General features: G+C 51.0%; 2 protein-coding genes across 6 annotated transcripts in view; both read left to right on the top strand.

Moving 5' to 3' along the window:
* The first annotated feature begins 10,534 nt into the window (after positions 1 to 10,534).
* CUEDC1 (CUE domain containing 1) lies at positions 10,535 to 105,485 on the top strand. Of its 4 annotated transcripts, none has more exons than XM_030827752.1 (11): positions 10,535 to 10,725; positions 81,154 to 81,804; positions 87,198 to 87,325; positions 93,354 to 93,480; positions 94,215 to 94,407; positions 95,703 to 95,786; positions 97,877 to 97,948; positions 98,825 to 98,918; positions 99,653 to 99,711; positions 100,521 to 100,591; positions 103,764 to 105,485. In XM_030827752.1, the coding sequence occupies exons 2-10, from the start codon at positions 81,469 to 81,471 to the stop codon at positions 100,586 to 100,588; spliced, it is 1,161 nt and encodes a 386-aa protein (XP_030683612.1). In that variant the 5' UTR covers positions 10,535 to 10,725; positions 81,154 to 81,468; the 3' UTR covers positions 100,589 to 100,591; positions 103,764 to 105,485. The 4 variants fall into 4 exon arrangements, with proteins under 4 accessions (XP_030683612.1, XP_030683615.1, XP_030683614.1 ...); XM_030827755.1 differs by having other exon boundaries at positions 10,669 to 10,725; positions 94,347 to 94,407; positions 103,764 to 105,482; XM_030827754.1 differs by having other exon boundaries at positions 10,669 to 10,725; positions 103,691 to 104,088.
* Positions 105,486 to 117,184: 11,699 nt separating this feature from the next.
* The window catches only part of MRPS23 (mitochondrial ribosomal protein S23), a 10,587-nt gene continuing 5,640 nt past the window's right edge, over positions 117,185 to 122,131 (top strand). Inside the window, exons 1-2 of one of the 2 annotated variants that reach the window (XM_003272295.3) lie at positions 117,185 to 117,338; positions 117,893 to 118,063. In XM_003272295.3, coding sequence (XP_003272343.1) covers positions 117,292 to 117,338; positions 117,893 to 118,063 — 218 coding nt within the window. In that variant the 5' untranslated portion in view covers positions 117,185 to 117,291. The remainder of the gene's footprint in view (positions 117,339 to 117,892; positions 118,064 to 122,131) is intronic. The other variant, XM_030827732.1, reaches the window with a different exon arrangement.

Below are 122,131 nucleotides of genomic sequence, written 5' to 3'. Positions count from 1 at the left end.
CCCTCAGGGATGGCTCAATCTGTCCGTTTATTGTATCCCATATCCAAATCACAGCTGTACGAGTGAATGGGACCAGGCTTACGGGAACTGTGGGGGCTGCGTTTTGCATACCCAGGTGAGGCCACGGTTTGTTTTGTTTTGTTTTTTAGACGGAGTCTTGCTCTGTCACCAGGCTGGAGTGCAGTGGCGTGATCTCGGCTGACGGCGACCTCCGCCTCCCGGGTTCAAGCGATTCTCCTGCTTCAGCCTCCTGAGTAGCTGGAACTACAGGCGTGCGCCACCATACCCAGCTAATTTTTGTATTTTTAGTAGGACGGGGTTTCGCCATGTTGGCAGGGATGGTCTTGATCTCTTGACCTCGTGATCTGCCTGCCTCGGCCTCCCAAAGTGCTGGGATTACAGGGTGGGCCACCAAGCCTGGCGAGGCCATGATTTTATCCGGCGAGACCTTTTGCTGGGTTAGGCTTTCACCCACTTCGCCGGCAGTCCTTTCTACCATTTACACTTGTATTTCATATTTCTTTGTCTTTAATCCTGCTGTTCCATATACTAGGAAAGCCTTCTTCTCATTCACCTACTTTTAAAATGCGGCTAAAGTTCCTACTCACTGGGACTCCTGGAGAAAAAGCCGATTGCAGGGCTTGGGCAGGGAAAACACAGAGTGAGCCTGGAACATTGGATATATATTTGGAAACAATTACAAACTTACAAAAAGTTGCAAAAGTGAAAACAGTCCAAGAAATACCTATATACCCTTTACCCAAATTCACCTATTATTAACATTTTATCCCTTGCTTAATCACCGTATGGGGCTCTATCCAATTTTTTTTTTCTGAACCATTCCAGGGTTTCATACATCATAGCTGTTACCCCTAAATATTTCTGCGTGTATTTCCTAAAAATAGAGATATGCGATTACACCACAGCACTGTTATTAACTTTATACACTTACATTTGTATAATACTTTTATTTAATCTACCATCCTTATTCCAGTTGTTAGTTGATGTAGTTATGTTCTTTTTCTTTTTTTTTTTGAAACGGAGTCTCGCTCTGTCACCCAGGCTGCAGTGCAGTGGCACGATCTCGGCTCACTGCAACCTCCACCTCCTGGGTTCAAGCTATTCTCTTGCCTCAGCCTCCCGAGTAGCTGGGATTACAGGCGTGCGCCACCATGCCCAGCCAATTTTTGTATTTTTAGTAGAGACAGGGTTTCACCATGTGAGCCAGGATGGTCTCGATCTCTTGACCTCATGATCCTCCCGCCTTGGCCTCCCAAAGTGCTGGGATTACAGGTATGAGCCACTGAGCCTGGCCCTAATTAGGTCTTTTACAACATTTTCTCCATTCCCGTAAAAGACCTAGTCTTGGGTCAGGTTATTCCATCTCCTTCATTCCCCATATTCACTACATCCAGAGAAGGCATCTGTACAGCTTCCCCGTATAATCTCATCATCCCAACAATCAAAGATTTCATTCTTCTCTAGCTGCAAGCCTGGCACAGGCCTGACCTCCTCTTTCCTTCCTAAGAAGAAAAGGGGCACTACCACCTACCCAGTAGGATGAGGGAGAGAAGTTCAAATCCTTCTAGACTGCTCACTTTTGAGTTGTCATGTCTCTCTAGCCTCCAGAAATCTGGAACATGTACATAGCTGGCATTAAAAAAAATACAGACCCCGCCTTTTTTTTTTAATGGAACATTCTCCATTTTGTATTTGTCTGGCTTTTCCTCACGATTAAGATGAAGTTCTGGCCAGGCGTGGTGGCATGTGCCTGTCGTCCCAGCTACTCGGGAGGCTGAGGCAGGGGAATCACTTGAACCCAGGAGGCAGAGGTTGCAGTGAGCTGAGATCGTGCCACTGCACTCCAGCCTGGTGACAGAGCGAGAATGTCTCAAAAAAAAAAAAAAAAAAAAAAAAAAGAGAGAGAGAGAGATGAAGTTCTACATTTTCAGCGGGAATAATGCATAGGCCACGTGTCCTCAGGATATCACATCTGGAGACACACAATGTCCCTCTGTCCTTCATACATGATGTTAACTTTGATCACTGGGCAAGGTGTTACCCATTTTCTCTATCACATAATTACTTTCCCCTGCCCTTGCAACTAATAAGCAGTCTGTGGGGAGACATTTGAAGACCGTCTATATATCCTACTCCTCAACAAAATTTCATCTTAGATTTAGCATTCATTGATGATCTAATTAAATCTTTACCATGATGGTTGAAATGTCTCTTTGCACAAGAAAGTATGGAAGTGCTCAAAGAAGATGAGATTGCAGCAGCAGAATTCCAGGAGTTGGCACATGGCCAAGTCCGAAACAATCTAAGCCAAAATAGATAATGATAATAACAAATTATACACAATCGAAGGAAAATAGTAATCCATGAATTCGTAAAGAAATGGGTGACTACATCCTCCTGCTCCCTTAAATCTCAATTCAGCCTTCTTGTGCCTCAGTGGTAGATGTGCCCCTCTATGCTACCATCTCCTGCTGTGCTTCTCAACCTGCCACAATAATGTGACGCTTTCCTGACTGTAGAATGGAGCCAAACTGAGCCCTGGGCTCTACCTTCCCTACCCTAAAGGGAGCAGGCTCTATAGACTGGAGTGTGAGGCCTGAGGCTGAGGGTCTGGCTCCTAGGAACTCAGTCCTGCCATAGCTTCAGGGTCCTCTTGCCCCAGAGGCTCAGCCCTGCCTCCAGGAGGAGGTTTCTCTTTTCTCTTTTTAAGAAACAAGCCACTCTGAAGACATCAGTCAGCCCTCTATAGGGTCCTCCACCCACCACTTTGCTGTGCAACCCAAGTGAGGCTCTTCCTCCAAAGAGTAAAACATTTTTGACATTTCAGCTAGTGCCCAGAACCCTGTTCAGGGGTCAATGATTTAGTGCCAGCTTCCTCTCTCCTCCTTCCCTGACCATTTGCTGGCCCAGCAGAGGTTCCCTCCCTCCAAGAAGGGAGGACCCTTCCCCAGGACACCAGGGCCATGTGGCTCCTCCACCTGCAGCACCTGCTCCCCAAGTCCCACACAGAAATATTTATCCTGCTCCACCCCACAACCTCCTCTAGGGAGCTTCATTTCTGGGAAGAACCACATCTGAGCATCTAGACCAAATTTATCTCAGGTATCCCTTCTTGGAATTGGAAGAATGACAATAAGAAAAACAGGCATCATTCATTGAGTATTAGAGTGATGATGAACAGGTCAAGGCGATGCTGGTGCACACTTGTAGCCCCAGCTACTTGGGAGGCTGAGGCGGGGGGATCACTTGAGCCCAGGAATTTGAGGCCAGTCTGGGCAACAGGAGGCGGAGGTTGCAGTGAGCCAAGATTGTGCCACTGCACTCCAGCCTGGGTGACAGAGTGAGACTCCATCTAAAAAAAAAAAAAAAAAAGAAATAGCTTAAGTTAAGAATAATTATGGAGGAAAGTCATTTATGTTTAACTTTCCTCTTTCCAATTATAATGATTTTGAAGGCTAAATATAGACATATATACATAATCGATTATAAAGCAATGGATGTACAACGTAGGAAATTCAGAAAATTCAGAAAAATACTAATAACAAAATAAAAGTTATCTTTAAACCCTCATCTAATGATGTTAACATTTTGGTATATTTTCTTCAAGTCTTTTCTTTTATGTTTATATTTTTATTTTTACAAAAAAATATTTTATTTTTACCAAATAAAAATAAATGGGATCATTGCATTTTGTTTTGTAGCATTCCTTTCCCCCAACATTGTATCATGAACTTTTTTTTTTTTTTTGAGACGGAGTCTCGCTCTGTTGCCCAGGCTGGAGTGCAGTGGTGCAATCTCGGCTCACTGCAAGCTCCGCCTCCCGGGTTCACACCATTCTCCTGCCTCAGCCTCCCGAGTAGCTGGGACTACAGGCGCCCGCCACCACGCCCGGCTAATTTTTTTGTATTTTTAGTAGAGACGGGGTTTCTCCTTGGTCTTGATCTCCTGACCTTGTGATCTGCCCGCCTCGGCCTCCCAAAGTGCTGGGATTACAAGTGTGAGCCACCGCGCCTGGCCGTATCATGAACATTTTTTACATTCACTAACAGTGCCTTTCATTTTTCTTTCTTTTTTTTTGGAGACAGAGTCTTGCTCTGTCACCCAGACTGGAGTGCAGTGGCACAATCTCGGCTCACTGAAACCTCTGTCTCCTGGATTCAAGCAATTCTCCTGCCTCAGCCTCCCGAGTAGCTAGGACTACAGACACGGGTCACCATGCCCGGCTAATTTTTGTATTTTTAGTAGAGACAGGGTTTCCCATGTTGGCCAGGCTGGTCTTGAACTCCTGACCTCGTGATCCACCCGCCTCGGCCTCCCAAAGTGCTGGGATTACAGGCGTGAGCCACCGCACCCGGCCTCACTATTCTTTAAGAACAATTTTAACTATTACACAGGATTCCATTTATCTAGGTCTACTCTCCACCCCAAGGCCTTGTAGAGGACAAGCTGGCAGCCTCTGTACAAGGAGGATAAGATCCCTGGAGCCTCACAAACTGTTACCAATCAAGGGGAAGATAGTGGTTTTTATAAAGGCAAACAGGGCATGTCTCACTCAGTTGTTAGAATTCAGGCCTTTGGCAAATATTTACTCAATCTCGTGGGGTGCAGACACTGAGATAGATGGAAAACACCCCTTACCTCCCAGGAGTTCATGACGAGACCAACTATAATGGCACGCGCCCTCTCTCTCTATAGGCTGGCGGGATGGACACAGGGACTGCAAGGGAGCAATTCCTTATGCAAAGGAAGAAGGGCTCACAGACATGATGTTGGTGCTGGCACCCTGGGGAAGGGGTGAAAGTCCCCAGGAATCCTTTCAGATAGCCATCAAATTGGCAAGCCCACAGGCATCATCCATCTAGCTATTAACTCACAAGGGAGTTGTTTGCTTATTTATTTATTTATTTATTTTTATTTATTTTATTTTATTTTTTTTGCGACTGCTTCCACGGTTCACCTGTGTGTTCTTTCAAATCCCCAAGTGATGTTACCAGTTCCTTAAAAGTTTCCTGGGCTGGGCCGGGCGCGGCGGCTCATGCCTGTAATCCCAGCACTTTGGGAGGCTGAGGCAAAAGGATGGCTTGAGCCCAGGAGCTCGAGACCAGCCTGGGCAAGATGGCAAAACCTCACCTTTACAAAAAAAGGTTTTTTCTTTAAATAGCCTGGTGCGGTGGTACAGGCTTGTAGCCCCAACTACTCAGGAAACTGAGACATGAGAATTTCTTGAGCCCAGGAGTTCAAGGTGGCAAGTTTCCTCTGAGTTCCTTGATTAAATTGGTTGGAGGAGAAAGGGTCAGGATTATCCAAATTATTTGGATGTTTACACAACTTGCTATTCTACCTCCAGCCTTCTTTTGTTGTTGTTGTTTTGTTTGTTTGTTTTGAGGCGGAATCTTGCTCTGTCGCCCAGGCTGGAGTGCTATCTCGGCTCACTGCAAGCTCCACCTCCCAGGTTCACGCCATTCTCCTCCTTCAGCCTCCCGAGTAGCTGGGACTACAGGCACCTGCCACCGTGCCTGGCTAATTTTTTTGTATTTTTAGTAGAGACGGGGTTTCACCATGTTAGCCAGGATGGTCTTGATCTCCTGACCCCGTGATCCGCCCGCCTCTGCCTCCCAAAGTGCTGGGATTACAGGCGTGAGCCACCGCGCCTGGCCCTACCTCCAGCCTTCTTAAGCTGTCTTTGGTAGTCCTAGGAGGAGGAGTGGGTCTCATGATGGCAGGGACAATGTGGTTTGTTGCAAAGCCGCAACCATCTACTCTCCTTATCAACCATTCATGCCCTGGGCTGGGGGAACTTCAGAAGGGAAATGTCCTGTTTTCCCCACGGTCCGATCAGAGCTCACCATTTCCAAGCCTGAGCCCAGTGGCTCTCCATCAGCCTCATTCTCACAGTAGATAATGCCATATGCTCCAGCGATCTGAGCTTCATACAGCCACAGACTTAGCAAAAGGCTTCCATCACCTTCACATTCAGTCTGTGGAAACAGCAAGTGTTCTTGGCTGGTTCTGTTTGTTTGTTTGAGATTGAGTCTCGCTCTGTCACCCAGGCTGGAGTCAAGCAGATCTTGGCTCACTGCAACCTCCACCCCCCAGGTTCAAGCAATTTTCCTGCCTCAGCCTCCCAAGTAGCTGGGACCACAGGCGCCTGCCACCAAGCCTGGCTAATTTTTGTATTTTTAGTAGAGATAGGGTTTTACCATGTTGGCCAGGCTGGTCTCGAACTCCTGGTCTCAAGTGATTCACCCGCCTCGGCCTCCCAAAGTGCTGGGACTACAGATGTGAGCCACAGTGCCTGCCCTGTTCTTGGCTGGTTCTAGCCTGGGAGTGGGTGGGTGGCATGAGGACAGAAAATGGGAGGAGCTGGAATGGAAGTTAAGGGCAGCCTGGGAAGGGTTTCTCTCAGGAGTTTAAATTTCATTCTCCAAACAATGGGAAGTCATCCACCCTGTTCAGCAGTGCAGAGACATGACCAGTTTGTACATTAGAAAAGTAACTGCTGGCACTGAAGAGGATGGATTGAAAGGCAGGGCCCTGGCAGCAGGGCCTGAGCCAGGGCAGAGGAGAGGGGGCAGATTCCAGAGAAACTCAGAAGCAGAAAGCCCTGAGTTTACTGAGGGGGTTGAATGTGGGAGGGGAGGAAGGCAGCATGTAACATCTGCAGCTTGAGTGAATGGGAGGTGCTCCTTATCCAGGACAGAGAATTCTTGCAAAGGATGTGGAGATGATGGGCTCCAGGCTCCCCACGCTGAAAGTGCAGTGGCTGTGGGACAGCTTGTCCAATGGCAGTAACACATGCCAGTCAGGGACTTCAGAGAGGGAGTGGGGTGCTCAGAGAGGTCATCAGCACACTCCACTAGGAGCAGAGGGGGTAATGTTATTAATAAATTTGGCTGGGCACGGTAGCTCACGCCTGTAATCTCAGCACTTTGGGAGGCCGAGGTGGGCAGATCACCTGAGGTCGGGAGTTTGAGATCAGCCTGACCAACATGGAGAAACCCCATCTCTACGAAAAATACAAAATTAGCTGGGTGTGGTGGTGCATGCCTGTAATCCCAGCTACTCGGGAGGCTGAGACAGGAGAATCGCTTGAATCTGGGAGGTAGAGGTTGCGGTGAGCCAAGATTGTGCCACTGCACTCCAGCCTGGGCAACAAGAGCAAAACTACATCTCAAAAAAAAAAAAAAGAAACAAACAAAACAACAACAACAACAACAACAAAAAAAAACAGCCAGGTGCGGTGGCTCACGCCTGTAATTCCAGCACTTCGGTAGGCCAAGGCGGGTGGAGGTCGGGAGTTTGAGACCAGCCTGGCCAACATGGCAAAATCGCGTTTCTACTAAAAATAAAAAAATTAGCTGGGCATGGTGGCGTGCACCTGTAGTTCTAGCTACTCAGGAGGCTGAGTTGGAAGAATCGCTTGAACCTGGGAGGCAGAGGTTGCCGTGAGCCGAGATTGTGCCACTGCACTCCAAGCTGGACTTTTCTGTCTTAAAAGAAAAAAAAAAAAAAAAAAAAAAAATATATATATATATATATATATATATATATATATATAAGCAGTCTGCAAGTGGAGCCATGAGGGGTTGGTACCTGCCCCACTCTATTCCCCCTGTGAGAACATCTGGAAAGAGGGGTTGGTTAGAAAGTTAGAGGACTCAGCCTTGGAGAAATCCCTGGGGCAGGCAGAGCTGAAGAAATGAGGGAGTGGATAGAAAGACGCAGAGGCTAGGAAGCCATGAGGATGGGAATGATTTCAAGGAGGCATTAGCAACATCCAGGGCTCCAATGGAGTGAAGGAGTGGGATAGGGAGGAGGCCCATGGGTTGAAACAATGAGGAGCCTAAGGGTGCCTCCCTTGGAAAGGCATCTTCCCCTAGAATGATGCCGGTGCCTCCCTGTAAAAATCATCTTCCCCTAGGATGAAGGGGAAGAAAGTCAGATAGTAGGAAGTTGAGGATTGAATGGGGCTTGAAGAAGCAGACAGTGGGTCTGGTTTCTTCTTAGGGGAGGCCTACTGATGAATGCAGAAGACAGAAACAGGGCAATGACTTGAGGGCAGAGCAGGGTTGGGGCCAGGTTCCCTTAGAAGGGGGTATCCTGAAGTGTTTGTAGTTTTGAAGGAGAGGGGAGGAGAAAGAAGAACTAACAGAGTCTCCTGAAGCACATAGGAGGTTGGGCTGGAAAGCAAAAGGGACATCTCATCTTTGGAAGAGCAGAGACAATAGGGCCTGAACCAGGCAGAAGTGGAGGAGTGAGGTGGGGAGAGAAGGAGAAATGAACAGGATCTGATAACCAGTAGAGTGCCAGGGAAGATGCACAGGAGACTGAGGCTTCCAGCCTCTGAGCCAGAGGCGGATTCAGGAGAGTAGGAGGAGGTGGCTTAGGTAGGGAAGAGGTCTCAGTCGCCTTTAGCCTCCTTGAGTTTTAGGTGTGTGGGAGACCCACAGGTGGCCCTCTGTAGGTGGCTGGTGTGAGGGGCTGGAGCCTTGGGGGCTCAGAGGCAGTGGTGGGAGTGGGTGGAGGTGTCTGGGGCTGGGGAGGTTGTGAGAGGCAGGGAAGGGGTCTGAGAAAAAGCTTCCAGAAGGACAGACCCAAAAGGAGTAATATGTTAGCAAAGCCCAAGAAAAGTGTGCTTCAAGGAAGAATGTCCATTAGAGCAACTGGTTTTATTAATACTGTAATAATAATGTATTTACAAATTTTACTAGCCGGGTGTGGTGGCACCCGCCTGTAACCCCAGCTACTCAGGAGGCGTAGGCAGGAGAATTGCTTGAAGCTGGGAGGCAGAGGCTGCAGTGAGCTGAGATCTTGCCACTGCACTCCAGCCTGGGCGACAGAGTGAAACTCCGTCTCAAAAAAAAAAAAAAAAAAAAAAAAATTTACAAGCAATCCACAGGCGAGTGCAAATGGAAATCTCCAAGTTTGCAGATGCATTTTTCTGCTCCTGAAATGCCCAGGTGACAGGGATGAACTGCAGAGGGATCTTGCAAGTAAGCAGGAAAGTGACAAATGAACTGCACTATGGGTAAGTGTAAGGTAATACACTTGATAACATAATCTAGACTATATTGGCCAGGCGGACAAATCCTGAGCTCTCAGTTACAACCTGGGAAAGGAGCCAGGAGTCAGTATAAAGGCATGGGTCTGTCCCTCCGGATTAAGAATCTTCAACCTGGGGCCTGAAGATCATCTTCTGGGATTTCAAGCACCCTGCCTCCCCCGGAAATTGAATGCACCAGGGAGTGAAGAAGTGTGGGGAGAGGGGAGCAGGAGAGAGGAGATCTTCAGAGGGGTTTGGAAACCCAGTCCTGGAGTTCCGTTCAACATGCTAACCTAATGTTGGGCCTCCCCGAGGAGGGTGTGGTTCTGAGGTTTCTCCCCCTTCCAGTTTCCCAACTTGCTGAAGAAACTTGCCCTTGACATGCAAATGATGGAAACACATTGGTGTCTGGGGCACTTTGGTTTGTGGTTTTTACCATCAGCTGTCTCTGAGGCTGAGCGTGTCGATCTGTCTCAGCAAGGCTAGCAAATTGCAAGCGCTCAGAGGAGGGGAGAGGGGGCTATTCCTGGGGTTCTGGGCCCAGATGGGCAAATGGGTCTGTAAGGCAGTTTTCCAGGAGGAGGGTGCAGACCCTTTGCAAGTTGTTTGGGGACAGAGCTTAGATTGCATCTGGCCCTCTTCACCCTCCTCAGATCCCCTAAGTAGCAGGGTGCTTGGTGGTCGCCACCTGACCTAGGCTACCCACTCCCAAATTGGAGTCTGAAACGAAAGCACGTGGGAAAAGTATAGCAAAGGTCAGTTTCCCATTTATTAAACAAGTTCTTCCGTGGAAAATCTTCCCAGGGCTCAGCAGCCCTTGAAGTGATCAGGGATGCTGGGGAGGTTGGGGGGAGGAGAAAATGGGAGATGGCAGGTGGTTTCGGTCGGTGTGGACGAGTGATTGATTTGTTCCCCCTTCCCACCATCTCCTGTGGCCTCAGCATTTGACTTGGTTTCCTTTCCGGGGCCCTAATTCGAGGGAGCTGCCCCCTCCTCCACACCTGTGTCCCAAGCCCCAGCTGTGCGTCCTCACCCTGGGTTCCTGGCACTAACCTGGAACCAGTCGGGCAGCCCTGCTCTTAGCTCCCCGCGGAGTCTCGGAGGCCTCAGGTCTCCTCTGCCCACCCTCTCCGCAGCTGGGAGGGGCAGGATGCCCCGCACCCCACTCTGCGCAGGAGGTCGAGGCACCCCGCTCACGCCCTCCTGCCCGCAAGCTAGGGAGTCACTGCGGCCGGGGAGGGAGGTACACGGAGGGCATTTTTCCAGCTTTCACCGGGTGCTCCCCTCTCCACCCCCGGCAACCATGTAGGTTTCCGGACCCCCAGGTCCGCTTCCCTCCTCTCTGGAAAGGGGTCGGCCATCGGGAAAGGGCCCGGGGGCGCCGCAGCCTGGCCCCCGCCCCGCCCGCAGCCCCGCTCCTCCCCGCGCGGCCCCACTTGTGGCCCTGCCGGCAGCCGCGCAGGGACAACTGCATTTCTCGCCGCCCGCCGCTAGGAAGCCGGCCTCGCCTCACTTTCTCCGCCTCCCCGCGCCCCAGCCGCGCCGCCGCCGCCGAGCCCGGCCCTGCCGCCGCCGCCGCTGCGGATTGCAGCCCCTCCCCCGCCCGGCCCGCGGCCCGGCCCCTGCGGCCCGCGCGGAGCGGACGCGCGTGGCGCTGCCCGGTAAGACTCCCCGCGCTCCCGCGGCTCCCGCCCGGCCCCGGGCGCGGTCCTCGCCGGCGCCCCGCGCGCAATCCCGGCCCCGGCCCCGGCCCGGCGGCCCCACCTTCTCGGGACCCGTTGCCCAGGCACCGCCGGGAGGGCCCGGCCGTCGCGAGTTTGATTCCCGGGGCTGTCGGCGCGGCTCCCCGGGAGCTCCGCGTGCGGCAGGTCCCCGCCCGCCCTTCCTTCCCGAGCCCCCACTTCATCCCGGGCCCCGGGCGCGGGGGGCGTGCGGGCATCTGGGGGGCCGGGAGCGGGGCGCGCGATTAGACCGGGGGGCGCGGGCCGGCGCCGCAGGGAAGGGAGACGAGGCCTCCCGGAGCCGGCTCCGCCCGAGTCCCCTCTCCCGCCGCTCCCCCTTTTGTGTGGGCGCCCCTCCCCGCGGTGCCCGGGCCTGGGGGCGCAGGCTGGGAGGTGACGGCAGGCGGGGGCGCCTGCTGGGAGCCGAGCGCCTTTCAGGGGGAGGGGAGCTTCGCTTCCTGCCCCCCGCCGATGTCACAGGTCGGCTCAGCCTTTTTTGGTCCCTCCCGGTCCCCTGGGAGCTGTATCTCCCGTCAACCCGGCCAGGGAAAGTTGGGAATGCGCTGTCCCCGCCCCTGCTCCCCCGCCCCGCCGGCTCCTGTGTCCCGGGCTCTGAGCTCCAAAGGGGGCTGGTGTCGGCGTTTATTCATTCCGCCCTCTTCCTTTTCTCGGTCGCATGGTCGCCTTACACCCAGCACTGCCCTGCCCATTTCTTTTCCCCTTAAAAAAAGTTTTAGCTCCAAGAAACGTACACTGAAATTAAATTCCTGAGAAGGAATGTGTTTTAAGGGGAGGGAGGGTTTAGATTTTCCTTTTTTTGGTGGAGTAGAAGGTGAGGGGACTCTCTGGGAGTTTGGAAACAAGATGTCCTGGAGGCGATAGAGGATACAAGAAGACCATCCACCGTGCTCCCCACCTGATCCGCAGTCAGCGTCTCGTAGCGAGAGGAATGAACCTTCCCTGGGTGATCCCGCAGCACCTGAGCCACCTGGCCCAGGAGAAAGGACTCAGGGAGATGTTCTGGGCCTTTCACCCCTTTTCTTTATAGCCAGCCGTGCCTGAAGGAGGTGAGGGACCCCAGGAATTCTCTCATGGAGGAAGTCATCTCACCATGCGGTTGGGCCCCTGCTGGATCAAGTGTGAAGCTGGGTCCTCTCTGTTGTTGGGGGTCAGTGCCACTGGTCCCTCAATTTGAATGGAGGGTGCCATCTCTAGGATGGAGAGGTGCTGCTGGGAGAAATCTGGCTCGGGTCTCCAGGAAGCTGGAGCGTGTGCAGGAGGGCTGGGTGTGAAACCCCCTGTCCACTTTCTGCAGCTGGAAGGGTCAGGACAAGGCAAACAGGATACTGCTACTGACCTGGGCACATCCTTGAATAGAAGAGAGACCCTGGACAGCGAGGATGGCCCAGGGATGTTGATATGACTAGGGCTGTATCCCCAGCTCCTGGGCCAGGCCAACTAGGGCCAGAGGTTGGAGTCATGGGCCCCTTTGAGAATCTGGCGAAAGCTCTAACTCCTCTCCTTCCAAAATGCATGTGTATAGGGAGACACTTGTATTCAACACCAGACGGTTAATATACCGGTACCCTTGGAACTAGGACCTCCATTGAGACCCCTGCCCTAGAGTTACTGGTCTGACCTGGGCCATCAGAACAGTTGTCACCTTTTTGGCTGGTCAGTGAATAATCCCAGGGTTCAAAGAGCGGACTGCTTCTAAGGTCTTTTCTCATGACCTCCCTATGCAACTTTGGGCTTGTGGCCATGGAGACCTGGAGTGTCTGGACAGATCCCAGCTCCCTACAGCTAGCTAGAGGATGGGGGCAGATGAGGTGGCCCTTTTCCAGGGGCTCATTTTGCTGTCTGTGTGGTGGGAAGGCCCTGGGCACTGGGCTAGGCCCACTGGTCTATTGAATTAGAGGTAAAGGGATTTGGGTGGAGGTGAATATTCTGGTGTTTCAGCTGGGTGTGAGATCCAGGCCTTTAAGAGCTCCAGCTTGTTCTTGGGGAAATGGGGTTGAGGTGCTTTAGTAGAGAGTGTTACGTGTGAAAGACGCCTCTTAAGGAGGTCTTGGGGCAGAATTGTCCAAGGCTATGATCTGGGTATTGTCGGTTCCTTAGATCCCTTCGGACTCTTGAAGGCAAGTGGGGGCCAGAGGGCTGCTGTCACTATCCCCAGTGCAGCCCAGAGGAGGCCTGGCCTGCCTTTCCTTTCTTGGCTCACTGGGCCCTGGGCTGCTGCATAGGTGTTTGTGGCGTCTACACTTGCTAGGGATCTGGAAGAGCTTTAGGAGGATCTGCCATTCGTGACTTCTCTACCTTGGGATTGTGAAGACTTCCTTAGGCTCAAGTCCCCCACAGAGAGCTGTAGGCGATTTTTCTTTGTTTAACTAGAGAGCACAGCATTTGGCATATGGCACCACTCACACTGGTATTCTTCCTTTAGAGCTTCCTACATTTGCTCTGGTAATAAGCAGCAGAGGCAGGAGCATTCTAGAGCCTTGGGCACAGGAAGCTGGGTGTCTGACAGGGGTCACCTCTGACTATCCAAGGTGAGCTGGAGGAGGTGGTGCTTCTGTTTTGCTGGCTCTTGCACTTACAGGAAGTAAGAGCTATAAAGGGCATTGGAGGCCGGACGCGGTGGCTCATGCCTGTAATCCCACCACTTTGGGAGGCCAAGGGGGGTGGATCACCTGAGGTCAGGAGTTCAAGACTAGCCTGGCCAACATGGTGAAACCCTGTCTCTACTACAAATACAAAAATTTGCTGGGTGTGGTGGTGTGTCCCTGTAATCCCAGCTACTCAGGAGACTGAGGCAGGAGAATCGCTTGAACCTGGGAGGTGGAGGTTGCAGTGAGCCGAAATTGTGCCATTGCACTCCAACCTGGATGACAAGAGCAAAACTTTGTCTCCAAAATAAATAAATAAAAAAAATAAAATAAAATAAAATAGGCCGGGCGCGGTGGCTCACGCTTGTAATCCCAGCACTTTGGGAGGCCGAGGCGGGCGAATCATGAGATCAGGAGATCTAGACCATGGTGAAACCCCGTCTCTACTAAAAATACAAAAAAATTAGCCGGGCGTAGTGGCGGGCGCCTGTAGTCCCAGCTACTCGGAGAGGCTGAGGCAGGAGAATGGTGTGAACCCGGGAGGCGGAGCTTGCAGTGAGCCGAGATCGCGCCACTGCACTCCAGCCTGGGCGACAGAGCAAGACTCCATCTCAAAAAAAAACCAAACAAACAAACAAATAAAATAAAATAAAATAAAATAAAATGAAGGGCATTGGAGACCCTAAAGCGCTGTGGTCCAGTGGTCCTTGACTTGGGAATTGGAAGTGTCTTGGTGGCATGCAAAGGTCTTTGTTGCAGTGACTGAGGATTCACCTTCCCCAGTGGCCATGACTTCTCAGTCATGCTATGGCCCTGGCTACCATGGGTTGGTGAGTTCAGGATGCTGGCTGTGTTGGCTCACTCAGTGTTTCTCTGATCCCCTTGGCTTCCAGGCTCCCAGAACCTCTGATGTGTCAGCGCATTATCACAGACTCTTGATGATGCAGCTAAATGTCTTATCTCTAAAGCAGGTCATAAATGATAAATGTGATAACAGTCCTTGTAAACATAAACTCCCTTCTTATAAATGTGACCATTTCATTTCCATTGTGGCAACACCAAGGGTCTTTGAGGAATTCTTTTTTTTTTTGTTTTTTGAGACGGAGTCTCGCTCTGTCGCCCAGGCTGGAGTGCAGTGGCGCAATCTCGGCTCACTGCAAGCTCTGCCTCCCGGGTTCACACCATTCTCCTGCCTCAGCCTCTCCGAATAGCTGGGACTACAGGCGCCCACCACCACGCCCGGCTAATTTTTTTGTGTTTTTAGTAGAGACGGGGTTTCACCGTGGTCTCGATCTGACCTCGTGATCCACCCGCCTCGGCCGCCCAAAATGCTGGGATTACAAGCGTGAGCCACTGCGCCCGGCAAGGAATTCTTGGTAGGATAAAAATGTTTAGGCTGGGCGTGGTGGCTCCTGCCTGTAATCCCAGCACTTTGGGAGGCTGAGGCGGGTGGATCACCTGAGGTCAGGAGTTCGAGACCAGCCTGGCCAACATGGTGAAACCTGTGTCTACTAAAACTACAAAAAATTAGCAGGGCATGGTGGTGTGTACCTGTAACCCCAGCTACTTGGGAGGCTGAGGCGGGAGAATCACTTGAACTCGGGAGGCGGAGGTTGCAATGAGCTGAGATTGCGCCACTGGACTCTAGCCTGGACAACAGAGTGAGACTCTGTCTCAAAAAAAAAAAAAAAAAAGTTCCAACTCCACTGGCCTAACTTCCACCCCTAGGAAGCAACTGAGTTATTTTGTGCATATTTCCATCATAGCTTAGTTGTTTAGAGTGTAAGATCTGAAGTTAGGCATCTCCAGGTAGAATCCCAGCTCTCCATCTTACTCTAAGACTTTATAAGTGCCTGAGTTTCCTATATTTAGAAAGAGTTAAAAGAGATCTCACTTGTATGCCAGACAAAGAGGAAGTGTTCATTACATCGAAGCTATTATTATTATTACCATTTCTGCACAGCAGTACACAAATTCTGAGACTCATTATTAAGGAAAATCTTTGGTAAAAACTGTAGAGGCTGAGGGTGGTTTTTGGAAGAGTGGGAGGGGTTGGGGTGAGGCTCTTGAATGATGAGCAGAGAGGACCGCACAGTGGAGGCGGGGGTGGGGAGACTGAAATGTCATGGGTGACAGCTAAGCATATTTGGGGGTAGAATGACTCAGCATCTGTAGCCCTGCTGTGGAACCAACTCTTTTTCCTTTTCTTGGAGAATTTGCCCTGTAAGCTGGGGGAGGGATGAGGAGGCATAACCAGTGAGGAGGGTTGAATGGCATAAAATTAATGCTAACACTGGTCCAGAGGAACAGGGCAGAGTTCTCTGGAGGAAGGGAACCTAGTGAGGAGATGGGGGCAGGTCCAATAGGCAGTCAAGAGTGCAAGCTCGAAGGGTGCAGTGGCTCACGCCTGTAATCCCAGCACTTTGGGAGGCCGAGGCGGGCGGATCACCTAAGGTCAGGAGTTCGAGACCAGCCTGGCCAACATGGTGAAACCCTGTCTCTACTAAAAATACAAAAATTAGCCAGGCGTGGTGGTGGGCGCCTGTAATCTCAGCTACCCAGGAGGCTGAGGCAGGAGAATTGCTTGAACCCAGGAGGCGGAGGTTTCAGTGAGCTGAGATCATGCCGTTACACTCCAGCCTGGGCGACAGAGCGAGACTCTGTCTCAAAAAAAAAAAGAGGCTGGACACGGTGGCTCATATCTGTAATCCTAGCACTTTAGGAGGCCAAGGCAGGCGGATTGCCTGAGCTCATGAGTTCAAGACCAACCTGGGCAACATAGTGAAACCCCCATCTCTACCAAAGTACAAAAAATTATCCAGGTTTGGCGGCAGGCGCCTGTAGTCCCAGCTACTTGGGAGGCTGAGGCAGGAGAATGGCTTGAACCCAGGAGGCGAAGGTTGCAGTGAGCCGAGATCGCGCCACTACACTCCAGCCTGGGTGACAGAGTGAGACTCCGTCTCAAAAAAAAAAGAGTGGAAGCTATGGGGGCCAAGGGTTTCTGTGAAGGAATAGGCTTGGGAAATAATCACTGTGGCACTCACAGAGGGGTCGGACCCTTTCCAAGTACTTCACATGGATTAGCTTGTGGAATCCTCACAGGACCTGTGAGATATTATACCAATTTTTCAGGTGAAGAAATAGAGACATAAGAGACATCAAGAGTTTAAATAACTTGACCGAGATCACATGGCTAGAAAGTGGCAGAGCCAGGATTGGAATTCAGGAAGTCCGGCTGCAGGCCCACACCCTTAGAGAAACTGTCAGGGCTGGGGATGGTAGTTCATGCCTGTAATCCTAGCACTTTGAGAGACTGAGGCCGGCAGATCACTTGAGCTCAAGAGTTCTAAACCGGCCTGGTCAACGTGGTGAAACCTCATCTCTACAAAAATTAGCTGGGTGTGGTGGCATGTATCTGTAGTCCCAGCTACTTAGGAGGCTGAGGTGGGAGGATCGCTTGAGCCTGGGGGGCCGAGGTTGCAGTGAGCTGAAATTGCACCATTGCACTCCAGCCTGGGTGTCAGAGCCAGATCCTGCCTCAAAAAAAAAAAAAAAAAAGAATGTATGTCAGAGAGACCCCTTCGGAGCTCAGGGGGTGGTCGTGGTGGGGGAAGGTGGAGCTGGGGTGTTGTGGGATTTGTGTCCTGCTTGAAGGGCTGCCAGTGCAATGTCCAGGCATCGTTGGAACATGCCTGGAGGGTTCAGCTTAACAGAGTCTGCTGAGAACCACTGGCCAAGTGCCAGATACTCTGCTGGGGCCCATCCTGGAGCACAAAGGTCATCAAGCCATGGCCCCTGCCTTCAAGATGCCTCCTGTCTAGTAAGGGAGACAAACGTGTTAGCCTGGAATTTCAGTTGCTGTGGCAAGTGCTGCGATAAGACAAAGCACTGAGGAAGGGGGCACTTTGCCAGCCAGAAGAGGAGTTGGGGCAGGGAAGGCTTTCTGGAGGAGGGGCCGCTTGAGCTGAGTGAGGACAAGATAAAGTGGCTGCTGCCTCCTGGGCTTTTGATCTGGCATGGGAGCACATTGTTCTCCCCCTAGGTGAACTCTGAGTAGAGCTAAGTGGCGGTGTGGGTTTCAGAGAAGGGTCAAGTTTTCTGGATTCTGTAGCACCCTTGCCAGGGTGAGGCAGGAACTGGGCAGTGTGGTCAGCTTTCCTGATGCCTTTGTGGTTTTTAATAGCTGAGAAACACTACGATCTCTTGCAGTGCCTGCAGTGCACATGGTGAAGAAGACATAAAGTCTCTTAAGAGTCATTGCTCAGAACACAGTGATTCACTCTTGTCTCTCTGCGCTTAGAACCAGAGGCAAATGAATTTAAACTACGGAGGGAGGATTCAAGTAAGGTATGAGGAAGACATTCCAGATAGGATGTGAGATGTAAGAAAAGTGACTCATAGGCACGGAGGAGAATGGCCTCCCCTGAAGGTCTTCAGAAATGGGAACAAGTTTCATTTGTCTTTGTGGTTTAAGAGGTTTCGTCTGGAGACAGGAAGATGAAGTAGAGGCCCCTAGAGGTCCATGTCAGCTCAGTGATCGGAGGATAAAAGGAGCTGGAATTTTTGAGCTAGATTACTTAAATCTGGCCTAACCCCTCCTTTGACTGTTGGAGTGATTGAATAATGCCCGATAACATTGAGCAGCTCATCCATTAATGAGTGAGCCAAGGCACAAACAGAGTCTGCCCAACAGCTGGGACCCTGGCCCGCAATGTTCCCGGTCAGCATCACCCGGGGGTGCTCACTGGGAGGGACCTACAGCTCTTGGGGATGGAGTCCAAGCTTTGTGAGGAGAGCTCAGGAAACCTGGAAGTAGTGGAGCACTTGTCTTGGTATTGGAATACAGAAAGCATCAGCCCCCATACACACAGTGTTTCTGAGAATGGCACTCTCAGTTGGAGCTACTGGGTTATCTCCTAGATGCACTTAGAAGAGTTTTAGGCATATATATGAGGCCCTCAGTAAACTTTGTTGGATGAATGAGTAAATAACAGATAATCCAAGACTTAATCTCTCTTTGACCATACCCTTGTTGGGCCAGTGCACTTAACCCTTCTTATTCTGTTTTACTTAAGCTGACAGTAGGCTTTTTTTCATAATACTGCCTAGCCACAAAGAAAGGTGCCCACAAGTATGCTGGGGGCAAGGGTAAGAAGAGAAAACGCAGTTTAGGATCCTTCTCAACATTTATACTTCTTCGAAGGATCATCAAAGCCTGATATTATGTTCAGTCATAATGGCTTTTGCTTTTTTTCTTTTTTCTTTTTTCAAGCACAAAAGTGTTTTTATTTTTTATTATTTATTTATTTATGAGACAGGGTCTCGCTCTTTCACCCAGGCTGGAGTGCAGTGTGGTATGATCTCAGCTCACTGCAACCTCTGCCTCCCAGTTTCAAACGATTCTTGTGTCTCAGCCTCCTGAGTAGCTGGGATTACAGACATACGCCATCATAAACAGCTAATTTTTTTTGTGTTTTTAGTAAAGATGGGGTTTCACCATGTTGGCCTGGCTGGTCTCGAACTCCTGAGCTCAAGAGATCCACTCGTCTTAGCCTCCCAAAGTACTGGGATTACTTTGGGATTACCAGGCGTGAGCCACCGTGCCTGGCCCGAGCACAAAAGTAAAACGCTTCATTTTTCAAATTTAGGAAAAACATGTAGTATAACAGTCTCAGCCACATTAGAGCAAGATGGTTACAGGGACCTCAGAAGAGAACAAAGCTTGCTCTTGGAAGATAATCTGATTAAGAGTGATATGAACGGATGCTGGACAATGAGTTTAAAAATAATACTGGGTGGTGAACTTTAGCTCACGGGGTGAACTGAAATAGACTTGTGCAAATAAGAGAGAAGTGGCATCAGCAAACACGATGGCAAGAACTTTTGCTTCTTCCTCTAATCCCATGATTCCCTATTCATTAAGAAAGTATTTGATGTTAGGACGGCACTGCAAAGCTTTTTTTTTTTTTTTTTTTTTCCTGCTGGTGACCAGCAAGCTGGATTTGGAGCTCTGTTGAGGGGAAGCCTCTCTGTGGTCATGTAGGGTGATCAGGCTCCTGAAATGATTTCACTTTGCTCTGGTCTGAGATTAGTTTCGGTTTCAGGCTGTACCCACAGCTGGGAGAGAGCTAGTGAGCTCCAGGGAGGGTCAGCTGGGGGAGTTTCACCATTGGCTGTGTTAGCCGATGGCAAGGTGCGTGAACAGGGAACCGTGCTGAGCAGAGAGAGGAAGAAGATGCGTCCGAGATGGAGTTGGGGAAGGCAGCACGTGTGTGTTTGTGTGTCCAGAGACCAGGCTGGTGATGATGAGCAGGAGGGAGCATATGAAGATCTCAGATGTGTAAAGGACAAAACCCCCACCCAGTTATAGGACCACTGAGCCTCGGGCTAGGGAAGTCTTAAAACAGATTGCCTGGGCCGGGTGGATTTTCCCTGAGCAGGTGTACACCTGAGAGGAAAGCAAGTGTAAGCATGCCACAGAGTCAACATACATCTTGTACTGGCATTCTTAAGATCAGCCTCTACGGTGCAGCATTTTCTTGCATATGAGTTTCCTTTAAAAAAAAAAAAAAGTCAAATTAAAGTTTGAGAACTGATAGTTGTGAACTTGCAGACCTTTGCATGTTGGTGGATCCTCTAAGAACTTCAAGTTGTCATTTTTCCTGAGACGGCTTGAAGCCAGTCTGGTTGGTTCACAGGGCATCATTACCCTAGAAAATCAGCAGTTTTCCTCCCCTGACTGGTTCTGGGTGAGACATACACAGATGTTTCCTTCCCTCTTAGCAGTACCAGAGCATCATTACATTTTATTTCTCAAAGTTATAAGTTCATTTTATTTTGAAAAGAGAGAATCACTGAATTTTACAGCTGGAAAGGATTCTGAAGACGGCTTGCTTGGTCGGCTCCTGGAGGAATCTGAGGTTGTGGGTCATTAAGTGCTTTGAAAAGACCGATGGTATGTAATTAAGAATACTGAATCAGAATGCCTGTGCTTCATCCCAGCCTCTGCTGGTTGCTGCCGTGTTCTTGGGGCAAGTTACTCAATCTGTCTGGGTCTTAGTTTCCTGATCCATACAGTGGGAGTAATAATATTACCAAATGGTTTTTTGGTGGTGGTTTTTTTTTTATTTTTGAGGTGGAGTCTTGCTCTGTCACCCACAGCCTCCACCCGCAGGGGTTCAAGTAATTCTCCTGTCTCAGCCTCCTGAGTAGCTGGGATTACAGGCGCCCTCCACTACCCCATGCCCAGCTAATTTTTGTATTTTTAGTAGAGACAGTGTTTCACCATGTTGGCCAGGCTGGTCTCGAACCCCTGACCTCAACTGATCCACCCACCTCAGCCTCCCAAAGTGCTGGGATTATAGGTATGAGCCACCACGCCCGGCCAAAATATTACATAATGATTGTTAATTAGTACCAAATACTTATTAAGCCCCTAGCACAATGTTTTACGTATTATAAGTCCTCATTAAATGTTAGCTGCTGCTGTTATTGTTATTATTTTCATTTTGTGAAATCATACAGCTACTTAGTGGTAAAGCCAGGGCTACAATGTTAAATTCTTTTTATTCCAATTCTTTTCAGCATGGCCATAAGGAGATTTCACCACAGTCTGGAAATAGGAGAAGACCTTTACGAAAATGTTTATGCAGATGTCTTCTAATGAATGTTCATAATACAGCTAGAAGAAATGGGCTTAACCTATTTATTAGATATCGTTAGACTTTGGGCATGAGGGCATATGTCTACCAAAGAATTTGTTTCCACAAATATTATTTACTAGTGTTTAAAGGTTTCCTGAATGCCAGATTGGTTGCCTCTGCTGGAAGATTGGGGTGTTTTTAGATGTTTTCATTGAAGAGTTCTTCTCAAGTTGGAAACATCCATTTCAATGAGTTGTGGTGGCAAAGCAGGCTTTTGTGTGTAGTGGAAATATTTCTGTAGCCTGGCTGCTATTTATCAAGGGTGAAGACAGTGCAGATGTTTTGAAAAAATATACGGGCTTGGCAGAAGTCCATGTGTCTTAGGCCACGCCTACACAAATCCATTCCCGAATGATCTGTACTGACCTTTGGCAAATCGATGACAGCCTCAGAGCCTCCCAGGGGAGCCATTTTTGTCTGAAACATTGTTGAGGCCAGTGTGACCCCTGGCCTTGCATGGTCCTTGACACCTTTGATGGGGTGACACCCTCTCCCTGAGGCAGCTTTGGTGTGTTTTCGTGGAATATGAAGACGAATGGAAATGAATTTTGTTTGGTGAATCCTGAAATACTTCCTGGAGATACTGTCGCTCTGTAGAGATTATGGAATTGAAATCTGTTTTTGATGCTGATCCGTGGGACTTCTCAAATTTCCATGCCTGAGGGAGACGGTGTGTTAAAGTGTGAAATGTGTGAGTGTGCAAATTGGAGTTGATGACTGGAGTTCCAGTCTTAGCTCTGCCATGTGTGGGCTGTGTCATTCTGAGCAGGTCACTTAGCTTGTTAATTTGTAGTATTCTTGAGGCTAATCTATTATTATACTCCACAACAACACATGGCTATTGACTACATGTGTTAAATAGAGCTGGTAAGAATAATCTCTGGCACAAGATTCTTGTAATAGTCTAATAATAGCTAATGGCCAGGCGCAGTGGCTCACGCCTGTAATCCCAGCACTTTGGGAGGCCAAGGCAGGTGGATCCCCTGAGGTCAGGAGTTTGAGACCAGCCTGGCCAACGTGGTGAAAACCCATCTCTACTAAAATTACAAAACTTAGCCTGGCATGGTGGTGGGCGCCTGTGATCCTAGCTACTCAGGAGGCTGAAGCAGGAGAATCACTTGAACCCGGGAGGTGGAGGTTGCAGTGAGATCATGCCACTGCACTCTAGCCTGGGCGACAGAGCGAGAGTCTGTCTCAAAATTAAAAAAAATAAAAAATAAAAATAAAAAATAAATAAATAATAGGCCGGGCACGGTGGCTCATGCCTGTAATCCCAGCACTTTGGGAGGCCAAGGCGGGCAGATCACCTGAGGTCGGGAGTTCGAGACCAGCCTGACCAATTTGGAGAAACCCTGTCTCTACTAAAAATACAAAATTAGCAGGACATGGTGGCGCATGCCTGTAATCCCAGCTACTCGGGAGGCTGAGGCAGGAGAATCGCTTGAACCTGGGAGGCGGAGGTTACAGTGAGCCGAGATCACACCATTGCACTCCAGCCTGTGCAACAAGAGCGAAGCTCCGTCTCAAAAAATATATATATATATATAAATAAATAATAATAGCTAACATTTATTGCATGCTTACTGCATATGCCAGTAAGCTTTCTAAGCATCTTAGGAATATTAATTTATGTAATCAATCCTAGATGAGAGAGTGGTATCATCACTTTATGCAGGAGGAGACCGAGGCACAGAGAGGTTAAGTTAACTTGCATAAGGTCACACTGCTAGTTAGCTGAGGAGGCAGGATCTGAGCTCCAAAGCCAAGAGTCTGAGTCCATAGATGTATTTACAAAAGTGCTTTATAACATTGTAGTGTTAGGATTCTTATTCTTTGACTGTTACTGTTCTTGTTTGACAATCCCAGGGAGGGATAAACTGAGCCTAGAGGTAGATTAAGTGTACAGATCACAGTGTTGGAAAGAATGAGGGATGGAGTATATGAGAGTTTTTTTTTGGAGTTCTGGGGAAACAGCTGTTTCTAAGTGTGGGGCAGAGCTGAGGAGATCTGGCAGAGATAGAGAAGGATTTTCTTTTGGGTGGATTTTTACTTTCTGCTTTGAGGGTTGCATGTATGTGGATTTAAGAGCCATGTGACTCTTTCCCCTCCTATCCCATTTTATTTGGGAACTTATCTTTAAATTCCAACTCACCTCTCCCACTGGCAGCCTTAGAAAGTTAGAAAACTGGCCGGGCGCGGTGACTCACGCTTGTAATCCCCGCACTTTGGGAGGCCGAGGCGGGCGGATCACGAGGTCAGGAGATCGAGACCACAGTGAAACCCCGTCTCTACTAAAAATACAAAAAATTAGCCGGGCGTGGTGGCGGGCGCCTGTAGTCCCAGCTACTCGGAGAGGCTGAGGCAGGAGAATGGCGTGAACCCGGGAGGCGGAGCTTGCAGTGAGCCGAGATTGCGCCACTGCACTCCAGCCTGGGCGACAGAGCGAGACTCTGTCTCAAAAAAAAAAAAAAAAAAAAAAAAAGAAACTTAGAAAACTGCCATGGATGGTGAATTCTTGAGACATGAAAGGAAAGGTGAAGGGTGGGTTTCTTAGTGGAATTTCTTCCTTGTGGTAGCATTTCTATTAAATGCATATGGGGAATGAGCCAAGGGGTGGCTTATGTTTGGTGGAGAGAGGGATGGGAACTCGGGTGACTTCCCTTTTTCTCATGAGCTGATTTAATAAGGGAATGAATCATCCTATGAGCTTTAATTCTGGAAAAGAAAGAAAGGAGAGGCAAATGAATGAGATGGCATTTGACTGAAGCCAGAAGCCTTCCATGTCAGTCTCCTAGGGCAGGCACTAGGCTGACACCCAGGGCCTTGGCGGTTCATGCTAGTGGTGAGTTCCCTCCAGGGGCTTTGGGAAGGGCTCCCAGCTTCCCGTCACTGCCACTGTCACCATCAGCCCTGTTATCTTAGTGAGGCTCTGGAAGCTAAGGCCTTGAAGGGAAATGAATAGGGGGGCGTGTCGTTAAAAATAGACTACTGGTAAAATTCACATATAGCAGTGATCATTTTTGTTTTTGTTTTGTTTTGAGACAGAGTCTCGCTCTGTCACCCAGGCTGGAGTGCAGTGGTGCGATCTCGGATCACTGCAAGCTCCGCCTCCCAGGTTCACGCCATTCTCCTGCCTCAGCCTCCCGAGTAGCTGGGAGTACAGGCGCCCGCCACCACGCCCGGCTAATTTTTTGTATTTTTAGTAGAGACCGGGTTTCGCCATGTTAGCCAGGATGGTCTCGATCTCCTGACCTTGTGATCCACCCACCTTGGCCTCCCAAAGTGCTGGGATTACAGGCGTGAGCCACCGCGCCCAGCAGCAGTGATTATTTTGAAGACGTTAACATAAAAATTCATCTCATAAACCTAGACAATTTGGCCGGGTGTGGTGGCTCACGCCTGTAATACCAGCACTTTGGGAGGCCAAGGCGGGTGGATCACCTGAGGTCAGGAGTTCAAGACCAGCCTGGCCAACATGGTGAAGGCCCATCTCTAGTAAAAATACAAAAATTAGCTGGGTGTGGTGGTGCATGCTTGTAGTGTCAGCTACTTGGGAGGCTGAGGCAGGAGAATCACTTGAACCCAGGAGGTGGAGGTTGCAGTGAGCTGAGAGCACACCACTGTACTCCAGCCTGGGCGACAAAGCGAGACTCTGTCTCAAAAACAAATCAAACCAAACAAACAAAAAAACTAGACAATTCAAAAATAGTTTTTGACCTACAGGGATGTGAGTGGGCCATTCGCACCCCATGAAGGTGGCAGGTGTCCTCTCTGTGCTAATGGCTGACCTCCTGGAACATCTTAGGAAAAGTCCTGTTCTCTTTCAGGACTTCAGATGTGAGCACTCCCAGCCCAGCCAGCCCCACCTCCCAGCTGCCGGGCCCTTCTCTGAGTTTGCCAGGGGGCTGGGAGCACATCCTTTTCTAAGCCACTCTTTGTGGCCTTTCTGTGGATCACTGACCTTAATTTGGATTCTGAGCCGAGCCTGGGGTCCCCAGGGAAGTGTAAAGGCTGCCAACAAAGCAGGGTTTGCATGAGAACTCCTTCAGACCAACCCTGCCCCCCAAGCTCAATTTAGGAACATGAATAGGGTGGTCTTATTTTCGGACTCTGGCTTCTCCGCACACATTTCCCAAAGGCTTGCTTTTTTAGACAATGTCCTTCTGTCCCCATTCACCTCGTTTTCCTTCCTGGCCCCAGCCATCAGCAGTGGCCACTGTTAATAGTTCCCATTTGTAAGAGGACTTGCTCCATGTCAAACATGCTACTTATGTAATTTAATTTAGTCCTTATGCTGACCCTGGGAGCCAGCGATGATTGTCTTTTTGGATGTGGGAACTGAGGCTGAGGGTTAAGTAACCTGGCCAAGTAACACACCCACTCACTTGGTGAGGTGTTTATTTGGTTTCGGTTTTAACCTTTTACTGTGAAAAATGCCAAACATCTACAAAAGTAGAGAGGTTAGTATAGTAACTTCCCTTTGCTGTTATGGAGAAGCCCTGGCTCCAGTTCTTCTGTGGCATACAGCAGACACCTTTGGGAATCAGAAGAAGGTGCCCTTCCTCTAGGGCACACAACTTGGTAGGCAGAGTGTAGGCTGGATTCCAGCTCCATTTGCCCCTTTGGATGGGCGCATTGTAGTGAACAGCCTGCATAACTGTATATGGCAATCTTGTCTACCTAACTTCTTATCTAGCTTTTGGCATAAAGAAAGGAGACTATACCCAGACACCAGTTCCTGACAGAATAATGACTTCTCTGCTCAGTCCTCAGCTATGTGGGCTAGGGGGAGAAAGGCTCAGTCATGGGGGACTTTTCCAGTTAAAATGAAACAGGGAGATGATTCCCAGAGGAGACATTTCTGCTGCAGAGGAGGATGGGGAAGATGAGCGGTGTCTTTTGCTGCTTCTGTTTTCCATCAGCCACCTGCTCTCTTGATGACTCCTCCTTGATGCCTTCTCCCCTGTGTCTGTGCCCAGAGCAAGGGAAGCACTTGTCTGTAGCCACAAGGCTGGCAGGAGTAGAGTTGGTAGAGCCTTGGGTGTGAAAGCCTGGTGTGAACTCACTCTTGGCTGCCACTCTCCTGGAGTCACTAGGACAAGCTGTCTTTGCCTCCTGGCAGCTTAGCTTCTCTGGGGCTCAGGGAAGCCAGGGGCTGCGTGGGAGTTCTGCTTTGCACCTGTAGAACTGTTTCTTTTAGTCCCAAGTGGGGCTTATGAGTCACCAGATAGGGTGCTTCCTAAGGGTAGCTATTGTATTTTTTTAAAAACTACTGTGCCCTTGATTATACCCATGACAGCACCTGGCACTGGTGTTCCAGAAATATTTGTTAAACAGATGAATGTTAAATAAATGAATGCAGCATCCTGCTGAAGGGCCCAGGCTGAAAAATTCCTGTGCTTTAGTCAGGAGAGGCTGGATTATGCTGCAGGAATAATCAAATCCTGACATCCCAGGGGCTTGACACCATCTGGGTTTATTTTTTGCTCATGGAAAGTCTTGCGGGTCAGGCAGTCCACCTCCATCTGTAGCCACATCATCTGGAATATAGGGCCTTCAAGGTTACTGCGGGAGGGGAGGAGAGAGATGGAGGAAACTGACACCTGTTAATTCCATTCACATTGTCCAGGGCTGGTCACATAGGGCCAACCTTACTGCAAGGAAGGCTGGTGAATGTAGAGGAGAGAAGAGCCGTCTTTGCAGACCTAAAGGAGAGGATTTTGAATTTCTTGTTTCCAGCTTCAGTCCATTGGAGTGCCTCTGGCTGAATCGCTTACTATGCCACCATTTTTTTTTTTTTTTTTTTTTTTTAACACTGACAGAAATGGATACCTGCCACTTCCTTTAATCCAGGGAAGGAGGCATGGGATGGCACTGAAGAAGAGTCCCATGGCAGAGTTTTTAACGGCTCCTTTATTCATGTTGACTATATGATGTTCATTTAGTCACTTCTAGAGCCTCTTTCCTCATCTGTACAGGGAGGATAGTAATGCCAGCTTGTCTCTCAGTTCAGACTCCACTGAAGGCAAGTAACAGAAACCTGCTCGAGCTATTTGAAGCCATGGGGGAATTGAAGACTCAAAGGAGGAAGTGCCTGGTCTCCCAAGTGCCGGGTGTGTGTGGGGGGTGGGGGGGGTGGCTGACGCAGCTGTTCTCAGTGAGTCTGCATGGTGCACCTGCAGGACGCCGCTGCTGCTGTGGATGTGCACCAGGTGGTGGGGCCCCTCAGCTCCCAAATACACCCATCCGCTTTCCAGTAACCCTTAGTTACTGAATAGTGTCTGAACCTTGATGTGAAATCCTGAGGAGAGAGTCTGATGGGCTCGTGTGGATCAGCTGGGGCCAGGAGGGCATGATCACGCAGCACCGTGGGGCAGGAGATTTCCCCTGTGAATGGGAGTAGAGGCGGTCCTCACAGGAGGGATATGAGCTGACCAGACATCTCCAAAAGCTGCTCAGGTCAGGCGAAGTGGTTCACACCTGTAATGTCAGCACTCTGGGGGGCCAAGGTGGGAGGATCACTTGAGGTCAGGAGTTTGAGACCAGCCTGGGCAACATAGTGAGACCCCCATCTCTACATATAATTTGAAAAATTAGCTGGATGTGGTGGCGTGTGCCTGTAGTCCCAGCTACTTGGGAGGCTGAGGTGGGAGGATCACCTGAGCCCAGGAGTTCAAGGCTGCAGTGAGCCGGGATTGCTCCACTGCACTCCAGTCTTCACCCAGACTGAGATCTGGTCTCAAAAAAATAAAAAGCTAGGCCGGGTGTGGTGGCTCCCACCTGCAATCCCAGCACTTTGGGGGCCAAGGCAGGCAGATCACTTGAGGTCAGGAGTTCAAGATCAGCCTGGCCAACAAGGTGAAAGCCCATCTCTACTAAAATACAAAAATTAGCCAGGCGTGGTGTCACACTCCTGTAGTCCCAGCTACTCTGGAGGCCGAGGCAGGAGAATTGCTTGAACCCAAAATGTGGAGGTTGCAGTGAGCCAAGATCATGCCACTGCACTCCTGCTTGGGTGACAGAGTGAGACTCCCTCTCAAAAAAAAAAAAAAAAAAAAAAAAAAAAAAGGCCGGGCACGGTGGCTCATGCCTGTAATCCCAGCATTTTGGGAGGCTGAGGCGGGCAGATCACCTGAGGTCAGAAGTTCAAGACCAGCCTGACCAACATGGAGAAACCCCATCTCTACTAAAAATATAAAATTAGCCGGGCGTGGTGGCACATGCCTGTAATCCCAGCTACTCAGGAGGCTGAGGCAGGAGAATCGCTTGAACTCAGGAGGCAGAGGTTGCGCTGAGCTGAGATGGCACCACTGCACTCCAGCCTGTGCAACAAGAGCAAAACTCCATCTTAAAAATAAATAAATAAATAAATAAATAAATAATAAAATTAAAAAATAAAATAAAAAGCTGTTGTCCATGTTTAGCTGGTTCAGGGTTGCTGAGCTGGCTGGGTAATGTCTGTCAGAACACTGAGAACTCTCATGTATTGCATACGTGTGCTCCGGTGTGCTGGTGCCAACTCTCTCATGAGGAATCGTGGAGATTGTACTGCCCTAAAGGGGCATGAGAAGGATTATAACGCCGTGAGGGAGAATTTAAAAGTCTTGGTGGAGGCAGACGAGCTGTTTGTTGGAAGGCCATGGAGCAGGGATGGGAGGGAGTGGTCAGGGCCGGGGCCAGCACAGGGCATTGCTGGGGTTAGGCTATAGGTTTATAGGGTGTTAGGCCATGACATCATAAACCAGAGAGTTAAATGTGTATTTATCACCTGCATAAATACAGATGCTTCTACACTTGAAACCGTGTAATGGAGAAAGGATGTTAGCCCGGATATGGCACTTTGGTCCCTAGACCAAAGTCCTTGTCCCCAGACTGTCTCAACTGGCTGTGTGCCTGTGACTCTGGGCTTGAGGATCCTGTGTGTGCAGGCTGCGTCCATATAGCATGGGGGTTAAGGCCTGAAGACTGGGATTAGGCAGCTGGCTTTGAGTCTTGTTCTTCACTCTCTGTGTGACCTAGGCAGATTATAACAAATTTTTTATTACAATTATTTTATTTTATTTTTTGGCTTCTCATGCTTATTTCCTACCGAGGCAGATTTTTAGATTTATTTTTTAGTTTTTCTTGAGACAGGGTCTCTCTCTGTCGTCCCAGCTGGAGTGCAGTAGCACCACCACAGCTCACTGCAGCCTGGATCGCCTGGGCTCAAGGGGTTTTCCCACCTCAGCTTCCCTGAGTAGCTGGGACTACAGGCATTCACCACCATGCCTGACTAACTTTAAAAATTATCTGTAGAGACAGGGTCTTGCTATGTTGCCCAGTCTCCTAAAGTGTTGAGATTACAGGCAGGAGCCACTGTGCTCAGCCTCTAGGCAGATTTTTTTCTTTTTCTTTTTCTTTTTTTTGGGACAGGGTCTCACTTTGTCACCCAGGCTGGAGTGCAGTGGCACAGTCTCGGCTTACTGCAACCTAGACCTCCCCGGTTCAAGCATCCTCCTGCCTCAGCCTCCTGAGTAGCTGGGACTACCGGTACCTGCTGCCACACCTCACTAATTTTTGTATTTTTTGTAGAGATGAGATTTCACCACGTTTCCCAGGCTTGTCTTGAACCCCTGGTCTCAAGTGATCCTCCCACCTCGGCTTCCCAAAGTGTTGGGATGACGGGTGTGAGCCACCGCGCCCGGCCTCTGGGCAGATTTCTAAACCTCCCTGAGTTTCAGTTTCCTCATTTGTGAAATGAGGATGTCCATAGTACCTGCTTTGTGTGGTTATTGTGAGGATTATATGAAATGAATGTGCAATCAAATGTTCACTAATATTATTAATAGAAGCTGAGGCCAGGCTGATTCCAGGCGCCCATGGCAGGGTGCCCAGGCCCTTTAAGAGTATGAATGAGGGCTGGGTGCAGTGGCTCACGCCTGTAATCCCAGCACTTTGGGAGGCCGAGGTGGGCAGATCACGAGGTCAAAAGATGGAGACCATCCCGGCCAACACGGTGAAACCCTGTTTCTACTAAAAATACAAAAATTAGCTGGGCGTGGTGGCACGTGTCTGTAGTTCCAGCTACTTGGGAGGCTGAGGCAGGAGAATTGCTTGAACCTAGAAGGCGGAGGTTGCAGTGAGCCAAGACCACGCCACTGCACTCCAGCGTGGTGACACAGCGAGATTCCATTTCAAAAAAAAAAAAAAAAGTGTGAATGAACACAGAGGGCTGTGTGGGGGCGGGATGGGCTGGGGGTGCAGGAAGAAGCCCTGAGAAAGGATAGATAGGAGGCTGGAGGAGCAGTGCGCAGGAGAGTGGAGCTGCTGACAGAGGTGGATCTGAGCCTCACCCAGGTTGTGGCTCAGGTCTTTCTATTAATCCAGTTCTGCCAGCGCAGTGGTGCCATGCTCTGTGGAAACAGCCCTGGAGCCAGCACTGCCTCCTCTCCTCCCGCTGCCCATCTGCATACCAGCCACTGTCCCTGAGGCCTCAAGATGTGTTGAACTGTAGGGATGAGTCTGCAGAATCCTAGAAGTTGGGTGCCTCCTTCCCTGCCCATCCTGGGCTGGGGGCTTGAGAGGCACCTGGTTGTGAGGGCTGGGATTAGAGTGCTTCCATTGCGAAACTGTGGAGCCTGGAGAGTTAAAAAATAAATGAAGAAGCTCTGACCACAGAGCAATTTGAGGGCTGAATTATTTAGAGCCTCTGCTCCCTCTGGCTTCTCCTGGGGAAGGGCCAAAGGAGGAATGTGGAGCCGGGGAGGGCTGAGCTTCCCTGGCCAAGCTTGTGCACTCAGGGGCCCTGGGAGTCCACACTGTCCCGCCGTGTCCTCAGCCGCTTTTGTCCTTGGGTCACAAGGCCCCTGTGGTTTCCCGTAGCCCACAGGGCCTGACAGGTTCAGGTTGAGGCTGAGAGGAGAGACCCTCCCTTTCCTCTTTGCCCCGCTCCGGGTCTGGCCTCCCCTGATGCTGCTTGGCTCCAGGACATAGCGATAATGAATGACATAAATAAGTCATTTTCATTAGCAGCGGGTGGGTCACTGGCCCAGGAGACAGGACAGCAGCAGCGGAGGTGGGTGTGGACAGGGCTGGTCAAGTCTCCTGGTCTTTCTCTCAGGAGCCCCAGAAGGAGGCTTAATCCTCTTTCAGTCTCTCCAGGATTATGTTTTCAGCTTGGGGGACTTGATGAAAATCCATGCTTCCAGCAGTCAAGGGGGCCCAGGAGAGGGGTGCCAGTAGGGTCCCCTAGGAAGGAGTCGGGGTGGGACGGCCAGGCGCTGAGGCTGCTCCAGGCAGGCCTGGCTGGCCAAGGTGGACCGTGGCCATGGCAACCTCTGGCTGCACCCGGGGTAAACACAGGCTTTCAAAGGGGGCCTTGTTTTGTTCCCTGTGGAAGCCTTTCAGTTCCAGCCTGCTGGGGCTTTTCAAACCTCGGGAGGAAAGGGAGGGCAGCGGGGATGGGGCGGGCCTGGCTATGAGGAAATGTCACTCCTGGACCCCCTTCACCCCGGCCCCAGGCATATTTCCTGGAGGCCCCAGTTTCTAAAGCTCCTGCTTCTGGAGAATGAAAAGAAGAGTAAGCACCAGGAATGTGTCCAGTCTCTAGGCAACAGGGTGTGTGTGTGTGTGTGTGTGTGTCTAATGGAAGGGAGGGAAGCTTAAAAAAAAGTCACTGTCACGCTGGTCACTCAGGATGGAAGGCTTCACTGCCCTACACTGATTTCAGGAAGCCAGCCAGGGCTGCCTGAAGCAGATCTGTAAGGACTGCTCCTCCTGTTGTCATGGAATAACAAATAAGTAAAATCTCAGAGAAAACGCTAAACCATTCATTAAATGTAAGGTAAACACATTGGCAATTTGCATTCTTGTGTATTAGCCAGTGAGTTTTAGTAAGAAAGCTGATCGCGGGCACTTGAATAGCCTTTGCTGTCTTGGGGAGCTTGGTCCCTGGATTCTATCCCCATCGTTTTGTCTGCAAGCTTAACCCAAGTATAAAAATGGGGAACGAGCTGGGCGTGGTGGCTCATGCCTGTAATCCCAGCACTTTGGGAGGCCGAGGCAGGTGGATCACCTGAGCTCAGGAGTTCGAGACCAGCCTGACCCACATGACGAAACCCTGTCTCTATTAAAAATACAAAAATTAGCCGGGCATGGTGGGGCATGCCTGTAATCCCAGCTACTCGGAGGCTGAGGCATCAGAATTGTTTGAATCTGGGAGGCAGAGGCTGCAGTGAGCCGAAATCGCACCACTGCATGCCAGCCTGGGCAACAGAGTGAGATTCTGTCTCAAAAAAAAACAATCGGGAAGGATGGCATGTCTGCCCCTCTAAGTATTCTCTATGTATCTGTTAAGGAATGAGTAGATAACAAACGCACTTCCACTTCTTAAAAAAGATAGGGGTTCATATCCAAATATTGTCTTTCCTACCTTTTTTTTTTTTTTTTTTTTTTTTTTTAGAAAGACAGGGTCTTGCTATATTGCCTAGGCTGGAGTACAGTGTCACAATAATGGCTCACTATAACCTGGAATTCGTGGGCTCAAGCTATACCCCTGCCTCAGCCTCCCAAGTAGCTGAGACTACAGCTGTGCACCACCATGCCTGGCTATTTTTATTTTTATTTTTATTTTTGAGACGGGGTCTTGCTCTGTTTCCCAGGCTGGTGTGCAGTGGTGTGATCTTGGCTCACTGCAACCTCCGACTCCTGGGTTCAAGCAATTCTCCTGTCTCAGCCTCCCGAGTAGCTGGGACTATAGGCACGTGTCACCACGCCCGGCTAATTTTTGTATTTTTAGTAGAGACGGTCTTTCACCATACTAGCCAGGCTGGTCTTGAACTCCTGACCTCATGATCCGCTCGCCTCGGCCTCCCAAAGTGTTGGGATTACAGGTTTGAGCCACCGCACCCGGCCTTTATTTTTATATTGTAGAGAAGAGGTCTCACTATGTTGCCCAGCCCAGGCTGGTCTCAAACTCCTGGGCTCAAGCAGTCCTCCCACCTTGGCTTTAAATATTCTTTCTTGACACTGCATTCCTCTTTGCCTTGTCTGAAGAGGTGGTGAGCAGGATGGGGAGGGGAGCAGGAGGCAGACATGACTGCATCTGTTAACATTGGGCTGGCCTCTCTCAGCCAGGTCCCCAGATGCTCCTGGGGATTCTTGAAGGAGGTATAGGGAGAAAGATCCCAGCCCATAAGTCGGGCTCCAAATAGAGCTGTTCTGAGCCTGCGTTCATTTGTTCTCGAGTCACTGTCGGCCTGGGGAATGCAGCATCCAATCTGGTAGACTAGAGTTTACTGCTGAAGACCCCAGCTTCATGCCTTCCAGTCTGGCCAGGAGAGGTGGGGCTGAGGAGGTATGAGTATACCTAGCCCTGCATCCCGGCAACTCAGCAAGCTTTCCCCACAGCTGGCAGAGAGCAGTCTCGTTCCAAGGCTAGATCAGGTGGCTGGGTCCTCCTGGATTCCCATCTCTTCCGTCCCTTCCTCCCTTTGCAAATTCTCCCTTGTCATATGCTGTTGAACTGGGGGAGATGAAAGTGGCTTCTTCATCTGAAGTTGGAGTGGAGGGGGGCTCATGAACTTGCCCAGCTTTTTTGATTAGTATAAAATAAGAGGCACTGCATACAGCTTTGTGGAGACAGGGAAAAAGAAGATACGTTTTTTGCTTCTGGAGAGATTTGGTCTAATGGGGGAACCGACCAATACATTAGAACATCAAGGCTATATAAAGTTACAGACATTGCTGTTTACTTGTAGAATCTTAGACCGGCTAAGAGATCCGAAATGTCCAGAGCAGCTCCGTTCGGTGGTTCTCCACCTTGCTGCCTGTGAGGCTGTCTGATTCTGCTAGTGCTAGGTGGGGCCCAAGCAGGGGTCAATTTTATATGTTGCCCAGGTGTTTCTATTGGGCAGCCAGTGTTGAGAACCATCTATCTAGTGCAGTGGTTCACAAGTGGGGATGATTTGGCCCCCCAGGAGACATTGGCAGTGTTACAACTGGGGGTGATGTTGCTACTGGCATTTGTGGGTAGAGGCCAGGGATGCTGCTAAACATCTTCCAATATACAGGACAGCCCCTTACTCTCTAGCCCCAAATGTCAGTAGTGCCTAAGGTTGAGAACCCTTGCTCTAGTGCCTGGACCAGCCTTTTTTTTTTTTTTTTTTTTTTTTTTTTTTTTTAAGACAGAGTTTCGCTCTTGTTGCCCAGGCCAGAGTGCAGTGGCACAATCTCGGCTCACTGCAACCTCTGCCTCCTGGGTTCAAGCAATTCTCCTGCCTCAGCCTCCCAAGTAGCTGGGATTACAGGAGCCTGCCACCACGCGCAGCTAATTTTTGTATTTTTAGTAGAGATGAGGTTTCACCATGTTGGCCAGGCTGATCTGGAACTCCTGACCTCAAATGATCCACCCACCTTGGCCCTCCAACAGACTTTTTTTTTTTTTTTTTTTGAGACAGAGTCTTGCTCTGTCGCCCAGGCTGGAGTGCAGTGGCGCGATCTCTGCTCACTGCAAGCTCCGCCTCCTGTGTTCACGCCATTCTTCTGCCTCAGCCTCCCGAGTAGCTGGGACTACAGCACCCGCTACCATGCCCGGCTAATTTTTTTTGTATTTTTAGTAGAGACGGGGTTTCACCTTGTTAGCCAGGATGGTCTCAATCTCCTGACCTTGTGATTCGCCCATCTCGGCCTCCCAAAGTGCTGGGATTACAGGCATGAGCCACCACGCCTGGCCTTTTTTTTTTTTGAGACACAGTGTCACTTTGTTGCCCAGGCTGGAGTGCTGTCACGCGATCTCAGCTCACTGCAACCTCCACCTCCCGGGTTCAAGAGATTCTCGTGCCTCAGCCTCCCGAGTAGCTGGGATTACAGGCATGCACCACAACACCCAGCTATTTTTTTTGTGTGTGTATTTTTAGTGGAGACGGGATTTCACCATGTTGGCCGGGCTGGTTTCGAACTCCTAACCTCAGGCGATGTGCCTGCCTTGGCCTGCCAAAGTGCTGGGATTACAGGCGTGAGCTACCACTCCCAGCCTAGAGATACGTTTTAAGCAGAATTCTGAGACAGGGAAGGACACATGCGGGTGAGAGGAGCAGGGTGGGGGCATCGTGTAGGGAAGCAGCACATGGCAGGGTTTGGAGGTAGGAGAATACGATTTGATTTTTGCAAAGGAGAAAGAGGCTCGTGGTTTCACGGGAGTCCTCTGCAATCCAGAGGAGGCTTTTCAGCCGGATCCTCCCTGGATTCGGGATTGTGTCTTGTTGAGACACCTTTGGTTGGGACATGAAGCCCCTCTGACTGTGTTCCTTTGTGTGTTACTAACCCTCAGGCCTTTCTTGGCCCTGTGTGAGTAAAGCAAAGGAGATCTGTCAGCCACCATCAACTTCAATACCCAGTCCCACCCTCGGGCTGGCTTTCCCTGAGTCCATGCATATGTGAGAGCTTCTGCCCAGGAACTCTCTTTCCCCACCACTGCAGGAACAGCAGTGCCCTTTGACTTAGTTAATGCCCTCGTGACCCCTTTTTTGCTTATTCCCCACTTCTTTAGAGGAGGGTAGGGAGAAGGCCGCAGCCTGTGCCTCTATGCCCACTTCCTGACAGTGCCCAGCAAGTGGCAGTGGCTTCATTAGTGTTTTTGAATGAATGAGCGACTGCCCGGAATGAATGGGAGATCTGGGGTTTTTCCTGTGAATTGTACCTCTCCCCCTTTTTTTGTTTGTTTGTTTTTTCTTTCTTTCTCTTTTTTTTTTTTTTTTTTTTGAGACAGGATCTCACTTAGTTACCCAGGCTGGAGTATGAACACAGCTCACTGCTGCCTCGACTTCCCAGGCTCAGACAATCCCACACTTCAGCTCCCAAGTAGCTGAGATTATAGGTGTGTGCCACCACCTCCAGCTAAGTTTTGTATTTTTTGTAGAGACACGTTTTTGCCACGTTGCCCAGACTGGTCTCGAACTCCTGAGCTCGAGTAATCTGCCTGCCTTGGCTTCCTAAAGTGCTAGGATTACAGACATGAGTCACCACACCCAGCCAGCCCCTTTAATAAGTCATTCAGTCCTTGTGCCAGAAATGGAACCAGGAGAGACTGAGGTTGGCACTAAGGAAGAAGGTCTTTAGTGTCAAGAATTTCCAGGGAGTAGAGCAGGTCATGAGAAGGTTACCTGCAGGAAATGGGGACCATTCCCCCTTTGGAGTTGGACTGTTTGTGGCTCTTTCTGGCTACAGGAGTGGTCACAGAGGGGTCATTTCTGCCCTCCTGTGTTGACCACAGCACATCCTTTCCCCTGAGGCTTCCAGCTCTTAGATTTGTCAGCTCTCACGATAGATATGGATATCTTCTTTTTAAGAAGTAGAAAGTGCTGTCCAAACACGTGTGTGTCGTGATTCTCCCAGGCCATCACTGTCTGAGACCCAGCTTCAGTCTGGCTTGAGCAGAACCAAAGAAGTGGGCACAGTTTTCTCAAAATGCTCCCTCCTCTTGGCTGTGGTTGTGGGTAGCGTTCCTTGCAATGTTTGCAAATGCTTCTGAGCTGCTTTTCTCTGCCTTCTGTTAAACCCCTGGGACAGAAAGGGCTTTGGTTTCTGACTCGGGATAAAAGGGCCCCTGGGCATCCCAGACTCAGCCTGGAGTTGGGGAAGGGTGTCTGTAGGGGCTACCTTCTGGCCTCCTCACAGCCAGTGCTAACTGGTGAGCCTTTGCTGGAGTCCGATTTGTTTGCCAGGTGGAGTTCGCATCATCAGCCTCATTGGCTCTGTTCTGCTTGTGCAGTTGGAGACTTGCTACCCAAAGTCAGGTCCCCAGACCAGCAGCGCTGACATCACCTGGTTAGAAATGGAGAATCACGGGCCCCACCTTGAACTTCCTGAATCTATCTACGTTTTAACAAGGTCCCCAGTGGTTCGTGTGCACATTAAAGTCTGAGAAGTGGCCAGGTGCAGTGGCTCACGCCTGTAATCCCAGCACTTTGGGAGGCTGAGGTGGGTGGATCACCTGAGGCCAGGAGTTCGATACCAGCTCGACAAACATGGTGAAACCCTGTCTCTACTAAATACAAAAAAAAAAAATTTGCAGGGCGTGGTGGCGCCTGCCTGTAATCCCAGCTACTCGGGAGGCTGAGGCAGGAGAATTGCTTGAACCTGGGAGGCGGAGGTTGCAGTGAGCCGAGATGGCACCACTACACTCCAGCCTGGGCAACGAGAGCGAAACTCCATCTCAAAAAAGAAAAAGAAAGAGAGAGAGAGAGACAGACTGAGAAGCGCTGTGCTAGAAGACTTTGGATGCTGCAGGGACAGCTGGGGACATGCTGAACCTTGTTTGAGTGTCTTGTATGCCCCGTCTTTGCAGTGCTTTAAAACAGTGCTTCTCAAAGTATCTGAGGTGAAGGACAACATGCTCTATTCCTTAGTTCAGGGACCGATGAGCATGACCAGTCTGAGCCAGTCTGAGAACATCCAGACTGGTCTATACCCTGTTCTAAGAGGGAAGTCCACAGATCACATGTGCTAAGGTCAGATTGCTAGAAACGTTTTAAAATCCTTCCTTCCTTTCTTTTTCTGTACTTATTTGGTAAGGACCCACAACTAACAGTTTGTAGGTGGTCTGTGGACATACTTTTAGTGGCCCTGGTCTAGAGCCCTGTCTTTGGGGTCAGATAGATCCAGGTTTGAATCCCGGCACTGTCACTGACTTGCGGTGTGTTCTTGGGCAGCTGTTTAACCTCTCTGGGGCCTAATTTTGTCATCTCTAAATTGGAGATGATAATGCCCCTGCCTCACAGGGCTGGGGTGAGGATTCAATGAGATAAGTTTGGCTAAAGCTTATTGTTAAGAGCCCAGCACACAGAATTTGGGCTGGATAATATTGGGTGTCAAATGTTGGCAGCAGCATCATTGTCATTGTTTGCTGTCTTGGAGCATCTGGAAATGAGGACAATGGCCTCAGTTAAGGAACACCCTTGTTTTTAGACAGACAGCGGCCTTTAAAACTGTAGCAAATTAGTATGGAATGGAAACTTTTTTCCCCGCCTGCTAATTTCTGATAGTTTGGGGCTGCCGTAATGAATTATTTTTCTCAGTGTGGATCCAGGTAAAACCCAGGATCAGAATTGGGACAATGTTGGAACTTGTTTTTAAGTGATGGAAAGAAGTAATAAACACAGTGTAGGAAATCCTTTAATCCCACAGGACCTGACTGTTAACGCTTTCCCTCCCGCCCCTTACCCCAAGTTTATATCCTGGATACTCTCTCCCAGGCAGGCTGGGTGGACTTCCAGTGCCAGGTACCTCTAATTCTCGAATGCCAGTATATTCTCCCTTTCTGGAGAAACCCAAGTTGCCCTCTTCACTATTTCTTGATAGCAAAGAGGTGGCGTGAAAATGGAGAGGACTCAAATTGGAAGATCTGTGTTCTAGAATGTACTTCACAAGGCATCGGAGGGTTGTTACCTTATTGGCCCTAGGTTCTTTTTTTTTTTTTTTTTTGAGACAGGGTCTCACTCTGTTGCCCGGGCTGGAGTGCAGTGGCATGATCTCGGCTCACTGCAAGCTCCGCCTTCCGGGTTCATGGCATTCTCCTGCCTCAGCCTCCTGAGTAGCTGGGACTACAGGCGCCCACCATCACGCCCGGCTAATTTTTTGCATTTTTAATAGAGACGGGGTTTCACTGTATTAGCCAGGATGGTCTCGATCTCCTGACCTCGTGATCCGCCTGCCTCGGCCTCCCAAAGTGCTGGGATTATAGGCGTGAGCCACCACGCCCGGCGGCCCTAGGTTCTTAAGCTTTTTTCTGGTCCCAGATCCCGTGGATAATCTAAAGAGAACTTTGACACCCCTCCGCAAAAGCATAGGCACACACAAACACATTAAACCGTGCATTCGATTTTGGGGACAAGGGGGTCCATAGACCTCACAGAAACCTCACAGAGCCTTCGCTAAGAACCTTGTGCCAGGCTGTAAGCTTCACAAGGCATGTTTCCACTGCCCAGTGACTACCTGAGTGCCCCGTGGCATAGAATAGGGGTTAAATACACAGGCTTTGGAGTCAGGGTGCCAGGGTTTGAATCCTTCCTTTGCTACTTGTGGGCTTGTTGACCTTGGGTACAGCTATTTAGCCTAAGCCTCAGTTTCCCCATCTATAAAGTGGAGGAGAGAACAGTACTGACCTCACAGGGTAGTTGTGAAGTTAGATGGGATAATATTTTTAAATGCTTACGTTGCATGAATTGTTTTGCCTTCAGAATGTCCATTGCCATCCAGAGGAATCTCATGTTGGTAGCAAGAACTTGCACTGTCTTTGTTGCAGAGCGACAGGTTATTGGGCTATGGGTTAATGTGAGGTTTTCTTTGGATGAGTGGGGCTGGGGGGCAGATCCCCTGACATACCTCTTGGAAATTTGAGGGGTTGGGAGCTTTGGAGCAGGGCTCCTAGAAGCCTGCTAAACCCAGCTGCTCCTATTCAGTAATTTCCATGTGCTATTGTTGATTTTGGCTTCAGGCATGGAGAGCCCTGCCTTGGGAGCTTCCTTGAAACTGGATGCCCCAACCCATAGGGTGTGGGCAGGAGGGAAGCCTCAATGAACACTGGAGAAGCAGACTTTTTTTTCTCTCTAATTAACTCTGGCTTTTTTTTTTTTTTTTTTTTCTTTCACCCTGGGCTTTCTGCAGCAGCCCCAGCAATTACCAGGAGTGTTAACCGGGGTCAGGGCAGTGGCAGGGCTTCTGGAGACTCCCAGGGGCAGTGGGGAGGAGGAGGAAGTGCCTCTCAGGCACCCTGGAATGAGGGCTTCACCTCCTGCTGCCCAGGCCCTCCTGCCCCTGGATGCCCTTTTAAGTGAGCTGCCCAGAAACCCATTGACACCCTCCATAACAGCCCCACTCTCTGTCCCAGCCATTCTGTGAGAATGGCAGGGAGTTAAAGGATTCTAAACATTGGCCCCCACCGAGCCCTTAATTATATTAACACACAAAGCAGCAGGGCCGGCCATCCCTAGGAACAATTGCCGGCCTGTTTCCCCCGGCTGCGCCTCCCTTTAATCTGGGCCTCCTTCCCAGAGATGCCGGGCTCCAACCTCCCTGCTTTTCCTCCTGTTTCATTGGTTTTGTCTCTTCCCTTCCCTCTCTGAGTCATTCCTTTCTCGCTTTGGTCCAGGAGGCCCGGTGCGGCACCAGCCGCTGAGCCCCATTTCCTATGTTCCAGAAGCAGCCCCCTAACTCTGTTTTATGGTGGATACATGAGTGGTTTTGAAAAGTAAAACAATGTGGTTATATTTTTGCCTCTAATTTGCATATTGTCCTGAAAGAGAAGCAAAATGCCTTCACTTTATAATGACTTCCCATGCATCTTAACCACACTTTCCATTTGTTTAGAATTTGACAGCTTTAAATTTATTTTTTATTTTAAAATTTGTAAATAGAGACAGGGTCTTACTATGTTGTCCAGGCTGGTCTTGAACTCTTGGCCTCAAGTGATCCACTCACCTCAGCCTCCCAAATTGCTGGCATTACACAGGTGTGAGCCACTGCACCTGGCCAGAATTTGGTTGTTTTTAGAAGTCCCATCCCATACATTTCTCACCGATCTGTAAATGTTTTGATGTAGTATCTAGGATGGGAATCACACCTATTTCAGGAGGTGAAGGGGCTTGAATGGGGACAAGATCCGGCTAGTCTGACTGCTAGGCCAGTGCTCTTTCCTCCTGCCCACTTTTTGGCTTGGTGCGGGCCTTTTTCGGTCCTCTCCAGTGTCTCAGCAAAATGCCAGCAACAGGAGGCCATGCAGAGGCACCTTTGGTGATGGTGAACTTGAGCTCCTTGCTATGAGTGGCAGGTGAGGGACCCCTGGAGAACTGGCATTTCTCACCTCTGCACTTGACTCTGCCCCTCCCGCAACTTTGAGGGATGAATACGTCACTTTTTCCATTCCAGTATTGGTGGGTCTCTAACATTTCCAGAGAAGGAAGTTCTCTAGTTATCCCCATGTTCCAGGGTCTCCTGGCACAGGGCCCCTGACCCTAGGAGGAGGACTTCCCAGTAAGTGGGCCTCCCCACCCAGCTTGGGGAGCCATCAGGCCTGCAGCCCCAGCCAGACCACCCTTGCCACCCTGGGCCAACCACAGGTGGCAGAGGACAGGCGGCCAGGTGAACGCTGAGCTCGAGAGCATCTTTGCTGGCAGTACCAGGCCTGGGTAAGGGAGGACAGCCCTGTAATTACTGTTCTTTTAGAGACAGCTGCTGCGGCTCCTTCTCTTTTGACCCTCTTCCTCCTTCACATTTGCACATGGCTTAGGGACCTGCCATTCTCCCTCATTCAGGCAGGCATTCCCAGGAGGCTCCTGTGCCCCAGATGGTGAAGCTTATCTCTTTTATATCCTCATGCTTGGGGGTGGTGGCGCTGGCAGGGATCTTTGTCTGCTGGGGGTCTCTCAGGGACACTGGACCCTGCAGCGGCAGCTGTCTTCTGTCTCTTTGCCTGGGGCAGAGCACCTGAGCAGGCTGTGTTTCACTGCAGTGTCTTTGCCAAACTCCTTTAGAGCACTCTAAGAGCTAATGGGCTTTTGGTTATGTTCCCTGGAGAATTTCTGCCCCTTGGGAAGGGTACCCCACTGGCTTGCTTGTTTAGGTGTGACCACAGCACAGCCCGAGGGCCTCTAGATTACAGCTGTGCCTGTCCCATCTCATTGCTGGGGGCTGCCTGGAGGGGTTTATTCCATCCCAGCAGCTCTGCATCCTGACTTCTCAGACACACGGATTTTAGACAGAATGTGTTCCTCTTGCCCTCTGGGTAGTTTATGTGCTCGTTAAAGAAAAACTGGAAAATGTTTAATTTCCAGTAAAGTTGATCATTCTGATAATTTCAGTACTACGAGTGAAAACATTTGGTTGTATTTCCCTCTGTTCTTTTTTTTTTTTTTAATGTGCACAGGTTTTAAAAACTAGTTGTGATCTTACTGATTTACATACCTTTGAATCTAGCTTTTTGGTGTAACACTACATAACGAGAATTTTTAATGGAATGGTGTGGTTTTAAAACACTCTTTTAAGTGGCTGTACAGTGTTTCATGTGACTCTACCATTGCTGACTATTGTTGACACCCCCTCCCTTCCAAACTCATCTTTATTTTAAGCCTCAGAACTTTATGGAGCGTGAAAGTCAGGAGCCATTTGTTTGGGTTCTCTTGGTGTAATATTAATCCAGAGGTGGGGCCTCTGCCAAGACCCCTTCTTGCCAAACTGCTAGCAGGAGGGACCTGGCTGTGGTACAGGTCTGGGGCCTTGATGGGACAGCGGCTTCTAGCATGGCCTCTTCAGCCCTCGGCTCCATAGAAGTGGGACACTCATTTGAGCGCCCTTTGACAGCTTCAGGAAGCTTCCTGTGGCTTATACAGGGGTGGGGTGATGGGACCCCAGCTCAGATTGGCTCTCGGTGCCCATCAGTGCATTGACAGAGTCTCATTCCCTGGGCCTGGGTCTGGGTGCCTTGCTTAGCCACGCAACACATGGGATAGACACCACTTCCAGTTCTATTGATTTACACACTTTTCCCTTTCTTCTCTGCCCCAAATGAAAGGGTAAAATGAGTCGCAGAGATTCTTCAGAGTTTTGAGCAGCAATGTAAAGAAGCAGGAAGAGGCCCGGCATGGTGGCTCACGCCTATAATCCCAGCACTTTGGGAGGCCGAGGCGGGCAGATCACGAGGTCAAGAGATCAAGACCATCCTGGCCAACATGGTGAAACCCTGTCTCTACTAAAAATACAAAGATTAGCTGGGCATGGTGGTGTCCGCCTGTAGTCCCAGCTACTTGGGAGGCTGAGGCATAAAAATCGCTTGAACCTGGGAGGCGGAGGTTGCAGTGAGCTGAGATCGTGCCACTGCACTCCAGCCTGGCAACAGAGTGAGACGCTGTCTCAAAAACAAAATGCAGGAAGAATTGGAGCACAGTGGTGTGTGCCTGTAGTACCAGATACTTGGGAGGCTGAGGCAGGAGGACTGATTGAGCCCAGGAGCCCAGCCTGGGCAATATAGCAAGACCTCATCTCAAAAAAAGAGTAGAAGTAGGAAGTATTGGACAGGCTGGAGTTACATTTCTGACTCTCTCCTGTGTAAGTTCTATCGTTGCTTATCCATCGAGCCTGTTTCCTAATGTGTACAATAAAGATGTTAATGCCCGCCTTGCAAAGTTGATGTGATGATCGAATGAAAATATTTGTGTAACATTGCCTGGCACATAGTAGGTGTCCAGTGAGTATTGTTTTGTTGATGTTCAGGGTCACAAAATGCACCAACCTCAAAGCCAGAAGGGCCTGCCACCCAGCTCCCCACCAGCTCTCGTTTCACGGGAGCCCATCAACTTTGCCAGCTCCTGGTGGGAAGCTTTCCTGGTTGGCTGATCAGAGGAGTCTGGTTGACCAGAGTTGCCATTGTTTCAGCTCCTTCCGGCTGGGACATCCAGCCAAGGCAGGCCATGCTCTCCTATACCCTGCTTATCCGAGTGAAAGTGACCAGGGCCCTTGCCTTCTGACTCTCCCTTGGATGATCTTGAGACGGCAACTCTATGTGAATGCAGGGTGTGGCAGCATGGTTAATTTGCTAGTGCATCCACTTGTCTGCAGCTCTTGGTATAACCCAAAAAGCCAACAGGAAGCCAAAGAGAGAGAGAGTCACCTGAGGACAAGCTTTGGTTCTGAGTCTTCATGCCCTAATCTGAGGTCATATAGTTGACTGTCTGCTTCCAGGAGGCAGTGCACTCTAGCCTTGCTGGACAGAGATTCATGTAACCTTTCCAGCCATCTGCCCAACACCTTGAGTTTTGGGTGCCATGGACCAGTGACATTGGCATCACCTGGGAGCTAGTTGGAAATTGTAAACAAAAAATAAAATTCACAGCCAGATGCAGAGGCTCATGCCTGTAATCCTAGCACTTTGGGAGGCCGAGGTGGATGGATTGCTTGAGCTCAGGAGCTTGAGACCAGCCTGGGCAACATGGCAAGGCCCGGTCTCTACAAAAAATCAAAAAATGAGGTGGGAAAGTCGCTTGAGCCCTGGAGGTCAAGGCTGCAGTGAGCCATGTTCATGCCACTGCACTCCAGCCTGGGCAGCAGAGCAAGACCCTATTTAAAAAAAAAAAAAGAGAGAGAGAGAGAGGGAGAAATTCCCTAGGTGATTCTAATGTGCAGCTGGATTGGAGAACTAATTTAGACCCCTGTCTTTGGGATGGATGGTCTGGAATGACAGTGATCATGATGGTAATAGTTGCTGTTTATTGAGCTCCTACTATGTATGAAGAGCTTTATCCTTATTTGTAATCTTCATTTTAAACTGAAAAGTGGTAGCACTCTTCCTGTCTTGCATATGAGAAAAATGGAGGCTCAGAGAGGTGAATCCAGTCACCTAAGGCCACTTAAATAGTGAGTCTGGAATTGTCTGCCCTGAGGCTTCTTTTGCCATTACTTTACTGTAATGAAAGCTCATACTGATTTAGACAGGTCTGGTTCTCCATGGAAAATCTGGCTGGGGATTCTCTTCTGGGACAGTTTCAATGATACTTTCAGAGTATGTGGTTTTAGGACTATTCTGTTTGAAGAAAAGCACAGAAACTTTTAATCCCCAGATTCATGTCTCCTAGAATGAACAGAGGGGTGAGGTCAGTGACAGACAAGTTGCAAATGAATGATAGACAAGTCTTAAGGAAAGGAGGTTATTTCCAAAGGTCATAGAGGAAACAGGGATAAAGAAGCCTGGACTTTTGGGCCACAGAACCCCACCCAACTGTGTTTGTTTTAAGCCAGCTGTATGAGTTTGAGCAAGTCACTTTATCCCTCCATATCCAAACTCCACACCCTCCAGATGAGCCAGGGGTAACATTTGCTGCTTTTTCTGCAGATCTGATTTCTTTTTGTTTTTTGAGATGGAGTCTCTCTGTATTGCCCAGGCTGGAGTGCAGTGGCGTGATCTTGGCTCACTGCAACCTCCACCTCCTGGGTTCAAGTGATTCTCCTGTCTCAGCCTCCCGAATAGCTGGAACTACAGGCACATGCCACCATGCCTGGCTAATTTTTGTATCTTTAGTAGAGACAGGGTTTCACCATGTTGGCCAGGCTGGTTTTGAACTCCTGACCTCAAGTGATACGCCCATCTTGGCCTCCTAAAGTGCTGGTATTACAGGTGTGAGCCACTGTGCCTGGCCAAATCTGACTTCTAAGATAAAAAGCGGAAAACAGAGGCAGTGGTGAGAATTGAGCCGAACCAAAGACCCCAGGTCTTTTGCTCTAAGAGCAGCTGAGAGGTAGCACTGGAGACAGGTGCTGGTAGAAAGCCATGAAAGCAAAGGCGAGGGCAGCCACTGCGCCCAGACAGGAAGCACACAGAACCCTGGGACAGAAGCTCCGCAGCACTCGTGAGCCTGCAGAGAAACTGGGAGAGAAGCACAAAGCAAATGGGCCAGACATTGAGAAACAGCCCTTTCTTTTCATGTTTTGAACCACGTCCAAGCCTAACTTCTAAGTTCGAATAAGGATTTGAAAATCAGCCTGAGGCTCCCACGGAATCTAAATCCAGGTTACTCTGTACATCTTCCTTATAAAGTCATGGGATATCTGTGTTTGGGGAATGGAATGAGTGAGGGTGAATGTTTCGCTGCTTTTTTTTTCATCTCTTTTCAAGAAAACACTCGGCCCTAGCGTTGCCAAGCACCTTGCAGTTCACAAGGAAATTTTATGCCTTTCACTGCATTGTTGGTCCCCGAAAGGGGAAGGGGGTTCCCCCATTTTATAGCAGAGGAAACACAGGCCCGTGGAGGAGAGCCTCAAGATCACATAGCAAATCAGGGGCAGAGCCTGGACTGTTGTCTTCCAGCTCCGAGCCCGGCACTCCTTTTGTTCCACCAATACGTCCCTATTAACTCCCTGCCTTGGCTTTCCGCAGTCAGAGGCTGGATAGCTGACAATAACCTTGGATAGACAGAGCTTATAAAGTACAACTAATTCTCAGTGATCTGTACATGTGTTTTAAAACATACTTTCCTCGCGCCACTGCACTCCAACCTGGGGGACAGAGAGAGACTCTGTCTCAAAAAAAAAAAAAAGGAAAAAAAAAACATACTTTCCTTTTAAATTGTATAACCTATATACAACTATACTCTGTTTATTAAATATTTCAGCTGGGCATGGTGGCTCACGCCTGTAATCCCAACACTTTGGGAGGCTGAGGTGGGCAGATCACCTGAGGTCAGGAATTCAAGACTGGCCTGGCCAACATGGTGAAACTCTGTTCTCTACTAAAAACACAAAAATTAACTCGGCATGGTGGTGGTGGGCGCCTGTAATCCCAGCTACTAAGGGAGGCTAAGGCAGGAGAATCACTCAAACCCAGGAGGTGGAGTTTGCAATGAGCCAAGATTGCACCACTACACTCCAGCCTGGGCGGCAGAGCAAGACTCCATCTCAAAAAAAAAAAAAAAAAAAAAAAAGAAAGAAAAAGAAAATTCAGATAATAAAAAGCCTTCTTTGGCTCCTCCTAACTCCCCCATCCCATCCCATTTCTCAGAGGTAACCACTGATGACAGTCTGATGTGGATCCTCCTAGCCCTTTTCTAAAAATTGCATTTTGCATGTGTTGCTGATGGATTATTATAATCCCTAACCATCTTGCTTGCTTTAATTGCCAGCTGTGTGTGTGTGTGTGTGTGCATGGAGAAAGCAAACATAGTAATATTACCTTCAGCAAGATAAAACCAGGATGGTAAAATCAGGCAGACTAGAGGTTTAAAGCAGTGATTCTCAAACTTGGATGTGCATATGAATCCCTCATAGATTTTGCTAAAATGCAGGTACTGATTCAGTTTGTTTGGAGCAGCTGCTGGGATCCTGCGTTGCTAATAAGGTACCAGTCTCTGTTGATGCTGCTGGTCTCAGGCTGCACTTTGAGTAGGGAGGGTTTTTAGAGCACAGTCACTGGAATCAAAAAGACCTACCGGGCCCTTAATTGCTAGCTGAGTGAGTTGAGCAAGTCTTTAAGCTTTCCATGCCTGTGGATCAGGAATAAGAATGGCACCTTTCCTGCAGGGTTGTTGAGAAAACAAAATGAGCCGGGACCTCTGAAGCACTTAGTCCAGTGCCTGGCACGTAGCGAGCGCTCGATAAATGTCAGTTATCAATATTGTCTACAGACAAATACCATCAATTTGTCCAAGCCAAACAGAAAACGCTTGCTGGTTGGCTGTTACTGGGGGCTGTTTGTGCTGATGCACTTTTCCCTTGTTCATTTAATGTCCTCCTCGTCATCAGGATTTTGAGTATATCTTGTATGGTATTATCTCCATGTACCTAGGGAGCAACTGAGGCTCAAGGAGGCTGGGTGGCTTAACCTTCTGAGCCACACAGCTAAGAAGTAGCAGAAATGAAGTTACACCCAGGTTTCAGGTCTAGTGCTTGTTGTATACATTGTAGCTGCCTTCTCTTGAAAACTTATTATGTGCATGCTTAGTGGGTTTGTCGGTGTGGGAGCTTAAGCCTTTGATCATGGCTCCAGGGAAGGAAAGCAACAGGCTTCAAACTTCTTTCACTTTTACACCTCAGAAGAATTTTGAACAACTGTGTATCCCCTCATATATTAAAAAATTGACATATATTGCCGGGCACACGCCTGTAATCCCAGCACTTTGGGAGGCCAGGGAGGGAAGATCACTTGAAGTCAGGAGTTCAAGACCAGCTTGGCCAACGTGGTGAAACCCTGTCTCTACTAAAAATACAAAAATTAGCCGGGCATGGTGGTGCATGCCTGTAATCCCAGCTACTTGGGAGGCTGAGGCAGGAGAATTGCTTGAACCTGGGAAGCAGAGGTTGCAGTGAGCCAAGATCACGCCATTGCACTCCAGCCTGGATGATAAGAGCAGAACTCTGTCTCACAAAATAAAAATTAATTAAGAAAAAATAAAAATTGACAAATATTCCCGGGTGCAGGGGCTCACACCTGTAATCTCAGCAGTTTGGGAGGCTGGGACAGGAGGATCACTTGGGGTCAGGAGTTCGAGACCAGCCTGGCCAACATGGAGAAACCCTGTCTCTACTAAAATACAAAAATTAGCTGGGCGTGGTGGCGGGCGCCTGTAATCCCAGCTACTGGGGAGGCTGAGGCAGAAGAATCGCTTCATCCTGGGAGGTGGAGGCTGCAGTGAGCCAAGATCATGCCACTGCACTCCAGCCTGGGTGACAGAGTGAGACTCCATCTCAGAAAAATAAAAATAAAAATTGACGTATAAAATGTTTTATCATACTTTCAGTGGAATGTATTTCCAGGCCTATTGTATGCCATACACTTGCTTCAAATTTATTTTTGTCAAAGCCTTAGAACAGCAAACCCAGCCCAGGCAGTTGTGGAGAATGTCCACCATAATTCCTAATTGGCCAGGCTGGATCTTGTGGTTAGACCAGCCAGCCAAATCATACTTCGTGTCGGGAAAACTCTGACTCCTCTTTTTAATTCAAATATTTATTAAACAGGTTAAACAGGTGTCCCTGTGTCAGCTTCCTAATTGTAATCCTAAAATAAACAGATGGGTAGGTAAGATAGATAAGGCCCCTTCTCAGCGTCTTAAGGAAGTTCTTTGTCCCGCTGGAACTCCTCCCATGAGGGCTGCATTCTTCCGTTGTCTCTTTGTTTGGTGGCTTTTATAACCCAGGGCGGGATACCAGGGCGAGGTTGGGATGACTGGGGGTAGGCCTTTCTTTTGGGAAGTGTTTAGGAGGGCCTTGGTGAGGGGAGAACTGGCAGACCCAGAGGGTTCCCAGCTGATCAGTTTTAGGAAGAAGCACAGGAAGTGGAGCTTTCAGACGTTGATTCCCTGGAAACCGTCCATGTCTGACTACCCCTGGGAAGTCCCCAGGTTCCCTGAGGGTTTTGCACATGTACTCTGGTGGGAAGACTGTTGAGTGGCGGCCTGGAGATCCTACCTAGGGTTTTTGCTCTGTGGACATTACAGAGCTCGTGGATCTTTTGAGACTGAGCCTGCTTCTCCCACCAGCTCCCTGGTAACACCTTGAATGCACACCCCGTGTTTCTTCTCAGCTTCTGTCAGTGAGACGGCAGGGGCTCACACTGTAACGATGCCACCTTGTCGCAGGGGGTAAACTGAGGTCCAGAACAGGAGAGTGACTACACAGAGCGGTCCACATTCCCCACCAAGAAGGCCAGCTGGCATTCCTAGAGGAGGCGTCACAAGGCAAAAACGCCTTGGGGTGGGTCAGGAGGCGTGGCCTTCAGAGTTCAGCCTCTGCCTCTGCTCAGTGCACGCCACCTGCGTTCTCTCAGCCTCAGTGTCTCCGCCTGTTAAATGAGGCTGATGTGGCAGGTGTTGAGCCTGCTGTTCACAGGCTCTGAAGTTGGGCAGACCTATTTTTGAATCCTAACTTTGCCACTTACTCGCTGTGTGACCTTGGGCGAGTTATTTACCTCTCTGGGCCTGTCTCCACATCAGTCAATGGGGAGAAGAAAGGCCTCTCTCTTAAGGGGTGGTTGAGAGGATCAATGAGACAAGTGTTAGTGTCAGGCCTAACGGCATGCTCAGTAAGTATTATTGTTATCCTTGGTTTTTGTTCCCTGTAAGAATTATAGTCAGGAAGAGACTCAGTGGAGTGAAGGCCTGGTTGAGACTCTCCAAGGGCAGGATTGCGTTGGTGCATGGCCTTGCCCCTTCGTCCCAGGATGACCACATGTGCTAAGTGGCACTTAGTATGTGTCACCTGATGAACGATGAGTGCCAGTCAAGAGGCCCTTATGACAGCCTCTGAGCCCCTGCCATCTGCTGGGCCACCTGTTGGCATCTTCCTCCAACATTCACCCAGGGAGGCATCAAGCCACTGGCCTTCTTGTTGCCCTTGGGGAGATGAGGCTACCCCCACATTTCCCCATAGCCCAATGGTTTTGAGAGCACCTGTGTGCCCTGGTGGGACCTGTGGCAACCTCAGGGACCTAGTGGGACACCTTTTGCCGCCCATCCTTCTCCGCTGTTCAGGGTCCCCCGTCCTCCCTATTGGATGGGCCTCAGGCGCTCAGCCTGCTCACCTTTCTCTTCTAAAGCCACCACGTCTCCATTTTCTTGTGGGCCTCTCCTAGGAGATGTTTTATGGACAGAGTCCAGTCCCCACCCCTCCATCCCCTCATCTCTTCTCACAAACTTTCCCCTGGAAGTTACTCCCTTGACCCCCTCCTCCTTCTGCTCAGAGAAGTGAATAATGAAACAAAACAGACAGTGCACTCCAGGTGGGATTTTGCTGCTTGAAGGAATCTCTTAGTCAAGCAAGGAATCCTTTTGTAAAGTAAGTGCTCGCTGTGGATTTCCGTCTGGGACTTTTTGCTTGGACTGGTTCTCAAGAGCAGGGCCCAGGTGAGTTTGCAAGCCTGGGGGTGGGGGAGGCTGCTGGCCTCCTCTCTGTGGCCTGAAAGGGCTCCCAGTGTGGCTTCTAGATCCGCTGATTACCTTTCATCCTTCCGCTGTCTTCCTGTCAGGGCTCTGGTCCGCCAGCATCGATCACACTGGCCTGGAAGGTGGTGACGGGTTTGTGTTTCTCCCTGTTTTGTTCCCTTGCTTCCCCGTCACATCTCCATGGAAACAGGTGCAGCCTTTGTGTTGCCTTTGCTTTGGGCAAATCGATGCCAAGTGGGGACTTCTCTGGACTCTCCACCTCCTCCCCTCTCTGGGATCAAAGTGGGAGGAGGGGGCAGTGCAGGGCCTGACAGGAAGCCTTTTGGGGGCCTGGAGGGCCTGGGGTGGGAGACCCTGCTGCATGGCTCCTGTCCTGGCCTGCCCTCATGCCTCGGGCATCACAAGGCCATCAGGATGGAGCAAGTGTGCTGTGATTTATAAACACTCTCAGCCCCCTTGGCCTTCTGCATTCTCAGAGGCAGCTGCTGGCCACCTGGGGCGGGTTGCTGGGTAGGAGTTGGAGAGCTGGCACCAGCTCAGATTCTTTGGTGGGACCTTGAGGGTGAGGCCTTTAACCTTTCAGGGCCTTGGTTTCTCCTGAGAGGTTGGAGAGGTTTTGAACTCGTGAGATGAGGCTTCGGTAATATGACTCCTCTTTTACCTTAAGGAAAACCTACATCTGGGTAAACTGCAAAGTTTTTGTCATATGATTGTTCTATGGTGAATACTAAATTCTGTGTTTGATTCAAACCGGTGAGTTGCCTGGCAGGAAATGAAACCTTCAGCTTGGGAGCATGTCTTTAGACTGAGCTCTTGCTTATCATAACAGCCCCCTGAGGCCCCTCCTCCCTGCCCAGCTTGTTCCGCCTTCCCAGGCTCATAACAACCTATTAGGGAGCCTTCTGTTCCAGGCCGGAGCTCACGTGTTGGCCCAAACAGCCGGGGGTAGCAGCAACCCTGCCCTGAGTCCCCGAGGTCCTACCAGCATTTTAGCTGTGGCACGTGGGCAAGGGTGCCCAGGCAGGACAGGGCTCCCTAAGGCCAGGCGCCAGCTTTCTGCCTGAGCTGTTGCTCAGTCCCTGCTGGTTTGATAAACTGCATCATCCGACACTCATGTGCTAACTTTAACATGGCCACATTAACCTCATTGATGACATTGGCAAACTCCAAACCCTGCCCATTCATTAAAAAAAGGCTTCATTTTAATGCCTGAACGCTATGCCTATCTGCTTGTTACATTTAGCAAAGGATGTGTTTGACTTTAGATTTCGCGTTGTCCACAAGCCTCACTTGAGATGGGAGCTAGAGCCCAGTTGCCTGAGGGGACCTCTGAGCGTGCCTGTGGTAGTAAATGTCAAATTGTCCAGTCTCCTGCCTGCAGAATGGGCATTTGATGTGGTTGCATCTTTCAGGGATCTGTCCTAGGAAATGAACTTTCTAATACCTCTTTATAGTCAGGAAGTTTTTTTTGGAATCCAACCTAAATCCCATTTTATTTTGTTCTGTCTTTAAGAAAGATAGCAAATGAAGAGTAAGAATCCTTAATGCTTTACTTGAAGGCCCTTAAATCTCTACTTGGCCTTGGCCAAACACACCCAGGTTTTGAGGGTTGCCTCCTGGCCTTCTCTCCTTCCAGCAGAACAATGCCTGAGTTTCCTGTTGGTAAAACAAGGAGAATAGTAGCTGCCTCATTGAGTTGGTGTGAAAATTAAATCAAGACTGTGGGGACATACCTTGCCAAGTGCCTGGCATATGGTTCATTTTCAATTACACTAGCTGACTCTGAATAAATTTTATTTCCTGCCTACTTTAATGCCACTCAGAGTTCCTGCTTTTCTTCACAGTCTCTCTTGAGTAATGCAACCAGGATTAGTGGGCCTCCTCCTCCCCGGCCTGATCCTGGACCCAGAGAAGCCAGGTGGGGCAGGTGTGGGCCACACCCCTCTGTTTCTCTCAAACCATCAGGCTAGGAGACTTGGAACCCTTCTCTCTCCCCTGGGAGTCTGGACATGGGAAAGAAAAGCCCTTTCATGCCAAGGCCCCAGATAGCTTTATCCCTGTCCCTTTTCTAAATCGAGCTCCAGGTGCTCCCAGTTGGGACTGCTGACTCCCAGACCCTCCCAAATGGATGCAACAGCATCCCTGGTACATCACTGAGAGAGACCTCCTGCAGAGATAAGTTGCTCCTCCCTGTGCACAGCAACCTGAACATGTGCTTTATCCAAAGGGTGACGTTATAGAGTCACTGTGACCTCTAAGGCACAGGGAGCAAGGACTTCAGAGGTAGCTCCTCCCGACCCCTCAAGGTTGAACTCTTTTTCTCTTTGAAGCAGAGATACCCTGTGGACTTATTTACCCCCTGTGTCTCAGGCTTCTGTCTCTGGCACACAGGACATGCTAATACAAGTATTTGCTATAGTTTTCCTACAGTTTTGAAAAATGTGCCTAGGATAACTGTTTGATTTAAAATCTCCTCCCCTCCCTTTCTCCTGATCAGCATAAGTAGACATATTCCTTCCCTGTGCTATGCTGGGCACTGAGCAAGGTGTTAGGGACCGAGAACTGAATGAGATCCAAAAAATCCTGCCTTCCAGGTGGGCACCATCTGTTGGGGCCACCAACGGGCACAGTGGCAATCGTGAGAACATGTGACTAGTGCTGCCACATTGATGGTGGAGGAGAGAGAGGGTTCAACAGGCCAAAGCCATGTGGGAGTGAGCCAAGAAGTGCATGTGAGAAGACTTTCTGGAGGAGGGGATCTACAACCTGAATCCTTGAAATAAAGAGTTGCAGTTGGCCAGGGTGAGGCTTCTGGGGCCAAGGAGTTAGAACCCAGGGTCAGGAGAGTATGCTGGGGTGGGGTGCTGGCCAGTGGTGGCCAGAAGGAGGAGTGGCCCAGGACTCAGCCATGCATCGTGTGAATCAGCAGGTCCCTGGAGGACTGGTCAGTTCAGACGAGAAGGATGGTATTTCCTCGCTAGAAATCCCTGGGATGGGGGGCAGAAATGAGGGGTTCCTCAATGTTGACCTCTCCTCCCCGGGCCCTGTCCCTGCTTTACAGCCCCTGCAGCCTCTGCTCCTCCCTGCACTCCTTTTTGACTTGCTTGGGGTCTTGGGGATGGGGTTTGGGTACACCTCAGGAAATTCTGATTCAGTAGAATTGACAAAGACACCTGGGCCTTTTTCTTTAAAAAGCTCCCCAGAGGCTGGCACAGTGGTTCATGCCTGTAATCCTAGCACTTTGGGAGGATGAGGCAGGAGTGCTTGAACCCAGGAGATGGAGATCAGTCTGGGCAACATAGTGAGAAGCAGTTTCTTTTTTTTTTTTTTTTTTTTTGAGATGGAGTCTCGGTCTTGTTGCCCAGGCTGGAGTGCAATGGCATGATCTCGGCTCACTGCAACCCCCGCCTCCTGGGTTCAAGAGATTGTCCTGCCTCAGCCTGCCAAGTAGCTGGGATTACAGGCACCTGCCACCACGCCCAGCTAATTTTTTTGTATTTTTAGTAGAGGCGGGGTTTTACCATGTTGGCCAGGCTGGTCTTGAACCCCTGACCTCAGGTAATCTGCCCGCCTTGGCCTCCCAAAGTGCTGGGATTACAGGTGTGAGCCACTGTGCCCGGAGACACCAGTTTCTACAAAAAAATTTGTTTAACGTTAGCAGCTGGGCCTGGTGATGTGAGCCTGTAGTCCTAGCTACTCTGGAGGCTGAGGTGGGAGGCTCGCTTTTGAGCCCAGGAGGTTGAGGCTACGATAAGCTATGACCACACCACTGTACTACATACAGCCTAGGTGACAGAGTGAGACCCTGTCTCTGAAAAAAGAAAGAAAGAAAAAAGCCTCCCAGAGATTCTGATGCACCCCTCCAGTTGAGAATCAGTGCGCCAGGGAGGCCTGTATACATTTAGAATTTTCCTGCCAAGGCATTGATGGAGCTTCCCTGAGTCGTCTTTCTGCAGTTTATTTTTACACAGTGGCGTTATTACTGTTTGGTTTTTACTCTCCCTTTATTCTTCCAAACGGTGTCTTTGTCATCTTTTTTTTTTTTTTTGGCTTTACTACATTTTTTTGAGTAGTAAATATTAGTAGATAGTGAAACTAAGGCACAAAGAAGTAAAAAGTTGTCCAAGATCACAGAGAAACCAACATCTACCTTCCAGAATCTATGATCTCTTCAGCCTGCTCCAAATGTCTCAGCTGGCAGAGGGCCTAAGTGTCCGGAACCCCAGATGTTTGAAGAAATGGAACAAGAGTCTGTTCCTCAGACATTTACCGCCTATTAATTAGGAGGTAGTGTCTTCTTGACTCCCTCCAGCGGGTCCCAGGCCCACCTGCCCAAACATCTGTTCTCCTAACAATGTCTGCCCATAAATCCTGTCCCCGAGTCCAGGGTGGCTTAGCTGGGGAACAATGGAGCCTATGACCGGCAGCCAAATCCTCACCATGGTTACGTGAGGGTGTGACTGCAACTGTGTTTGCTTGTTGGCAGGCACCAGCACCTGCAACTGGGGCCAAGGTTGTGTGTGTGTAGCGGTCTCCAGGGCCAGGGGTGGGGGTGTTGGGCCGCATTTGGGAGGGATCCTCACAGAGCACCTTCTGTAGGCTTCTGCCATTCATGCTGTTGTAATTCTTGGCCTCTGTGAAGAAAAGAGGTTTTTATCTTGCGCATCCTGACATACAGTAGGTGCTCAGTAAGTGTTTTTTTGACTGCCAGTGAATGAGCGAGTGAATAATTAGAAGTCTGTTTGTGAATGTCACTGGGGTGCCTGAGAATGAGACAGATTCAGTTCACCTGGGACATAAGGAATGCCTCCTGGGTAATGAGGAGTCACTAAAGAAATGTCTGTCCCAGTCTGCCCTTAAGAGCTGATAGGGATGGGCACGGTGGCTCATGCCTGTAATCCCAACACTTTGGGAGGCCGAGGAGGGCGGATCACTTGAGATCAGGAGATCACTTGAGTCAGGCCTGGCCAACGTGGTGAAAACCCTGTCTCTACTGAAAATACAAAAATTAGCCAGGCGTGGTGGCACGTGCCTGTAATCCCATCTACTTGGGAGGTCGAGGCAGGAGAATTGCTTGAACCCAGGAGGCGGACCTTGCAGTGAGCTGAGATCGCACCACTGCACTCCAGCCTGGGCGACAGAGCGAGACCCCATCTCAAAAAAAGAAAAAAAAAAAAAAGAAAAGAAAAAAGAGAGCTGGTAGGATGAAGGAGAGCCAGCCACACAAGACAGCAGATGATGAAGTGCTACATTGCCCCTGATTATGGCCACTAAGTGCTCTCCCCATCTACCAAACCACCCTTAAGAGGAACAGGTGCTCTGGATGGGCAGAGAGAGATCAATATTGGCTGAAGTTCTCAGAGATTGCCTCATGGGACAGGGGAACTTGAGCAAGATCTTGAAGGATGGACAGGGCTTGTTTAGGGAGATAGGTGTGGTCCCTGGACCAGTGGTTGTCAGCATCGCCTAACAACTTGTTAGATAGCAGATTCTGGGACCTCACCCCAGACCCAAGGAATCAGGAACTCTGGGGGTGGAGGCCAGCAATGTGTGTGTAACCAGCCCTCCAGGTGACAGTGATGCTCGCTGAGCACGAGGACCTCTGATGCAGAGGGAGGGATGTGATCTTTACATAAGAGACTGAGGAGTTCGGAAGGGACCTGGCCTGCTCTTCCGTTGGTGGCACAGAGAGAAAATGGGAGGCAGATGGCGAGAGGAGCTTGAAGGCATCAGGGAAGTGGGCTTGGGAGACTGAGGGTCTCAGCTGGATTGGTGGTGGCCATGGTAACAGAGCAAAGCCAGGGGGTACTGTGAAGGCCTGGTGACACACTGGGTCTCATGCCGTACTTTAAGGGCACTCTTCTTTGAAATGTTTTAAAGAAGACTTGTCACCTCATGATCACATTGTGATATGCTAATTGTGGAAAAATATAAGAAAGGAAGAAAAAGGGGGTGCTCACAGAGTTGCACCATCCAGGACAGTTATTGATATATTTGGCATATTTCTTTTCTTCTCTCTTTTTCCTTTCCTTTCTTTCCCTTTCCCTTTTCTTTTGCTTTCCTTTCTTTTCTTTTTTTAAGAGACAGGAACTCATCATGTTGCCCAGGGTGGTCTCAGACACCTGGGCTCAAGCGATCCTCCTGCCCCGGCCTCCCAAAGTGCTGGGATTACAGGTGTGCCCCACTGTGCCCTGCCCTAGGCATATATATTTTTGATCCTTTTTTCTATGCATTTTTTTTTCTGTAGTTGAAAACATAACATATGTATGTTAATTTGTATTCTGTGCTCGTTTGCATCTTGTGTTCTTTGCTTAAACTATCGTAAGCATTTGCCTATGTGCTTTCAGGTGTACTTTTTCTTCTTATTGTCACGGGAGCCCCAAGGGTTGAGCAGGGTCAAGCCCCATGGGTTGAGCAGGGTTGAGCAGGGTCACTGAGGTTTAGCAAGAAAAAAAAAACTTACTCCATGAACTCCAGTCTATGGAGAAGGCTACCGTTGAATGGCCTGTGGTCTTCAACACAGAAATTGTAAGGAAAAGAAAGGGATGGAGGGAGCCAGCCATGGTGGCGTGTGCCTGTGATCCCAGCTACTCAAGAGGCTGAGGCAGGAGGATTGCTTGAGCCCAGGAGTTTGAGGCTGCAGTGAGCTATGGTCCTGCAACTGCACTCCAGCCTGGGCAACAGAAGAGAGAGACCCCATCTCTAAAACAAAACAAAACAAACGAAACAAAACCAGAACCAAACACCCAGTCATTGTGTTGCTAGAACCTCTTTCGGTTATTTCCTTAGCCTGACCGTTGGGTTCTCTTTAATATGCACTTACCTGCTCTCTACCCTCACACACATGCATACGCCCGCCTCAGCTGCCCTCTTTCTCTAACTCCTCCCCATTGCTCTGGAGAAGCCCAAGGAGGCAGTTTTGCATTTGCACACCCAGGACAGGGAACAGGGGAGGAGCCTGGGGATGCTAAGACATCCTTCCTCCTGGTGAGGCAAACTGGGAGGGCCTTTCTGAGCCTGGTCCTCTGAGGCCTGGGCCCTGCTAGTGTGAGCATCAGAATTTAGGCTCCCAGCTGGACCCCTGCTTCTCTCTGCCTGGGTGTCAAGTTTCACAGGAAACAGCCAGCGCTTTGATCTTGGATGAGGCTGAGGACTCAGTGGTGAGAGGACACAGAGCTCACCCCAGCTGTGTCTGCCCAGGAGATGTGGAAGGGCTCCTCTGCTGGGGATTAACCATCCATAGTCCTTGGTCTCCCCCAGAAAGTCATAATAAAGCCCTTCCAGTTATAGTGAATCAGGGCTTATGTTCTAAAATACATCCTGTTCAATATGATGGCCATTAACCATAATGGCTGATGAACACTTGAAATGTGATGGTATGATCAAAGAACTGCATTTTAAATTTTATTTAATTTTAGGCCAGGTGCGGTGGCTCACGCCTGTAATCCCAGCACTTTGGGAGGCTGAGGCGGGCAGATTGAGGTCAGGAATTCGAGACCAGCCTGGCCAACATGGTGAAACCCCGTCTCGCCATGACAGAACGAGATTTCGTCTCAAAAAAAAATTAACAAATAAATAACATTTTATTTAATTTTAATTAAAATTAAAAATTTTATTGTCATACATGACCAGCGGCTACCTTATTGGGTAGTAGGTTCTAGAAGAAGTAGGTCTCTGAGGCAGACATAGTGGCTACATTATGATCTTCCTTTTTTTTTTTTGAGACAGTCTCGCTCTGTCACCCAGGCTGGAGTGCAGTAGCGTGATCTTCGCTCACTGCAACCTCTGCTTCCTGGATTCAAGCGATTCTCCTGCCTCAGCCTCTCAAGTAGCTGGGAATAGAGGTGCAAGCCACCATGCCCAGTTGATTTTTTCTATTTTTAGTAGAGACGGGGTTTCACTGTGTTAGCCAGGATGGTCTCGATCTCCTGACCTTGTGATCCACCTGCCTCGGCCTCCCAAAGTCCTGGGATTACAGGCGTAAGCCACTGCACCTGGTCACATCATGATCTTTCAAAGCTGCCTGTCTTCTTTCTAATGCGTGCACACACACAGCCACAAATAATACCTGGCATGTTTCAGGAAGCCCCTGGATACAACATCCTTTTATTAAAAAATCTACTCTTTAAATATCCTTATCTCAAGTGAGGCAGAGCTGCCGCTGACCACACATGTGCCCCACACAAGGCTTCTCTTAGTCCTTGCATGATTGGAGATAAGTGGCTAAACCTCAGGAAACCGTGCCCCTGGGAAGCCTGTCTTGGCATCACAGTTCTCAGCATGCGGGGTCCTACTTGGGTGTGCCCAAGCTCCTCTGTGCTTCTCTCCTTCAAGAAGAACCTGATGACCAGGTGTGGTGGCTCACACCTGTAATCCCAGTACTTTAGGAGGCCTAGGCAGGCAGATTACCTGAGGTCAGGAGTTCGAGACCAGCCTGGCCAACATGACAAAACCTCGTCTCTACCAAAAATACAAAAATTTGCCAGGTGTGGTGGTGAGCACCTGTAGTCCCAGCTGCTCAGGAGGCTGAGGCAGAAGAATCACGAACCTAGGAGGTGGAGAATGCAGTGAGCAGAGATCATGCCACTGCACTCCAGCCTGGGAAACAGAGCGAGATTTCATCTCAAAAAGAACATGATGCCTGGTGGCTGGCCTGTGGGCATGCGTGTGTGAACAAGTTCCAGTCACAACGGTGTTCAGCTCACCCTGGCAGTTTTCATCTTATTCCCTATTCTGGATCCTATGGCTTGGCCTCAAGTCACAGGAATTTGGGCCTTCTGCAAGAATGGGGGGTGGGGTGCACTGGCAGCTTTTTCTTTCTCATTTTAGATAGGTATAGTATTTTTTTTTTTTTTTTGAGACAGAGTCTCACTCTTTTGCCCAGGCTGGAGTGCAGTGGCGTGATCTCGGCTCACTGCAAGCTTCACCTCCCAGGTTCAAGCGATTTTCCTGCCTCAGCCTCCTGAATAGCTGGGATTACAGGCGCTTGTCTCCACGCCCAGCTAATTTTTGTATTTTTAGTAGAGACAGGGTTTCACCATGTTGACCAAGCTGGTATCGAACTCCTGACCTCAAGCGATCTGCCTGCCTTGGCCTCCCAAAGTTCTGGGATTGCAGGCATGAGCCACCGCGCCCGGCCCAGTATGTATTTTTGAACAAGATTTGTGGGGGTACTGAAGATGTACAGAGGTATTTACTAGATGTAAATAGCGTCCTCTTATCCCTTACCCCCACTTTCCCACTACCCTGAACCTGGGAGCATGCTCCTGTCTGTGGAGTGAATGATCCAGCCTGGCTGAGGGCCCTCTAGGACAGACTGTCTGCTGATCCTCTTCTCCTAGCCTCTCCTGCCCACTTCCTCCAGTATCTCTCTTCCCCAGTCCCCTCCTGTCCAAGGTTCCCTGATGCATGCTTCATTTTCCAGCGCACTAACCTTTTAAAATACTGTTTCCTAGCATATCATAACCCAAGGATTTCAAATGTCCAGAAAGTATCCCTGCAGTGCCGTCTCCCCCAGCCTTGTGGCATGTGTGACTCTGCAGGCCATCTGAACAGCCCTCGTCAACAGGGGTGTCATTGTCTCCCAGCCCACTCCATGCAGATGGGGACAGAGCCCCTCTGTGCAGGCCAGGATTTCCTGTGTGCTGGCTGCCGTCTCTCTAAATAGCCCAAGTAGTGCCCCCTTCTGCCTGGTGATGGTGATTCATGGTGTCTTCTTTTTTGTGTGTGAGGCAGAGTTTCACTCTTATTGCCCAGGCTGGAGTGCAATGGCACGATCTTGGCTCATTGCAACCTCCACCTCCTGGGTTCAAGTGATTCTCCTGCCTCAGCCTCCCGAGTAGCTGGGATTACAGGCGCCCGCCATCACGCCCGACTAATTTTTATATTTTTAGTAGAGACGAGATTTCACTATGTTGGCCAGGCTGGTCTCGGAACCCCCTACCTCAGGTGATCCACCCATCTTGGCCTCCCAAAGTTCTGGGATTACAGGCATGAGCCACCGCACCTGGCCTGACTCATGGTGTCTTCTACAATCTGGTGCCTTATTTGTCTCTCTCTTTCTTGTGGTAAAACACACTGAATGTAAAACTTACCGTTTTAACCATTTTTAAGCATATAATTCAGTGGCATTTAGTAGATCCACATTATTGTGCCACCATCACCACTATCCATTTCCAGAACTTGTTTATCGTCCCAAACAAAAACTCTATGCCCATTAAGTAATAACTCCCCAATTCTCCCCCTTCCCTGAGTCCTTGGAAACCTCTATTCTACTTTCTGTCTCCATGAATTTACCTGTTCTAGGTTCCTCATATAAGTGGAATTATACAATATTTGTACTTCTATGTCTGGCTTCTGTCACTTGGTATAATGTTTTCAAGGTTCATCCACATTGTAGCATATGTCAGCATTTCATTCGTTTTTGTGGCTGAGTAATATTCCATTGTTCTAAATATGTAGAGTACATTTTGTTTATCCATTTATCTATTGATGGACACTTGGATTGTTTCCAGCTGTGGACTATTGTGAATGACGCCACTATGAACATTGATGTACAATTACCTATTTGAGTCCTGTTTCCAATTCGTTGGGGTATATACCCATGAATGGAATCACTGGAGCATATGGTAATTCTGTGTTTAACTTTGAGGAACCACCAAACTGTGGTTTTTCACTGTGTTTCACTATCTTTTTCATAGTGGCTGCACCATTTTACATTGCCACCAACAATGAACTTTATTTTGTTTAATATCTTATTTTAAACTGTAGAAACAATGCATATTTCTTGTAAGAACACCAAAGGTTGCAGAGGTACATGAAGCAAAGAGCAGGAGTTGCCCCCACGCGACCCTTCCTCTTAGGTAACTGCTGCTTTGGATCTGGTGCATATCCACCCAGACGTCTTCCTGTGTGTACCCAAGTATACACATGGACATCCAGACATTTGAACAAAAATGGTATAGTGTACACATGGCCTGGCCACTTGGTTTTTTTCATGCGATTCTATTTGGCACTGGAAGGTGTCGGCTGCATGTGGATGTGCCCTGTGTTTTTGTTGCATATGGGGTATTGAGAGACAAGTGGGTGGTTCCCCATTTTAGCTCTGCATTTACGGCTTTGCACGCGTGGGCCTACGTTTCACCAGATCACAGCCTGTTTGGGGAATGTGAGCTGAGCACGCACTGGGGAGGCCCTCCAGCCCAGAGCCATCATCCCCGCCAGCCTCAGTCTTTCCCAAGTTGCTTGCCACCCCCAGTGCAGCTAAACTGAGCTGAGCTGTGAGCTTCCTTGTGAAGGAGGGCCACCCACCTGGCCTCAGCACGCAGGCAGCGCAGCCAGGCATCCCCTCCCCTCTGGAATACCGGAGTGACTTAGAGCTGGGTGGAGAGTTGAGCAGCAGGCTGGAGTGTGTGTGTGTGTGTGTGTTGTGTGTGTGTGTGTGTGTGTGTGTCAGAGAGAGAGAGAAGCAGTAGCCATTAGCCTGCTGGTCTCTAGTGGTACCGGGTGGCAGTGTTCTTCGTGGTGACTTGCAGGGCTTTCAAGGTGTACAGCCCCCTCACTCGCTCAAGAAGGCCCAGTTAGGCCTGGCAAAAGGCCACCTGTAAAGCCAGGGACCAGCCGGTCTTTCTCCAGCACCTTTTTCTGCAGAGTCCCGGGCAGCTGGTGGGAGAGTACAAAAAGGCCTGGAAAATCCATAAACTGTATAATCAGCTCCTGCATCTTGGCCGCTTGACTCTGTTTATTGCTTCCTGTCCCCGAAAGCCCTTTACAAAAAGAGCTGCTTTGGTAGGGGGATGAGTTGGACCGGGTGGGTGGCCTGCCCCTGTGGTCCCAGCACGGATGGAGCAGGCAGCTTCCCTAAACAAGCCACCTCTGCTGCAGCCACCCCTGCAGAGCCGAGGAAGGGTGGGAACGAGCCCGCCCCCCTCCACTGCCCCACGGTAGGGCGATCCCCCCCACTCCTGGCCCCTGGGGCCATTTAGTTTGTAATTGCCAAAGGACAGGGGTCCCATTTCTCCCAATTTCCTTAAAGGCCTCAAGGTTAAGCTCTCCTGAAGTGCAGGAGGGGAGCAGAGTGAAATCTTAACCTCTTGATGACCCCTGTGAAATGGGATGGGGAGCAGAGGCCCATTCCCGGGGAACTAAGGACAGGCCTGGGCCCCGGGGCTTGTGAGGCTTGCTCAAAGCCTGTTTTTTTGCTGTTTGCATTACATTTTTAGAAATAGATTTTTCCTCGTTGACTGACATTTTTCCTCTGGTGACCATATTCCCTTCCCTCCCTCCCACGTCTCCAACCTTCCTCCCTCTTCTCCAGAATTCAGCCTTTCCCACCACTCCTGGTGGCTGATGTGTGACTTTTTCAGGGAACAGCTGCAGCTCGAAAAGTTGCCCGAGACACAGTGTTTCAGGGTTGCTGGGTGCCCGTGAGGACGGTTATGGGTGTTTTTCTCGCCTAGGAGACGTGATGGGGTGGGGGGGCCAGGACACCTGCATGGTTGGAGGAGAGATGCCATCTTTTGGCAAGGGGGTGCAGGAAGGCAGTCTTCCTAGAGCTGGGGCTGCCCCCTGCCAGCTGGGGCGAGGGGGTGTCTTTCATCTCTCCCAGACGCAGGGCTCCCACTGGGGTCTGGCTGCCCAGAGTGCCATCCTTCTCTCTGTGGCCGGCCTTGTGCCTCCTTTGCTTGGTCTCCCTGATTTGGAACACTTTTGACCACAAAACCCTGATTTTATCCCTGTTGGAAACCCTCTCTGATTTTTTTTTTTTTTGAAACAGGATCTCTCTCTGTCACCCAGGCTGGAGTGCAGTGGAGCCATCATAGCTCACTGCAGCCTTGAAGGCTTGGGCATAAGTAATCCTCCCATCTCACCCTCCTGAAGAGCCAGGACTACAGGTGCGCACCACCATGCCTGGCTAATTTTTCCTTTTGTGTAGAGAAAGGGTCTCTATGTTGCTCAAGCTGGTCTCAAGCTCCTGGCCTCAAGTGGTCCTCTCACCTCAGCCTCCCAAAGCACTGGGATTATATAGGTTTTCATATACTGTGCCCAGCCTCTGATTTAAAAAATGGTGGAGATGAGTTGGCCTGTACTTTCTCTGTGGACCTGCTGTATGGGGCCGTGGGTTGGCCTGCACTTTTCTGCAGGTGGCCTGTCTAAGCTGACTTCCACCTGGGACCTGTGTGTGTTTGAGCGTGTGCTTTGGTTGTGCAATTCTGAGCCTGCCCCACCCTCCTAGCTCCTTCCTGAAAGTGAAATGCTACAGTCTTTGCTCAAGAACAAAGGCCTCAAGCTCAGCCCTGCATGTTAATAATTTTCAAGTGTGGCCACTTCCTCTTGCCTGGCCTGACTCACCCTGGCTGCTGCCCGTTGTGGCTGCCATGGAAATACAACTCGAGGAGAGCCCAGACCGGGACAGGGAGGCCATGCTGTGGGTGGCAGTGGAGCCTGGCAAGGTGCCCTCCTGGCCTGGGACTGCTGTGGCAGAGGAAGCCTGCGGTGGGGCCTGGCCTGCCCAGCTCAGGGCTGAGGTGCCCCCTTGGTTTTTTACCTCCCTGCCCCCTGGCTGGCCCACTGCACCTACACACTCAACACAGTGGCTTCGCTCCTGCTCCAGGATGGCTGGAGGTGGGGACCATTGCCAGGATGGCCTCATGTGCCCAGCCCTCCTGGAAGACTCAGTTTCCCTCTTTGTCCCATGCAGAGGTGCAGAGGTTCATTACTGTAAGTGGGGTGACAGCGTGGTGAGGGATTGGAGTGTGGGCTGTGGGGTAGAATCCTGACCTGGTTACTCCTGGCTGCGAGACTTGGGGCAAGGTATTTAACTCCTCTGTACCTCAATTCCCTCCTCTGCAGAATAACAGTCCCTACTTCATAAGATTGTTGTGAGGATGGCATGGCACCCGGGCCAGCTCTCTGCTATAGGGTTCGTGCCCAACCTGGAGCCTGGCTGGGCTCCAAAGGGTTCGGGGACTTTCCCGCAGCATCTTAAGCTGTTGAGTGCTGTGCACACGTAAAGCACAATCATTGTGGACAGTCAGTGTGGTCAGAGTGAGAGGATGATCTATCTTGGGGTTCTCAAATGACTAGTATCAGCAGATCCTGGCTACAATTCACAGATGTTTCCCCTGTGGAAGCTGGGTTTTCATCCTTGCCTTTCCTGTTCATCCTTCCTCTTTAGTTATTTTGCACATGCACACAGGTTCACCATACACAAAGGTAGCATGAATCTCAATTCATCCCGTGTCTGGGCTGTGGGTCTGCTAATCCCCACAACTCTACTGTTAGGGATCCACAGACCTTGAAGGATGAGTCAGTCATATGTTTGCCACCAGCAAGCAGTGTTCAAGCACTACCTGAATGCATCATGGTTTCTCTTTTTGAGATGGAGTCTCGCTGTGTTGTCCAGGCTGGAGTGCAGTGGTGTGATCTCAGCTCACTGCAACCTCCACCCCCCGGGTTCAAGCACTGAATGCATCATGTTTTTTCTTTTTCTTTTTTTTTTTGAGGTGGAGAATCTTGCTCTTGTCTCCCAGGCTGGAGTGCAATGGTGTGATCTTGGCTCACTGCAACCTCTGCCTCCCTGCAACCTCTGCCTCCCGGGTTCAAGCAATTCTCCTGCCTCAGCCTCCTGAGTAGCTGGGATTACAGGTGCCTGCCACCACGCCTGGCTAATTTTTGTATTTTTAGTAGAGATGGGGTTTCACCATGTTTGCCAGGCCAGTCTTGAACTCCTGACCTCAGGTGATTAGCCTGCCTTGGCTTCCCAAAGTGCTGGGATTACAGGTGTGAGCCACCATGCCCGGCCAATGCATCATGTTTTAATGATGATTATCAAAGGAGCCAAGGGACTGAGAAATGTCTAGCTGCTTCTGGAAGATTCTAGCAACTGCTGGCTGCTTCTCATGCTGTTTTCTCGTATCCCTTAAGTCTGATTAAACTTGCAATCCGTTTGTAGGCTGGGGCCATTCCGGCTACATCCTCTATACAGCTCAGTCCCTCATGCCCATTCTGTGTTGGGAGAGGGGGAGCACACCATTCACACCTCCCAAGTGGCTGCTTCCCTGTGACAGACAGAGTAGGTGCAAGTTTGGGCTTGTGAGGTGATTTGGCAGTGCCTTTGTTTGATGACTGTTGACTAAGCCCAGGTGTGCAGACTCAGTGTTTACAGAGTCCTGGTTGGCTCATGGCTGGGGCTGGAATGAAGAAAATAAATATTCAGGGGAGGGGTAGGTGGCATGGATGATCCAAAAGCCATCTGTTTAGGGCCTAGAGCCAGAGGTAAGGTATTTTTGCAGGTTTCCTTAAATCAACCAGACAGGAACTTTTTGTCATGAGTGCCTACAGTGTGTGCTGGCTGCTACAGGGACCGAGCAGTCTGTGAAACTCAGTTTATATACCTGTGGACCACCTGGGAACCTAGAGTGGACACAGAGGATGTTGGAGGTGAAAAGAGTCTTGGAGATTATTTAGTCCTACCCTCCCATTTTCCAGATGGAAACCTGAAGGCCCAGGAGGTAAAATGATGTGTCCGAGGTCACTTGGCTAGTTAGTGATGGGACCAAAACCAGCATCCAGGTCTCTGAACTGCATCACCTTGCAAGAGAGTGGTCCTCACACTTTACTGTGTATCAGAATGACCCAGGGAGCTTGTTAGAAAGCACATCCCCAGAGCGTGTTCTCAGAGATTCTGATTTAATAGTGGGTTAGAGAATATGGGTTCTTAGCAAACACTTCAGGGGAGTCTGAGGAATGTGGTCGCCACCACCCTCTGAGATACACCGCTATAGTGCAAAGAACATTTGACTTCTTAGACTGATGGAAAAGCTCACTGCATTTCCTGAAGCCTCATCAGTAGCAGTGAGCAGAACAGGCAGAGATGCAAACAGCTTGAGAGATGAGAGCGTGAGGGATTAAACCCAGGCTTTAAAATGCATTGCAAGTAACTGGTATGTCAGGAGACTTGACATGTACATGCAATTTCAATGTGGCGCAGTCCTGGACAACCTCTAGGTCACGCATGACTCAGTGTATCTATCTATAAGATGGTCATGATGATGGTGGGAGGTAATAACCTACATTGTCACGAGAATTAAATGATGTGATGCGTGAGAAGCACTTTGCCTAGCACTTGGTAAATGGCAGCTTCTCTGATCGTGCATAATTGCTGGGGGTGGATGAGGGCAGGTTTCTGTTTAATGCCTTTACATAATGGACTTCTGCTGAGGGTTTCATTTGAAGAACGGGGTTCTGGTTCTGTAGCTAAAGAAAGAGTACAGACCCTTCTCCCTGGGGGACTAGGATGCAGCAGGCTGTTTCTACAGAGGACTCATCCTGGTTTGTACCTAGAACAGTGGTGCCTTTCTCTGGTCCTGACCCACTCCCCAGCCCCCACCTATATCCCTGGAAGATTTCAATGATCAGACCAAACAGGGACTGTTTCTCTCCATTTTCTAGAAGTAGAGATTGAGGCTCTCGGGAGGCAACGGAGGCTGGTTATGGGACCCCCTAAAAGCTCTTGTCCCCTTCCCCTGATTGTTAGATTTGAGGCTGAGGCTACCAGTCCCAGCTGACCTGAGGTCCTTCCCTGCACTGCCTTCTAGGAGCTGGGCCTGCAGGGAACCAGGAAGCTGGTGTCTTGGCCAGGGTGTGCCACTTCCTGGTTCTGGCCAGTTTTGCTGCAAGTCAGGTCAGCCTGACCTTACTGATGCTGTAAAACCCATTCTGGGTGCAGATGGGGGAAGAGAGGGATCCCAGGGCCTCATCTGGCCCTGCTATCAGCCGAATGAAGGGGGTGGCTTGGAGGGTGGGCTGTGGGAGGGCTGAGGGTGCCGTCAGCGCGCACTAGCGAGTGTGTATAGAAGAGTGACTGTAATTTAAAAAACATAGCTTCAGAGTTGGGCGAAGAGGGGAGTAGTACATTGAGTGCCTGGGCTGTGTGGGATGGTTAAAAAAAAATCCTAAAGTGTTGTCTGTGTCCTATGGCTGCGAGGGCCTGGGAGGAGCATGTGGCACTGTGCAAGTGAATGGGGTTGAGTGAGCTGGTGTGTGTGGCAGTGAGTGGGATCCTGTTAGCACATGCAGGCATGTGAGCTGTGTGCTGGCATGTGCTGCTGTATGTGCCCATAGAAGGAGAGAGCACTGGCCAGGAGTCTCACGATCTGGGTTCGAATCCCAGTGCTGCAGCCACTAGGCTCTGTGACCTTTGGCAACATACACCACCTGGAAATGAAAACACGAGGTTTCTCCTGCCTCCCTAACCGTGGCAGCTCCAGAGTATACGGGTGGGCACATGGGTATGTGGATGGGCAGGAGAGGGGACCTACGCAGCTGGGCTCTGGGCGCTCCTGACTGTGCAAGGGGATCTCTGCTGCTACACAGGCAGAGCAGGGGCTGAGGCTGGGTGGAGGGAGCAGTCTGTGGTTGGGGGGTGCAGCTGGCCCAGCAGTAAGTGGCTCTAAATTATCCCATCTGCTGTCTGGGCTGGGCCCTTCTCACTCTGGGTGGAATTTCTGATGGTGTCCCGGCTGCCTGAGGCGGGCGGCCTCGCAGCCGCAGCTGCTGCCTGCTCTTTTGAAGCTCAGCCCTGGGCCAGCCACCCCTCCCTCCCAGCCTCTGTTCCTCTGCCCTGGGCCTACATTCCTCAGCTGCCAGAGAAGGCATTTCTGAGAGGGCCACTCTGCCTGTGCTCCTGCTGCCCAGGGCCCATGGAGCCCCTCCCTTGGGGGACAGGCCCCTTCAAGCCACCTCCTTCCCCTGGGTAGGAGTGGGCACCCTGCATTATTCCAATCACTTTTCCTACCCTTGGAAGCTTAGCTGGAGGGCAGGGTATGGGCAGGAATGGGCACAGGGCTGCTGGCCCAGCTCCCTGCTCCTCCCTTAGGGTCCCTGAGCTCTCTCAGCCTGAGGTCCTGGAGGTCCCTGAGTAGGGAGGCCTTTGCGCTCCACATTCGCTCCCTTCAGGGCTGGATTCAAGGACGCCTGGGCCAGACTCTAGAATCGGCCCCTTGGAACTATGTGGCTTTGGGGTGTGAATGGCCCATGCTCATAGTCTTACTAACAGCTGCCCCTGACTGACAGCTTCCCTTGTGGGGTGCTGTGCATGCCCACCACGGTGAACCCCCTGCAGGAGCCCCATCGGAGAAGGTATAGGTATCCCCATATTACGGATTGCTCAGAGCAGTCCTGCTTGCCCCATAAGCTGCAGGATCAGGAGGTAAGCAGAGGACTGCCCAACTCCTGACCACTCAGGCTAAAGCCCCACTCCTGACCACTCTGCTCCATGGCTTCCTACCCCAGACACAGCACCAGTAAACAACTTGTGGTCTCCCCTCCACCGGCAGCTTCCTGGCCAGACCCCCAGCCCTGCTGTGCCCCAACAGGCCCTCCACACCGTGGTTCTACCTCTGAAACAGCTATGCTATGAGCTTGCACTTTGCCCACTCGGCCCTCATTCCTTCCCTGCATCCCCAGCAGGAGGCAGGTGAGTCCCTGACCAAGGTTGGAGGGTGCAGTGACTGAAGAAAGCCTGCCTAAATGATCAGAGCAGGAAGGATTGGTTTGGGATTCTTAGGATTGAAAAGGTTTTAAAGCCCTGGAGGCTCTGGGGTTTGCTTTCTTAAGATTTTTTTCTACCATAATTCAGTTTTTATTTTTTTAGACCTAGTCTCGCACTGTCGCCCAGGCTGGAGTGCAGTGGTGCAATCTCGGCTCATTGCAACCTCTGCCTCCCGGTTTCAAGCAATTCTCCTGCTCCAGCCTCCCGAGTAGCTGGGATTACAGGCACCTGCCACCACGCCCAGCTAAGTTTTATATTTTTAGTAGAGACGGGGTTTCACCATGTTGGCCAGGCTGGTCTCGAACTCCTGACCTCGTGATTCGCCTGCCTCAGCCTCCCAAAGTGCTGGGATTACAGGCGTGAGCTACCACGCCCGGCCATAATTCAGGTTTTTAAAAATTTTGTTTTAATTAGAGAGTAAAGACATTCTAGAAAAACTTTTTTTTCATTGAGACCAGGCTGGAGTGCAGTGGTGCAGTCTCGGCTCACTGCAATCTCCACCTCCTGGGTTCACGCCATTCTCCTGCCTCAGCCTCCCAAGTAGCTGGGACTACAGGTGCCTGCCACCACACCCGGCTAATTTTTTGTATTTTTAGTAGAGATGGGGTTTCACCGTGTTAGCCAGAATGGTCTCGATCTTCCGACCTCGTGATCCACCTGCCTTTTAATTAGAGACACTATAGGTTGGAAGTGAAGAATATCATGGACTCCGGGGCCGACTGTTTGGATTCCAGATCTGGCTCTGGCACTGACTATGTGACCCTGTGTAAGTTATTTTATCTCTCTGAGCCTTAGTTTTCTTTTCTGTGAAATGGATGTATTCATTGCTGTACTGTGGGGATTTGATGAGATAACGCATGCCAAGTATATAGAAAATGCATGTACCTACCAAGTGCTCATAGAGGTTTGCTATAATTATTATTAAATAGTAACTTATGTCTGCTGTAGATAATATAATACGCAAAAGACATGGCCAGGTGCGGTGGCTCATGCCTGTAATCCCAGCACTTTGGGAGGCCTAGGCAGGCAGATTATCAGAGGTCAGGAGTTCGAGACCAGCCTGGCCAACATGGTGAAACCCCATCTTTACTAAAAATACAAAAAATTAGTTTGGCTTGGTGGCACGCACCTGTAGTCTCAGCTACTCTGGAGGCTGAGGCAGGAGAATCACTTGAACCCGGGAGGCAGAGGTCGCGTAAGCTGAGATCACGCCACTGCACTCCAGCCTGGATGACAGAGACTCCATCTCAAAAAAAAAAAAAGCAAAAGATATAAAAATCACTGGCAATGCTATTACTTTAATGTTCTTAGTAATCCAATAATAATGGATTATTTGCGTATTTTATTTTTAAATTAATAAATGAGTATCAATCAAAATTTTAGAGGTATACAAGAATCTATAGTGGAAAAATTTCCTTGATCTATCTCTTATGACCCAGTTCTCCCCAGGGGAAACATATATTATCAGTTTCTTGGGAATCTTTCTGGATTTCATACACACACACACACACACATGCGCGCACACACACACACACACACACCGCGATGCACTATAGTAGAGTGACTATACTCATTGTTTTATACCTTGCATTGTTCCCTTAGGTCTTGGGCTAAAGAGACATATTGAAATCCCTCATTTTTGTTTGTTATTGAATAGCATTATATAGAGAGAGGAGGATGCTGATAATGTATCATATTTTCATCAGCCTGCTACCGGTAGATTTGCAGAGTGTTTCCAGTCTTCTGCTGTTAACACTATTACAAGGAATATCCTTGTGCCCATACTCAACACAGTTGCAAACATATCATCTGTAGGTAAATTTCACAGAAGTGGAATTCCTGAATCAGAAGGTAGGTGCAAAGTGTGCCTTAGTGTGGAGGGTAGGGGCAGGGGTTGGGAGTTCTGTTTGCAGGACCCTCCTCTGCCCATCCCGAGCACTCCTTTCTAATCATGGGTTCCTTGACCTGGATTACCTGGGCATGTTCAGATGCTAAATTGTGGGGCATGGATTGCTGCCTGTCCCGGGGGGCCCAGAGGTGTCTGCTGCAGCTGTCCAGACCTCAGAACTCAGCCTGTTGGGGGGCCTTCAGCCTGACTGCCTATAGGAGAAGCCTAGGGAGGAGCAGCTGACCCCTTTTCCCAAGAAGCTGGGCCTGGTCCAGTATGAGCTCATGCCTGGAGCCAGCCCAGCTTCCTTGGCCCTGCACCTGAGTTACCAGTGGCCTCCTTCCTCCAGCGTGGGCCCTTTGACTTGGTAGCATGAACGTGCATGTTCCTGCCAGCCCAGTGGGGTCCCCTAGAGCTGTGGCATCTGGGAGGGGAGGGGCGGGGGGACAGTAGGCTCCTTCGTCCACTGAGGTTTGATCTCTTCCCAGGCACCTGAGTTTAATATCTTGGCTGAGCTGGTGGCTTTTGTTTATGGAGTGAGGGACTGTTGTGGAAATAATCCCCGGCCAGCCCAGGTTGTGGTGGAAAACAGTTGGTTGCTCAGGCAACTCGACAACTTCAGTAGGGTGGGAAAAAGTTTCTGTGAGGAAACTGCTACAGTTTTGTCTTCTCCCTTGCTTCCTGGACATAAGCACCGTCCCTTATACCTCCAGTGGCACCCAGGCACCCCCAGCCCCTCTAGGGGCAACCCTGCCCTTTAGAATTCAATTTAACTCACAGTTATTGAGTTCTTGCTGTGTGCCCAGCTCTGTGCTTGGCTCAGCTTGGCCACCTAGCTGTGTGACCTTGAACAAGTTACTCAACCCTTCTACGCCTCATTTTTCTACTATGAAGTGGAAATAGCAGTAGTAATATGCACCTCGTAGAGCTGTAGAGAGGATGAAGAGAGTTAACATGCAATAAGGCACTTCGAGTAGTGGCTAGCATATAAGGAAGCAGGCAATAAGTGTTATCTATTCTCATTATGACTATTATGACCATTATCTTGCTAAGATGAACCAAACAAATGACATGTTTCTCTGCTGAGAAGCCTCATCTTGGATCTTTTTCGCCGGAAGGCAGTGTTGGCTTCTTGATGGTGCCTTTTATGGCAGCCACACCTGATATTTGGGCCTCAGGAGCAGAGATGAGTGATGATGTCCTTAGCACTGAGGCTCTGGGACCAATTTGTCCATAAGGGACCTCATTCACCTCCTCTGAAACCTCTTGCCCTCGTCCCTGCCCCACATCTCCCATTGGCTACAGACTTGGCCACAAGTGTTGAGGCAGGAGAGAGAAAAATTAGAAAAGAAAAGGTCTTTTTTGAATCGTGTTTTTTCTTCTGATTTTTTCTGAGACAGAGTCTCACTCCGTTGCCCAGGCTGGAGTACAGTGGCGTGATCTTGGCTCACTGCAACCTCTGCCTCCTGGTTCAAGTGATTCTCGTGCCTCAGCCTCCCAAGTAGCTGGGATTACAGGCATGCGCAACCACGCTGGGCTAATTTTTGTATTTTCAGTAGAGACAGGGTTTTTTACCATGTTGGCCAGGCTGGTCTCAAACTCCTGACCTCAGATGATCTGCCCGCCTCGAACTCTCAAAGCGCTGGGATTATAGGCATGAGCCACCAAGCCTGGCCTTTCTTCTGATTTTTAAAGATTAAAAACAGTTTTTAAAGGAATGCCCCACCCTTACAGATCTAAGTGGTAGGGGTGGGGGTGGCCAAGGCGTCATGCCATGCCCAGCCTGCACAGCTCATGGAGTAGCCTTTGGAAGACAGGGGCTGCCCCCAGCCTCACCCCTGCCGGCAGCTCTGCTGGGTGGGCATGGAAACCAGGTGTCCTGCTTCTCTGGGTGGCAGTGGGGCTTCTTCCTGGCAAAGAGGTTTAGGAGTCCTTTTATCAAATCCTCATGGTTTTGTTTTGTTTTTGAGACGGAGTCTTGCTCTGTCACCCAGGCTGGGGTGCAGTGGCACGATCTTGGCTCACTGCAACCTCCACCTCCTGGGTTCAAGCAATTATCTGCCTCAGCCTCCTGAGTAGCTGGAATTACAGGCGCCTGCCACCATGCCTGGCTAATTTTTGTATTTTTAGTAGAGACGGTGTTTCACCATTTTTGCCAGGCTGGTCTTGAACTCCTGATCTCGTGATCCACCTGCCTTGGCCTCCCAAAGTGCTGGGATTACAGGTGTGAGCCACCGCACCCTGCCAAATTCTCATGTTTTACAGATGTAGAAGAGATGAGTGGTCCGGAGAAGTACCCAAGGTCACACAGCAGCGCATGACAGCATTGTCTGTCTCTCCCCTGCTCCTCCTCCTCCTCCCCTAAGGTCCAGTGGCCTCTTTTCTCCAATGGCTGTGCCCGAGGGTCCTCTTTGCCCTTCCTGGCTGCCTGGGGGCGGGCACAGGTGTGGCTGCCCAGCAGCTCTGGGGGCCTCGGGAATGAGGCTGGCTTTGTTGCCCCGGCAGCTGTGGCCATTTGGGTCGAGTTTCCATTAAGCCTTTTCCGAGCCTTGGGCAGGAGCAGGAGGCTCAGCGTTTAAAGGTCACCCGGCTTTTGAAGCTGCAGCGACATTAATAGCTTGGGAAGAAAACAAGCCTGTGCAGGGGCAGGAGGACAAGGCGTCTCTGTCAGGGCTGCCTGAAACAGACACACACACACACACACACACACACACACACACACACACACACCCTGAGAGCCTCTGTCTCTTGCTCTCCTCTCCCCTTCCTTTCGCCCCCTTTTGGTGCCTCTTTAGCTCTGAAGCCAAGAAGCTCAGACAGATTTCCCTGCACCCCACCCGCTCTGAGGTGACAATTGGCCGAGGATGCAGCTGCCCCAGCCCAGCAGCTTCTGCCATTACCCACTTGAGGTTTCCGCAGGACTCGACCATGGTTACACAAGCCTCCCAGGGTCATATGACCTCATTCTGGCCCCACTGGCTTTTGCAGCCTGGATTCCTAATGAGACAGAGTGAGCCTGGCCTGCGTCTCCCCATACGGGAAATGAGAGCGCTGGCAAGTGGCTTGTCTTGCATGCCAGTTCTAATCACTTGGTTGTGGCTGCACAGAGGCCGTGTTGCAGAGGGTTCTGAGGTTGTGCGTGTTCTGTAGGACAGTAATACCTGGATGGATTAGTGATGTCTGCCAAGGATGAGGGCTAGAAGGTGGTGGCACATGTGCCAAAGATTTCCCGCCTAGGACTAAACGATTTGACAACTCTGCGGGTCTTGGGTACTAAGACCCCTGAGGCAACTGGGTGGTTCTTCTCTCTTTTAATCAGTCCAAGGGTGGGGGTGGGGCACATTCTTGGGTTCTGAGAGAAAAGCCACTCTGGCCCTTTCCCTGGGAGCTGCCCGGGCCTGAGCTCTGGGACACCACCTAGTGGCCTGGCTTGGCAGTGCCACTGGGCTGGGCCCAGATCTTAGGCAAGAAGCAAATCCCTCTGCAGGTAGGCATCACGGCAGTCACAGATGGACGTAGGGTCTGCTCCTTGGTGATTTTCAGAGGAGAGAGCCTGGGGTGCGCAGAGACAGAGCTGGTCTGAGGAGTCCTACCCTCCTTCCAGAAGAGTGACCTCCGGGTGGGGCACAGGAAGGTGCTGGCAATTGGGACCTGTGGCTTCCTGTTCTAACTCCCACCTTTCAGGGTTGGGCCCTGGTCCTCCTGGGGGGCAGAATGGAAGGTCAAGTCAGATCTAGGAGGGGGTCAGCCTCCTGCCCGTGGTGCTAGCACTGGCTTGGAAAGGGGCAGCCTGCCATCAGCCTTGTGTCCACGTCACTGGGCTGCCTTGGCCTCAGACCCCTTGTCTGTGAAGTGAGAATAATAACACATTCCCTTATATATCTTCTAGGTTTGTTGTGAGGAGTAAATAAGTGTGTAGGGGAGAGAGGGCTTTGGAAACTGAAAAGGCCCCCTCCCACCATTGCTGTGAGCCAGAGGAGGAAGGAAAGGGAGGGAAATCCACAGTTACTGCACTCCTCCATCTTTCCTTCCCTTCTTTACTCATTCACCTAATAAGTGTCTATTGATCATGCCAGGCACCAATTCGGGCACTGGGGATACCACAATGAGTATAGCAAAGCCCCTGCCCTCATGGAGCTTACATTCTAGTGGAGAAGATATCAGTGACAAATGTATAATATTCAAGGTGGTCTGTTTCATGAAGAAGACAGGGAAGCCTAAAGGGTTAGGAACACTGGGATGTTGAGGGGTGGACTTGCCACTCTGGTCCCCCTCAAGGTGATGGTTGAGTAGGGACCAGAAGGAAGGGAGCCATGCAGATATGTGGGAGCAGAACATAGCAGTTGGTGGAAAAAGTAAGTTCAGAGGCCCCTGGGTGGGAGTGTGCTTGGCTCGGTGGTGGACTAGCAAGGATCCAGGTGGCCGCAGAGAGTGAGGCTCTGTCTGTATGTGTGCGTGCACATTTGACAGCAAGGTGTCATAGGCAGGACCATGTGGGTTGGCCACAGTAAAGCTCTGGGTATTCTGGGGACGTGGGAGACATTGGGAGGCGTGGAGCAGAGGAAGGGCATGACCCCTGTGATGAGGGGTCTCTAGGCCAACACGTGGGAGGCAGGGAGCTAGGGAAGGCGTGGTAGCTGTGGAGCTGGTGAGGAGTGGCCAGATGCAGAAATCATTTGGAAGACGGGGAAGACAGGCTTCGCCAGAGATTGGACATAGAGTATAAGAGAATGAGAGCACTCCAAGATGACTCCGAAGGTTTTGGCCGGAGCCAGGGAGAGTTGCCATTAACAGAGATGGAGAAGGCAGGGAAGGAGCAGGTTGGGGTTGGAGGGAATCACAGGTCGGATGGATCCATGTTGTTGGAGCTGCTGTTGGATGTCCAAGTGGAGGCAGCAGGAAGGCTGTATGAGTGTGGAGTTGAGGGGAGTGCCCATGGGAGAGGTCGGAGCACATGAGAGCCAGTGTTCAGCATACAGATGGTATTCCAAGCCATGGCGCTGGATGAGATTGCTCAGGGAGTGAGTCTAGCCCGGGAAAAGGTCCCAGGCCTGTGCCCCAAGCCACAGCAGCCTGTGTCACTGGTGCTTATTATGCGCCAGGTACCCATGTACGTTCTATTAATACTCCTTCCCTATGTCTACAAATGAGGGAGCTGAGGTTCAAAGACATGAAACAATTTCCCCAAGTCACACAGCCTTACTAAGGTCACAAAGTGCACCCAGGACTCTGGCTCCCCAGCTCTCACAGCCCCCATGCAGACCCTCGCTGGCCCTGATGTACCAGGCAGGAGGCTGGCTGGGATGACCTTGGGCAAGGCCAGATGAACTGCACTGGGGCAGCTTGCCCACCTCCGTGGGCCAAGCCGGGAGTGACTCAGGCCTTGGCTGCGTGCTCATGCTAGGAGAGGAGGCTGGCTGTTTGCCACCCCTGCCAGGCCTGGATTCCTTCACAGGGGAGGTGGAGGTCCACTCTGATCCTGGCTCCCTGGGACCTGGAGGAGGACAGGTGTGGGGTTTCTGCTTCCCATTCCCCACGTCATCCACAATCATGAGTTCAGGGGAGCCTTTGAGTCAGCCTCCGAGAGGTCTGATGAGCCCAGTGGGTTGTTTGCTTCCTTTTTCAGAAGCCAGTCAGGGGTTATGTCCCTCTGTTTCCCTGCCAGTGCTCAGCAGCTGGGGTTCTGAGAGGTGGTATGGTTTCTCCAAGATCACAGAGCCAACTCTGGAGCAGAGCCAAGAGACCTTGCTACCATGCTGTCTGGGTCATGTTTCCTCTGCTGAAATGTCCTCTGGGCTGTGCCCAGTCTCCTGAGCCTGGGGCACACATGGCTGAATTTCTTATGCTCCTTGGCTCATAGCCCTGTGAGCCTTACTTGGCATTTTTTGCCTCTTAGGAAGTGGGTTCCTAATTCTGGCCTCTCCACATACTGGCTGTGTGACTTTGGGCAATTTACCTAACCTCTCTGAACTGGTTCCCACAGTTATGAAATGGAGACAGCGACACCTGTCTCATGGAGTTGTAATAAAGATTAAATGTGAAAGCACCTGGCACAGGCTCGTAAACCTGTCGCCTACTTGCTTTAGTCCTTTCGCGTATTTTAAAGTGCTTTTCATTTGAGCAGTGCTAGTTGCAAAAGGCAGCCTGGCATGGACAACTCTGACCCTGCTCCGAGGCACACCACAGCCATGGCCTCAGACTCTGCCCTGAGCTTAGCCAGGGGGAGAGAGGGACAGTGCTCTGAGAATTGGGTGCCTCTATAATCCGCCTGGTTCTAACTATAGGCAGCCTGGGAGTCTCTGAGACCTTATAGAGTCCTGTGGAAATGGTACTTCTGTTAATCAAAATGCTTCCCATTACTGCTTCCTTGTGTTTCCCATTACTGTTTCTGAGCCACTCTCCTCATCCACAGAACCACCCTTTGATAGAAAAGTCTAGACTTTGCCTTTACTCGCTGTCTGTCCCCGGGCAACTCCCTCCTAGACTTGGGTCTCAGGCTCTTCACCTGTAATGTGAGGCAGGGTGTGGGGCTGGGCTGGAGTTGTCAGTCCTTTACATTTTGTGGTCCCCACAAGGATGCTTTCAAGGCTTTGCACTTGGGCCAAATGGAAGCGGCTGCTTGAGCTGCTGTGTCTCCAGTTGCCCAGGCCAGCCCAGCCTCCCCTGGGGCCATGAGGATCAATATTTCCTTACAGAGGGCTGAAAGAATTCCAGGGATTGACATCCAGGTGCTGGGGAAGACTCCTCTAGAATCTCCCTACCCCATCCCCCTGCGGGGGCAGCTTGGTCAGTTTACCCACTGCTCCTGGCTCTTTACCAGCCTCCTGGGGCAGTGATAACTCGAATGCAGCATAGCCACGTTCTAGGCAGTGTGCTGAGGATTATCTTATTTGAGGATTATCTTATTTCATTCCCACTGAAACCCCCTAAGGGGTACATCCGGATGAGGGCATAGGGCCACGGAGAGGATGGGAGACCTGTCTGAGGCCCCAGAGCTGGGGAGTGCAGAGGCCCTGTCTGAACCAATGCGTGCTTCCTATAAGTGGCAAGAGTGCGAGAAGGCTTCTGGAGCTTCTCAACACTCAGGGGAGGCCCAGAACCCGAGGGAGCTGTCCAGAGAGCTGCTAATGGGGAAAATGTCGGTCTTGCCATCTTCCTTCTTCCTCCCCGGGGGTGGCCCAGGTCGTCTTTCTCCGAGGCATTGCCTTTGGCAGAGTGAGACCTGGGTCCCTCCATCTCTCTTAGTAAATTACTGGAGGGGCAGAGAGATGATGGCTTTACTCCAGAAGGCCTTAACACAAGTCACTGACCCCTGTGTGTGATGACACTAGGGCAGCAGACAGTAGCCCAAGGCATCAGCTTCTGGGGCCTCCTGGCCCTGAGGTCTGTGTTAGAGGCTTGAGGGCAGGTCCCCAGAGCCCAGGACAAAGGCAGCTGTCAGGGTGGAGCCCTGCCTCGGAGGGCATTTTGGCCAAGGTGAAGCTGCATACTCTTCTGATGTGTGTGGGTTGGTGGGAGATATGGGTGTAGGGGTGTTGGGGTGTCTAAAGCCAGCTATGGGAAGCCATGTCATACTTGGCTACCTTCTCACAGCAAAACTCTTGGACTGATCATTTGAAGTCACCCCTCTGTGTCTCCTTGTGAAATGACTTCCGCATCTCTGGGCTCTGATTTGCTCATCTGGGAAGAGACGGGGTAGAGGGAGTTGGATTATAAATCATGCTTCACTCAGTCAACAGAATGCTACTCAGGCACTAAAAATGATGGCATAGCCCTACGTATTCTGACATGGGAAGATGGCCACAATATCTTATTATGTGGAAAAAACTGGTTGCATAGAATTTATGGTTTGATTACATTTTAGTAAAATAAATTCATTTATGGTGGTATATGCGAAGAAAAAATAATGCCGGGCGCAGTGGCTCACGCCTATAATCCCAGCACTTTGGGAGGCCAAGGCAGGTGGATCACTTGAGGCCAGGAGGTTGAGACCAGCCTGGCCAACATGGTAAAACCCTGTTTCCATTAAAAATACAAAAATTTGCCCCAGGTGTGGTGGCACGTGCCTGTAGTCCCAGCTACTCAGGAGGCTGAGATGGGAGAATTGCTTGAACCTGGAAGGTGGAGGTTGCGGTGAGCCCAGATCACTGCACTCCGGCCTGGGCTAGAGCCAGACTCTGTCTCAAAAAAAATAAAATAAAATAAAATAAAAAGAAAAGAAAAAATTGAGATGTAGACACACTAGAGTGTGAACAGATATTCTCAGGGGTTGATGTGCTCACAAAAACATCTTGGCCAGGCGTTGAAGCTCATGTCTATAATCCCAGCACTTTGGGAGACCAAGGTGGGCAGATCACCTGACGTCAGGAGTTTGAGAACAGCCTGACCAACATGGCAAAACCCCATCTGTATTAAAAATACAAAAAAAAAAAAAAGCCAGGCGTGGTGGCGTGCACCTGTAGTCCCAGCTACTCGAGAGGCTGAGGCAGGAGAGAATTGCTTGAACGTGGGAGGCAGAGGTTGCAGTGAACCAAGATCACAGCGCTGCACTCCAGCCTGGGCGACAAAGCAAGACTAAAAAAAGAAAAAAAAAACATTTCTATATCAGCTGTTAAGATTGTGACTCCAAGTCCTAGAAAAGTGAAAACAAGTTTGCACCTGTTTCATCAAACTCAAGGATATTATTTGATGGAATTGTCCCTTAAAATAAAGCTGCCACTATCAGAAGTTCGTGTTTTTAGGCGCATTCCATTCCCAGTGGTCTGTGCTAACAGAAATGCAACTTTGGCAGCGATTTACATGCCTGGGTTTGAGTGGGCTGGGCGGTTTTCTGTGGCAGATTAAGGTCCCTCATTGTGCTTGATTTTCAGTTCCACCCATACATGTTGTCAGGACACTGTGCTGACCCTGGGGGCTGAGGGACACACATTGGCTGGGGCAGGGGAACTGGGCTTGGTGGGGATAAAAACAGAATTTATGGCCGGGCACGGTGGCTCACACCTGTAATCGCAGCACTTTGGGAGGCCGAAGCGGGCAGATCACGAGGTCAGGAGATCGAGACCATCCTGGCTAACACGGTGAAACCCTGTCTCTACTAAAAATACAAAAAAAAAAAAAAAAATAGCTGGGCATGGTGGTGGGCGCCTGTAGTCCCAGCTACTCGGAGGCTGAGGCAGGAGAATGGCGTGAACCCGGGAGGCGGAGGTTGCAATGAGCCAAGATGGCACCACTGCACTCCAGCCTGGGTGACGGAGCGAGACTCCGTCTCAAAAAAAAAAAAAAGAACAGAATTTATGATGTATATGGTTTCTCAAGACAACTTTGAGAAAAAACTTCTAGAATTTTTAAAAATATGTAAGGACACTGATTGTTCCATAAGAACAAATGTGTCTGTGATATAAATAAAACATGTCAGCCTGACATCGGGGTAAGGAAAATGAAGTCCAGGAGTTGACAATGGCTTTGCATCTCTCTTTTGGGCTGGTGCTTGTCAGGGGAGTGGACTGAGTTTTAGGGCCTGACATGACCTTTCCAAGAGTGGGAACTGGGCCTCCCCTATTAGCCCGAGGCTCTGCAAGGATGGAACCCTGTTTCCTCTCTCAGGCTGGAAGCTGCCAGTGACACTGGAGGGTCCCGTTTCTCATCACTGCTGTCCCCCCGGTTCGATGGAGCTCTGCGCAAGATGCCTGCCCTGGTGGTGGGACCACGATGTTGGGGCAGTGATGTGGGAAGATGAGGAGAACAGGGACTAGAGATCAGAGAGGCAGGACATCTTTAAAGAGCCCCTCCTGCCTCACTCAGGTCTTCAGGGGTCTTTGGCAGTATGCGTAATGGTGGAGACCAGTGGCTTGGGGGCCATATGTCCCAGATTCAAATCCTGGCTCCTCCACTAACTCAGTGTCTATACCTCACTTTTCCCATCTGCAACATGGGGATACTAGTACATACCTTACAGTATTGTCATGAGTTGGCCCACATAGAGCACTTAGGATGGTACCTGGGTCAGAGGAAGCCCTTGCTAACTGGTAGCTGTCCTGTGCTAGTAAAGAACTGTGGGGGTTTCATTACTGAAGCTGGGGAGAAAGCAGGAGGAAGAAGCAAGCCTCCCTTGCCCGTGGTAGGGGTCGCGCCTCCCTGCCCTCATTTCTTAATAGCCCTTGGCCGCCACCCTGAGCTCATGTTTTGTTAGCCTCGGCCCTGACTCCATCTCCTTCAGTTTCAGGTGGGACCATCCGTGAAGCCGGTGCCAGGATGCACCGGGGGTGTGGATGACTGGCCGCCCAGCCCCAGCACGGCCCGGTCCCGCATGCCACCGCCCCGCGAGGACCGCTCTCCAAGGGCCGCCTGGGGCCCCGCGCCCGTACTCTCCTAACCCGGAGCCCTCGGCAGCCCATTCCTGCCTGGCCACCCAGGGCGGAGGAGGCGCAGGAGTGAGCTGCCCGAGACCACAGGGCCAGCAAGCGGCTGACGGCGGAAAGACCCTGGGGAAGGGGCTTTGCGGCCGGCTAGAAACATTTTCCCCAAGCGGCTCCGCAAAATGACCAGCCTGTTCCGCCGGAGCAGCAGCGGCAGCGGCGGGGGTGGCACCGCCGGGGCGCGCGGGGGCGGGGGAGGCACGGCCGCCCCCCAGGAGCTCAATAACAGCCGGCCTGCCCGCCAGGTGCGCCGCCTGGAGTTCAACCAGGCCATGGACGACTTCAAGACCATGTTCCCCAACATGGATTACGACATCATCGAATGCGTGCTGCGCGCCAACAGCGGCGCTGTGGACGCCACCATCGACCAGCTGCTGCAGATGAACCTGGAGGGTGGTGGCGGTGGCGGCGGCGTCTATGAGGACAGCTCCGACTCGGAGGACAGCATCCCCCCGGAGGTAGGGGCGCGGCCCGAGTAATTCCAAGCACCATTGGAACCTCTAAGAGGACCTGGGTTACTCCGCTGTCTGGGTTCTCATTAGCAAGCAGCCTTACTTCCCCTAGGGAAAAGTACCATCCGTCAGTCACCTTATTTTATGGGCAGAAATCATGCAGTCATTCAACAAACACTGAGCACCCACTCAGTGGTGTGCGAGACGTGGCACTAGACCCTGAGTCAGGAGGCATCAGAATCAAGGTGCTTGTTAAAAATGCAGGTGCCTGGGCCCCACCCCAACATACTGAACTCCCCTTCCAGGCATAAAGTCCGCTAGTGGCCAAGTCAGACCAAATTTCTGCCCTCCTGGAGCTCATAGTCCAGTGTGGACTAGAAGCGCGAGTTGGGTACTAACAGCCAGAGTGGTAAGTGCTCGATGGAGACGTGGAAGCAGCAGAAAGGAGTGGCTTCCCAGAGGAAGCGATGGCTAAGCTGAGACCCAAAGGAAGAGTGAAGCCGGGGGAAGCGTGTGCAGGCAAAGGGAACAGCTTGTGCAGAGGCTGGGAGGTGAAATAGTGCCTGACTGGCTAGGGAACTGGCAGCAGGACCATCTGTCAGGGTCCTAGAGTGAGAGGAGATCAGTGAGGTTGACAAAGCCCTGACGCTGAGAAAAAGAGTGCGGCCGGGGCCGGGCGAGGTGGCTTATGCCTGTAATCCCAGCACTTTGGGAGGCCGAGGCGGGTGGATCACGAGGTCAGGAGTTCGAGACCGGCCTGGCCAATATGGTGAAACCCCCATCTCTACTAAAAATACAAAAATTAGCTGGGCGTGGTGGTGCGCACCTGTAGTCCCAGCTACTCGGGAGGCTGAGGCAGGAGAATTGCCTGAACCCGGGAGGTGGAGGTTGCAGTGAGCTGAGACACTGCACTCCAGCCTGGGTGACAGAACAAGGCTCCGTCTCAAAAAAAAAAAAAAAAGAAAAAAAGAGAAAGAGTGCGGCTGTATCCTGGGAGCATAGCCATGGAAAGGGAGTGAGGAATCAGACTTGCCAGTTAAATCCCTCTGACTGTGGCCTGATGGAAACAGTAGTGAGCCGTAGCCAAGCAGTCTGTCCAGGGAAGTGGCTGGAGAGAGGGGACCTGCGTACTCCATCAGTACCCACCTGCTGGAGGTTGTGAGTCCTTCCCAGTCCCACGCGAGTTCAGTGGACATCTGGCCCCCCAGTATCAGTGAGCCTGAGGTGCTTGGTGCAGAAGGGTGAGGCACACAAAGCTTGTTAATCAGAGGGGTGTTGTCCACAGGGCCATCTGGGACATGCGGCCATGGACAAGACCAGGACCCAGCAGGATTTAACTCCACTCTTTATTGAGTCCCGACCGGTGCCAGGCATCATCCTAAGTGCTTTAGATGTATCATCTCTTCTTTTTTTGTTTTTTTGAGACAGAGTCTTGCTCTGTCGCCCAGGCTGGAGTGCAATGGCGCGATCTCGGCTCACTGCAACCTCCACCTCCCAGGTTCAAGCGCTTCTCCTGCCTCAGCCTCTCGAGTAGCTGGGACTACATGCATGTGCCACCATGACCGGCTAATTTTGTAGTTTTAGTAGAGACGGGGTTTCACCATGTTGGCCAGGCTGGTGTCGAACTCCTGACCTCAGGTGATCTGCCCGCCTCAGCCTCCCAAAGTATTGGGATTACAGGCACGAGCCACTGCACCTGACCCGATGTGTCATCTCTTCTAATCCTCACAAACTTTGTGCTGTGGCATTATTATTACCCTTGTTCATCAGCCATCCTGCAGGGCGAAGTCTCCTTGCTTTTCCTCCTTAGTGGGTGCTGCTGAGACTTCCCCTGGAGGTGGAGAAGCTCTGTTGGCAAAGACATCTGGCTCATCCCTGTGTCATCTGCAGCACCCAGGACAATCCACGCACATAGCAAGCACTCGGGGAGTGTTTGTTGAATGAATACATGTTGCTGCTGTCTTTGTACAGTTTTCTATTGCCTCTCTCCTTGGGAGATTACTCCTTTGATCTACTTGGAGTAGGCGGTGGAAGGAATATTGGAAAATATGGATCCTCTTTGTAGAAAGGAGAGAGAGAGAGAGTGAGAGTATACGTGTGTATCTGTGTGTCTGCAGATACAGTTGACCATTGAACAATGCAGGGGTTAGGGGCAGTGAATCCCCCCTCTGCAGTCAAAAATCCACTTTTTAATATAACTTTTGATTTCCCCAGAAATTGACTACTAATAGCCTATTGTTGACCTCAAGCCTTAACTGTTAACATAAACAGTCGATTAACATATATTTTGTGTGTTGTATGTATCATATACTGTATTCCTACAATAAAGTAAGCTAGAGAAAAGAAAATGTTAAGAAAATCATAAGCAAGACAAAATATATTTTCTATTCATTAAGTGGAAGTAGAGCATCGTAAAGGGCTTCATCCTCATCTTCTCACATTGAGTAGGCTGAGGAGGAGGGAGAGGAGGGGTTGGTCTTGCTGTCTCAGGGGTGGTGGAGGTGGAAGAAAATCTGCCTATAAGTGGACCTATGCAGTTCAGACTCTTGTTATTCGAGAGTCAACTGTGTACGCTTTAATTGTGAACTGGAAAGAAAGCTCTCTGCAAGCTCTGACCCTTTCTGCAGTCTGATTTGCCCTGACAGTCTGGCAGGTAGGGTAGTATTTCCTTCTTTGTCCACGGCCCCCACCGTCCTATAAACCTCTGCAAGGCTTCACCACGCCCTAGGTAGGCCCTTGCTGTGTGTGCACTTCTGTAGTTCTAAGAATCTTGCTTTCCAAGTTGAGCCCCCTCCTGGTGCCCCTCCCCTCCCTTGGCAGTCTCCCCAGCCTCCCATCTTTGGAACTCTGCCTGGGCCCATAGGCAGGCAGCTCCTGAGCCAGCGGAAAGTGCTTCGGAAAATTTATGAGCCACAGCTGGAATGACAGTAACTGCTGACTGGAAAAAAAACCCTTTCTGGGGGCTGATGGATGGTGGGCTGGCCCGAGGGGTATCTTTGCCATGGAGAAATATCTCCTGTCAGATAAATGGCCTAGCCCCTGCCCCCTGGAGCACCTGGCAGGCATCCATCACCCACAATGAGTTAAGCCAGGAGGCTGCAGAGCCCAAAACTTCAGCACCTTTACAGCCAGAAGAACAACCCCTTTGTGGCTGGTGGCAGTGGGAGGGAGAGGCCAGGGAGGCCGGCAGCGCTGCTGGGGTTACTCTCCTTGGGACTGGGGCCCTGCATGCTGGAGCTTGCCTGGCCGGCCCCTGCCTTCTCTGTGTTTCCCAAGTCCTCTCCAGGAGGCTCTGATGAACGTCTGTCTGGTCTTGCTGCCCTGGGAGGCTGCACGGAGGAGCAGGAGGGGGCCTCCTGGTGTGGCTGGGGAGGCCTGATTGCCCTGAGTCTGGGGGGCTGACTGCTGCTGGCCACGGTCAGAGGAAACCCCAAGCAGCTTCCTTTAGGGGACAGTTTCTACTGAGCTCTCCTCCCCTCCTCACCCACCTCACTCTGACCCACATCAGTGGGAACAGCCCAGGCCAGCCACTGAGACCCACCACTGCTGGCCTCAAGGCCACAGCCCAGAGCCCTATCCCTCAGAGAAGAAGGGTCTGGGAAACAGGGTGCCTGGGCTGGGGGACAGCAGCAGCAAGTTCTCAGAATGCATGAGGTACTTGCTGGGTCACTGTCCTGTGCCAGGCACCAGAGATTGGCCAGGGAACAGGAGCAGCGCTTACAGTGTTCTCTCTCTTTTTTCCTTTCTTGTGGAAATTTGGGGTAAGCAGAGCAGTGGCCTGCCAAGCGCTGCATTCTTCCTTTCCTGCAAAAGCATCTGTTTAAATACTTTTGGCCTCAAAGGAAAGAACGTTAGTGCATTCCAGGGCGGGAGGCCTCCTTGGGTTGAGCTAGCTATGTATGCGCAGAGCACTGCAGAGTGCGTGTGTGCGTGTGTGTGTATGTGTGCTCACATGCACAGGCTCACTTCCCTACCCCCCAGGTGCCCCTGGGAGGCTGTGTGTGCTGGGCATGGCTGGTCTCAGAGCAGAGATGTACCAGTGCAGCCTGGCCCAGCCCAGGCTTATACAGCCAGCATTATTATGATGACTTCTGCAAACTCACTTGAGGTCTGGGGGCTCTGGGGCACCTGAGACTCACAGCCTCTGAGCTCCTCCCATGTTCTTTGATCTTGGAGGAGATGGGAACAGAGTTGTGGGGAGTGAGCGGGAGGCGAAGGTGTAGGCCAGGTTGGGCTGTGTGGTGAGGGATCTCCCAGTAAGGGACCGCCTCCTATGGTGGATCACTTGAGGTCAGGAGTTCAAGACCAGCCTGGCCAACATGGTGAAACCCCATCTCTACTAAAAATACAAAGATGAGCCAGGGGTGGTGGCGCAGGCCTGTAATTCCATCTACTTGGGAGGCTGAGGCAGGAGAACATATACTTTGATGTCTGTGGAGTGTGCCAGAACTGGAAGGTCAGAGGTAGCCATGTGTTTAGCTGCCCCAAACTCCTCTCTGGGCTTCTGGGGAAGAATCTAGGTCGGTCAGTGGGGCAGGACCCCAGACCTTGCCCAGTCCTTAGCCTCTCCCTGGCCCTCTTCTTGGCTCCTGGATAAAGACAAGAGCTTGGGAAGGAGAGCAGGCATCCCGGGCACTCCCTTTGCTATTCTCTGCCCTGAGAGTCCAACCTGAGTGTGCAGCCAGTGTGCCTGAAGGAGGGATCCTTGTGGTCCAAGTTGAAGACTCGGTTCTAAAAAGCGTGTGGCTTTTGCCATGTCACTTAGCCTCGGCCTCAGTTTCCTTCTGTGTCAAATGGGGTAATGAGACATATCCTGCAGCGCCAGGTTGTTCGAGGTTAAGATGAGATCAGAGACGTGGAGGTACTTTGAGAGAAGGTATGAATGATGTTATCATCAAAGAATAGCGTGGGTACAGGAGCACATGAGTCACATGCGTGCAGTGTTCACAAACTCGGTGGAGTTTCACAGTGTGAATATTCCACATTATCAGCACCAGCTCAAGAACCATCATCCCCAGAACCTGGAGTGCCCCTGGTATCCGTTCCCACCCTTACCCGCTCCACAGAGGGCACACCGCCCTGACCCTTACCACTGTGTGTTTGTTTCTGCCTGTATTTGAACTGCACATGGAGGGAGAATGCTGCTGTGAACATTCTTTTGGGGACATATACTTTGATGTCTGTGGAGTTGCCAGAACTGGAGGGTCAGAGGTAGCCATGTGTTTAGCTTTTTCAAAAAGGCAGTTTTCTAAAGTGGTGATTGGATCGATTTACACTCCCACTAGCAACACACAGAGTTCCTTTATTACACCTGCCCTCCCACACTTGATTTGGTCTGAATGGTATTTAAATTCAAGGAGGGATGATTAATATTTCTTTCTCTGTTGCCTCTGATTTAGATCTTGGAAAGGACTTTGGAACCCGATAGCTCGGATGAAGAGCCCCCGCCTGTGTACTCCCCGCCAGCCTACCACATGCACGTGTTCGACCGGCCCTACCCTCTGGCTCCCCCGACTCCGCCTCCCCGGTGAGAATCTGTCGTGTCTCAGAGCACAGGGTGGTAGGGAAGAGGATCAGTGGCTGGGGCTGTGTATAAACAACAGGAAACTTGGCTGGACCCCTCAGTATATTCTCAAAGAACAGGCTTCTACTGCAGCAAGAGACATTTTAGCTAGATACCAAGGAGAACTTGCAAAATGTAAGGATTGCAAGAGCAAACATTTCCTAAATTCCTACTCTAGGCTAGACGGTGTGTCTCGTACCATATGGGACACAGAGTTAAGTAAAGCTCAGCCTCTGCTTTCTGGGAGCTTATAGTCAAGGGAGATGCCAGAGTAGGAATGACAAACAGGGAATGTGTATTGACACTTCCCCTCCCAAGCCCACAGCAAACATGGCTGATTCATCACTGTGCTCTTTCCTGCTGAGTCAAGACAGAGCCTCAGATCCTCCTTAACACAGAATACAGCATTCCCAGCCAGTCATCAGTAATTCATGGAATGACTAGCTGCCATCCTTGGGCTAGGAATATTGTGAGGATTTTTAAGCAATGAGACCAAGTCTCTTTCATTAAGGTAGTTTGATAACTGGAGGCAGGGAGGTAGACTGCAAGGTCCCTGGAAACTTCTTCCAGGTTAGAGACACTGTAATTTGGAAGCTTAAAATGAAGCTAGGCTGGGCACAGTGGCTCACATCTGTAATCCCAGCACTTTGGGAGGCCAAGGTGGGTGGATCACTTGAGGTCAGGAGATCAAGACCAGCCTGGCCAACATGGTGAAACCCCGTCTCTACTAAAAATACAAAGATTAGCCAGGGGTGGTGGCGCATGCCTGTAATTCCATCTACTTGGGAGGCTGAGGCAGGAGAACCACTTGAACCCCGGAGGCGGAGGTTGCAGTGAGCCGAGATGGTGCCACTGCACTCCAGCCTGGGCAACAGAGTGAGACTCTGTCTCAATAAATAAATAAATAAATAAATAAATAAATAAATAATCAAGCTAGTTGCCAACAAGGTCCCACGGGTCTCTGGGGTGCTTGTTTTTCTGGGCTCCACATTTGTGCTGGGGCTGCTGGAGCTGGGGTGTGGCCTCTTTGCCCTAGAGCTGCTGTTTCTTAGACTGGCTCAGGCCTGGAGTGGTGAGGGGGTGGGGAGATGATGGGACAGGGCACCTGCCCCGGTTAGGTCTTCCCTTCTCTCCAGAACAGCCCCAGAGCAGTGGTGAACTCTGTTATCATACAAGTAGAGCCAGCATTGACTAAGCACCCTTCCAATGCCAGAAACGGGGCAGGTTCTTTATCTACACCATGACATTGAATGCAGAGGCGGGCACTGTGGTCATCACCCCTATTTATGGACGAGGAAACTGAGCCTTGAGAGATTTCATAACTTCCCCAAGACTAAGAGCTGGAGTTCGAATCCAGGTCATTCTGACTTAAAGCTAATCACTCATCACTGCTGTGTCCTGTCACCTCCCGAATGAGAAAAATCTCTGTGATTGAAGCTTATGGAGCTCATAGAGTCCTAGAAAGTTACTGAGGGGAAGAGGGAGGGAAGTGTTTTGAGTCAGGGACAGGAACACAGCTGGGATCTTTGTCACGAGTGGTACCAGGAGCTGGCAGGCTGTGCTGGAGTGGGAGGTGGGGAATGAGTGGGTGGGTCTGGGTGAGACCTAGGCAGGACTTGCAGCCTGGGATGGAGCACAGAGCCCCGGGCTAAATGATTTTCCTTTCTTTGACTTTTTTTTTTTTGGAGTCGGAGCCTCACTCTGTCATCCAGGCTGGAGTGCAGTGGCATGATCTCTGTTCACTGCAACCTCCGCCTCCCAGGTTCAAGCGATTCTCCTGCCTCCGCCTCCCGAGTAGCTGGGATTACAGATGTGTGCCACCACCCCCGGCTAACTTTTGTATTTTTAGTAGAGACAGGGTTTCACCATGTTGCCTGGCTGGTCTCGAACTCCTGATCTCAGGTGATTCGCCCACCTTGGCCTCCCAAACTGCTGGGATTGCAGATGTAAGCCACCGGGCCTACACCCACCCCCACCTTTTTTTTTAATATTCCAATACACTTTTGCAAAAAGTTCAGTTTCTGCTAGGCAAAGTGGTTCCACCTATTTTTCAGAAGGGAAAACTGAGGCCATAAGAGAAAGGATTTTTTTTTCTTTAAAGAGAAACAGGGTCTCACTATGTTGCCCATGGTGAATTTGAACTCCTGGGCTCTAGCAGTCCTCCCACTTCAGCCTCCCAAATAGCTGGGACTACAGGGCATACCATCATGCTTGGCTGAAAATCCCAGTAGAAATGTGGTATGGATATCCATGCCACATCCTCCCTCCATACTCTGGCTGGGCGTTCAGCCTGCTGTGGGTGGGGGCCGGGGTGGTGATGGGAGCCCCACTTGGGGGCAAGGTAACCTCAGCACTACAGCAAGGCTCAGGAGACCCTGTGGGCTTTCGACAAGTTACTGCTCTTGCTTAAGGTTCTGGAGCCTAACTCAGGAAATGAAGGCTTTGCTGGGCTGGGAGTGGATGCACTGGGGAGAACTCAACTTGTGGAGTCAGACAGAAGCGGTCTGTGCTCCCCACCCCTTCCTTCAGCTGCCTAGCTTAGAATTCTTCAGGCACCTTTGCAATGTGGCCTTTGGCTCATTGCTTAACCTCTCTGAGCCTCGTATGCCTCACCTGAAACGGGAATAGTAATTTCCACCTTAGCACTGTTAGGAGGATTGAATGAGATGTGTGTGGAGCGGTTAGCACAGAACCAGGTATAGAGCAGACCTATAATCAGTGGTTTACTGCTCCTTCCTGCCCCCAGCTACACTGGCTGGCCTCTGAGTTCAGCTCTAACATTGAACATTGAGACCAGGGGCGAGGCTTCCCCCAGAGGCCAGTGTTAGTAGAGGCACAGGTCCCTTTGCCCGAGGATGGCTCTGCTAGACCTGGGCCTCTAGGCCATCTCCAGTGCCTTGTCCAGTCCCTCCATCCAGAACATTCATTTCCAGCATTTACTGAGTTGCCTGCTGTATGCAGGTGCTGAGCCATGTGTATGATGAGGTGGTGAGTACAGCGCTCCTGAACCATGTGTGTGAACCATGTGCTGAGCTGTGTGTGTGATGTGGAGGTGAATACGGCACCGCTGAACCATGTGTGTCAACCATGTGCTGAGCCGTGTGTGTGATGTGGAGGTGAATACGGCACTGCTGAACCATGTGTATGAACATGTGCTGAGCCGTGTGTGTGATGTAGAGATGAATACGGTGCTGCCTGTTTGCCCACACACTGCCAAGGAGATCAGGGTCTAGGGAAGCTGAAGACACGGGGGCAGGGAAGGCTGCCAGGAGAAACTGATGTCCAGGCTGTGACCTGAAGGCCACATTAGCAGTAATGTGAAGAAGCAGAGGACAGGGAGGCGCTCAAAGGAAGGAGCACTTGCAGAGCCCGGGAGGCAGGAAAGAGGGCTCATCTGGGGACCTCCTGGAAGTATCTAATGGCGGGTGGGGCTGGAGAGGCAAGCAGATCAAAGGCCCTGTGGCCCTCCAGGGAGCTTCCATCTTCTCTTGCAGCCAGCGGGGAGCCATTCAAGGGCCTTAAGCTGGAGAGCAACACGATCAGGTTCCATCAGGTTCGTGTTGTAGGAAACTTCCTTTGGCTGCTGAGGGAGATCAGATTTGAGCGGGGGAATGGCCTGGCCCCCTTCTGCTACCTCCAGTCACTGGGGTGCCGAGAACCTGCAGATGGGGCAGAGTTTGGGAGTGTGGGTATTGGCCTGCTAGGGCACAGAGAGGCAGGGCCACCCTGGGGAGCATGCTTCAAATGTCACAATCCCTGGGCCCAAGTTTTGCCTGGATGATGCGTGTGTCCTGGGACATGGCTTGAACCCCCTCTGGACCTCAATGTCCAATTCTTACCAAAAATTTTACCTGGAAGTCCTGTCTCTGAAATCCATTTCCATCAGGTCTGATGTTCCATGGGTAAACCTGGGGGTCCGATGGGGCTTGAAGTTGCAGTTTTGGGGTCCAGAGGCAGAGGCTCTGGGCTGGGAAATCCTCCCCAGCGTCTCTGTCTTTCCCCTCCCCCAGTCTGTCCTTCCCTCCATCTGTCTGAAAGAAAGACAGTCTCTGAAACCCAGGGGACCCTTCCACACAGGCCGCCTGCTGTTTTTCCGTTAAAATTACAGCCTTGGAAGTTTTTTTTTTATTTGCGTCTCAGCTCATTTCTGACATTCCTTTCCGACCACAATGGAGTTGCCTGGGCTGCCTGTGCTCAGGGCCCCCTGGCTCACGCAGCTGTGGGCTGACCTCATCTCTACCAGTGCCAGCCAAGGGGCCAGGAGGGGGCTGGGCCTGGCCTTCCTTCAGGACTACAGGCCCAGCAGCAAGGAAACTCAGCTGACAACAGGGGCCTCCTCCAACTTGTCCCCTTCTCCACTTGGAGTCTTCATGGCTAGAGGGGTCCAGATGCACCTCTGAGGTTCTCCCTCCACTGCTTTCCTGGGTGGCTCCGAGGTGTGGTTAAGTTGGGGGTGGGCACCCATGTCCCAGATGAAGACCCTGAGACCCCAAGAACGGGTAATACCCCTGGCGAGGGTCCCTCTCTGCTGTAGCCTCGGGTGGTCTGCGAGTCCCTGAGAGATGAGGCTTCCTCTCTCCCCATCTCTGGCCTTTGGAGAAAAATGAAGCCTCCAACAGTGACAGAAGGTGGCAATGATGTAGAAAAAAATTTGGCCTAGGAATGGGAGTCCCGGGTTGTGATGCAAGCTGCTCTCCAGACCATTCCCTCTCCCCGTGTCTGTGCAGCGAGAGGGTGGACGAGGCGTGCTGGGGTTCCCTTGGCTCCAGTCTGCAAGAGCTGAGCTCCCACCAGGCACTTAGCAGCTGGTTATCCCGTCTGCTGCCGCCCCCGCCCCTTCCCCTCGCCCCCGCCGCCGGCCACCCGCCCAAAATAGAAAAGGAAAGGAAGTTATTTCCACAGTCAGCGGCAGCCCGGAAAAGCTCCCCTCCAGTGAGGGGGCGGGCGGGATTCCTAGAGCTGGAGACCAAATCAAAGCCAGGCCCAGAGCGAGAGCGGCCCCCACCGCCCGGCCCTCGGCTGCCTTCTCAGTGTGCCGTTTCCCTGATTCAGCGGAACACGTGTCCTGCGGTTGCCACGCTGCAGGCTGCCATGGAGCTGTGGGGAGCTCCTGGCCGGGCTCCGAGCTGCCCTCAGGCCCAGGGCGGTAGGGCGGGAGCCTGGGGGTCAGGGAGGGTGTGTGCCACCCCCTCTTCCTCTACTGCCTTGCCCAGCTGTTGGCTCTGCCATGGCACAGAGCTCCTGCCACACACACAACGGGCCTGGAAAGAGCGGCCCCAGAGAACCCTGAGAGCGAGATCCCTTCCACGCTCACATCTCCACGCACCTTTTCAGAGCACTGCTAGGACACGGCCTCCTGAGGGGCTCCCCAGCACCTGGGCAGGGAGGCAGCAGTTTCTAGATAAGGAAACCGAGCCCTAGAGGGAACAGGGGCCCACCTGACTACCCTGCCGGCTGGTGGTTGAGCCAGAACTGGAGCTCGAATCTGCGTTACCCTCTGTAGGGATCCTGGCGTCCCCATATGCCCCCTCCTCAGCAAACCAACATGCAGCAGGCTGTGCTGTTGGTGGCTTATGCGTCTGTTCCTTTGGACCATACCTATCAGTCAGCACCATGAGCCTGGCACTGTGTAGGTGCTGGGATAGAAGCATGAAAGGATACGATCCCTGTCGTCTTTAGGGGACATTTGTAAACATCTGTGGCTAAATCCACAGAGTTCCACATGTGCACCGTGGACAGACAGCTCTGTAGGTCCAGAGACCTGGAAGGGCACTGAGTGACTGCAGAGCATGAATGGCTGGGGAGTTCGCTGAGGCTGGTGGAGACATCTCCAGTGATGAGACAGAGTGATGGGCCTTTGTTCTGGAGGCAGTGGAGGCCATGGGAATCTCTGAGCAGGATCCGATCTGCCTGAGGACCTGGTGTGATGGGGCCAGGAGACCTGGGGTTGGGCTTAATGACTCCCTCTTCCCTGTCACCTCCCATCCCCTAGTACCGATGCGCTGGGCTCTGGAGCCCCTACAAGCCAGAGACGCTATCGGAACTGGAACCCACCACTGCTGGGCAACCTCCCGGATGACTTTCTCCGAATCCTGCCCCAGCAGCTGGACAGCATACAGGTAACGGGGGCCGCCCCTGCCTTCCACTCCCACCTGCTTGTCCAGCATCTCTCTTTGCCCACACAATTTGTGCCAGCCAGTTTTACTTCCTGATGTTTAAACCCAGGCTGAGCTATTTCTGTTGCCCTGGGTTCGCAGGGCAGGAATGCTGAACTGAAAGCCTCACTTGCTGCCTGGGCCTGGAGGTTTCCTGTCCTGTCCAGGGAAGGTGACAGCCTAAGGAGGCTGTCTGCTGCAGCAGTCACCTCAGGCTGGAGAGAGGCGGGCATGGGGTGGCCAATGGTGGAGGGCCAGAGCACCCCCTTCCTCCCTTGGCAAAGGGCCAGAGGCTGCTTCTTGCTGGATGTTGGCATGCCCCAAGGTGCCCCACAGCGGGGCAGGTCCACCCTGAGGCTGCTGGTGCAGGGAGAGGGTTGAGTTTGGGAATCGACGTATAGGCTGTTCCACAGTTTGCAGAGTTCTTTTCAGGACTGTTCAGGTTGTAGATGAAGGTATGAGGTGGTCCGTGGCGTGGAGGAAAAATAGTTTTTAGGCTACTGCTGTGTCCCCTGCAGCAATGGCTCTGACCTGTCCGCTGGATTTTGGCTTGCAACCAGGTTCCATTAGGAGGTATGAGCCTCAGGTGAGGGCTGGAGGATGTTGGACAGGGCGTGTGTGCAACCAGAGGGATGTGGACGTTTGTGCAACATGTACCCTTGTGTGTACACATTCGACATGCTCGCTCCCCTCCTCAGGGTAACGCTGGGGGCCCCAAGCCTGGGAGTGGAGAGGGAGGTCCACCTGCCATGGCTGGGCCAGGGCCCCGAGACCAGGAGAGTCGTTGGAAGCAGTACCTGGAGGACGAGAGGATCGCGCTTTTCCTGCAGAATGAGGAGTTCATGAAGGAGCTGCAACGGAACCGCGACTTCCTCCTTGCTCTGGAGAGAGGTGGGCAGTGCCTGCAGCCACTTCTCCCTGGCTGAAGAAGGGAGGCGATGCTGGCTTTAGCCTTCGGGCTCAGGAAGACACTGAGCTGGGGGCTGAGGGGGCCAGGTGCTTTCTGTCCTACTGAGGCATGACTCCCACCAAGTTATCCCGTAGGAGCCTCAGAATTCTGCCTATGGGGACCTGGGTCACTAGCCCACCCCTTTCTCCCTCGGGACTCAGAGGAAGAAGGGTGTGCACTCTTAGGCCTTCTTCCCTTTGCACACCTGCTCTGTGCCTTGACTGGCCTTGGCACAAGGCAGCAGGGAGAAGAGCACTGCCCCTCCTCACAGAGCCCCAGCCGCAAGGCAGGCGTGATGTGTCGAGCTCTGGAAACAGAACGACTGGGTTCGTGAATGCCAGGGTGGGGGAGGCTCTTGAGTGGAAGACCTTAGAGCAGGGGCTCTGGAACTTTGCAGGTATTTGGGTTGTCTCTGGGTGGGAGACCTTGCTCCCCAGCCTGGCTGCCTTTCCCCTGCAGGGTGGGAGTGCGTTTGGGGTAGAGGAGATGAGAGGGCTGTGGAGCTCTGTCCCTGTGACGGCCACAGCATGAGAGCTTGTGTGTGTAACCGATGATGTGTTGGTGGGGGAGGAGCAAGTTGTGGAGGGAGAAGGCTGGGCTGAGGCCCAAGGTTAGCCCCAGCTCTGCAGCAAAGGTGCTGGAAGCCTCAAGGCCTTTCCGTTTATTTTTTTATTTTTTGAGACATAGTCTCACTCTTGTCACCCAGGTTGAAGTGCAGTGGCTCAATCTCGGCTCACTGCAACCTCCGCCTCCCAGGTTCAAGTGTTTCTCCTGCCTCAGTCTTTCAAGTAGCTGGGATTATAGGCACACGCCACCGCACCTGGCTGATTTTTTATATTTTTAGTAGAGACGGGGTTTCACCATGTTGGCCAGGCTGGTCTCGAACTCCTGACCTCAGGTGATCTGCCTGCCTTAGCCTTCCAGTGTGCTGGAATTACAGGCATGAGCCACCATCCCTGGCCGTGCCTTTCTTTTTAAATGAGGGGGTTTGGACTCTACAGTCTCTCTGAGTCCTTTTAATTCTGACATTTGAGATGGCTGTCAGGCGGTAGTTTCTTTTACTGCTGGTTCTTTGAGAGCTGGTAGATGTTGTGTGCACTCATATTTTGGGTGCCCATGTGTGCTCAGGTGTGATTCTGGGGACTTAGCCTCTAGCAAACTACCATGTCCCAGCCCAGCCTGCCCCTGGGAGCCCAGGAGCTAACCTCTCTGACCTGTGAATATGGTCCTTTTCCAGATCGATTGAAATACGAATCCCAGAAATCTAAATCCAGCAGCGTGGCTGTCGGAAACGACTTTGGCTTTCCCTCTCCTGTCCCAGGTAACTTTGCCTTCCGGGGAAGAAAACCTAGAGGCATGGGGGTGCTCACACCCAACTTTGCTTTGCATATTTGGAGTTTGGGAAGAGGGTGAAAAAACAGATTGTGGGAGGGGGCCTGGGCCTCCTCAGCAGGCTGGCGGGGCCACTTCTGTCCCCACCTCCATATCCACTCCATTTAGCAGCTCTGGGGTCTTCCAATCCAGCCACTGCTGGGCTTCAGAGCCCACAGTTGTGATCAAGTAACATAGGCTGGCTGAACTCTCAACCCATGCCTCGAGTGTAGGCTAGTCAAGGACACATGGCCAGGTGCGGTGGCTCACGCCTGTAATCCCAGCTCTTTGAGAGGCCGAGGCGAGTGGATTGCTTGAGCCCAAGAGTTCAAGACCAGCCTGGATAACAAAATGAGACCCCCTACCTCTACCAAAAAAGTACCAAAAATTAGCTGGGCACATTGGCATGTGCTTGTAGTCCCAGCTACTCAGGAGGCTGAGGTGGGAGGATCACTTGAGCCCAGGAGGTTGAGGCTGCAGTGAGCTGTGATTATGCCACTGCACTCCAGCTTGGGTGACAGAGTGAGACCCTGTCTCCAAAAAAAAAAAAAAAAGAAGAAGAAGAAAAGGACCCCAAAATGCCCCATGGTGGGACTCAGAGACTAATAAGTCTTGTTCTGTGTCCTGGGGAAGCTTATGGTCTTGTAAGGAGAAATGCCCAGGTAGAACAAACTAGCAAAGCTGAGGACTTACTGATTTTAGCAAATGCATGGAAAAAAAGGAGGGCAGGATTAATCTGGGGAGTTGACTCATTCATTCATGATATAGCTGGAGAATATCTGCCTTCTGTTGGGCCCTGCCCTAGGTGTTGGAGGAAGAGGAATTTCTAGCTTTGTGTTCAAGGTGTTGGGAAGTAAGAATTGCCTGTCAAGAGGGCCAGGCCCTTCTGCTCCGAAGCTCTAATGGCTGAAGGAGGGTTGGATGGGGGTGAGGGGGCAGCAGTGCTCCTGGGATGCACAGACTACTGGGTTGAGCCACAGCTGGGAACGATGACCAGGTGCCTGTGTGCGAACAGTGGCCCCTCATCAGTCAGTGCCCCCTGCCCCACACGTACACAAACTGCCTGCCTCGGAGAAAGGCTCTTGCCTGGAATAGACCTTGCATCATGCAGTGGAGTTGGGGGTGGAGGAGCAGAGGGTTGGGGAGCTGAGCTGATCCCAGCTTGAAGGGAGACAATCCTGTGGAACTGACTCATAAGCAGCAGGCTGGAAGCTTAGGGCTCAGCAGATGTGCAGCTGGGAGTTTTAAGCAGGAGCCTCTTGTCCTTGATCCTGAATTAACTAGAGATACCAGGGCTGCTGAGATGGATCAGAGTGACTCAAAGGGGACTTAGCAGGCAAGGTGACTGGGGATTAACCAAGTTGCAGGACAGGGAGCAGGGGCTTCAGAAAGGCAGCAAAAGACCCAAGTGGATGCTGAGCGAGCCCGGGAGACTCTGGGTGGCCGGTGGGGTTCTGACTCCAGGACTAGTCCCATTCTAGTCCTACTCATTGTCTAATAGCCAGAAACCCTGTGGCTGGGAGGGAGCAATGGATGGACTTACCTGGCAGGAAGGACAAGGGACTTGCTACAGGTGAATGCCGGCTCTGAGCCAGCACCTCATTTGACTGTCACATGAATGTTGGGGTGCAGGAGGCCCCTGGTGTGCTGGTGAATGTTTCACAGCCAACTCTGGGTGCAGCGGGAGCCTGATATGTAGTGCTTGGTGACCTCCATGGTGGAAATACTCCCAGGCTACCAAGGTGATGTCATGAAACATGGAGTTGGTCAGAGGCGTGGACAGTTGGGAGCACACACGAGCTGGCTGTCCGCACACACCGAAGACCACTGAACCCTCCCCATTTTTACAGAGGAGGAAACAAAGTCCACAAGGGGAAGGAGGAGCTCCTGGAACTCCACATCCTCCTTGCTTTAAACTCCCTCCTGGCCGGGGAAGCAGCCTGCTCTTTCTTTGCATTTGTCCTCAGATGGGTGGGTAGGGCTGGGACAGCGGCCATGGCTGGCCACAGTGGCTGGCCTTCAGCAGGTGTCTCCTTCCAGGAACTGGCGACGCCAACCCCGCTGTGTCTGAAGATGCCTTATTCAGGGACAAGCTGAAACACATGGGAAAATGTGAGTCCCGCTCCGGCCCCTTCCCTCCCAGGCTTTTCTGAGACAGGCCCTGTGGCCTCCCAGGAGCGAGGGAGCCCCTCAGCATGTGTGATGCAGCTGACTCTTGGTGAACCAGTGACATTTTCATCGCAGGCTGGCTTCCTCAGCCTTCCTGCCTCACTTCCCTCTACAGCTGAGTCTAGATACAAATTAAGTTTTAAATCCTCTTGAGCCAGATGTCTGCAGAAAAATAACGTGCAACACATGCCCTCACCGCAATCCTCGTGTTCACGTTCTCTGTGGCTTGAAGAGGCTTGGCCGGAGCTGACTGCAGAGAGAGGCCCTTGCTAAGCCCCTTTTGGGGTGGGGGACCTCTTTCCACAAAGTCCTACCAGCCTTGAATGCCCCCTTCCCTCCCCCTCACCTCCCCGCCACACAGACCCACAGCCATGTGTGAATGAGGCTGCAATCCTTTCAGGCTCCATTTCAGGGAAAATCTCGGATTAGTCATGGAAATCCCAGAACCAACTTTGGAGGTGGCTAGGGGAGGGGCGGGAAGACGGTGGCGGTGGGAAAGCAAGCCAAGATGCGTTGCAGTGTGTTGCAGCCGGGGAGGGAATACTCGGATCTTGAGCCGCCTGCGGTCCCTGGGCCTGGCTCAGGGTGTCCTGTGCTGCCCCTGCAGGCTGGCCCAGGATGCAGCCTCTCGCTCCTGGGGTGGCGTCCTCAGGGGTCTGCGATTCCTGTCACCTCTCCCTCCCCAGCTCCTACCCTTGCCTGCCCCCTGCTCCCACTCCGGGGGGTCTTGGTCCTCCCCTGGCCTTTCCCACACCTGGGAGGAGGCCATCTGGTGTGCTGGCTGCTGAGAGAATGACTCACAGGTCTGTCTGCCCCCAGCCACCCGGAGGAAACTGTTTGAACTTGCCCGAGCCTTCTCAGAGAAGACCAAAATGAGGAAGTCAAAGAGGAAACACTTGTTGAAGCATCAGTCGTATCCTTTTCCAGCCTGGCACTGGTGGGGGTGGTGGAAGCCAAGGGCCACGGAGCAAGACCCCTGCTGGACTCACTGCAGCTGTGCCCTCCCCTGGGAGTGGAACTGGGCTCTGTGGCCTTCCCTTCCTCCTCCCCTCTCCTCCATGAGCTTGGCCACCAGTCTACTGCCCATCTCTCGTTGCCAACCAGGGACAAGGCCTAGAGAGCAGGGCAGCAGCTCCTATCTCCCTTCTGTAGGCCCAGAAGTTGTCCTATAACTTTTTTTTTGGTCTGAGGTCATGTACTTCTTGGGAGAAAAAGTGGTTCTTCCGTCAAAATCAAACCTTCCCCTCATTTCTCTAGTTGAACCGGTGCACGAGTCCTCCTCACTCCAAGCATGTTGGCCCTCCCTTCCTCGAGTAGAAATATGGCTTTCCACAGTTTTATCCGAACTCCTATTCATGCTTCTCAAACAGGGCCTAGGATAGCAGAGGCTCAGCAGCCAGAGGGAAACAGGGAGGAAGCTGTTTCTCCATCCCCAGAGATGTAAGCGGGGTGAGAGTGTCAGGGCCTGGCCACACCACTGACCTCAGGAAAAGGAGCTTGGGGGACAGTACTAGGGGTGTGGGGGGTCAGGTGGGTGTGTCAGATACCTCCAGAGCTTTGAGGGGTGGGGCAGAGAGTCAGTGGGACTGGGAGGACTAGGGCAGTGTCACCTCATCCCTGGGACGGTTTTCCTGAATGGCCTGGCAGGCTGGGGGCTGCCGCGTCAACAGCCAACCTCCTGGATGATGTAGAGGGCCACGCGTGTGGTGAGGCTGGAGGGGAGCCGTAAGCTCCAACTTCTCTATGATCGGTGATCTCCCAGCGGAGTTGCTGGGTGTTTCATGGGAGCACCCGCCCTGTCCCTGGAGGAACACACTGAGGGTTGGTGGGCAGGTGACTCAAAGAAATGGATCCCCCTGATTTGGTCAACATTGCGTCCCCCTTCCTGCAACCCCTGAAAGGGGGCCCTAGCCCTGCTTCCACCTAGATGTGTACCTGTAGCATGAAGTGCCAGGTACTGTTTCTGGGGAATATTCTTTTGGGTGTGAGGTGGCAGAGAGGCCTACCCCCATGGGGGACCCTCGGCCTGAGAACCAAGCACTGGGCAGCTTCAGTCTGTGGGCCCAGAGGCTTCTCAGCTTCACCCAGTCCCTTCCAAAGGCCACGTGGGCCAGAAGACTCTGCCTCAGACCCTACTGGGCCCGCAGCTGAGCCCTGATCCTCATGCCACATTTGAGGGTCAGGAGGCATCCAGAAACAAGGATTGGAAGGGCCTCAGAGGTCATCTAGATAGTCCAGCTTTTCCATCCCATTTTATAGATGAGGAAATTGAGGCCCAAAGACGAGGGGAGAACTTGTCCAAGGTCTCAGAGCTGAGTGGTGGACCCTGGCCAGCACCTGAGTGTCCTGCTGCCGCTCTCCCTGGACCCATGCATAGTCCACCTGGGGGGATCTGCACGGGCCCCAAATGAAGGGGGCAGAGAGAGTCGGGTCAGCTCTCTTGCCCAGTCTGGGGGCCGTGCCTGAGCGAGGCCCTGCAGGATAGAGGATGAGGCAGCTTCCCTCTCTTTTTCAGATGAAGACTTCCGGGGCAGGCGTCAGGAGGCGCCCAAGGTGGAGGAAGGCCTTCGAGAAGGACAGTAAGAGGTAAGGCCTGGAGCCATAGTTACCCAGGGACTGCCCAAGGCCGGGCCCCCAACACTGTGCACCCCGTGTGTCCTCCCAGGTGTCCAGAGGCGCTGGGCTCAGGCATCTGGGTAGCACAGGCCCCGCGTGTCTTCCCTCATAGTTGCGGCAGGGACACGGGCGTGGGAACTAGTCCATTGCATGTCTTTTTTGGTTATTTATTCATTTGACAAAAGATAAGCACACCTGCCTATGACAGATGCTGAGAACAGGAAAACAAAATCAGCTTTGACCTTGAAGAGTTTACAGTCCAGTTGAGAAGACAGTCCAGGACACACATAGCACACTGAGAGGACGATTTAAGAAAAACTGGCTGGGCACGGTGTCCCATGCCTGTAATCCCAGCACTTTGGGAGGCCAAGGTGGGTGGATCACCTGAGGTCAGGAGTTCGAGACCAGCTTGGCCAACATGGTGAAACCCTGTCTCTGCTAAAAATACAAAAATTAGCCTGGCGTGGTGGCAAGCGCCTGTAATCCCAGCTACTTGGGAGGCTGAGGCAGGAGAATCACTTGAATCTGGGAGGTGGAGGTGGCAGTGAGCCGAGATCACGCCATTGCACACAAGCCTGGGTGACAGGAGTGAAACTTCATCTCAAAAAAAAAAAAAAAAAAAAAAAGGCCAAAGGAAAACTGAGGTGGTCTCAACCCGGCTGTGCACACACAGAGCTCTCTCCAGCCCCCTGCTTGGGTTGGGTGGGCTGGGATACACCAGGATGAGGAAACCCTCCTGAGGCAGCGGTTTCTGGCTGAAGCCCTGGGCCTCCAAGCCATTTCTCCTCCTCGCTTCCTGTGCACCCCTTGGGGAGAAAGAGAAGATACCAAGGCCTCCTCCAGGACTTGGCCAAGACAGCTGTCCCTTTTCCAGCCCCCCTTTCCCATAGGAGAGGGGAAGCTGCCTGGCCTTCCCCAGACACTGGTCTGGTCCCAGTGGGCAGCATCTACAAGGCTTTCTTGAGTCGATGGTGTGCCAGGTATGGCCCTGTGTGAGACCATGGAGAAATACTCGCCTGCCTCAGGAGAGTCACAATGGAGGGAAACCGGGAACAAGTAAACACAAGTGCGCTCTCTCCTCTGCCTGGGCAGCTGGCCCCCACACCTGCTCCACCTGACTCCCTACCACATCTCCCACCAGGCACTGCAGTCCCTTCCATTCCCCTCGGGCTTTCCTCAAACACAGAGCTGCAGCCCACTTCCCACTGTCCTGGAATGCCCAGATAGAGCCTGCCAGGGAATCGCCTCCACTGTCACCCCATGCTGCTACTGTCTCCACGCCCTTCTCCTTCCTACTGGACCCCAGGGAAAACGGGTCCTGTCCAAACCACCCCTACATCAAAACCTTGCTCATCATTCATTCATGCATTCATTTATTTATTTTGAGACAGTCTCGCTCTGTTGCCCAGGCTGGAGTGCAGTGGCACAATCTCGGCTCATTGCAACCTCCACCTCTCAGGTTCAAGCGATTCTCCTGCCTCAGCCTCCCGAGTAGCCGGGATTATAGGCACCCACTATCGTGCCTGGCTAATTTGTTTTTGTATTTTTAGTAGAGATGGATTTTTGCCATGTTGGCCAGGCTGGTTTCGAACATCTGACCCCAGGTGACCTGCCCGCCTGGACCTCCCAAAGTGCTAGGATTACAGGTGTGAGCCACCGCACCCGCACCTCATCATTTATTTCTGTCCTGTGACTTCCAGCTTATCCCTTTCCAGCTCCTTCTGCAAGCTGACATCCTCCTCCTCCTCCCCTTAAACACCAAGGGTCCTTGAGTCTTCCTTGCCATCCTCCTTCATCCACTACAGGCTGACAGCCCCTGCCATCACCCGGATTGACTCGGAGGTCACCCAGCAGCTCAGGGCCTTAGTCTCTTCTGCATTCTTCTGGTGTTCTTCCACACGGACTCCCCTGATCTCTCCTGAAGCTGCCCTCCCTTGGCTCCTGTGACCCCAGGAAGCCTGGTTCTCCTTACTGTCTCCCGGCTCCTGTTGCTCCACCCACTCCCTAAATACTGGTTCTCCTTGTTGCTCTGCCCTTGACCCTCTTCGAAGTCTTCTCGCTGCCCACTCTGGCAGTGCCTCCGCCCTCTTTTATAGCACCAGCAACACTTCTGCGCATCTGGCTCCTACATCTGAATCTCCATCGCAGTTAGGCTTCCAGAGCTGCTTCGTGTCCCCAGCTGCACCCAAGATTTTCTTTTCAGCCTTGGATGGCAACTCAGTCTCTCCTCCTGACTGCCCCCTTTCATTCTCTTTTCTGTTCCTTCCATTACCACCCTGACAGATGCTCATCACCTAGGTCACAGCCCTGTTCTCTTCACTGCCCCTACCTACTCTGATTATCCCACCACCAAAACACCACTTTAGTTCCATTTCTCCTGTGCTCTTTGAATGAATCTTTTTTTTTTCTTTTTCTTTTTCTTTTTCTTTTTTTTTTGAGATGGAGTCTCGTTCTGTTGCCCAGGCTGGAGTGCTGTGGTGCAATCTCAGCTCACTGCAACCTCCCCCTACCAAGTTCAAGCCATTCTCCTGCCTCAGCCTCCCGAGTAGCTGGGACTACAGGCACGTGCCACCACGCCCGGCTAATTTTTGTATTTTTAGTAGAGACGGGGTTTCACCATGCTGGTTAGGCTGGTCTTGAACCCCTGACCTCGGCCCGCCTCAGCCTCCCAAAGTGCTGAGATTACAGGCGTGAGCCACAGCGCCCGGCCTGAATGAGTCTTCTGAGTAAAGTCTTCAGCCTGGTGTCTGACTCCTACCAAGTTCTGCCCCCAGTTGACTTTTCTCCACCTACAGGTCTCTGTGGCCTAGCTCCCCTGAGCTATGACATATTAGAATGGGCCAGGTACCCTCCCACCTTGAAGCCCTCCCCTACAGCTGCTTCCCCCCGGGATTCCATTCCCCCATTCCATCTCGTGCTGCCAGAGTCCCTGCAGCTGGGCAAGCTGGAATGGTTCTAGGAATTTGAATGGGGGGATGACCCAAGCAGAGTTCTACGGCTGACCTCGAGTCCCTGGAGAAAGGAGAGGGCTTAGGTCTTTGGTAACTTCTTCCAAAACTGTCTCTCCAGGAACCAGTGACCGGGAAGGACCACCGGGCTCCTTTGAAAAAGACTCCTCCCATCCCCTTTTTTCCCCTACCAGATGCCAGCAGCTCTTCCTTGCCAGAGATGATCTGACCCGGTGGGGGCAGCTGGAAAGCAACACTGGCCCCAGCTGAAGGGCCCAGCTGCAGCCGGACAGATGGTGCTTGAGAACCGAGGCCCAGTGATCCTCCAGCCACAGTCCAGCCCAACCACTGCCACTTTCCATGGGACTTAGAACTTCGGAGTTGCTGTCTTGCAATTGGAGGAAGGACCTGAGGCCCCTATAGGCAGCAGCCAGTTACAGCCCCTTTTGTAGCCAGGCGTTCCTATGGTCAAAGAGTGGAAATGCAGGAACCAACCTCCCTTAAAAAAAAAAAAATTCCAGAAAGCAGATGAAAGTTGGAATATGGAAAAGGGCAAGATGACCCCACCCGAGGCTCTTTGGCCTGAAGGTGGAGTCCCTGCCTCCCTCCGTTCCCTATCTCTCCTGTCACAGACTCTGCCTGACCCTCCTTCCTCAGCTCCCTTCTGGTCCCCCTTCCTCAGCTCCCTTCTGGTCCCCCTTCCTCAGCTCCCTCTGGGCACTTGTGCCCTTCCCTTCCATGGCCTCCTGTATCTCAGCCTTCCCCCCGGGGCTGCTGGCCCAGCACACAAGCCCTGCACCCAGCCTGGGTGGGAGGTCCCTGGCCAGTCCTCCAGGCACTCTGAGGAGCTATGGGCTACTGCAAAGAGCATCTGCTGACTGCCCCGTCTGGCCTCATCGGGCCGCTGCTGTTAGGGATGGGCTTACTCCCAGCAGCTCCCCATCACCCAGCAGGGATGGGGAGGGTGGCCACCCCGGAGCTGGAGGACTTTGGGGAGGCAGGGTCTTTCATTTGGCAGCAGACAAAAGCCAGTTCTGGAGTCACACCACAGTGGGGGCTCACAGGGGCTCTGACTCCCCAGCTGGACTGGAAGCCCTGCTGTCCGAGGGTGGGCAGCGGTGGGCCCTGGAGTGACCCCTTTGAGCAGGTGCAGGGCTGAAGAGCAAGGCGGAAAGGCCGCCAGCCTGGGTGGGAGCGCCTGGGGCAGAAGGGCTTGCTGGGTGCCCCTGAGAAGAGGGGGTGATCTCAGGAGGAGAACTCTGATTCTAGGAACGCTTACATGGCACTGATCACTGCCACGGGGAGAGAGGCTGCCCAGCCCGTGGCCCCGCCCTGGACATGGGAGCGTGCAGACCTTCCGGAGAGCCGGGAAGCCTGGGCAGGCAGGAGGCTTCGGCGCGGCTTTGGGAGGTTGCGAGTGGCATCCGAGCCTTGGCCGGGCCCTGGTGGCCTCCGTGGCCCCAAGATCACAAGGGCGTAGCGAAGGCGAGCCGGCGATCGCACCTCGTCCCGCCCATCCTGCCCGGACTCCGAACACCGAGCTTCCCCTCGCTGGGGAGGGCCGGGACGCGCCGCCGCCGCCGCCGCCGAGCGTGACCAAGTTTGGAAACGCGCGCGGGGCCGGGACGCTGGCTCGGGGGGCCCTGCCAAGGAGCGGCCGCCCCCTCTGCTGCTCCCCGCGCCAGGCCTGGGGCCCTGGAGGGAGGGGGAGGTCTCCGAGGAGTGCCTCGGTCCCCCAGCTCGAGTTCCCGACGGGTCTCTGAGCCTTCCCCGCGCCAGGACCGGGCGCACTGTCGGGGAAGCCCCAGCCCCACGTCTGTGAGTGTTGCTTTGTTATCTTTTTTCCTCCTATGTGTGGGTTTTTTCTTGGAGCTGTTTCATAGGAATTCCTGTAATAAAGAGTTGGTGTTCTCTTGGTGCTCTGATGTGGCCAGCGGCGTGGGACGGACCCTTCTGCTCCCTCCTCGCTCCCGGCCTGGGGCAGGGTTTGTTCCCAGGAGCCCCGCGTCGCATCCCTAGGGTACCTCTGCCTAGCCTGGCCCATTCACCCGCAGCGCTCTCCGACTGCACTCTCGAGGTGACACCTGCGGCACCGCTGCACCGCAACCTTGCGGACCTGCCGGCTGTGTCTAGCGCTGTCGCCTTCCTGTTTGGCCCAGGACGGTAAACCGCTTGCTGATAGGCAAGGGAAACACCATGGGAAAGCCGGTCTGTTGCGAAAGCTCCAGACCGCCACCTCCCTAAATAAACAGCTTCGGGATTAAAGGCAGACTGGAGGTTGCAGGGAAGTGCAATTTCAGACTTCAAAGGGAACTCAGAGATCGCCCCAGTTGATACATCTCTCCTTCCTCCTCCTCCTCCAGCTCAGCCGGACTACCTCTCCCCCCACCCACACCCTTCCCCCGCCCTCCGCCACAGGGACGGGGCCCTCGCTGCCAGAAGAGGAAGCTGGTGCCGTTTCCAGACAGGGCAGTTCTCAAGGTCGAAGTTTTTCCTTGTGTTGAGCCAACGGCCTCCTAGGGCTTCCAACCACACACCTTGCTCCTGGGCTCCGGGTCACTGTTGCCAAGGCTGCCCCTCTTGCCCCGATGCCATGTTTCAGCTCAGTGACCTCACCGTCTGTCTTCCCTGACAACTCCTGTGCCTCCTGCACTCCCTGCAGGGGCCTCCCCACCCATCAAGGTCTGGCCCCACTCCCAGTCAGACCCAGGGGGGCTTGTAAAGTGGCACACCTGGGACAGGGTGACGCTCCACATGAGCTGTCCTGAGCAAACCAGGATTATCCTGCAGCCCTGGTTCTCTGCATGGTATTCATTGCCTGGGAAGCTGTTCCAAATGCCAATTCTTTTTTTTTTTTTTTTTTTTTTTGAGACGGAGTCCCGCTCTGTCACCCAGGCTGGAGTGCAGTGGCGCGATCTCGGCTCACTGCAAGCTCCGCCTCCCGGGTTCACGCCATTCTCCTGCCTCAGCCTCTCCGAGTAGCTGGGACTACAGGCGCCCGCCACCACGCCCGGCTAATTTTTTGTATTTTTAGTAGAGACGGGGTTTCACCGTGGTCTCGATATCCTGACCTCGTGATCCACCCGCCTCGGCCTCCCAAAGTGCTGGGATTACAAGCGTGAGCCACCACGCCCGGCTCCAAATGCCAATTCTTAGTCCCATCTGAGACCTACTGAGTCAGAAACTCTGGAGGTACAGCCCAGCAACCTGTGATTCTGATGCACACCACAGTTTGGGAACCATGGTACCAGGCCAGTACCTAGCACTGGCTGCACAGAATTACTTGAGTAGCTTCAAAAAAATCCTGGCCAAGACCAGGCTTGGTGGCTCACACTTATAATCCCAGCACTTTGACAGGTCGAGGCAGCAGGATCGCTTGAGCCCAGGAGTTCAAGACCAGCCTGGGCAACGAAGTGAGACCCATCCCCCAACCCCCCGCATCTCTACAAAAAAAAAAAAAAAAATAGCTGGGTTGGTGGCACACATGTAATCCAAGCTACACGGGAGGCTGAGGTGGGAGGATCGCTTGAGCCCAGGAGGTCGAGGCTGCAGTGAGCTGTGATCATGCCACTGCACTCCAGCCTGGGTGACAAAGCAAGACCCTGTCTCAATTAAAAAAATAGATCCTGGCCAGCCCTTGTGGTTCGTGCCTGTAATCCCAGCACTTTGGGAGGCCAAAGTGGGAGGATTGTTTGAGGTCAGGAATTTGACATTACAGTGAGCTATAATTGAGCCACCGCACTCCAGCCTGGGTGACAGAGCAAGACCTCATCTCTATTAAAGAAAAAAAGTCCTGATGTTCAGTACCCTAGACCAATTAAATCAACTATGGGTTTTTTTTTTTTTAAAAGCTCCTAAGTAATTAAATTTGCCGTCAAGCTTGAGGACCAGCCCACTTGGCAATGTGTTAGGTGTTTTAGCCCATTTGATCTTGCCCAATAACGATCACTTTACAGATAGTACAATTACAGTTCAGAGAGGTTAAGTAACTTATCCAAGATCACAGAGCTAGAATGTCATGAGGCCAGAAAAGGAGGCCGAGGGCTGCCTGACTCCAAAACTTGTGTTGCCTCCTCTACACCCCTGCTGCTCAAAGTGTGCTCTGTGGACCAGCAGCATCGCCATCCCCTGCGAGCTTGTTAGGAAGGCATATTATCAGGCCCCATTCCAGATCTGAATCTGAAACTGGCGTGCATTTTAACAAGCCCTTCAGATCATTCTGATACATGCTCAAATTTGAGAACCACAGTTCCATAATCTGACTACTCACAGCTTGGTCTATGGACCAGCAACATTCATTATTACCTGGGAGCTTGTTAGAAACAGAATCTCAGGCTCTGCCCCAGCCTCACTGGATCAGAATTCGCATTTTAACAAGCTCTTCAGGTGACTTCTATGCACATTAAAGCTAGAGAAACACTGCTCTAGAACACTGGTTCTCAAACTTGCTGTACATTAGAATCATTTCTGATGTTTGGGTCTCATTCCCAGAGATTCTGATTTAATTGGTTTGGGATTTAGCCTGAGAATCAGATTGTAAAATCCCAGGTGCTTCTAATATGCAGCAAATTTGAGACCCTTACACCATTTTGCCTGTTAGTGTAACTGACACTGGAGATGACTGTAATCAGAGAGAGAAAGAGAGGGAGAATGCTTACCAGGTCTAACAAGGAGTGCAGGAGATGAAGCCTCCGCTGGAGCCGCTGACTCCTGGTTAAAGATGGCTATGGGTCCGGGGGCAGGGACAGGCTGGACCAGATGACTGCCTTAGCCACCTACCCTCATGCTGCTTGCTCATCTGCAAGTGCTGAGCTCCTGGTATCCACAAGGTGATACTTGCAGATTTATCCTCTGCAAAAATGCAGAGCTGGGCTATCTGAAGTCTGGTCCAGCCAGGGCCCCTTCCCTATCTTGATGATGCTTTGATGTCCTCAGGGATCAGCCCCAACTTGAAAGGCGATCATGGGTCTGGAAAATGCTGTGCCCACAAGAATTGGCCTGGTTATTACCATGCTGGGCTCTCAATCCTCCCTTCGTTTTCTTGAAGCAACTGGTTGGAGATAGGGTCTGGGGGGAAAACAGGAGACTTTCCTCTGCAGAATGAAGCAGGCAGGCAAGGTGTGGTATGATAAAGATGGTAGCTCTTTATCAAGTGTTTATTGTGTGCCAGACACTCTCCTAGGGTACTTTACCGAATCCTTCACAACAATTATATGAAATCAGTATTACTACTTGCGTTTCACACAGAGATGTTAAAGTCCTTACTCAACATCTACGCTCAGTAAGAGGTGGTAGTACCTGCATATGAACCCAGGCAGCTGAGCTCCCGAGATGATACCTAAACACTAAACATGGTGGGGTCGGGTTGGGATGCAGGGGGATGGGGTTAAGATGCAGCACCTCTGCACAGATGCAATCTGTGGAGCACAGAAAGGGCCCACTTGCTCAAAAACATCACCACAGTGATCTGTGATCCAACAGAGTGCCTGGAACGCCGCCATTAGCATTCTTTATCTGGTTTTAAAAACAATCTCTTAGCATTTCCATTAAATGGCAAATATGCTATTGAGAGAGAAGCACATGAACTCCTTATGCCCATTATCACAGCATAGATTAATTTGTTGGATTAATGGGCTGCACCAGCTGGAGGAAGAGTTGGAAATTTCTGGAGGTGGCCAGGCGGGAGAGGGCGGGCATGTGAAGGGGGCTGTGTAAGTCGACTGCCACCTGGTGGTCATCTTGCAGAAGTGGCAGTCACTGGCCACTGAGACACCCAGCACCATTTTCCCAGAAGGAAGATGTGAGCACCTGTTTGGCCTTAAGCCAAAGAAACAGAGGGAAATTTACTCTGTTCACATGGTTATATGTTTTCTAAAATTTGCAAAACAAAGATATTTTAAGGTTTTTCTTTTCTTTTCTTTCTTTTTTTTTTTTTTTTTGAGATGGAGTTTCACTCTTGTTGCCCAGGCTGGAGTGCAACAGCGTGATTTCAGCTCACTGCAACCCCCGCCTTCTGGGTTCAAGTGATTCTCCTGCCTCAGTGTCCTGAGTAGCTGGGATTACAGGCACCCACCACCATGCCCGGCTAAATTTTTGTATTTTAAGTAGAGACGGGGTTTCGCCATGTTGGCCAGACTGGTCTCGAACTCCTGACCTCAGGTGATCCACCCACCTTGGCCTCCCAAAGTGCTGGGATTACAGGCTGTGAGCCACTGCGCCTGGCCAAATTTTTTCTTAAGAGAGCCACTAAGATTAGATAAGCTTCAGGCCCCCCAAAACCAGCGTCTACCCTGAAGAGCTGAGGCTTGGAGCCAGGTGTTCTTTCTAGAGAGTAAAGAGTCACAATTATTTATCAGGACAAGAGGATTATTCCAGGGACTCCAGTGGGAGGAACTGTGAAACTCAGTACAAACAGCAATGCTTCCTTGCTTTGACCTTGCCATTCAAAGTGTGGTCTTTGGATATAGCGACCAACTGTCCTGGTTTTTTTGGATGCAGAACTTTCAGTGCCAAAACTGGGAAAGTCGTGGGCATACTTGGGTGGGTTGGTTATCCCAACTGCAGATCTGCAGCATTGGCATCAACCTGGAAGGTTGCTAGAAATGCAGACCCAGACCTACTGAGTCACACTGCATTTTCCAAGATCCGCAGCAAATTCATGTGCATATTAAAAGATCGAGTTGCTGTGGCTTCCCCAGGAAGAGAGGGGCCCACACTGGCCCTGAAATGTATGCCTTCAAGGGGTTTGGTGGGCTGCAAAACCCCACAGAGTGATTGCAACTGGCCTTGAATTCCAGCAATAAAAGGCCAGCTTCTGGCTCCAGGCCCAGCTGGCCCTTTTTCCCCTGGTCACAGTGACACAGGCCTCCCAGGGCATAAAGCACTTAGTTCTCTTCCTGAACTGGATTCTTCCTGGGGGCAAGCCCAGGTTTGGTGAAGAAAAGAGTGGGTAGCTAAATGAAAATAGTTTGTAGGCTGGGCGCGGTGGCTCACGCCTGTAAATCCTAGCACTTTGGGAGGCCGAGGTGGGTGGATCACCTGAGGTCAGGAATTCGAGACCAGCCTGGCCAACATGGTGTAACCCGGTCTCTACTAAAATTACAAAAATTAGCTGGGCGTGGGGGCGAGCGCCTGTAATCCCAGCTACTCAAGAGGCTGAGGCAGGAGAATCACTTGAACCCAGGAGGTGGAGGTTGCAGTGAGCCGAGATTCCGCTGCTGCACTCCATCTTGGGTGACAGAGCGAGATTCCATTTAAAAAAAAGGAAAGGCAAGAGGAAAGGAAAATAGTAGCTTGTATGTTGTTAGGTGAGTTTTTTTTTTTTTTTTTGAGTGAGTCTCAGCTCTGTCACCCAGGCTGGAGTGCAGTGCCACAATCATAGCTCACTGCAGCCTCGACTTCCAGGGCTCAAGCGATCCTCCCACCTCAGCCTCCCGAGTAGTTGGGACTACAGGCACATACTACCACGCCTGGCTAATTTATTGATTTTTAACAGAGACAAGGTCTCTCTGTATTGCTCAGGCTGCTGTCAAACTCCTGGGCTCAATCGATCCTTCCACCTCGGCCTCCCAAAGTGCTGGATTACAGGCATGAGTCATGGCAGCCAGCCTCAGGTGAGATTTAATTGAAGGACACTGTTGCTCTAAAGCATAGTCTGAAATTACCATCACTTGTATTTATTGAGTAGTTACCATATACCGGGCACTGTTTTAAACACTTAGCAGGTATGAACCCACTGGTGCCTCACTACAAACCCTCTGCTAGGTGCTATGATTATCCCCACTTTACAAATGAAGCTGAGGCCCAGAGGACTGTAAAAGAGAACTATCTGTCAGTGAGGCACAGAGGACAGCCAGACCAGAAATGCTCATGATGTGCAGTGAATGGTGAGGTAGGGGATTATTTCCATTCACCCACAGCTCTCTCCCTATCTGTGTATCTGGGGAAGGCGTCAAAGGAAAGCTGGGCCTGGGAGAGAGGGAGGGCTGGGTATGGACAGGCAGTGAAGGGAAGGCTGAGATGACAGCATCCTCATTTGTCCTAACTTGGCTTTATTTATCCATGCTGTTCACTGGAAAACTCTGAGAGCTGTGGGCCAAGCACCAGGCCGGGTGTGGGGAGGCAGAGCTAAAAGTCCTAGTTCCTGCCCTCAAAAAGGCCCCTGTAGCCAGACTCAGACAGATAAACAGAGTTACAACACAGACAGAGCCCTGAAAGAGATAAGCATAGGAAGGGAGGGAGCAGGTCTGGGCACTCACCCGATCTTACTGAGTGTGTGCTGGGGGCTGAAAAGCTTTTCCACCTGAACTGATTCTTGACCGTTCCTTGAAGCCTAGGAATGGGGTCTGAAGGGGAGCTCTCAGGAGAGGGGCACAAGCCCAACAGCCGGAAGGAAAGAGAAGGCACTCTGCCTCTTTTTTTTTTTTTTTTTTTTGAGATGGAGTCTTGGTCTGTCGCCCCGACTGGAATGCAGTGGCACGATCTCGGTTCACTGCAACCTCCACCTCCTGGGTTCAAGCAATTCTCTTGGCTCAGCCTCCCGAGTAGCTAGGATTGCAGGTGCCCACCACCATGCCTGGCTAATTTTTGTATTTGTAGTAGAGATGGGGTTTCATCATGTTGGCCAGTCTGGTCTCGAACTCCTGACCTCAAATGATCCACCCGCCCTGGCCTTCCAAAGTGCTGGGATTACAGGCGCGAGCAGCCGCGCCTGGCTGCCTCCTCCTTTAATAGCCCTCCCTGCCCTTCATCCTCCTGGTCCTCAGACTCAGGAAGCCTACAATTCTTTTTTTTTTTTTTTTTTAACGGATCCTGATATAATCCTCTCTCTCTTTTTTTAGAGAAAAGGTCTCACTTTGTCACCCAGGTTAGGGTGCAGTGGCACGATCATAGTTCACTGCAGCCGCGAACTCCTGGGCACAAGCAATCCTCCTGTCTCAGCCTCATGAGTAGCTAGCACTACCAGCTTGTGTCACTGCACTGGCTAACTTTTTCCTTTCTCTTCTTTTCTTTCTTTCTTTCTTTTTTTTTTTTTTTTTGTAGAGACAAGGTCTTGCTATGCTGGCCAGGCTGGTCTCGAACTCCTGGCCTCAAGTCATCCTCCCGCCTTGGCCTCCCAAAGTGCTGGGATTACAGACATAATCCTCCACAGCTGGCCTGATACAATTCTTAAACTGTGTATTGAATACACTGTACTGCTTTCCTCCCTTTAAAGCTAATTGCTCCCTGATTTTAGCTGTCTGTCATAGGCGAGTAGCGGCATTCATGATTTCATCAATATGCTGGGAGTTTCACTTACCAAAGCTGTTCCACTATTGGGAATGATGCTCTTCCTCATTTTGTCTGACAAATTCCCACACACTATTTATTTATTTACTTTTGAGACGGAGTCTCACTCTGTTACCCAGGGTGGAGTGCAGTGGTGCAATCTCAGCTCACTGCAAACTCCGCTTCCTGGGTTCAAGTGATTCTCCTGCCTCAGCCTCCCAGGTAGCTGGGATTACAGGCATGTGCCATGACACCCACCTAAATTTTTTTTATTTTTTATTTTATTTTTAGTAGAGACGAGGTTTCGCCATGTTGGCCAGGCTGGTCTCGAACTCCTGACCTCAAGTGATCCACCTGCCTCGGCCTCCCAAAGTGTTGGGATTACAGGCATGAGCCACCACACCTGACCTCCACGCACTATTTAAATACAGGCATTGTCACAAAGCTGTGGGCAGAGTGATGGGAAGCCACAAGGGATGGCCTAGACCCCATGGCTAATAACAGGGGCACAGCTTGCCAACTACGTCTAGGCTTGAAGGGGCAGGAGAGGGACGGTGGCTAGAACCTGGTGAGAGAGCTGTGATTTTATGTTCTAGAACTTTATGTTCCAGGAGGGAGCCCGTTGGCAGTACCAACTGGAATCCAGCCAGAAGCAGAGGGCAAGGAGCTGGTGGATGCAGGCCACAGAAGCCAGCCTCCCGAGGCACAGAGCAGGGCGAAGGACGGCAGAGAGTGGGTGTGGAACTGCTTGGGCAAATGGGAACTATTCAGCACTTACTGATCAATGTTAGGGGCTGAGCTGTGTCTCCCCGAAAATCATATGTTGAGGTTCTAACTCTCAGTACCTCAGAATGTGACTATAATAGGAGGTAGTCTTTAAAGAGGTAATTAAGTTAAAATGAAGTCAGTAGGGTGGGCCCTAATCCAAAAAGACTGGTGTCCTCGTAAGAAGAGATTAGGACAAAACCTTCCCACACAGAGGAAAGACCATGTGAAGACGCGGGAGAAGAAAGCTGTCTCCAAGGCAAGGAGAAACTAGCCATGTGCAGAATAAACTAAACTTGCAGACACCTTGATCTTGGACTTCTGACCCCCAGAATAGGGAGAAAATAAATTTGTGTTTAAGCCACCCACTCTGTGTGCAAGTGGTGTTAGGGCAGGCCTAGCAAACTTCATCCAATCAACAAGCTATTCAGCACATAACTTAATATTTATGTATTTACCTCTCTGTCTTCCCTACTGGACTGTTGGATTCTCTAAGACTCAGAATAGTCAGGTAGGTGTTTACATGCTTCTGGAATGAATGGATCATCTAACAAGAAAGTAAAACAGTAAGACAATCTATGAAATATTATCAAAATGCTGCAGTCCAGGTGGCAATGGGTGGATGACACAGCACAACAGCAATAGCGATGCTGTTACAGCCATCAGGCGTGTTGCTGCTCACAGGCAGTCACTATGTCCCAGGTGCTGTGATTAGTGCTTTACATGAATGATCTCTTTTACTTTTGCAACAAGCCACGAAGATAGTTGACACTGCCATCCATATTATTATCATTATTGAGACAGGGTCTCAGCTCTGTTGACCAGGCTGGAGTGCAGTGGTGTGATCATGGCTCACTGCAGCCTTGAACTCCTGGGCTCAAGCCATCGTCCCACCTCAGTCCCCTGGGTAGCTGGGACTACAGGCATGCACCACCACACCTGGCTAATTTTGCCCAGGCTGGTTTTGAACTCCTGGCTTAGGCAATCCTCCCATATTGGCCTCCCAAAATGTTGGGATTACAAGCATGGGCCACTGGGCCCAGCTCCACATTTTAACAGTTGGAGAAACAGAGGCTGGAAAAGTTACATAACTTGCTCAGAGTGACGCAATTAGTGGGCACATCTACAATGAGACAGTGGGATTAATATGAGGCTGAGTGGCGTTGTAGTGGAAGGAACATGACCTTTGGGGGAGAGTTTACAAGCACCACTTCCTTATCTGTAAGATTATCAGGACATCACCTATGTCAGCAGGTGGTTGAACAACTGAATGAGACACTTGAGGTTCCTTGGTACCTCCCACGGCACAGTGGTGCATGGTGTAAGTGCCCCAGCCCCTCACAGCCTTGGGCGGCTGTGGTCCCCACTCAAGAAGAGAGCCTCAACTGTCCATTCTGCCTGCCCCCTGCTGCCCAACAGCTCGCTCCTGTATTATGAATGAATGTTTCTTGGGTGTGTACTTCTTGTGCAGCCTCAGAAGGCTGTATCCCCAAAGTACCCCCAGTCTGCCCACCAACATTCTGCTCTCAGTCACAGAAGCAGGCTGGAAAGGGAAACTTCAAAGGCTTGGAAGAGGAAGGGACCACCCCAAGATTAGAGAGAACATTTCTGCCTTGCAGTTCTTTCCCTATTGAGGGTTTGCATCTTTGGTTCCCCTCCTTGATCTTAGAATAAACCCTTTAACTCTTTAGCTGCAGTGACTGCACTAACCTACAGTAGCAGTTCCTGGTGGGAGAAGAGAAGTGTGCCTGTAATCTGGGCTGGCAGATAGTGCTGGCTGGGACAGAATTAGAAAGTTGTTATGAGGCCTGGGAAGACTATATTTAGCTGGGAGCATGTTTACTCTCCCCAGAGCAAGGTCTTTTAGACCTCCTGAGGGCTGGGAGACTACAGCCTTTACACTTGGCCTGGGGCCAGAGCTGTGCTCTCTCCTCTGTTCCAGAGGGTCTGGAGGCAGCAGTGAAATCCACCTCAGGTTAGCCCTGGGCCTCAAATCACCGGATCCCTGGCGTGCGTGCGTGCGTGCGTGCGTGGGTGTGTTGGGGGGGCGGGTGGGGAGCGGCGTTCTGCTGGACTCTTGAGCCTACCAGCCTCCAGCTTTAGGCATAGCTTCGGCGGCATTGTGAGGTCCTGGAAAGGGCCCTGGCTGCCCCACCCCCACAAGGCTGGCTCTATCAGTTGCTTATCAGACAAGTTATTTAACTTCCTGAGGCCTTGCTTTCTATAATGAGGATGTTAATAGCTACCTTATGGGAAGGTATGTGGATTCAGTAAGATAACACACACCAAGTAGTAACTACTCATCAAACAGTCCCTTCCTCCCCTTCACCAGCCTTAGAGTGGGAGGACTCTAGGATGACTTGACTAGGCTCCCAGGAGACATTGTGCGTGATTCAAAACATTCATTGGATTAAAAGTTCAAATGTGAATACAATCTCTTTACAAGTCAAACTCTGAAGCACGTGTAAAGGAAGAAAAAATTCTCCCTTCCCTGCCTGCAATTTCACTCTGAGATATCCAATGTTCACAGCCTTGGGTGTCCTTCTGCAGAATTTCTATCCTCAAACACAAACATATATAGAGGTGTTTCTTTTTCTTTTTTTTTTCTAACAAGTTGAGATTCCACTAAACATGTTTCTTTGCAACTTCGTTTTTCATTTAAACATAAGTCATGTACGTTAACGTAGGTAAATACATGTGGATCTAGCTCATTCATTTTAATAGCTGCATAGGGTTCCAAAGAACGTATGAACAATAATTTTCCAGGTATTTCTCATCTGATGGATTTTTTTTCCCACTACAAACAATGCTGAAACGATGATCCTTGCGCAAACATCCTCATGAATTGATGCTTTAATTTCTAAGGGGTTCTTTCCCCGAAATATGATTACTGGGTCAAAGGGTATGCTACACACAGTTTACATTTTTTTACAGTTTAACACTGAGAGATGACTTTCTCCAGATTTTTTCGTTTCCTTCTCGGCGTTTGTTTGTTCTGGACACTTTCACTTTTCGAGTTCCAAGGAGGAGGTAGCCCGCGACGCCGACCGCGGGAAACACGAGTTGCAACCAGCATCCTAGTTAGCGTGGATGCAGGTGGCACTCCGGGGACGAGGTGCTTAGTGGGGAGCACTACACAGCCAGAGGCCGAGGCCCGAGATTCAGCACGACGCTGGGCAAGTGACGGCCCCTCCCCGGCCTTGGTTCTCTTCTGCGTAGTCTGTGACTCTAAACATTAGGCTCAGCCTGGGCCTTGAGCTGGTGACCTCAAATCTCGGCCTTTGTTGGCTCCCCCAGGACTGTAGGCTGCGCCTCACCCCCGCTCTGCCCCACTACTTCTCCTCCGCGCGGCCCCACCTTTTAAGAGGAGTTGGCTCAACAAGGCGAGAGAGAGTAAAGCAACCACCATAATGAATCCCTCCCACAGCTCGGTCATTTATTACTTCTGTCCGGCTTTGGCTCGCTCCCGCCCTTTTGGCTCGGCTATCGAGTGCTCCTGCCTGAACCTGGCAAGTAACCTCGGAGCGCGCCCGTTCGGCCTATCACTTGCTTCTGCCTGCGCCGCTCTCCCGCAGGGGCTGCGGTGAAAGCACAGCGCTCCTTGGCTCGGCCAGCAACTTATGCGCCCTTTACCTGGAGCAGTCGCTTCCGGTTCCGGTAGCAGCTAGTCACGCTCGGTCCCAGGCACAGATGATGGCAGGCAGCCGGCTGGAAACCGTAGGGAGCATCTTCTCGCGGTGTGTGCTCCGAGCCGCGGTGGGCTGAGGGTGCCTCCCCCAGGCTGGGGTTCTCAGCCGGTCACGCTCGTCCCTGGGGCGGACCTGAGCAGGGCGAGGCGTATTGCAGGGTGCGGGGGCTGAGCTGGGTGAGGCCCTCTCTCATGTTTTCTCCTGGCTCCGAATAGTTGTGCCTGAGGATGCCTCTCCTTGAATTTATGTGTCATGTTAAAGATTATTGCAGCTGCCTCTCCCCGAGTGGAGGTCTCTAGGAAGAGGAAGGGAGGAAGAGCCTGATGGGCCTTCCTTATCAGGTCATGCAAGACCGCTCTTGGATTTTTCCGTGACCGAACGTGGGTGGGACGCACAAAAGAAGATAGAGGGATTTAACCCCTGAGCGTTGTTAGTTTGGTTTGGGATGTGGGCAGACCTTCTCTGTAGGTGGGGAGCAGTCCTCCCCCGTTCTGTGTTGCAGACCGCATAATACCTTTAATGTCCCGAGCTGTGCTAGACTGATTCAGGGGCTTTGGCAGGCTACTGCAAGTGACCCAGTTTCGTTGTGTTCCCTCCCTAAGGACGCGGGACCTGGTTCGGGCCGGGGTGCTGAAGGAGAAGCCCCTGTGGTTTGACATATATAACGCCTTTCCCCCGCTGAGGGAGCCCGTCTTCCAAAGGCCCCGAGTGCGATATGGCAAAGCCAAAGCTCCCATCCAGGACATCTGGTACCACGAGGATCGGATTAGAGCGTGAGTGCTCAGCCCTGTAGTGGACAGGAGGCAACAGAACTTCAGAAGGGAAGGTTTCGGTGGCAGTCTGGGAATTCAAATATGAAATTGAGTCAGGGGTTTGCCCTGTGGAGAAGACTTATCTAGCCAAATTAGGGAGTCAGCACCCCTTCCCCGTAGTGAAACTGAAGTTCTGAAAAGTGGAATCTGGAGCCCAGCAACCGAAAGATCATTGCAATTATAGCTGCATGTTTCTGGGCATCTGCTTTGGGCCAGGCACTGTACTAAGCTCTTTGCAAGCATAATCTCATTCTCTAAAGGCCTTACTCTAACTTGTAAGGAAGGTATCTTGTTTCCATTTTATTCAAGGAGACTGCGAAGCTCAAGGAAATTAGCTAACTTCTTGTAATTACTAAATACATAGGAGGGTGGCAGATCTGGGAATCACATCTCTGACTCCAAGCTTATGGTGATCATTATGCCTGCCTTCTCCAGGAGTGGAGATAGGAGGAACATGGTCTACGGATCTAGTAGTCCGGATCTTTGAAGCCACTCAGATGAAAGGATGCTTAAAAGTCTAAGAGAGGCCGGGCGTGGTGGCTCACACCTGTAATCCCAACACTTTGGGAGGCCAAGGTGGGCGGATCACCTGAAGTCAGGAGTTCGAGACCAGTCAGACCAATATGGTGAAACCCCGTCTCTACTAAAAATACAAAAATTAGCCGGGCGTGGTGGTGGGTGCTTGTAGTCCCAGCTACTCGGAAGGCTGAGACAGGAGAATTGCTTGAACCTGGGAGGTGGAGGTTGCAGTGAGCCGAGATCCCACCACTGCACTCCAGCCTGGGCAACAGAGAAAGACAATCACTAGGAATTTGAAGGAAAATCATGTGTTCTTTATTTTTTTTTAGCATCCCTTTTCTCTTTCTTTTTCTTAAGCTCAGTGGCAAGAATACTTCCTCTTTTATTATAAAAGCAACACATGCTACTTGTAGAAAATTTAGATACACGAAGAAAGCATAAAGAAGAAATCACAGGCTGGATGTGGTTTCTTGTGCCTGTAATCCTAGTGCTTTGGGAGGCATAAGGGAGGATAGCTTGTGCCCAGGAGTTTGAGACCAGCCTGGGCAACATAGCAGGACTTGTCTCTACCAAAAAAAAAGTAGTCGTCTTAGTTTACACTCTGATTAGCAGTTTCTGAGAGTTCTTACTTTATCCTTGTCAGTATTGATAATGATTATTTAAGAATTTTTTTTTTCTGGGCCAGGCACGGTGGCCCACGCCTGTAATCCTAGCACTTTGGGAGGCTGAGGTGGGCAGATTGCCTGAGCTCAGGAGTTCGAGACCATCTTGGGCAATATGGTGAAAGTGTCCCAGTCTTGACTCAAATACCAAAAATTAGCCGGGCGTGGTGGCAGGCGCCTGTAGTCCCAGCTACTCTGGATGCTGAGGTGGGAGAATCGCTTGAACCTAGAAGGTGGAGGTTGCAGTGAGCTGAGACTGCACCACTGCACTCCAGCCTGGGCAACAGAGGGAGACCCTGTCTCCAAAACAAAAAAAAGTTGTTTTTTTTCTGATCTATTTTTTTTTTTTTTTTTTTTTTTGAGACGGAGTCTGGCTCTGTCTCCCAGGCTGGAGTGCAGTGGCACCATCTCGGCTCAATGCAAGCTCTGCCTCCCGGGTTCACGCCATTCTCCTGCCTCAGCCTCCTGAGTAGCTGGGACTACAGGCGCCCACCACCACGCCCGGCTAATTTTTTGTATTTTTAGTAGAGATGGGGTTTCACCGTGTTAGCCAGGATGGTCTCAATCTCCTGACCTCGTGATCCGCCTGCCTCGGCCTCCCAAAGTGCTGGGATTACAGGCGTGAACCACTGCGCCCGGCTGATCTAGGTAGTTTTAAAATAATAATCCCAGCACTTTGGGAAGCCGAAGCGGGCGGATCACGAGGTTAGGAGTTCGAAACCAGCCTGGCCAACATAATGAAACCCCGTCTCTACTAAAAATAAAAAAAATTAGCTGGATGTGGTGGCCTGCGCATGTAATCCCAGCTACTTGGGAGGCTGAGGCAGGAGAATAGCTTGAACCCGGGAGATGGAGGTTGCAGTGGGCTGAAATGATGCCACTGTACTCCAGCCTGGGTGACAGAGCAAGACTCTGTCTTAAAAAAAACAAAACAGTAATTGTGTCTAGAGATTTTAATTTCTGTTTCTTTGACAAATTTCTCTACTTTCATGATTATTGGCCATTTGAATTTATTGTTGAAATATCTGGGTTCTTTACCTATTTTAATAATTGTTATTATTGATCAGTAAGAGTTCTTTATAGAATTGAAGATACTGTCTTTGACATACACTCCAGACATTTATTTATATGTTACTTGTTATTAATAATGCTTGTTTAATTTATAGAAGTTGGTTATTTCATTCCACTAATTTTTTTGGTGCCTTCTATGTGGTAAGCATTGCGCTAAACATTGTGCTGGGCGCTGAGGTATTTTATGTATTCAAATCTACCCATTTTTTCTTTTTGCTGGCTTCATTGCCTTTAGGCTTAGAGGATTTAGGAAAGTCTTTTTCAGTAAACTCAACTCTCTTTTTCTGAGTTATCTTTCAAAGTGCAGATGAGGAGTTGAAACTAGTAGAAATATTCATTGTTTAATCTTCTTCCCTCCTTCACTCTCTCTTTTTTTGTTTGTTTGAGATGGAGTCTCGCTCTGTCGCCCCGGCTGGAGTGCAGTGGCGCGATCTTGGTTCACTGCAAGCCCCGCCTCCTGGGTTCACGTCATTCTCCTGCCTCAGCCTCCCCAGTAGCTGGGACTATAGGTGCCTGCCACCACGCCTGGCTAATTTTTTGTATTTTTAGTAGAGATGGGGTTTCACTGTGTTAGCCAGGATGGTCTCGATCCTGACCTCGTGATCCACCCGCCTTGGCCTCTCAAGGTGCTGGGATTACAGGCGTGAGCCACCGCGCCCGGCCTCTTTACTCTTTTTCCAAAACTTAAATAGTCACAGAAAATGTGCTCCTGATGGTTTCCTAGCAACATTCTTTTTTTTTTTTTTTTTTTTTTTTTGAGATGGAGTCTTGCGCTGTCACCCAGGCTGGAGTGCAGTGGTATAATTTCAGCCCCATGCAACCTCCACCTCCCGGGTTCAAGCAGTTCTCCTGCCTCAGCCTCCTGAGTAGCTGGGATTACAGGCACATGCCACCATGCCTGGTTAATTTTTGTATTTTTAGTAGAGATGGGGTTTCACCATGTTGGTCAGGCTGGTCTCGAACTCCTGACCTTGTGATCCGCCCGCCTTGGCCTCCCAAAGTGTTGGGATTACAGGTGTGAGCCACCGTGCCCAGTCTCCTAGCAGCATTCTTAAAAATATCTTTAAAGTTCTCTGTTTTTTTCATACAAAAAAAAAAGATGTCACATTCTTTTGGGACTACTTTTCTGTTTTCATGTTTCCCCTTTTGTGTGCCCTGAATTTTGTTCATACTGTCCCTGTTGTGGCCTTAGCCTGTCTTTAATAGCTCTACATTCCAAATGCCCTGTCTTTATTCAGTAACAAACATTCATTAAGCACTGTCATGGGCCAGGCATTGTCAAATTCATTCTTGTAACTTCAGTGCCTAGCCCAGTGTGTGGCATATAAGTTGCTTATTAATTGTCTCTTGAATGAAGAAGCTAATGGATTAATGAACAGATGAACTACGAGGCTGGTAGAGAGAAACGAAAGAAAATTCCTTGGAGAGGAATGGTGGAGGGCCAGGACTGGGACTGTTTGGAGAATGGCCATCAGAGTTTTACTAGTTTTCTGAAACAATTTCAGGAACAGTGGGCTAGAAACCACTTCTATGGCCACATTTAGCATCCCTGTACATTTATGTGAGATCTAAGTAAGTGGTAAATCCCTCACTGGGAGTTTACTGACAAAGCCCCTCCCCTTGAATACTGATGTTAATTAGCTTTTAGTACCTAGAATTTGTCTAGTTCCTTTTTCTCTTAAATATTTAGACCAATGAGTATGCCTAATTGACTTTGATACACATCCCTTATTCTTACTGTTATTTCAGGATGCTAGAAAATGGAATTTATAAGGTC

Source organism: Nomascus leucogenys, chromosome 14, assembly GCF_006542625.1.
Source record: "Nomascus leucogenys isolate Asia chromosome 14, Asia_NLE_v1, whole genome shotgun sequence".
In the NCBI taxonomy this organism is placed as follows: domain Eukaryota; kingdom Metazoa; phylum Chordata; class Mammalia; order Primates; family Hylobatidae; genus Nomascus; species Nomascus leucogenys.
This window is presented reverse-complemented; position numbering and strand designations above follow the sequence as displayed.

Excerpts from the sequence above, each read along its gene's own strand:
- CUEDC1 (XM_030827752.1), top strand. The coding sequence starts at position 81,469 with ATGACCAGCCTGTTCCGCCGGAGCAGCAGCGGCAGCGGCGGGGGTGGC. Across the intron at positions 81,805-87,197 it reads AGGACAGCATCCCCCCGGAG|ATCTTGGAAAGGACTTTGGA; the intron begins GTAGGGGCGCGG and ends CCTCTGATTTAG. Across the intron at positions 97,949-98,824 it reads GCTGAAACACATGGGAAAAT|CCACCCGGAGGAAACTGTTT; the intron begins GTGAGTCCCGCT and ends GTCTGCCCCCAG.